This window comes from Thunnus albacares, chromosome 18 (genome assembly GCF_914725855.1).
Source record: "Thunnus albacares chromosome 18, fThuAlb1.1, whole genome shotgun sequence".
Classification (NCBI taxonomy): Eukaryota; Metazoa; Chordata; class Actinopteri; order Scombriformes; family Scombridae; genus Thunnus; species Thunnus albacares.
The window spans coordinates 22,045,155-22,189,333 of record NC_058123.1 but is presented as its reverse complement, the minus strand read 5'-3'; the positions used below and the strand labels follow the sequence as shown (position 1 = coordinate 22,189,333).

At 38.4% G+C, this 144,179-nt stretch overlaps 5 protein-coding genes across 9 annotated transcripts; 1 reads left to right on the top strand and 4 right to left on the bottom strand.

Moving 5' to 3' along the window:
* The first annotated feature begins 40,978 nt into the window (after window positions 1–40,978).
* Window positions 40,979–52,708, top strand: ppp1r3c2a (protein phosphatase 1 regulatory subunit 3C2, duplicate a). 2 transcript variants are annotated; one of them, XM_044334693.1, is made up of 4 exons: window positions 40,979–42,042; window positions 50,911–51,002; window positions 51,171–51,254; window positions 51,447–52,708. In XM_044334693.1, exons 3-4 carry the CDS (start codon window positions 51,241–51,243, stop codon window positions 52,462–52,464), a joined length of 1,032 nt encoding a protein of 343 aa, XP_044190628.1. In that variant the 5' UTR covers window positions 40,979–42,042; window positions 50,911–51,002; window positions 51,171–51,240; the 3' UTR covers window positions 52,465–52,708. The 2 variants fall into 2 exon arrangements, with proteins under 2 accessions (XP_044190628.1, XP_044190627.1); XM_044334692.1 differs by lacking the exon at window positions 40,979–42,042 and having other exon boundaries at window positions 50,665–51,002.
* A 2,351-nt stretch (window positions 52,709–55,059) lies between these two features.
* Window positions 55,060–56,553, bottom strand: LOC122968470 (phospholipase A2-like). The gene is made up of 4 exons (XM_044333738.1): window positions 56,449–56,553; window positions 56,188–56,335; window positions 55,946–56,079; window positions 55,060–55,363 (listed from the first exon to the last, which is right to left on the bottom strand). Exons 1-4 carry the CDS (start codon window positions 56,495–56,497, stop codon window positions 55,245–55,247), a joined length of 450 nt encoding a protein of 149 aa, XP_044189673.1. The 5' UTR covers window positions 56,498–56,553; the 3' UTR covers window positions 55,060–55,244.
* Window positions 56,554–59,363: 2,810 nt separating this feature from the next.
* LOC122968469 (phospholipase A2-like) lies at window positions 59,364–62,172 on the bottom strand. Of its 2 annotated transcripts, XM_044333736.1 has the most exons (4): window positions 60,646–62,172; window positions 60,385–60,532; window positions 60,154–60,287; window positions 59,364–59,878 (listed from the first exon to the last, which is right to left on the bottom strand). In XM_044333736.1, the coding sequence occupies exons 1-4, from the start codon at window positions 60,692–60,694 to the stop codon at window positions 59,760–59,762; spliced, it is 450 nt and encodes a 149-aa protein (XP_044189671.1). In that variant the 5' UTR covers window positions 60,695–62,172; the 3' UTR covers window positions 59,364–59,759. The 2 variants fall into 2 exon arrangements, with proteins under 2 accessions (XP_044189671.1, XP_044189670.1); XM_044333735.1 differs by having other exon boundaries at window positions 60,385–62,172.
* Window positions 62,173–62,260: 88 nt separating this feature from the next.
* On the bottom strand, window positions 62,261–72,843 carry prkab1a (protein kinase, AMP-activated, beta 1 non-catalytic subunit, a). 2 transcript variants are annotated; one of them, XM_044333734.1, is made up of 8 exons: window positions 72,736–72,843; window positions 69,334–69,516; window positions 69,050–69,219; window positions 68,578–68,671; window positions 67,646–67,760; window positions 67,178–67,311; window positions 66,726–66,794; window positions 62,261–64,233 (listed from the first exon to the last, which is right to left on the bottom strand). In XM_044333734.1, the coding sequence occupies exons 2-8, from the start codon at window positions 69,481–69,483 to the stop codon at window positions 64,156–64,158; spliced, it is 810 nt and encodes a 269-aa protein (XP_044189669.1). In that variant the 5' UTR covers window positions 69,484–69,516; window positions 72,736–72,843; the 3' UTR covers window positions 62,261–64,155. The 2 variants fall into 2 exon arrangements, with proteins under 2 accessions (XP_044189669.1, XP_044189668.1); XM_044333733.1 differs by lacking the exon at window positions 72,736–72,843 and adding an exon at window positions 71,505–71,743.
* Window positions 72,844–76,830: 3,987 nt separating this feature from the next.
* Window positions 76,831–107,853, bottom strand: phf24 (PHD finger protein 24). 2 transcript variants are annotated; one of them, XM_044332719.1, is made up of 9 exons: window positions 107,423–107,853; window positions 97,231–97,658; window positions 94,728–94,913; window positions 86,396–86,474; window positions 85,897–86,099; window positions 85,340–85,506; window positions 81,221–81,253; window positions 79,479–79,556; window positions 76,831–78,350 (listed from the first exon to the last, which is right to left on the bottom strand). In XM_044332719.1, the coding sequence occupies exons 2-9, from the start codon at window positions 97,654–97,656 to the stop codon at window positions 78,254–78,256; spliced, it is 1,269 nt and encodes a 422-aa protein (XP_044188654.1). In that variant the 5' UTR covers window positions 97,657–97,658; window positions 107,423–107,853; the 3' UTR covers window positions 76,831–78,253. The 2 variants fall into 2 exon arrangements, with proteins under 2 accessions (XP_044188654.1, XP_044188653.1); XM_044332718.1 differs by lacking the exon at window positions 81,221–81,253.
* Window positions 107,854–144,179: the final 36,326 nt, after the last annotated feature.

The following is a 144,179-nucleotide window of genomic DNA, read 5'->3' as shown; positions in this document are numbered from 1 at the left end:
CTGGAGCTGCCTAAAGGAGATTTGCATCCACCCCTGGGCTTTACAAAAGAAGTTGGCACTTTGCTAACGATAATAAGGATTGCCCTCATTTCAGTCTGAAGAGACAGGAAGAGAGCGGAAGAGGATATTAGCAGCTACAGTCATCAAGTAATTGTGACGTTAATCGTGCCATGATATTTTAGTACAGCTGACCCCTCACCTGCACACCTCCATGTCAGCCAAGCACGGGGAGAGCCTGTGAGCCATGTGAGCACATGGAAACAGAGAGATGCAGACTAAAATGAAAAGTCCTCTTTTAATCATCACCAGCTCTTACAACTATAGATTATTTGACATTTCAATACTGTGTTGTCAATAGAGTGAATGATTCAAAGACAAGAAGGTACAGCTCCCATTTAGTCCCCAGTGGATCCCCAAACACACACAACCACTGCAACAAGCATAAATACCACAAGTACTGCATTTATAGACTGAGCTAAACAAGCATGCTTTAAAGCAGTCAGTAAAAAGACAAAGTTACCAATAACAAATGCACTTGAGACAAGTGCAGCTGGTGCACTCAGAAACATACTGTATGTAGCTTGGAGTTCTCATATTCCTAAAGAGGTGAGGACTAAACTCTGTCCTTTGGGTATACATACATAGCTCATATGTTTGGATTGCAGGTCTTTAACATTGATGTGCAAACCATCCACCAACACAAAATGTGTATTTAGGTGTAGTGCTAATCAATACTTCAGTACTTACAATCTCTGTTTGGATTCAATGCATTTTCTAAAGATTACGGTTTATACTGTGAAGCTTTGCAGAAATGCCAAGCACAAATCCTGATTGGTTATTCATGCAGTACACCTCAGTGGCATATATGTCCTTTGTGCTGGGAGAGCAATGTCTTACTAGAATTAAACCTGACAGGGTTATTTCATTTAGGTTCTGTGGGTGGACCAATAAAGAGGGGGCAGAGTGAAATTAATAGAGGAGATTCTTTCTCCCAGATATGTCCAACAGAATTTCATTAGCAAAGGAGAGGGTGAGAAAAACTGTTTGAAAGGTTTGTATGGTAATGGGACTGCCTTTCATTCAAGTTAAAAATCAGTTCATTCTCTGAAAGTTCTTTAAAATATTATAGTTGCTTTACCTTATTCTCACTGTTACATTATATTAACATGATTAGGTAATATATAAGAAAATTTAAAATATAATCAAAATTTAAAGCCAGTTACCTTAAGTTCCCAGCATATAAGAGACTGAATTCCAAAAGACCAAGGAGGATCATATGCCACTAAGAGCTTTTCTAACTTATATACAACACTGCATGTAGCAATTGTAAAAGTTTTCAATTTATAAGATACTTGTGTAGAAGAAAATTTTGTCTACACTCTAACTTAGCTATGAGACTGTCCTCACCAGAAAAAACAACATAAATGTAAGTGTACTGTGAATGTACACTTTCTTGACAAATGACATTTAAGCAGCAAAGGCAAAAGTTGCATGATATTGTTTTTGGATGTCAGGGTGGACGGTTGATGTTGATGTTGATGTTGATGTCAACAAGATGATGTTTTGCTAAATGTAACCATGACCACTAAATGTTTTGCTTAATGTAACCATGACCACAATCTCCCCCCATAGTTTTAGTTGCCTAAACTAAATAACACCTTAACTGTACAAGTTTTTGGGATCGTCATACAGGTATGGGTCATTTTACCAGTAGAAAGCAGTGACAAGCACATTTTGTTGTTTAGATATACGACCCTGTCTCCTAAAAAATATATTTAAATATAACTAATTTGCAACAGATTTATGCAGGAAACATAATGCCATCCATTAATTCACATTTTTGTATCAAACATACTGAGAAAATGTTGTTGATGTATCTGCAAAGTTGCAAAATGTTGATATGAACGGATCAGCAAATTTTTCAGTTTTCAACATATTTCATTCATTTTTTTCCCATAATATAAGCACTTACAATACAATATCCACTTGTAGCAACTATTGGTTATATCATTGGTTATGTTTAAGCACTCATAGTACTGGGTTAAAGTTGTTGATTTTTCTGACGTCTGTGGTCACTGGTGGCATCAGTAATTATGGCTGAAGACTACAGCAAACACTCCTCAAGCAGCTACTTTGTCAGACATACAACAGAGGAGCAACTGGTGTATCTGTTAACAGTGCAGCCAAACAAACTTTTGTGGTTTTAAAAATATGTCAGTCAATAATAATTGCAACCATAATCTGATGCCATGCTGTGCATTGTACAAGTAGTTTTCCACACAGCAGCAGGACACATGAACTGGAGTTGGTTCCCCTGCTGAGGAGTTGGAGGTGTGGAGCCTGTGCAGCCACTTCCTCCGGGAAATTGCCATATGCTTGCACTCTAAAGTCTGATAATGACAAAAGCCGTCTTCTGCCCACTGTGTTTATATGTTACCAAACTAACTGCTAGCTATACAAATGGAAGCTACAGTGTTACAAACTCAATCAGTACTATATGACAAAGTGTAGCTTTAAGCAATGCAGGTGGTGACTGATTGATACATATTAACACTAACCCCTCAGGGGTTAGTGTTACCATGGGGTAACCATAGCTGTAATTTCTTGCTGCTGAGATTGTTCAGCACTACAAACCCTGTCTACTATACTTGACTTGACCTGAATAAACTCGACTGCAACTGATGTCATTCCATACTCAGATACAGAGTGCTTATTAGACTGTTAGCCTGCAGATAATATTCCTGGTGGAGACTCACTGCTGCAGTTTAGTGGATAGACAACTTTTAGTGGCTTGAATAAATGTTTTTACATTAATACTTGTCTCCAGTTCATTCCTTATTTCTGATACTATCATGATACAACATGCATACAAGTTAGTAGCTTTTTGTTTGTTTACTGTAAAAATAATGCACATATTAGCATCAACACAATTACCATTAAGTAAAGTAAAATACTTGATTTCATAAGTGATCAGCATTATATTGCCTACAGTTTAGTATTTAAGGAGGATAATGAAGCATCATTTTACTTTACTTAAACTCAATACCCGTATGTCCTGTTAGTTAGTTAGTTAATTATTTTTCCCTAACCAAAGTGCTGTTGTGACTTAAACCTCGCTCAAAACCACTATACAGTAAAGTAATTATTATGACCCTTAGTCAATGTTAGTCTTTCTTCCTTCTCCTCAATTTTACCAAGTGCACTGACATGTTATTCAGTGTGTATTCCTGATTATACTGATACTGATTTACACTGTTAAAGGTGCAATATGTAAGAATAGTCAAATTCATACTCCACACTCCACACTACGTTAGCGGTGAATCAATAGTGCATTATCAGTGTTATGTTAGCTAGCAAACTAGGTAACTTGGACTTTAACTAAGTATGATAGCAATATCAATTCAGTGCTATGATTGAGCTAACATTTGTTTGAATAAATCTAATGTCGAAGAGAAAGTGCTACTTCTTCATCTTCTCATGTGGGACTGTCTGCAACACAATACATAGACGTCTTACGTAACGTCAAAACTGTTCTTTCTTCACATTCTGTTGATAATTTTAGTTACTTTTTGAATGTTTTAACTAAAATTTGTACATAATTCTTACATATTGCACCATTAATGCTTCAGGACATGCTATGAGAACCAATTTAGCTTTTATCTATATGTTGCAACATTGGTGTTTATTTGCACTGCCTGGTTGCAATTTTTTCTAGCTCTAGTGTAATTCAGTATACTTGATACATGAGGGCATTTCAATGTAATTTCTGTCAGTGTGAATAAAAATATAATTCAACTGAGGTTAGGTGATGATACCACTGGATAACCATAAGTAATGTCACTTTTAGGTTAGTAAGTCTGTTGTGTCATGAGATATGGTCAGACACTTACCAGCAAGTGTCAAAATATCCACCAGCTAAAGACAGCCCTCTGATCAGACCTCTAACCTAAAAAAACTGAAATGAAAATGCATATATGCACACCTGTCTGTGAGAATAAGTGTGTAAGTGTTTTGCCATGAAAAGTTTTTTTTAATAAAAGAGGAAAAGAAAGTATGTACACAGTGTACATAAGCTAACCAGCAGAGGACTTCATTAGCCTTCAGTGACATTTGGCTGTCAATGAAACAGGACAGTATCGACAAGGACATTGTTTTTACAGTGTCTGGAGTCTGCTGCTGTACACATTTTCCATTTCATCTCTTCACTGAGAGCAGACCATTTCATCACTTATTTAGCTTGTTTCTGGTTCAGCATCTGTCCATCTCCCCCGTCTCTTTATCTCTCTCCCTAGGTGTGCTTGGAAGTTTCGGTGTGTGCATTGGAGTGGCTGTTATTCACTAAAAGTTGACTTTCATTTAGTGTTCTTTTTATTTATTTCATGGCTGTCTTGTTCTGGAAATTCATTGTTGTTCCGATTCTTGTCTCTCCCCAGTGAGATGTTTCCTTTTTAACTGAAAAGTTAAAACGACCTCACATCCCAACTTGAAAGGCGGATTGAACTTGTGTCAAAAGACATCTTCCTTTCGATCATTCATCTAGACCCTGATCAAGCCCCCTTTTTTACATCTTGGTAACTTTTAACCTAGCAACAGCAGAGGGTGCTGGCAGAAAACAAAGAGCTGAAGGAGGGCATTTTTTACTGAAACAGAAAATGTAATACTTCCTAATCAACATAGGGAATACTGTTGTTGTATTAGATCATTCATCAGGCACAGCCAAACGGTCAGTACCTGCAACAGTGGAAATATGAGAACGTAGGTCAGTGATTGGGGTAGTGAACAAGATAAGAACTCATACTCTTGAGATTATGGTGTAATTATATCTAAATATTTCTGAGTACATGTTCGTATGTGTGCAATTCGGAGGGGCAAAAGAAGTAGAATTGTTGCTTTTCCCTCCTAAAGCACTAAAATGAATTGTGACAACTGACTTTCTGCAAAATTTAAAAAGACAGTGATGTTCAATGTGAAGTTACCCACACTCAATATTGTACACTATGACAATGTTATACTATGACCATGGAAAAGTCTTACTTGGGTAACCATAGAAACAGCAAACTGTGTTTTTTTCTGGAGTTTTTTCTTGTAGGAAGAAAAAATCCCCGCCACCAACTGACTCTCATTCAAAAAGTGTCACCTTCTCTCTAGAAATAGTAAGTCAATCATTTTTGAAGGGAACCTATTATGCTCATTTCCAGCTCTATATTTTTATTCTGGGACTCCACTAGAGTAGCTTTGCATGATTCATGGTTCAAAAAACTCCTTATTTGTCTTATACTATGCACCCCCTCAGTTGAGCCTCTGTCTGTAAACAGGCAGTCTTGGCTGCTGTCTCTTTAAGGTCCCCTTCCCAATGAGCCCACTCTGTTCTGATGTGTATATATATCTATATCTATATCTATATATATATATATATATATATATATATATATAGATATAGATATAGTGTCAAATAATGAGGTAAACGTACGTAGAAGTAATCCCTGTGAGCAAAAAGCACCAGCTTTAGACTGCTCTGAATGCTCGGTTTCCAACGTTTTTTTCTACTTTCAGCCTGAGCCAATGTTGGCTTGTGATGGATTCCTTTATAATATGGAGATGATTGACCAGCCAGCTTTCCAGAAACCTGCCCCAGGGGCAGCTGTATCTGAGTCGTGTTAAGTTACCGCTGATGCAAACCCAACATTTCCCGTCTTACTGCTTCGTATTAAAAGCTTTTAAATTACTAAATAATGGGGGTTTAATATGAACATTTGACATTGTAACATTATATACACACACACACACACACACACACACACACACACGCATATATATATATATATATATATATATATATATATATGACTGAAAATAAGGAAAAACATATAACAGGTTCTCTTTAAGTTAACAGCCTCTAACACCAAATTCAGGCCCTTTAATAAGTGTGCTTATGGTCATTTTGGAGACTGTTGCTCCGTTAACAAGATTTGAAGATGTGATGCTCACCTGCTGGGACTCACATTGAGTCAAACCATTGTTGCAATATTTCATTAAGTTAAATGTTACTGATCACGATACCTGTGAGCACAAATTAGCTAAAGTAGCTAACATTAGCCTCGCTTTGGTCCGAGGTAGCAAGGCATATTTCCTAAGTGAAAGGCAACACCTGGCACTCCTTACATGTAAGGTCTTGGCTCCAAATTGAAAAGATGGTGCCAACCATAAGCAGTAACAGTTACTTTAAACTGGTTCCAATACATACCAATGGGTGCTGTCACACCTCACTATGTCCATCTTTATATATCACATAGTCAATGGTTATGACTCAGTGGAGAAAACTTCTTTCCTCACCATAATGTCCATTATTTTTACATATCAGTGCACCTCATTGTGTATCACCGCTTACCTGATTTGCCTCTCTATGCTGTATATAGAGTTGTCTATGTGTCCATTGTCTCAGGGGTTAAATACAGACTGAAAGATAATGACCTGTTTTCCCATTCTTATTATGTGAGGGTCATAACAGAAATAGCTTTCCATTAGATTCATTTAATTATTCCTAAATGATTACTTCCATTAAATTAATTTTCTGAGCTCTGCTATTTGACTGTTGCACAGCCAGTGACACTCACACAGCAACATGCACACACACAAGAAAGACACAGCCATAGAGGAAAATAAGCCGTGGGACATTGCTACTGGAGGAATTCCAGGGTGTTTCTTTCCTTTCATCGGGCACGAACATCTCTCCAACCTGTCTCCTGTCATAACACTTATTTACCAAGGGAGAAATTGCACCTGAAAGATCTTCTAAAACGAAACCACAGAACAGCTCAAGGGTGGCCAGAGAAAATAAAGAGGAGGAAAAATGAAATAGATAGAAAGAGGGGCCATAGAGGGAGGTTGGAGAGGAGAAAGCAGGAGCAGAAATGGCATACTGAGACACAAAAAACAGCTTGGGAGGCAGTGCAGCGGAGATGCTCCAGGACCCCTGGGGATGGGCGGACTCAGCACCATCCTAATTTTCATTTCTCGGTGTGCAACCCCAGATGATTAGGGCGTAATAATGGTTTTTCTAATTGGCCCTTTGTTTCTCCAGTTTCGCATGATCACATTAGCTCCTAGGAACATTAACATATACACATAAATGGCCACTTTGCACAGATAATCCTCATGCAAACATCACTATAGGTTCTCACTTCCATGAGGTCAAGAAGGTATGCATGGTGTATTCTTAGTAACATGTTTCTCTGGGGAAAACTCTAATGAAAGTAAATAGCAGTCTCTGATTTTTCATTTTGGAAATCATGAAATAAATTCAGCTGCAGCCTCTGGGATCCACTGTGAAAGCCACTCAGATGAGTTTTAAAGGCCATGGTCATGCACCATTTTTAAAAAACTTTCTAAAAGTAAGAAATGGCTTTTAGTGGAGTTCTGGTAATTGCAAGTGTCATCATTATTTTCTGCCATGAACACTTCCACCACATTTTTCCATATCAGAGCGATCATTAGTTAGTGATTGTTCTCCACCTACCTGCATAAAAACTCCAAAATTACCACCTGACTAGTAAAATGTGTCTGAAGCAGTTTAGTCCAAAAGCCTCATTGCCAGTGATTTAAGTCTCATTTTGGTGATTACTGCCAGTTGAAAATCAAGATTAGTCTTTTTCAAGTGGAGTGATATTCATTCAAAGAAGGTTTGATCTGTTTAAAGCACAGAGACCTAGCAAGGAAGCAATATGCTGTCGTTGAGTGGTTCACTACAGATGCGAATAATCAAACATTAATGCAATAATTTGATTTTTCAAGTTTTTAAATTTAAATAGCTGATAATTACTCAAAATATCAAGATGAAGTGTTGATGAATCTATAATCTCCTGTTGCCTTTGTTTTTGGTGTTGTGTGTGTGTTGCATGGCACTGTGCCAAATGGTCTTCCTATCAAATGCAAGCCTGAATCTACCCTATTGTCCATTGATTTTGTCTCCAGTAATGGCCTACCTCAAGTCATCTATTTTGAAATCTGAGAGGTGGATGACTGCTGTTATCAAACCATGTCATGAAGAAAGAAAGAGGGAAGAAAAACAGATACTGCAGATCAATTCAGACAGACAGATGTGTGTATATATATATATATATATATATATATATATATATATATATATACACTATATACTATATTGGTCCTCTAGGCTGTCTGTTGTCAGTGATGTTGTTGTTTGAGTCTTTCTTTCTGACTAATTATATTAAATCTGTTCTCAGACTGACATTATGGTTGAACAGCTCAGTCAGGTATATTATGCATACTCAGAATTCTCTCAACCAAGCACAAAAAGTCACGGATAGATGTGCATCAGTGAGCGAGCAGTAGGACTGGTTGCTGAAGAGCTTAATCCCATACCTACAATCATAAGGGCACAGTGTCACATGAAAATATGCACTATAAACTTAATGGATACAAGTTTTACCATGTGCACTCATGCAGTTGATGCGCTGTCTCCTGGGAGCTTGTTATACCAAATGCTCTGTAGACAGCCATGCACATATGCAGGGACTGGTTGTGCGAGATATGAGGTTGATTTTTATGCATGCCTCTGTTTTACTGCATTTTTTCCCCCCTGGAAGACGATACAGCATTGTTTTCAGGAGCAGCTGTTTTTTCTGGGTTCAGTGCTTTCCAATGATGTAGCCCAAAACACATCACCCATGAAAGTGAGAGCTGGAGCTGGCATTGCTAAAGGGTGCTGTGTGGGCGCTGGGCTCTGGCGCCGACAGTCATCTCTGTGATGTTTTGGAGGCCTCCCAGTCCTTTATCATGCACAAGGGACGAAACCCGGCAGACTGATGGGAAAGGAAGGCTATCATCAGAGGATGCATTTAATTTCCATAAAGATGACTTTGTTTCCTAATTAATCTCCTGGCTCCTTCTCCCCGCTTTGCTCCTGTCACTTCCTCAGAATGAAACATGGCCGGCAATTTGTTAAATCAATTATTCCGGGGAGGAAGCGAGGCTTTCGGCAAGCCTGTCCTCACAAACACACACATATACGTGCTCACACACACACAGACATGTACACACAGATGAGGCAGTGAAGGACACTGATTGCAGAGGAGCAGACTGGCCTTCAAGTAAAAGGGTGGACAGTGATGTTGGAATTTGGGATCTGGGAAGTGAGAGAGAAACAGTTTGTCCTTGTTGACATGGCAGAAAGCTTTGTAAACACTTGGCTGACGAGGACTCTCCTTGGCCTTATGCCCTGAACTCCTGCAGAAAAACAGGACTACTGAGCCCCGAGGGACAAGATACACAGAGAGAAGGAGAGGCAGGAGGAGCGAGGGCGAAGTGATAGAGAGGGACATGAGCAGGGGAAGAGAGGAGGCAAAAGGGAAAAGATGCCACGGTGGAGAAGAAATGAGAGCCAATGATAAAACTAAAAACCCTCTGTTTCTCTCTCTCTTTTGTTAGCTTCACATAAAAAATAAGTCCCATAGTGTCAAGAATTTTATTTTATGTTTTTATTTAATTAAAATGTTGATTAAGAATAAACTGTTTTAAGCCTGACACATGCTGAAGGTGCAGCGGAGCAGAAGATGAGGCTTGGTCTTAAAACAAAAGCAACAAAGCACATTTTAGATCAAGTTTGACTTGTCAATGATCTACAGGTGCACAGAATAGTAGCATGATTCATTTTGGGGCAAGACGAGCGACAGCGGATTGGTTCCAAATGAAAAAGCTGACTTTCAAATAGGAAGACAAACAGAGAGAAGCCTGATGGTGGCGTTGGCTCTTTCTGGCTGTATTAGTGAGAAGAGGAATAGCATGGCAGGATGTGTTTAAATCAGAGCGTTCTATCTTGTAGTGGGACACATTTCATTAAGCCCAGCAGCTGGGGCCGCGGCTCCATGCATCCACACATCTATCATACAAATCCATCAGGCCTGTCTCCTCCCTGCACTGACAGCATGTGTGTGATAGGAGCCCGTCCTCCTGATCAGACGACTCACTGACTGCCTGCACTTATTCATTTCCACTTCCATCTTCTCCTTTCTGTGTTAAGATTTCTTATTTGCACTCTCTCTCTCTCTCTCTCTCTCTCTCTCTCTGTCTCTTTCCCATCCACCTTTGTCCTTCATTTCTCTCTTAGCCCAATTTCTTTTGGGGGGGGGGGGGGCAGATGTTGCCCAGCTCTGAATGGATTCTGAACCCTACTGTTGTGCCTCTGTTTCATTTAGTTCCCTCATGTGTTGCCCCGCTCTCTCTCTCTCCCAGTGGTAGAGGAGGCATTCAGATCTTTTACCACAGTAAAATTAGAAATACAACTATGCACTGCTTTAAAATTTTACTCAAGTAAAACTAACTAAAAATATTAGCAAAAGGTACTTAGTTATCAAAGGTAATACTCCATATACAATTAGCCAGGTGTAAAAAGGTGAAATATTGTGCTATCAAAGAGGAGACTTCCAAGGGGCACATGCTGATGGATAGCCAAGCTAGCAGCAGGTACATAATTGGCACAGTGGACAGGGAGTCACTTAGCATTCAACATTTCAAATATGAAACTTTGTCCCCCAAATATTTGTAATTGACAAAACATGTTGGCAGATCCTCAAAAATCTGCAAATAGGCTTATTTGTTCAGTTCAATATTCAGTGTTAAACTACTCCAAAACGCACTGGATGTGGTGCACTCACTGAACTCCTTCTGCTTCACATTGGTATACATGTCAGCCAGCAACTGTAAACATAACAGCTGCACATGCGGCTCATGAGCCGCCAAAGTTTTGCACACATTCTGCACAGATTTCTGATATACAAGTAGATCACACACATGTCTGCGCATGTAAAACTGAGTCTGTTTATATTGCAGCGTCACTGATGCACCTGTGTTACTGCTCTTGTTGATTATATATAACATAACAGGCTGGAGGATGGTGTATTCACTCAGTCACTTGCCTCTACCACAGCTGACACTCACACCACCCTTTTCACAAATCCTGAGTCGCATCTGCAAGCACGGACCTTGAAAAGGAGCCTGTCATGTCCAAGAGATAGAACCTTATGAACAGACAAGGCATAGACCAAGACACTGTTGTGCATATGTCCTCGACACTCACCCCACTGAACATGGCCGTGGATGCTGCTACACCACATGTGGAATGCGCTTGGACCACAGTGGGTGGATCCTTACCCACCTACCAGGAAGCTTGGGAGATGCACTCACTAAGCCAACTAGAAGTTAGGTGCTTCTTGGATAGGGATTTACTGGCCACTCCCTCTCCACAACACAAAAACAGCGGTTCAGTGCGCCAAAAGGGGGCCATGCCTTCAGCAGAACATGCCAACGCACATATTGGGCACAAGAGGTGCAGTTTTGCCTCCCTGGCGTTCCCATGGGGTGGAGGACAAAATGCTTCTAGCTGAATAGTTCTCGACCTAAATGATCCTCTTATGTTCTTAGAAACAAAGGAGGGATTCGGTCTGAGAGTAGCACCATTGTGGTCACCTCGAAGCAGCAAACAGCCGGGATGACCCAACAGGGCACACAATTCACTAACTCTCTTAGCTGAGGTCAGTGCAAGCAGCAAAGCTGTCTTAAATGACAATGCCCTCAGAGAGGAGTGCTCCAGATGCTCATAGGATACACTCACTAAGGCTTGAGCACCAACAGTTCCCACTGGGGGGGGAGATACACACATCACCGTCCATTATCTCCTAACCCCCTGTAAGAAATGTTTCACGAGGGGGTGAATACAGGTCTGTTGCCAAAGCTCTCATGACAGGAGGAAACAGCTGCTGCATACACTTTGACAGTGGCATGAGACATCCCCTTTTCCACCAGAAATTGTGGAAAGGTCGAGTCTCCTTTCCTCACACCAGTTCCTTAGTTTTGTAGCAAGCAATGGTGGATCCTGCTCTCACTGCTTGGATGGTCTGCAACACCTGTGCAGACAGTCCAGCTCCATCACCCTGTCCCTCTCAAGAGACAAGCCTGGAGAGGTGAACACCGCTATGTAGGAGGTTACCTGACCCTGCAGTGTTCCTGTCAACAGATGCTGTAGGAAGAGGATTGTTCTCTTTGGAAAATGTATCATAACATTTCCCACATTTTCAACGCTGACAATCATTTCAATGCTGACTTTTCCCATTTATATGCCAGCTTCTGCAGGGGTCTGCGGTGTATTAGCTACAGTGACACCCAACACTCCCAGATTGTTAGCTGCCATGGCCAGCTGGAATATTTTCTCAGAATATTTCAGTGTGTCCCTATCCTGCACTAGTGGGGGCTGTGGCTTCCTACTTGCTGCCTAGCCAGTTGAGTGAGGAATCAGAAGAGTTGCAAGGGCCTTTTCCTGGCGATGGCAGCAACAAGACTGTGGTACGATGGTCAGGAACAAGCTTGGAGCAGCAACTTCATCCACGGAGAAGTAAGATCAGCGAGCTGATTCGTCATGGCTGAGGAGAAGAGGATGGGAAATGCAGCGAGGCGCTGCCTTATATACTGTATGGGACACATGGCACGTCCTGATTGGTGGGATACATACATGCGAATTTCAATGGGCGATTGGGTACATGTGATTGAAGGAGAGTATTACCCATAGAGTCCAGTAGAGGGCAGGGCCTTTGTGAGACAGAACTAGCTTACTGACGGCTTTGGATGCCTTTGTCAGTGTTGCGAATCTCATCTTGCAGGTCGTAGCTGTCCCTTAAGAGTCGCTCCTACCAAGGACATTTTTGAAACAGCTTCAGGGGCATTATAGCCACCTCCGACTGGAGATGTGTCTTGTGTACAAGTCTCCTTAAAAATACTTACTATGCAAAATGGTTCCTTTCAAAGTGTTTCAAAGCATTATATATATTATTGAGCTAATTATTATTGATGCAATATACTGCAAGCATCTATATATCTATCTATCTATCTATCCATCTAACTATCTGTCCTTGCTCCAGTGTCTGACCCCCCTTTCTGCCTGTCTGCAGTTCTCCAGTGTGCTCATCATCATGCAAAGACTGGGCTGTAATTGGAATGGGTAACACAGTCTGGGGGAGAAAAGCAGCCAATTAGGGGGCTCTGGTCAGGGAGCTCTGAGGTGAGGGGTCACAGTGTAGCTCATTGTCCCGAGCTTGCTCTTCTGGCAGCGTTCCAATCCATATGAGCTGCGTCAAGTGTAAGAGCCCGGGACTTTGTGGCCATGACTCAGCAAATCAAAGGTCTGTTCTAAGAAGATGAAGTGCTTCAAACGCTTGACCTACAAACTACTTATTAATGCAGTTGTTAATGAACCATCAGGATCTCAAATCCAGTAATAAGGGTGTTTGTCCAAGGGTTAACGTATATGGACAGGGAGCTCAGAGGTGTTTGTGGCTGGCTACACAGCCTGTTAATTCTGCTTATTTCTTGTTATTCTCATTTATGCCTCTGGTGTGATATACAGAGGTGACCTTCACTCTGTTCACCATGTAATAGTCCTGGGAGAAAACTCCCTTGAGAACACGATCTATTTAAAAGCTTAATGGAGCTGAGTCTTACAGTTTTTTCTCAGTTGCTTTGGCCCAATTCTCAAATGATAATGAATATTTCCAAAACAACATGTGAAAACCTCCATACCACTGGTCACTTGTTTGCAACAGATTTGAATTTCTCATTCTTTTAGACAAATTTCAAATGTTTTAGCACATCTATGAATAAGTTTAATTGTCTACAATTTGCACAATTAGCAAATGCTGATCAAAACTGATTATGTTGCTTCTCTCTCTGTAGGAATTCTTTCAACATGTAAGTCATCACATGCACAATAGTCTACTAAATTGGTAAATCGCCTGCCAGGTGAAACTTGAACATTACTAACAAAGGAGAGTTTCTCAAATCTTACATAAACCAATCACACATTCAACCAAGTTAGATGACAGGTGCTATTCATGAGAATGAATATGGTCAAACATATTTATAGAGCATGACCGCAACAGAATCACTACAATTTCTAGGTAAACAATGAACAGAGGAAACTACTTGCTCATGGAAGAGGAGGAGGAAGAGGAAGAGGAGTAAGGATGTGCGGTGGTGGGAAGACAGCAAAACAGAGGAAGAGGTTGAAGAGTACAAAGACAGAGCTGTCCCAGATGAAATGGCCACAATTGTTTATCATGTAATTAACTGTGGCTTTACAATTGCAGAGGCTGGTCGCCGAGGGAAGCCTAATATAAACCTGTCTACAGTATCTTCAATTATACAAACATTCTGCAGGGAAAACAGGTATATACTCACTCAATACTGTAATTATTCGTGTTACAGTATTCTAGTTACAGCAATACATTAACTAAAAGTCAATGCATATCTGAAACTCATGCTGTAAGAAATACACGAGGCACAAATACAGTAATAATACAAATACAGTAATATTACCTACTTCTGAATTCCAATGTGTATGACTAGACGACTACCTTGTGCTGGTGGCAGAAGAACAGTTTACACCTCAGCAAGAGCCAGAGATCTGCATCATGGTGACAGCAAATAATGCTATTAGACTGAGATCCAGAGTGCAATTTTAGAGGACAATGGCATCTTTCAAAATATCAACTCTGTCAGCATCTCTACAATAGAATAAGTGTTAAAATGACATCTGATGCCCATGAAACAACTCTACAAGGTACCATTTGAGAGATACTGTGACAGAGTGAAGGTGGTACCAGTATGTACAGATAAAGCAGTGGTGTGCACTATACAGTAGTATGTTGCACAGTTTTATGGGTTTCCTTCATTATGGCCTGTATATACTTATAGTATATAGGCCTGTATAAGTTGCAGAGAAGAACACAGAACATTTACTGTATACTTTGCTTTAAATATATAACAGTAAAATTGATTTGATATTTTGTTTACTGTATTATAGAGAATAATGGAACTAGGAGGAAGTGAAATCCCACACACCCCTGTGTTTGTGGATGTGGCTGTTTTCAATCTGGCAAAAGGCAGGAGACGTGGCCAAAACATTATAGTCCACCGAGCCACGGTGGATGTGCCAGGCCAACGTGGGGGCAATATAACAATGTGTACACATATTCCCATTATTGGCCCATACAACACCCAGCATCTCCTGACGTTCTTGGACATCCTCTACAGAGATCTTATTCCTGAGAATGAGAGGGATTTGATAAGACATGACTTGCCAAATTTTGTAATTGTGTGGGATAATGTAAGCTTCCACTGTGCAAATGTCATCAGGGAATGGTTCACTGTCCACCAAAGGATGCTGATGGAGTTTATTCCACCATATTCTCCATTCCTGAATCCAGTTAAGGAATTATTTTCTGCATGGAGGTGGAAAGTATATGATCATTGGCCTAAAAATCAGATGTCTCTGCTTGCTGCAATGGATGATGCTTGTGATGATATCACAGCAGAAGATTACAGGGGATGGCTGCATACGAGAAGATTTTTCGCAAGGGGTGTTCTTTACTGTGCTATGTAAGTTTTCTGTTTACTATGTTGAACTGTGTTGTAAGACTCTTACAGTTACTGTAAATAAAAATAAGCTACATGGAAATGTGAGTGACCTTTTGTTGTACAAAGTGTAATGCAAAACCTTGTAGTGTTGAAATCAGTGTATTCAGTTTGATACACAATAACATTCAGTTCGGTAGAGAAAAATGACATTCTTGTACAGTGAGCATTCAGTGTCAATGAAAAAGTGGGACAAGGCTGAGCTTTGCATGTAAGGAACAAAACATCTAAGCATTTTGACCCACATTGTTTACATTAGCTAATTTACTGACACAATAACTCTTGTATTTTGTAGCATGAGTTCAATGTTTTGGGTGAGTTATGACCTTCTGCAGGTGAACTATGGAGTTGTGTTGTACCATATAAGCTGTTCTGACAAATGCACCTGGAGCCTTGAGAATGTTAAGATTGTTTCAAGAAATGAGCCAAATCAATTGAGAAAAAACTGCAAGAAATACACAGTGAGAGTTACCCTTTTTTTAACTCCCACCTACAGACAGAAGAAGAAGAAAATGTTTAGCCACACTGAAACTTATTTTTTCTTTATTTGAATGTTTTAAGAAGAAAAGACATACGGGTACATAATGAACTCTTGTTTATTAGGTCTTTCTGAAATCATTTAGGTAGTCAACAATGCTATTTGACATGCATAAACATGAAACCTTAACCGCAACTGTAGTTTTCTCTTTTTTTTTAAATTTAGACAGATATTACAAGGAAAATAAATTCCTGTTCAGAAGGTCAAGAGCATATTTCAGTGCTTAAATTAAATTAAAAGGAAAGAGGAATACGAAAAGTGCAAAAGAGAGAAGTGTTATAGCTAAACTTAAAACAGAACACAGTAGGTGAGTGGACAACATAAATGAAATCAAGGTTTGACTGTCAAATTTACATTCATCTGGACTAATGGCAGACAATTCAGCAAGTGCACACTATGTATAATGTTGTGGATATTTTGAGCTATGGTCAGCACCTCAGTGGAGAAAAGTGGACACAAGCCTTTGATGTCTCAAAGCTGAAAATGTTTGTTGAAGCACTTGATCAAGGAGATCTGAAATAGCAAACATCGAAGTCACTGCAACTTGGATGCTGTCTCTTTCCGTTCTGCCCCCTGAAGGTCTGAGTCTTAGTCTTTGACCTAAGCAGATCAGCCTACAATATGAAAAATTAGTCTAAATGGTTCACTAGTTTCTAAACAAAGAACTGCATTTTGCCCGTGTCAGTTCAGGTCACGTTGCTTGGAACTTCAGGCCACTGTCAGCATATTCTGGTTTGAATGTCTGATTGTGTCAATAGAATCTACGCATTCACCTGTTTGTGTTGTCTAGGAAAACCTCCTCCGACCTTGGTGACCATGTCAATGCTGATTTACCCTTTATCAGAGAGGTTTCTGCTTCCCCAAACAACACAGACAACCGGAGTCTCAAGGAGAGGAGAGAATGTCTCCTTCCTGCTTAAGAATTACAGTGTGACCTCAAGGCCCAGGCTTGACCCAGTGTAACCCAATTTGTAACCCCTAAGGATGGAAAATTCCGTAACATATAATATAAAGGTTTTGTTTCAGCATTATGCTTCAGATTCAGTTCTAGTTTACTGTGGAGTAACCTCTCATTTTGATATGATTTTTGATCATAAAAACCTGGCATCATGAGCCCTCTTTCCCACACTTGGCCTGAAACTGCCCTGTCTTATCTCATGAAAATGTGTTTTTGTGTCGCCATTACTTTCTCCTGCTATGTAAAACTGTCACCACCCATTGCTCAATTGCACAGTGTGAGTAGATCCCACTACAAGCCTGACTGCTTCGAGATGTGCTCCAGCTTTTCAGATCAGAGTGAAATCCCGACTTTGAGGGGTCTAAAGGCTGGTGCATGTTGGGTAGCAACACAAATTTACTTTCTGATGGTCAGTTTGGCAGGGGGAAGCATCCAAATGTTTCTTTGTAATTTACCAAATGTTCCTTTGCATTTAGGTGTGAAAATCTGCAGGGTGGTTTTCTGTTTTTTTCTACAAACAGCTACTCCTGCTGCAAGATTGACTGCTTACGTTGCTTATCATAAATATTTGTGAGGAAAAAAGCTCTGCATGTGGGACAATTTAAAAAAAAAAAAAGTAAAATGAGTTGCATTCACTGAACACCAGCGTCCTTTTCGCAAAATAATTGATTCCCTTTCATTTTTGATCACAGGTGCCCCAAATATAAATTCTTAACTCAGACATGCATTTATTTTCTATTCTATTTTTAGGTCTATCTAAGTCTCTATACTGTATTGTATCAATACATATATACTATATTTACTGTACAGTATATTGATCATATATTATGCTCTTGTAAGTTTTTACCTTATTGTCATTATCTTTTTAATAGTAAACTGTAAACTTGCTTTTGAAAAATGCTACATTAAAAAAAGCTTTCATATTAGTTTTTTTATTGTGTCAGTGATAAGATGAACATATAAACAGATCTTTGAGAGATGAACACTTAAAAGTTGGATTTCTTCAGGGTCTTCAGTAGTAGCCGTCATTGTGCATCACACACAACAACAAGCAACATTTAGAAGTGAATATCTGTCAGTGTAGTTAGAGGAAAACAATTCAGGCAGTGATGATCATAACGATATCATGTCAAGGATGTATGACACTTTTGTCTTGTCTATGCTCCATTGAAGACACTTCAACAAGCATCAAACTTCTCCCCTGGGCTCCCACATTTGAGAGGCAAGTGTGTCTTGTTTGTTGTTTTAAACATACAGTACTTCATTCCCTAAAAACTTCAAGAATGACACCAATAAACACCAATTATGCAGGTGTTCTATCTACAGCATGCTGATCTCTGACATGAATTGAAAACGTATTGGCTATTTTATTTATTAACATCCTATCATTATTCTTGTTTAAAACAATGGCTGCTTACTCAACTCATCTCACGTGTCCTGCACATGTGCGGGTGACTTTTTCTCATTCTAGGCAATATGCACAAGTGTGTTTGCTTGCCTGCATTTCAAAACACCACACTTTCCAATTAATCAAGTGTAGTGTGTTAATTCAATTTAATTAGACGTGTTTGAAAAATGCGTCAGTTACAATGAGTGTGTTTTTTTTTATAGATTTGATTAACTAAACACACGCTTGTGAGAAACAATTGCAGCATCTATCTGCATCTAGGTCGGCCTGCACACATTTCATCTCACTTTTATTGCATGGTTGCATCCATTCATTTCACAACCTGACCTGTCTCTCTGGCTTTTCTGCCCTGCCGCTCGGCTCTCTCCTACCTCTGGGTCAGAGAGGTTAAAGTTGAACTGAAATTCTTACTGACTCCCTCTTTTCCACTGTGTAATCCCTGGCCGTCTGTGGCCCGATTCCTTGTGAGCGGCAGATGTGAAGCTCATCTCAGACAGTCCCGACACGCTCTCTGACTCCATCTGTCTCCAAACATGTATGCTCGGTGAGCCGCTGTATCGCACTGTAAGAGGGAGCTGTGGTTTTAGTGATCTCTAGCCAATCAGAGGCTAAAACACATCATTAGCACCTCCAGGGCGAGGGGTAGGAGTGTGCCCCCTGCTGAGGAAACTAAAGTATGGTAAGATTTAAGCAATTCTGTTTCAAACAGTGGTGGAAGAAATACCCAGGTCCTTTTATGTAAAACTCAACAATGTGGAAAGGTTTGCACTGTACAGTCCAGGCTTCAGATGTATGTATGCAAGGGGAGGTTGCATATAGGAAAAGGCCTGACCACAATTTATAGGACCATGTAACTGTAAAATCTTTAATTAGTTTGATTTGATATAGAATGAATAGACAATTCTAAATGAATAGACAATGTATGCATATGCACACACAGACACATCCACACATATATCTGCACACACACACACACAAAAACCATACAAAGAAATATTAGTTAGATGGGTTGCCATAGCTCAAAGTGGGAAATAGCATGAGGTGGAAATAGAATTAAGCATTTAATATAATGAAGTATTATCAGTAGAATATACTTAACGTATAAAATGTTAAGGCACTTGCCTTGCATAATGGCCATTTTAGGAATGTTATATTATAGTATATTATTCATGCATTAGTATATGAGCAGCATTTTCATGTTGCAGCTGGTGGAGGTGAAGATAATTACTGTTGGGTATTTGAATCTATCACAATGCATCGTATTTTATAAGCTGATCATGAGTTGAAAATTATCTGAAAAGTGATATAGATGTTAAATAAATGCAGTGGAGTAAAAAGTACAATATTTCCCTCTGAAGTGCCCTCTGAAATGTAATGGAGGAGAGGTGTAAGCTAGCATAAAATTAAAAAGTAAAGAGCTACTTTAAAATTTTAGGAGCAGTAATTGAGTAAAAGTACTTTACACACTGCTTTTGAAAGCATCCACACAACAGCCACGTGAGGACTCAATCTCTTTCTTCTTTTTTTTCATGCTTTTTTTTTCTATCCAGCTCTCTCAGTCACTCTCTGTACATCTCTCACTCCCAATGAATCATTATCTATCTCCCTCCCTCTCACCCCAGCTCGTGCAGGGGCAGCATTATAAGACTGCAGTGCCCTTTCAGAGAGGATAACCAAATCCCCACCGGAGATGCTTGAGTAAATGACCGTGGGAAATGGGTGTACTTTAGAACACAGTGATACTAGGTCCACGTGGAGAGGGAAGCCTTGCCGGCTAAATCCCCTAGTCCCCTGCCTGGTGTTTACCCCTGGCAACATATCGCTCCAGATCTGAAATCCCGACTATCCTCAAAACCCCATTACAGACGCTAATCCCCAGCCGTGCACACTCTGCGCTCCTCGCTCAGGGAGGCATTATGGCTAGACTGAGTAATTTTATTTCCGCTGAACCCATGCAAATATTCCTTGTGTCAAATTTTTCTGAGCATACATTCTTTCTTTATTCTCCAGCCTTGATCTTACACATGGGCGTAAATTGCAGGTCTAGTGACAGACAGGCTTATTTTGCTTGTTTGCTGGGCTTTATGGAACAGCAGGATGCCACATGTGGCGCCGCATGCAAGTGACGACGGGAGCAAGAGAACAGCAAACATTATAATGAGAACATGACAACATGATATTCTTGAGGTGGTGAAAGTTATTCTGTTTTCTATAAACAGAGAGGAAGAGGAAAGGGAACAAGAAGCAATGATGGTACAAGGTACCCTTGGGGTTAGCCAGACTCATTTCTGCCAGATATATCTTAATGGATGTTGCTTTGGAATAAAAAAGCCTAAGTCTGATGGGAAAAGAGAAACACAGCAAGCAAGACACAAAAGTGACCATAAACACAGACTTGTTGAGGCTGAACACAAATCTGCAGATGAAAGGATGGATACAGTATTTGCTCAAAATGCTATGGTGTCATGGAAGCCATGCCAAAGCTGCAAAACAAATTATCTTTGCAGACAAGACTGTGTACTCTTTTACATGGCACAGTGGGGATTTCGGATTCAATGAAGCAAAATTGAAATAATGAAAGTGAACAAGAAATAGAGAGAAATGTTTTTTTTATCACTTTCAGAAAAAAAAGGCTTAAGGATAAGAGGGGGAGCTGAGTTGAGGTTGCAAAGTCAGATATAATTTCTACAATTAGAATATGTTCCATGCTAGGCTCAGTGCTTTATTTCGACATGAGAAGAAATCAAGATAAGGAGCCCACAAAGAAATTACTCACGAAGAGAGATTCCTGTTACATGCCGGAACAGTTTTATGGTCACAGGGGTTCAAGATATGAATGTGTATGTGGAAAAATGAATGTGTCTCCTGACATAGGTATCTTAAGCGGTCTGACTAAGAGCTGAATTATAAGGCTTTCTCTGTGCAGTTGACCCCAGGGGAGGATGCTGTGCATGAACACAGAATTGAAGTCGACATATTAACTTTAGAAACATCCACTTTGTACATATTTTAAACAGTTTTGTTTTTTTTTTCTCATGCAAGGGGGGAAATATTTTCATCTTCTACACATATAAGTACACACACTCAAAAAAAGAAAGGAAAAAAGAAAAGTACATAAATCAGTTTTAACCAAACTGCTCAAACCGATTAGCCTTAAACCTGCAATAACTGATTTTGTGGCCACTTGTGAGCATCAGAAAGAAGCTGTAAACACCAATGCTGATTATCTGTTTTAAAGCTGATATTGTGACCTTGTTGGCAAATAGTTAGCTATTTACCCATCCAGTAGATAAGAGCAACATTAGCATTCATTTGGAGTCCTATTCCTATCTTCTTGATGAATGTAGGCCCAATATTCACTCTCCTTTCAGCTCTGATTTTGGTTTCCGCTAACTCCTGAGGGAAATATTTGGCTCTTTAGCTGCTAAATACTCACTAATTTTCTCTTCTCTCTGCTGTTTATTGCTGGGCAGGTAGCTAATAGTCAGTTTTTAGAGCTTTTTCACTAAAATACAGCTGAAATACTCAAAAACGCACTGAAGAGAGGAGGTGAACTGCAGAGTTGAGTGATAATTATCTAACTATAACTATCTGAGCGAACCCCTTTCACATTACACATAGTCATTTGATCCAGTGTTATTATAATATTACTGATCACAGCCAGTTTAAGTATTCAACATTAGAAACACTACTGTATGTGTGGAAAATGGACATAACACGAAACATTCCCATTCAGCTCACATTCTACAGCATCTCTCGTCTGAGCAATGCAAAGCTCCCCATTTTCCTGTGGGAACTTGCACTTATATAGGATCAACAGTTCCATACAGGCTAGGAAACAAGATTCACCTGTAATCTAATGCTGGATAGAAATCTCTAACAGATTTTTTTCCCCCTCTGCTTCTACAATGTTCCATTACCTTGCTTGCTTATTTATTCAAGTATCATGACCAATGAAATACAGAGGACAGTGTTAAAGCTAGAAGAATAAGAAACCCGTGTGGTCAACCAAATGAATAAACGCACTAATACAGAGCTATGATCACACTAGTAGATATTTGCATAAAGTTGTGAATGACCTTAAGATGTTCTCAAATCTGTAAGTGAATAGATCATAGCCACGCACTGAAGAAGAGAATCTGTCACCAAACGAAGGCTCAGTAACAGATGCAGTGAGGCCTGCTGGCACACTGCCCATATCGAATCCTCTCGGACCCCCTCTAAAGCCTCCTCGGGGGGCCTTTAATGGAACAACAGCTGTGCCAACGCTATTTCTCATTTAACTCACTTAGAGGCTGCCTTCTTATCACAGGCTCAGAACAAAAACACCAGGTCGCCCTTCCAGCGCATCCCTCTTTCTCTACAGCTCCCTAACGTGATTGTAAACTTTCAAAATTTAATTGCGGTTCTGGAGAATTGCTCTGTGAATTTGATCGAAGCCCCCGCTAGAAAACAAATCCACTGGTTTCCTTAAAGCAAAGCTCCCCCAGCCAGCCCCTATACCAGTACACAGGCAGCAAAGGAACACAGAAAGCTCTACACACATAATCATACACACACCCAAGAGGGCACTCTAATATAATTAGGTACAAACCAATTATTCAAGCAATCAGTCTCAGTTTGATGATGTGTCAACACTCCTTGTCAGTCCTATTTCAAAACTGTTCTTGAGCTGCATCACTAATTTTGTATTCATACTCAGCGTCCATAAAAGCTTGCACTCTCTCCTCAATTTTAATCATTGTAGTCTCGGCAATCAAGAGTGAGGAAACTGTTGACAAGAGGTCAGAAGTCGAGTTATGAAATATTACAAAAGTGTGAATTTAAATGAGCCACTCTAGTTATCCTCCCACAGTAAATGCCCAAAATGGACTACTTAAATGCATATTGCCGTCTTATCACACCGGGTGAGGAGGCAGAGTAATTTGAAACCAGGGTAGAAATTTTGGAGACAGAAATAGATGTGGATAAGATGAAGAAGGAAATAAAGGTGATAGTAGAGGTAGAGCACCTGTTAAACACCAAAATAATTTAGTAGAATGTAGACAGTGGGCAGAGAAAGTGAAATAGAAGAGAAAGTGCATGTTAAGCACACGCAACATACCAACTTATTATTCATTAGGCTACTTAAAGTCCTTATTTCCCTTTTTTCTCTCTCTCTTTAAGGTGTACTGTCATCATTTAGGCTCTGTTCCATTGATCCTATCCAGATAGGCAACAGGAGAGGAATACATTTTCCAAATATTTCCACAGAAACAAGGTGATTTAAAAAATATTTTGAGCATGTTATCATTGCTGGCAGATGGAAACTCGTTTCCACAACCAAGTAATATATACAGACAAACTCTAAAACTCCTGGTTTTCAAGTTTAGCCCTTTACATGTCCTTCAAAAAGTTCCCATGTCAAGGGTGTAGTCACCAGAGAAAAGCAATATGTGGGTTAATACCTGGGATATGAGCATTTTGTGTTATTTTATGGAATGAGAAAGTAATACTTTTTTTTTTTTTTAAATTTGCCTTCCTATACGGGGAGGTTGAAGGTCAGTGGTCAGCTACAGAGTAAAAAAAAGCTGTCAGCAGTTAAGGATTCAGCGTCTTGCTCAGGGACACATCAGAAGGTGACTGAGCCATTGAGAGGGGGGTTGGATGGGGAAATACATTTTGAGCACACAGCATTTGTGGTTTTTATGTATTTTAGCTACACTAGCGGTGTGGCACTAGGGACGGTAATGTCACTCGGTCGGTCTGGACTGAAATATTTCATAAACTACTTGATGGATTATACAAACATTCACAGTGTTTATGAGACATATGACTTTGGTGATCCCCTGACTTTTCTGCTTGGACCACTAGCAGGTTGACATTGATTTTGTCCAATACTTTGGTTTATGATAAATTAACTGCAAAACTGATGATATTCCAATCAACCTCAGCTGTGCTAATTAGCAAATCTTAGTATGCAAAAAAAGCTAAATTAAGATGGTAAAAGATGCTAAACATCAGCATGTTAGACATTTAGCTCGAAACACCGCTACACCTAAGTATTTATTTTGTTTTATTCTTTCTTTTTTCTGCAGCTAAACAGAGGATAAAGGATAAAAAGAGTAAGGCAAGCAGCCTCACAGATTTGCTTGCATGGCTTACTATAAGTTAGTTACGTCTGAGTGACAGTTACCATCTTCAGGCCATAGTAATTATGACCCTGAGCAGTGGTCCAGTTCAGATACGTATATAAAAATTTAAAACATTTCATGTAAAAGAAAAAAATTACTTAATTTGGAGGAGGTGGGATGGTGGGAGGCTATAACCCAACAGTGGACATTGTCACAGAAGACCATTGATTGTTTCCCATTTCATGATTGTTACATCATAAAACATTACATCATTATTTTTTAACAGTGATTTGTAATAGTTTTGAAAAGCACAGATGAATGGAGTTTTAGTGAAAGTTCAGTAAGGAAGATCTTTTGCATGCTCAGGTCTGTAGTTTCCTCTCTTTATTTCTCAAACCATCTGTCATTCCCATCCCTCACACATGCTCACTCATAATTCCCTTGCTGTCCTTGCCAGGGCTGTCAATTAAGGCGTCAGCTGTGCACATCAGCTGGTCATATCTAACCAATAGCACAGTGACATACCTTCATTGTCACCCTATCATATTGCGGCTGTCTTCTTAAATATGCCTTCTCCCTCTCTACCTTAGTGCTTTCATGGCACTGTTATGTGCACCCTACCACCTCCCCATCACCACCCAGTCTTCACAGATTCATCACTTCATCAACTTCATCAGCATTATCAGTCTCAGCAGAAGTCATCAGCCACCACCACCACCACCAGGGTCTGGACTCCATAAGGGGATTTATATTACTGCTGCTCAGGACTGATGTCCCTCAATTCGAAATTTCCCTGTAGAGTCTACGTGCCAAAGACTTTTGACTTAAACATCAATATAATCTGTATAATAAACAATTATTTTTGCATCATTCACTTGTCTCTCCTGATTGAAATAATGTTGTCCTGCTGATTACAGCTGATAGGGGCACCAGATTAGAAAACACTCCTGTATGTCGTTCTGGAGTACATGGTCAAATGACATATCTGGTTGCAATTTGGAGGACTTATTGCTTGCAACCCTTGTTTTGCCTCACGTCTTATATATTCTCCACTGGTATGTAAGTATATTGACACCCACTTACAGTAAAGTTAATGTAAATTTGGCCATATTCAGCAAGATCTTTTTTTTCTTTTTACACTGCTTTCCTACATCTTTTATTTGGGCCTCTTCACCACAGTCAAGTCTTTTTTTCCTGTCGGTGGTGAGTCTATACTCTGCTTTAGTCCACTGCCCCAGCTACAACCTCTGATGCAATTTGACATCATCTGTTAGTCCTAAACCCATGCATCCCTTATTGCAGCATGACCACCACCTCTCCACATCACGATGAAATGTGTTAACTGATAGCTGCTTTCAGTCACCAATCTTGTCTTGTCAACTATTAGCTTGCGGACTGAAAGAGGATTCTTGTGCTTCCCATATTTGAAGTGAAACCCACTAATGATGTTGTTTCTAAAATATTTCAGCAGGCTATGTCAACTACTGTTGACATGCTATCTAGCTAGTGATAGGATGCTTTGGGAATCATTCTTTTAAAGCGTCATCCTTTTCCCAATATCATAAAAATTCACCGGTCCCCTAGACAAGATTCAGGAGGTAAGATCCTAAAATAAAAATGAGCAAAAGATCAGTCAAATGCATAAAGCTGACTGACAAACAGCAGCTAAAGTTAGCTTGCTAGACTTAGCTTGCTAACTTTTTTTCAAACAAAATGCAGAACATTTTGACAAGCTCCACCAGAGTTTAATGCTGTTGGCGCCAGTTTGGTACCGACCGTCTTAGCCTTTTGACAACACAGCCACCTCTTTAATTCAGCAACTGTCATGTCAGGCTGCATACAGTCAGTGCAGCTCCAGTTATTCGTGTCTTGTCAAAACACGAGCCACGCCGCCATTCTTTTTGAACTGACGAGATCAGACGATGACATATCTATGCACGTCACTGTGGGATGGTTCTGGGGATTCAGAGAAACTAGATGACATCAAACAGTCTTTCTAAACCTTTACCATTAGGTGATCATGAGGGAGATGAGCAAAATATGCCCCTTCTTTCAGTCCCTGAAGTAATTCAATCCCTTGCTTCCCTTTTCCTGCTCCCTTATTTCTTTTATTCTTGTTTTCCTTATTAGAGTGTTAACTTGGGGCTAATATCACCAGTTAAGATTCATCAAGGGAAGTAAAAAATCATCAGTGACTGGTGGACTGCAGGACATGAAAGCCTTTCTGAGACCAATTACAGCATAAATGTAACTGAAAATGTTCCCTTTGCATCTCGCACATGATCTATTCCAGTTCCTAAAAGAAAAGGCAATAAATCAGGAGTGTAGTAACAGTCTGTCCAAGTAAGTAATCAAAAGATATTTCCACTGGACTCACTGCTATCAACAAATTACTGACACAGGAACCTCATTGACATGCCACACCAGCAGTACAGGTAAAATGACAGTAGCTCCCTAGTCAGTCTGCACCACGTTGCAGGGCCCTGCTTTCATTTTGAGTGGCATAACCCCCACCCCCACATCACCCACCAACCCCCAACACACACAAGTACATACACACCCTTCAGACCATCTCATAACCCATGCCTCTTTTGCCATTTCTCATTCCATTAAACCCTGAATTATACAAAGCAGATGAAATTGATTTCTTGATAGTTTAATCGCAAATCAAAACCGAACCTTGGACCCAGTTCATTCCCTTAGGACAATTTTTGACAATCAAATATTCATAGAGAAATGAAATGTTAGCAGATCATTTCTGCTTCTGGCTGATTAGGCAGACACAATGAAATTCAGATGGAGAAAAGGAGGCATGGAATTAACTTATGCCAATATGCCACGGAAAAATTGAAACTGAGATAAGATTTTTAGATTTGATGCTATGATGCTCCTATATGGAAGGCTTGCCCTTTTCCGTTATATCAAGCCAATTTGATGCATAACGTAAAACAAGATTAAGTACAGTATATGTGCATCAAATCCATACTTAATCTTATTTATAACACGTCCTCAGTTTATCAAAGAGACAACTGGAATAAATTGTTATGAATCACAATGTTGTAAAATTAGAATGCAAGCAGCCAATGGATTTTATTCCAGTGTTGATAATAACATATCAAGTGATAAACAGTAAGTATTCAGCAAGTGACTAATTTCTGTGTCCCTCTGGAGTAGCCGCTTATCTTTGACCTCAAGCGAACCTGCCCAAGATTTGACCACTTGGCACTCAGAACCTTATACATTATTCAGTATAGTTGATTGATAATAGGTTGGGTATCAAGACTATAATAGTCAAATTAAGACGAGATTCATCAACTTTGAATGAATTAAAAGACAAACCTTTTTCTTTCATAAGATACAAAGTTTAACACACAACCAGACCAAATTTTATGATTGGAAAAACTCAGATTTGTATTATTTTTAAACTACATATCAAAATGTTCTGAAATGTTTTAAGACTTGGGTAAATGTATTATTAAACTAGTGTTGCACTGTACACTAAAGCTGCTTTAAGGTAAATAGATCTATAATAAATACATTTATTAAGGAAATTACATTAGGTTGTTATCTGTGGTACATTAAATGAATTGTTCGACATTCTTGGAAATACACTTACTTGATTTCTTGCAAAAATGAGAGGATCAATACCAATCATATGGTTGTACAGTAAATATGAACTGCCAGTGGCCACTTAATTTAGCACTTTGAAGTGCTGGTAGGATTGCTGTTGGCTTTGGACAGAGCCAGGCTAGTGGTTTCCCTCTGTTTCCAGGCTTTGTGCTAAGCTAAGCTAACCGTCTCCTGCCTGTAGCCTCATAAACAGACCCACAACTGGTATCAATCTTCTTATCTAACTCTCAGCAAGAAAGCAAATATGCATATTTCCTAAAATATCAAACTATTCCTTTAAATGCTACAAATTTTGTAAGTCGTCAATATCTCTGCACTGTACATTTGCTAACTGTAATACATAAAGTGACTGATGCAAAAAAAAGACAAAAACAAAGGACAGCTCCAAGACAACTGAGCAAACTCTATCCATTGATGATGAAGACAATGACGTGGTTGAAAGTCCACAAAATCTATAAAGTGGACTTTGAATTAAGATGTGTTTGTCAAACTACAAGGTTAAGGATGAACATTCACATGCAAAAAACAGATAAGTCTTTGATGATGCTTATAAACCTTCATATTTGTACTTAAGTTAGCTTTGGTTTATGTGAGGGTTTGGTAACAGGGTAAGAAAGCCAAAAAGGTTGCACCAAAAAGTTCAGCACCACTCTGTCCAACAATTACTTCTTTACACCTGAGAGTTAGTGAAGTGTTATTTCACTTCCCAATTGCAGATTTCAACATCGTTATCAATGCATGTGTGTGTTGTCCAAAGCCTTGCACAGAGGTGGGTTCAATATGACTCATTCTTTGATGGCAGTAAGTGCAGATGTTCACAGTTAATTTTGTTTGGATTGAGCAGATAAGAGGGCGGGCACAATAAAGGTTTTCAGAAAAATAACAGTGTTATCTTATAAAAACACTTTACCTCCAGGTCAGAAACACTGTCTGCAGTCCATCATTTAATTTTTTTTTTTTTGTAAATCATTTCACCAAGAAGTTAATGAGCAATTTCTCACTTTTATATGAGCTAGACTATTCAGAATTCGATATGAATAAATGTTAGACAATGTATGACTCTTTTCTTAAGGCTTCCCAAATGTTGAAACTCATATTACTTTTTCATACCATGATTAAAACTGTAATTGTGTGCTTTATTTTCCTGGTTAACGATTGTAAATTTAACTAAAACTGATGAGTTAGACTAGAATTTCAAAAATCTAAACTAACTATATACAAACTTCACAACATACTAAAGCATACTCTTCTTCTTAACATGTTATCATTTCTTTAGTCATTTAAATGCTATACTACTGTATACTATTACAGTATAATCGGCATCATCACCACTCTCATGAATTTTGAAAAGGCAGTCAAGAATGCAATTACATTTTCTCTCCACTCATCGAAAGAATGAATTACCTGTCCATTACTAAACAAAGGGAGCATAGATATGACTGCAATTCACCTCTGAGATGTCATCCTCGGATGATTAAAGTCCATTTGAGAAACCTGGGACTGCACAATTCTATGGGTTTCAAGATTTTTTTTTTTTTTTTTTTTTACAGATATAAAGAGAAAATGAGAGAGAGTGATCGATGTGATGAACGGCGGTGCAAAGAATAAAAAGGCGAGATCAAACAGCATCACTGGGAATGAGGAAGTAAGGAAGAATTTTTAATATAGTTCTGCCTCCCTGCGTGGCTAATTCACTCACCAGCTCTTTCAGCAGAGAACAACTGAAATCTGACTGTGTCTTTTCAAGGCAATGGATGACTTACTCACACTGACACGGAGAACAGTAACATCAGATATATTAGTTCAACAGATTGCATTACCGCTCAGAACATACGTGTGCCCAGCTGCTTACATCTTTCTGCAGCAGGTTTATGTTACAAAATTTACGGTCTTGAGATGATTGGATAACATATATTTTGAAAATGTTATCTTTTTTTGTTTGAGGAGATTTACACTAATTCTTGTGTTTATTTTTGCAAGACAATGCCTAATTACAAGCAAAAATACAGTTTAAATAATACTGGATAAACAACCTATAGCATAAATTTATATTTGCAATAACACCACAGTTCTTTGTGCATGCAAATACACGTACAAAAACAGTGATAAAAACAGTGCAGCTAATCCCTTGTAATATATAAAGCTCTTCAGAGTTAATACAGTGTAATTAACAGCGCTCACGTTCCTCTGGACTGAGACTCTAGTGATGTAAGGCCTTTCATTAATGCAGACATCCCCTAGATCTCAACAAGACTCAACCATGCAATGCCTATGGGATCATGACATTCATTATATGAAATAAGCTATCCCAATTTGCCTCCTCCAAGGTCAACACACTGTAACATGCAACTGCAAAATGGGTCAAAATGAGCAATAGCACTTGAGACTTTGCGTTCCTTCTGGTGCTTCCCGGGACGAGAATCCATTATTTACTTGCAGTCGTTTGTACCACATGGGAACTTTCTTTCGTGCAATGTATACCGTATGTGTATTCTCACCATTGCACTTATGCAGTGTATAGCAGCAGTGTAGTATGATACATGTGCGCTAGAGTCTGTGTATTCAGGTATAGCACCAGGGGCTTTGTCTCATACTATCTCACTAGCATATTTGAGACGTGCTCTAGGGTGAATAATTTTCTATTAGCATAATGTATTCATGTTTTTAGTTTACTAAATTAATATTTTCTAATATGGAACAGCCAGCGCAAGAACGCCTAGAAATAAAGGAAAAAAAACAAACGGAAAAAAAAACAAACAGACCCCTGATTATTTTTAATCTAGTGATTTCTGAGAACTTAACAGTGTTTGTGCTTGGCCCATGTGGTCCAGCCCAAAGTGCACTGACTGCCTGGCAGAGGACCTACTCTAGTTGTTAAAGTTCTCAACAACATACATCATTTGCTGATATTCTGTCCAAGGTTACAGAAGTGCTTGCGTTTGTGGAAAGTATTTCATGAGGCTCTATCAGACTGATTGAGCCAAAGCCAAAGCCACAAACACACCTGTGGGCTACGGGCCAGTATGGTTGTGTAATTCATATTGAAGAGGGTACAGTTTTTATTGTGACTATGCTTTGTATAGGTTATTAATGACGCAGAACAAAAAGGAAGCTTTTGTAAGTGCTATGACTGATACTCCACTGCCATCAAGTGGAGCTGAAGGAGACTGCATGCAAGTGAGCAGCTGGCGTTTTACTCCAGCTGAAACTAGTGAATGCTGTGTGAATCAGGTAAATGGGGGAGCAAAGGTATTGCTCATACATATATGTGTTTGCTAATTCATTGAGCTCAGAAGCATGTGATCAACAACACTGAATTACAATATCTCTGAATTGGACATCATACGTAATTCAAATCAATCAATGGCAAACCTATAGGCCAAATGAAAAATATGTAGATGAAATTAAAAGTTCTATATTTAAAAAAATAAAATAAGAAAAACCAGGACCATTCCCCTGACTTTGTGAATCTATTTGTGTAAATGCTGAAAGACATTTTTCAGTATGAGCCTCCCTGCTCTTCAAACATCTTCCTTCAGGTTTCATTGGGATTTAAAAAGGTGAAAGCCATAAAGTTCGTAGCTTTCACCTGGATTCACCTGACTGGGCCATTTACTCCCAAGCTGTGAAAGTACACCCAATAGAATGAGTTACGCCATTCACAGCTGTTGCGCAACTGGTCGTGCAATCTGTAAATTAGGACACATCTGGTTTGAAATATCACAGACCTCTGAAAATGCACTGAAGATGCACTCAAGATGAACAACTCTGACTGTTCAACAACTACTAAGTCCAGTGTTGAATTAATTCTCACAGAGTTGATATCAACACTTTTTCAGGGTTTATATAGCTCCACATTCTCCATAGTTAAGTTAACACTTTCAAAATAGTTAAAGATTTAACACTATGCCAGCTTTCCTTCTTTCATTTTATTTATTTATTTTTTTTTTACTATTTGGGTAGTTTCAGTTTCACTCCCTAAAGTGTCAAACTATCTACACTGAAAAATGTTCAAATTAATTAGAAGAATTAATTCCAATAAACAAAATACTTTTCAAAAATAACATTTATTTAACCTTATCTCCCTTGCAGTCATTCATACAGTTGAATAAAACATAAAACATTGTGAATGAAGGTATAATGTACAAACTTTCATCTCCGACTTTGTAGCTTGTAGTTTTGAATATCATGGTTTAATAATGGTTTATGAAATTTAAGCTTAGAGATTTTTTATTATACACCTTTCCTGCCTTCATAATACTCTGAATGATGATACTCTGAATTAGTTTTTATAGCAGTCAGGCTTTAAAAGCTCACCTCACACAGATATGTCGTGGAAAATGGGAGCAATGTCAAAATAGCTTTGTTTGCCAGAATGGGGAACTCCTTGGCAGTAGCCAACCAAAAATTGTCCAAAGGTAGATCAGCAAAGTTTAGCTTTAAACTACGATTTTGTCTCAGTTCAGTTAGTTCCTCCTGCTCCTGTAAAGTCATGTCCTTTCCAACAACTGATGCTGAGCTATATAGGTCTCTAACCCAGTCAAGGCATTCAGTGAAGGCCGAAGAGAAATAAAATGTAGGCTAACTGTCTGCAGACATGTCATCAATACGTCTGGAAATTGTGTTATCTGAGAGAGGGACTTGGGCTATTTCTTTAGCCGCTTCAGATCTGAGCATCTCATTTACAATGGCTTTGCAGGTGGGAAGTATTAATGTCTCTGCCACAGTGTGGGACTTTTTTGATTTAGCTACAAGTTCAGCAACGTGGTAACGTTAGCTAGCTTTAAGGGCTCTCTCATTTACCTTTGTGGTTTTCTGATGACAGTTGCCTGTTTCTCCGTGTGTTCACGCAGGCGAACAAAGTAGTCCACATTCTTGTTTTGATGCGAAGGGTGTTTCGTTTGGAGATGGCGTTTAAGCTTACTTGGGACCATAGCACTGTTGGACAGCTTTTCACCACACACCAAGCACAATGGAGTCGGTGTCGTTGCATCCCCGGTGAAAGTAAATCCAAATGAAAGATAGCTTTCGCTGGATTGTCTCACGCCAGAGACTTTGCTCAAGCTCACCGTCTTTGCTTTCTTTTGACCTCCACTCATACTAGGCCTTCATCAATTTTGTCCAGGGTCCAGTTCGGAGTTAGCATTTTTCCTTTTCAAAAACTTCTCCATCACTGTCACCGTATAGTCTCACTAGCCACAATGCCACTGTCACCGCCACCTGTCGCATCCGTGCATCACTAATTCTTTTGTCTCAAAGTACAGGGCAATTAGCTACCTGCTGCCACCTACTGATACTGATGAGTATTACACGATTACTCTGCCAGTCACTAGATAGCACAGACACTCGACAATGGCACATTATTTTCAGATAATAATTAATTTGTTTTCAAAAAATGTGTGTCCCGCGGCACAGTGGTTGAAAAACACTGCTCTACACCATCAACTTTAAACCAACTAGTAGAGAGAACGTCTTTTGACAAGGACATTTCAAGCATTTCATTGTAGACCACATTCTCATCTCTGAGGGGAAAAAATAATTAGCCTGTACTCATTTTCTTTGAGGGTGAAGGTTTCCCTGTGATTAGCAATGACCATCTGACGCTTCTTTGCAAGTGATTTGTTTTTGAACATTTTAAAAGAATCTTTAAACAGCTTGTTTCTGGCTTCAAACCTCATACACCACATATATAATTAGGGACCAAATTTCATTATAAGAGGATGGGTAATGGGTAAATGATGTTTAGGTATCAAGTTTCTATGTGGGTACAAGTGCTTAAATAGTTTGTAATGGTCAACAGTTAAATGCTTTAAATATATTGTTATACCTAGAGTGAGAGAGGGTGAAAAAACTATGTTCATTATTTGAAGTAACAATAATAATATATTCCAGTTTTTGTTTCCCGCAGGAATAATTTCACCAAACAACAGTGGGATGTTTCTCACAAGACACAATGTCTGAATAGAATTCAAACCGATGCCATTGCCAGCATGCTCCAAAATAATCTCTGTGGGATGGTATTTTTGTTCTAAAAATCCATAATCAAAACCATAATTCCTGGAAAGCAAGCCCTGTTCTGACATAAAGTGTTGTGTGAGATATCCAAAAAGCAATTTCATCTCATACTGAGCCACACCCTCAAGAAGATCATGCATTATATCAAATGAATAGTTATTACAAGCACGGAAATCCTTCAACAAATTAAGATTTTTTTTTTTAAAAAACCATATTGTGACATCAATTGTGAGTTTTCATGAAGAGTCTGGCAATGCATTTCAAACATATCTTTTCCACAAAGGATGACAAGGATGAGTGAGGATCATCCTCACTATATATCGTTGGTGAATCATTCTCAATCAAACAAACGCAGCAGAAATGACGGCTAATGAATGACTCATTAAAACCAAGAATTGCATGCATCCCTAGATCATCTCCAGTGATCTGTGAGATTGTGCCATATACTGGCTCATCAGAAAATGGAAGACTTAGCCCTTGGCATTCCAGTTTTGTTTTTTTTTCATATCATTCAGCAACGGTTCCAGTATAGGATCAAAATCATACTTGTGCTGATCTTGTGCATGAAAAAGTGATACCACATGAATATTTATCAAAACCAAATTAAATTGTGCGGGAAAGTTTCTTACAACAAAATATAGACAGCCAATTCTGTGAATTCTACATTTGGAGCTGAGGGGATTGGCTGTTTCAAAATCATCATAGTATACTTGAGCTTTAATGTTTCTAAATTTTGGCACATATATAAAACAGTGAAGGCTGGTCCATAGAGGCAGAGGAGGTTGATGCTCCTCTATTTTTTGAGAGGCAAAAGGGAGATCAAAATATAAAAAAGAATATTTGGTTGAAATAAACCATTACAAATCTCAGTATTATTTATAAAGTATTTTTTCTCTCTTCCTTGGAAAAAATCCATTACTGAAATTCTGTTTAAAATGCTTCAACAGCAACACCTGCAGGGCGGGAGGAGAAAGGGCAGTGTGTGAAGTGGTGAGGGGGGCACAATTGGTGGAGGTGGAGTGGGGGACAGAGGAGGACGGGTGCCTGCTGTCCTCCGCAGGGCGGGATCTTTTACATTGGACTTAATGTATTTCGTTTTTTTTCATGCTAATCTGTGATTGGCCATGGCATGTAAAATGATGCTTCAAAGGAGGCTGTCCTCCCTTACCAATCAACAACCAGAATGCAATATTGAATATTGAGTTGGTCCAATGATAGTTTCCAGATTTCATCTTCAATTCTCTCCACTGTAAGGCAGAGTAGCAGCAGTAGATAGCTCCTTGCGTTAGCTACTGCAACAGCTGGCTTGTTGTAGCAGTCTGAAGGACTCTTTATACATCCATGGAAGAACTGTTAAGGACTGTTGTTAAGCTAATGGGAGAAATTATCGGGACTGCGCGGCGCAGCAGCTCTAGGACGCAGCTGGGGAGGCTGGAGAGAGAAGCAACCAGAGAAACAACCAGGAGAGTTAGCTTGTTTGTCATTGTTGCTAACGATATCAGACTGGTTAAGCAGCAGCCATAAAGTTCTGTTAACTATCATACAAGATGACAAACAGCTACAAATGGATGTTATGACATGAATGCTTCATCTCCATGAAAGAAAGAAGAAGACATCAGATAACGTGAGTCAGATACAGCTTCTCTCTCTCTGTCTCTTTGGTCGCTAATTTCATCTCTGATGGTTAAATGTCTCTGTGTGGCTTTTTTGTGTTTTTTATCTCCTTAACAAGAATGCAGCAGAGATCATATAATGTGTTGTGGGTAACGTTAGTTTGCTTGTTGAAGTTACAGTGAGCTGTCTGGACTCACTCATTCATTCGTTTTTAATTGAGTGGTTGATCAGTCACCTGTTGATGTTGTATGATTAGTGAATGAGTGCAGGAGGTCTGGCTGCTTGCTTCTGACAGTTTCTTTAGTTCATTTTTATGCCGAGCCGTACATTGAGTAATAAGCTTAAAGTAACTAGAATAACAAGGGTTAACTAGTGGTGTAACGGATTGTAGTTGATCAGTGATGCGTACGGATCGCCCCCCCATGGTTTGGCAGGCATGTGAACTGTGGATTAATTGCAAAATTTAATGTCTCATTTAAGATAAAGTAAACAAACTGCTGTAAGTACAAGTCATGGACAGACAGCGTGTCGTTAACAGGGATTTTGAAGAGCAACGATCAAACCAGCATCTAATGGGTCCGATGTGACATTTGAGTTATGTTTACCTGCTGTTTAATGTGCTGCAGCTGAGCCGCTAATTAGCATCTAGCTGCTAACTGGTGTTAGCGGTGAATGTTTGTTATCATCAAGTTTTGATGATGTGGACATAGGCTGTTTCATTCACTGTTTAAAAGGGGAAGGCATCATGCCTCATATTGGAATAACTGAGCATTGAATATTTTATATATTTTATCTTATTTTATTTAAACATTGGACATCTTAAATGTTGTTTTCATTTAAGACCATGGGCAAAAGTTCCTTGCTGTTTCTGGCTGTAAGTGTGATACAGAATAAATGGAAAACAAAATTTTATTTGTCTCCCCCCTTTTTTTTGCTGATCCTAATAATGATCTGATCCGTGACTCAAATCCAAGATACGATCCAAACTGTGAGTTTTGTGTTCATGTTAACACCCCTAGTGTTAATATGTCAGCTTTGTGGACTAGGCTATATTTTGTATATCGTACATATAGATAAGAGTGTGTAAGTCTTGTATTTCATACATGCATTAATACTTTCTGATGTGAACCTACACTTTTAGATCTGTGAATGTTTTTAGTATTCAATGTTTCTTGTATTCAGTACTGATCTGAACCTGTATCACATTATAAGCTTTGTACTACTTCATATATTTCTGTATACTAAGAAAATACATAGGACACACGTGTAAATCATGTGACATGTTGTCTGTTTTTGATGAGAACATAAATTTGTTGTCACAACAGAGCAGTACAATAAATTTGTATTTCACTTTGTTGGTAAAATGACATATTTGAACCACTCCATGGCTAAAATGAGCACTTCTTTGTTTAGAGACAATATGTATATGCTAAATGTCTTTAAAGAAGCAGCCTTTTCACCACTCAAATAAATTGTTTTATTGGCATATAAAATTGTCCCCCACCCCTCCGATTTCATCAGGTGGGACAATGATATAGTTTGATGCGGTTTGTTGTAAGATTCCATGTTGGTTTCCTCCTGTCCTCCCCAATTTTTTGAGTCACCAGCCGCCACTGATATAAAAGTATCCTTCACATGTACCAGATTTCTGATTTCATCTGTTGTCATATCTCACTCTCAGTGTTATTTCCATTGGCTTGACAACTCCCCATTTTAGATTGAAGTATTTATTTTGTTTCCATTCTGTATTCAGATTTGTGAATGGGTTTTCAAATTTTTCCAAAGATTAATTTATCATAGATGTATTGGGTTCAGTTATAGGTAAAGCAGAAATAACAGTATGCTTTGCTTGTGAGCAAAGCTCACTTGTTAGTTTCTCCAAATCTCCAACAACTGAGGATATCAAACAGTTGGCAACCCCACTCCCCTGTAATTTGGCCACGACAGATGCACACATTTTGTTGGATTTGGTTGGATCTTTAGTAAGTCCTTGCTCTCAGAAGAAACACTGAAAGAGCTAAATTGATTTTGGGGATTAAATTGGTCCTCAAAGCATGTGCCTGAGATGAAGTTGCAACTGGCTCACTAGAGCAACATGCAGCAACTGAAGTTTGAGCAATTTGCTGAACATTGCTATGAACACTACTAAAGTGCTTCCGAAAACCTGCATACAGTATTAAATGATGCCTACAGCCTTGCTGAGAACAAAAAACAATGAACTTGGGTCCAAGATAGTAACCATGTTCAACTCTTAAATGTGAAATCAACTGCTGACCGCTGGGACACAGTTTCTGGTCAACATTGTTGTAGCCTCTTACTCACAGAGTGAGTAGAACTGGCTGGTTAAGCAGTCTGGCTCTCAAGTCTCTGACTCTTAATTTTCCCAACATCAATGTTATACACTGCTGTCTGCAGGAATGTGTAAAAATTCACAAATGCAACATCATAAGATAAACTGAACACAAAATGTGCTTTGAAAAGTTCATCAAATGCCCCAAGGGAGCGGTTTGCCTGGCATTTTGATGAGATGCTCATCTATGGTGATGTGCAAGCTGTCAATCTTGCTCTTCTGACACCCAGCAGCGAGGAGGTACAGCTGCTGACCCTGCTGGTTGTGGAGATGCTCCTCCAAACTGCAGCATGACTAGAGTTGAGATAAGGAACATTAGACACAAGAATAATGTGCAGCCACAGAGAAAACTACATTACAAAAGCGATTATTCAAACATCTTCTCACTGGCTAGTGCAAGATGGGAGTGAAATTGAAGACTTCATTTCAATTTCATCCACTTTTTAACAACTCTCATTTGCACATGTGGATAAGGAGGTAACATGTGACAAATTATTATAATCACCTTAATAATATAATTACCTTATGAAAGACTACAAGTCTCTCAACTGCATCACACACACTCATTTTTGACTTCAGTCCTCTTGGTCATGAGCTGAGACCAAAAAGTTACAAGAATTGAAGGTGCTTTATATGAGATTTAGAACATTAATACAGCAGCAAACAACTATTTGCTATGTAGATAAGATATAGTGGAGTAATGCAGAAGAGCAGAGCAGAAGAATGACCCCCCCCCCCCCCCCCCAAAAAAAAAAAAGAAATGGGGGAGGTGGGAGGAACATGAAGGGAGGGAGGAGGTTTGGCCTCATGCCCATTTGTTTTGGTCTGAGATGCTGATGCTCTACTGTGAATGAGAAAAGGAAGGCATTATGAGATAGTTTTACACAGTCATCCGTTGTTCATATTTATCCCCAAAATCAGATCAACTTCCAGAGATACACAGAATGAACAAATTAAATCTAGTAAAAATCTATCTCACAGATGCTCTCGTTTCCTAATTTTAATCATATAGTCATGAAAATAATGAATGAAGCAACTGTAACTGCAATTATAGCAAATGCTTTAAAACAAGCAAAACAAAAAATAGAAACTTGCTTGTTGCTTCATCAAGATCACTTCCTGGGGGACTTTCTGCTGATACAATGCTGGTGTTGAAGCGAACCGCTTAGCCTCTTTTATGACATTTGGCTTGAAGAACACCATTTCTGAAGCAGCCTAGAGGATGTCTCCTCATCAAATAGGAGAGTGAAGTCTTGATCCACCTACAAGAAAGAAGATATTAAACTACTACTGCTACAGGAAATGCTTTCACATTTTAAGCCATTCTAAATATCTCCACATCCAAACTTGCCAAACCAACTTACCAGAGGATATCGACACTTCTGCCTGGGTCATTAACAAGTGTCTGACAGTGCTGAAAGGTCTCTCTCATCTTCTGGAAAATCAAGGAATTGTCCGTGGTATGCTAAATGGACTACACTTATATAGCACCTTTCTAGTCTTCCGACCACTCAAAGAGCTTTGTACACTACAAGCCACATTCACACATTCACACGCTGATGGCACAGCCACCAGGAGCAATTTGAGATTCAATATCTTGCCCAAGGACACTTCAACATGTGGACTGGAGGAGCCGAGAATAGAACCCCCAATCTTCTGATTAGTGGGCAACTCACTCTACTTCTTAAGCCACAGCCGCTCCACATGGTTGAGCAAAAACACGTCCTCTTGGCAAGTATCCCCATCAAGCTGCCTTTCAATATTAACAATCGTTTGGAAATTTGGGCCTCCTGGTGAAAATTCAATAGAGCTATTTGGTGGCAGTGCAGATCCTCAACAAATCTTGCTTTCAACTGTTTTCAGACACCAAGAAATGTATTCTGTGCTGCTTGCAGCATCATAAAAGTGTTCCTGAAATGAAAAAAATAAATAAATAAAAGCAATGTCATATTCAGCTGAGAGTGTCAATCTCATGCACACAGCTTCTTGTCACAACATGCAAGTATGACATGAAATGTGTCATGCAAACAATAATAATGACTATTACATAGCCTTTCTTGGAATATGGATCCCTGAGGGAAGGGAACAGCATCACTATCCCAAGATCATTATCTTCTCTGATTGCTTTGGTGGGGAAGTGCCTGAGAGGAGATATTGAATTAGTAATCTAAATTTATGCAATGGCCATGAAGTTATTTGGCACAAATAAAGATAATATGAAACATTTTTAACTGTTATTTACTCAAGGGAGTTTCTCTGAGAGCAATGCTATTTGTTTCAGAAACACTCTGATCACATTCACACAGTTACACATTCATACTTGGAAGCTGCCCAGTACAATCAGTCTGATCTGCCAGCCACTGAGCAACTCCACTGGAGCAGTTGGGGTTAAGGGCCTTGCTCAAGGGCACCTTGGCACCTCAGTGGTGATAATGAGGGAGGGGCAAGCACTGCTTCCTCACTTTCCCCACCCACATACCCTTGATTATCATTCATGTGAGCCACCAGTATGTTAATCACTTGTCTTCTTGTATCATCTGTTAGAGTTTCTGTTTTTTAGTACTCCTGTAGTACTTCACCACCGAACTTGCCTCTTAGCACAGCTTCAATCAACTATTAAAAAGCATAAACATGAGAATGCAAAACATGGTGATAAACAGCTTTTCTAGAGACTCAGAGGGAAGAAAGGTGAGTTTTAAGAAACTCATGAGAATCATGCTTAGTTACAACCTGTTGTAACCTGGACCTCATCTACGATTACAGGTAACGCACTTGAAGATTAAGTCAGAGATGTCAGAAGCTGAAGACAAAGAGCAATCATATAATTCTAAAGGAAAAGAAAAAATGTTAATAATGTAGGGTGTAGAGTGCTTGATTAGACCTGCCTTTATATCTCACTGTGTTTGAGAAAGCTGTCAGCACCACAGCTCCAACGAGATTGCTGAATATTTCTGCATCAACTTTTGTCCCCGTTGCATTCTTGTATATAACTTTTGCATCAGGTGGCAGGCAAAATCTCTCAACTGGAAAAGATGGTAAGATAAACACTGAATGTGCTTTTGAAATCATCACTGTTTCTTGCCTCACAGCGAATGACTGTTCATGTTCAACGGAAGAAGTGAAATACGTGAGCGGAGCTTAATTACATCTCTGCGGAGTTGGGCTAATGCTGCAATCCATTGTACTCTGAACTCAAAAACAAACAATCTCCGACATGGAAAAATGCAATGGAATGGTCATTCAAGGTGGAATTCCAAGTTTGAAACTCAATATGGTGGCGCCTTTTCATCAATTTTTACTTTATGTGGTGTTTGTGTGTGGTATGTGGTATGCAAAAACTATGTGCTGCAACTGCAGTTGCCATTTCCATTGAGTTGATTTGTACTTGATAGAAGTCTTTGTGAGTATGCAGTACAAGCCTACTAAGCCCGTCTCTTTAAAAGTGTGCTGATCTGTTAAACGACCTGCTGTACTGCTGAGTTGGATTGAAACCCTGGGGGCATCCATGTTTTCCCAAGCAGATGCACTGGGATACATTTAGATTGGAAGTCGGGAATACCAACTCAGGACTTTCGATTTCTGACTTGCAATCGATTGCAGCATAACACTGATGTGATCAGCTCTGTCAAATAACTCTAACACTGAAGACCATTTAAATCAGAATGTGTTAAATTTACACTTTGGGAGTGGAAATCAACTCAGAAATGTTTAACCTTGAAATTTCAGCATTCCAATTTTTGATGTTGTGGTCTCAGTGGCCCTGAGTGTGGTTTGTGCGGGTTAGTTGGCTGCTGTTTTTTGCATACAGCTTTGAGTTTTTTTTGGTCTTTTTATCAAGAAAAGTAATCCAAAGGTGTCCAAACCTTGAACCAGATGGGAAGCAGTTAAAGAGCATACTGGATTTTAATTCCCTCAGAAAAGAACACGTTGATTCAGGTAAGTGAGCACATAATCGCCCCAAATAGTTGATTTTATCGAGGACATACTGTATGCCACCTGTTCTGACAAATCCCAGTTTCTGAGGTGACACACTGATAGCAAGGTGAGGATGAAGCATCATGAAAATAAATCCTGTCCAGACTTGTGTCAAGGTTAGAGACTGATGTTGGTGGAGCAATGGTGCAGTACAAGGAATGTGTTTCTTTTGGCACATATTTAGGGCTTTAGCACTGGCAGAGCATAATTTCAATGCCACATTGTAGATATGATTGACATCCTCTCATGGCAGGAGTAGACACATTTCAAATGCCCAGTGGGATAATACACCATTGTCTCAAAATCTGGAGCATCACAGTGGGATCAGTTTTCTCAGCTGAGGGTGACACTTTTGTGATGAGGTGAACAGGCAGTCTACAGGAACTGAGTGATATTTTTGAATGTGTCAGCTGCTCTGAAGGTAAAGATAGGGTTCTGGCCATGGTTGTGTGCATGTAAAAATAGATAATACAAGCAAATACATAAATAGATATACAAAAGTCAGATCAGACCACTATAAAAATGACTGCTCTTACAACTTCTCTTCCTCAGGCTAGCCAAAAATAGAGAAATGAGTTCTTGAATGAGTAATAAAAAGCACTGTATGCCAAAAGTGAGTTTAAAATCATGTCTCTCATATATTACAGAATAAATGGATCAGTGGGATTGCATGACATGACCCTCAGTAGAATATTACAGGATGAGAAACGTTGCTGTTTTCACTACTGAAAAGAATGAGGGTACATCATTAATTATACCATACATACAGTGCATTATACATTATACATATGGTTATACCACATGGGAATTGCAACACATACATTTACATCCTCACTGTTCCACTTATGCGCTGTGTAGCAGTACATACGGAATAAGAATAGATAATACAAAATGAACAAAAGTATGCATATTATACTCGCGCACAAAAGGGTTACATTCCTTAGAAACTCATTAACATATAAAAGCTTGTTTCTTGGGTACATTAGTGTTTAATGCATGTCTCTATGGATATTATATCAATCTTAGATTATATTTAATTTGTTTTATAGTCAACATCACAATCACTGTGACACAATTAACTATTAATTTCTGTTTCTTCTCAGAGTTTGTGTCAGATTTTCATCATATCAGTTTCCTTTAATCATTTTAGATCATTTTGAAAGGACTATTTTGGATGGAGAACGTACAGTAGCTGTTAGCTGATCCATCTGCCATCCTCCCTTTGTGCCCCACTGGCTTTATTTTTATATGCACATAATATTTCAAGTCTCATGATTCTTCCAACAGTGACAACATTCAGACTTGTCAAAAATATTCCATTTGGCACAGTGGCCTCATGACTGATTCAATATGCTTTTAGTCTTGTTCAAAAAACCCGTTTTGGTGATATTACAATACTGGGATGTTTGTTCTTTTCTGTGCAAATAAGGAGCTCTTGATGGAAGTCCATAGACAACATAAGATGATGATGTGAGAGGGTGGCCTTAATATAACCTTTTCACATTTCAAAGATGTTACATAGAGGATTCTGGACAAATATGGACAGGTTGATTTCCAGTGAGATTTCAATGATGTATCTAATGCCAAAACCTGACAAGATTCAGAGCTGTCTGTTTTACCTTGCTGAAGCAGATGACTTATCTTTTGCTACGCAGTAAATACAGTACTGTATGCAATGCTTCATACCCAACAGGTGGATGATACTATCTTCAATAGATAGTTTACTGTAGCAGATTGGGTGTAGGTGTAGTATGGCCCTGCACGCAACGTGAATATGCTAAAAGAGCTAGATTGAAGACAACTTTAACAGATTAAGGAAAATGAGCAGATTGACTCCCTGATCCTGCTATTAGATCCTGCTGAGCTGGAGCTGGACAAACTGAATTCCCAGCTAATGCCTCGACCTGTACTAAAGAGCTCTGGCAAAAGCTAGGAGCTAGACCCACGGCCGTGTTCAACTCCATTCATTCTCTCTTGGACTGCAGCCTGCAGGGTAAACATGCGGCAAGCACAGACCATTTGCTTCTACCCTCCATAAAACCAGCTGCAAAACAGATTTAATATTCCAGATCTTGATTGTACTAATAGTGAAGACCAAATGATGTACTGGCTTTAATTGTTTTAATTCAGTCTGCCAAATATACAGTAGCATCCAGTGCAAATATTCGATCAGGATTTAATGACCATTAATAAACTTCACATTTTTATGGCACAGAATCGTAACATAATATCCAGATCCTCTACCCTCCGGGGAGATATTCATTTCATATCATGGCAGTATGAAAATTAATGTAAAACACGCTTGATATAAGTTACACATCACAGTTAATTTTTAGCTGTCTTTTTTATGTCTGGAAATATGACATTGTCATTTCATAGTAGTGCAGTTGAGAGCAGGGATGTGTTAGGTGAAAAAAAAAACAAAAAAAACTTGGCATTCCAACACTGACATTAGTTATTTTTCTTCATTGTTTCAATGAAAAACTGAAAGAAATATGTAAAGGCAAAAGAAAGAAAGAAAGAAAGAAAGGAAGGCTCATTGCTACAGAAAACTATGCAGCATATTAACAAACATACAGTAACAACAACTGCAACATCTTCATTATTACAATTTAGAAGAAAAACAAAAATAAACAAATAAAAGAAAAGCCACTGTCATAACCCTTCCATAACGTCATGATCCAAAACAAACTAAATAACAGTAATAAATACCTGGAAATATTGGTGTGTCATTAATACTCCACTCATTCTATCCATGGACAATCCTTACAACATAAGAGGCCAGACAGTCTGATATGTAGACAAGTGCTATGCCCTTTAAAAACAACACAACTGGAAAAGTGATTTTACAAGCGCTGGTGCAATGCACACAAGATGTATGTACCATAAAGTAACATCAACTATTTAAAGGACATAGTCTGACAAGTTACAGACCTATCCTTGTCATATGATTATAAAACTGAAGATTGCAAAAGTACATCCGCTTTCACTGTATAGCTGATCATAGGTAGAAATATTCAAATATCTGAACATGCCCAGCAGTAATTCAATGTGATAGATAGTGAGTGATCATTTTTACTGAAATGTTTGGACATTTTTTTTATTAGTCATTATCAATGATCAAAGATGTTACCCAAAATGTGCATCATATATTTTCTTTTACACTGCTGAGTTGTGTTCCATAAAGCAATCACATTAGAATTACAACATACTGGATGATTCTGCAGTACTAATTGTTTCTTGTTTTTTAATGACCACTGAATTGGCCACCGGAACTAAAACTCCAACTGGACTGTGCGAAAGAAAGGAAAGAGAGACCATTAAAGAAAGAAAATGAATGTATTCAGGCAAATATAACAGTTTCTCAGCATATTTGCTGCTTGGTCACCTCATAAATATCATGCTTTACTCTTGTCACACCACCCACATCTCAGAATATTAATTAGAGACATAATCCCTCTGCTTGTTACATAAATGCTACATTGAGCTTTCCCTTCACAACGGAGAGGAGTTCTCTCTCTTCCCACAGGAGGGTGCTCCTCCCTAACCCCTTCTGGCTGTATAGAGAGTCAGCACAAATGATGATGGAGGTCCTGTGGGGTGCCATCTTCAGACAGCCAAGGGTGGTAATGGGGTTACAGTCTGCAATTTAGTGCTCTCCGCCTGCAAGCTTACATCAGCCTCTCTCATCATTCCTCTTAAAAGCGGAATCCTAATCGTTCTGCCAGCAGAAATACAGTTTTGGCTTTGAAGATGTTATTTTTTTCCCCCCAAAGAAATAAAGTTTTGGCTTTGAACTTACTATTATATATATATATATATATATATATATATATATACATACATATATATATATATATATATATGATCACACACACACATACATACATACATACATATATAAGCAGCAATAATAAGCCTTTTTCAGTGTGGAAGAATATTTGGACTCAAAAAACATAGTATAAATAAAGAAATACATGTCTCAATAAAAGCCTTATGGAGGAGGATTAGGGCCACATGTGAGAAATTTGAGTTCTTAAATGCAAGTCAGAATTCTGACTTTAAACTCAGAACTCAAATACATTTTTCACATGTGGCCCTAATCCTCTTCCATAAGGCTTAAATTGAGAAAAATCTGTGTAAATAAATTCAGCCATCCAAAAAAATTAAACCACAAATATATGATCCATAGGTATTTTTATTATTTCATTATTTATCCAATAATGCATTGCTAGATATGGAATGTAAAAATGTATAATATAAAAATATTTAATTCATCAAAATCTGACTATGAGATTTTTTTTCAGTTCTAGTCTCAATTTAACTTCATACAGTATACTGTATGATGATTATTTGCCATTTGTTGAAGAAAGCAGCAGTGGGTTGGCAGGGAGAGCTTTTTCAGCATAAAACACGGTCACTGAATCAATTAAACTTTCTCCTCTAATCAAAGTTTTATTTTCATATAACAGCCTAAGAGCCAAAATTAGAAAAAAATCCCTATTCTCTAGTCTGAATCCCTCTCATCAGAAACATTCCTCTACACTCCTCTTCCTCTTGTTCTTTCTCTATGTACATCTCTCTTTGAATTAGTTTTTTTAGCTATTCTTATGTCTCCTATAATAACATTCATGTGTTTTACATTAGAAATTTAAATCCAGCAAAAAAACACTTCTGTTACTTCATATTTAACTCAGCATGTAATGTTGCGTGCCAGTGAGAAACATCTTTTTGATATCCATGCCATAATACACACTAAGCACTGCAACCAACTCTGTATTTCAGAAGCACAACTGATTGCCATTATAAAAAAAATAACAAACAAACCATAGAGACATAACAAATACGGCATCCTGTGAACTTTTTCATTCCCTCCATGCAGGTTGGATTGGTTTATGAATTAGCTCACTCAGGAATGCCCACGTCGATGTTCAAAGTTTTGGCAACGGAAGACATATAATTATGCTGTAATGTAAGCAGCCTTTCACATTCATGTCAAGGCTTGAAGACCAAAGTGGAGTAACCGCTAATGCTGAAGCATGAGCTCATCATACACAACTGAACACATGAGCCAACAAGAGGAAAAAATAAGGGATATAGCAACAAAGCAGAGTCAAATGCATAGCGGGCAGTGACTTAATTTAAGTGATGCAGAGACACAGCTTAATTGCCTCTTTCAAATTCACAAGCAAAGAGTTTTGTTAGTTTTTTAGACATCTTTCAAAGCATGCAAATAGTGGCCTAATTTGTTTTGTTACAAGTATAAGTAGCTAACCTCTGCAGCTCTCTGTTGTATTAAAACAAACAGTTCAGCTTAGCTAACATGTGCTCCTATAATGTAAGTGCAAATTAGTGACAAGAGATATGTTTATGAGGTAGGGAGTACTGTAGTTGTGCTGCCATGGAATAACAAATATTGATGCCAAATGTGTATGTGTCCATGTAACAACACATCTAGACAGACAGACAGACCAGTAACGCACACAGACAGACAAACAGACGTGCTGTGAAAACTCAGATTAATGGTGCATGCTGTATGACTATGTGAGCTCACTGAACATCTGCATGTAGCAGACAACAATCAATTGGTATGCATCATGACTTTTGGTACTGCTGTCTCAGTGACCGGGGGGGAACACCGGCTGGTAGAAGTCGTTATAGATCAATTTATTTCATCACGTGCTCTACTGGCTTTATAGACCGGTGCATATACTAATAATATCAGACAGTAAGCTCAAAGCAAGATAAAAGTTAGGATCTGTAGACAATCATCATGTACATTAGAGTTAGGATTGCTGGACTAATACTGAATCAGTGGCCAGCAATGTAAATTCTAGTTTAAAAGTTAGCGTTGCATTTGAGGAAGATCAAAACTTACAACATGCATAATGACATAATGACTTAAAATGTGTAATGCATAATGGTAAAAAATAGATAATTATGTGCAGGTGGGTCTTAGGGTTTGAACAACAACAGTGTGCCTCTGGTGAACCTTTCATGGAACCCAGATGTCCATTATTGAATAGGCTTACTTCTAAATGAATATGCAAATCATAAGAACAGCGTGAATGATGAATTTAAAATAGGTAGTAGTGGCTGTGCTTTTTGAACCATTATGTACCATTATGTTGATAATGCAGGTATTCATGTGCAAGTATTTATATCATTTGTCAAGACAAGTGGCTGGGTTGTCATGCACTGCAAATGGAAAAATGAAGTGTGTATATCTGACACCACGGTATCAGCTCTTCTTACATCTTGCATGAGTAATATGACTCTGGAGGAAGTATAGGTTCATGTGATACAAGGCTACAATGTGAAATTTAACATTTAAACAAAGAAAGTTAAAGTGTGGGATTCTGAGACTTACATGTAAACTGTTCTCAGTGCTGCTGATATCTATTACTTGAACTCAGGGTGCATTCAGGTTTGTTTTCCTGTGCTCAGGGGAGCAAGAGGGCTGGGAAGAGCTGGAGAGACAACTCTCTTTCTCTTTCTGTATAGAAATCTTACAAGAATGTAAATTCTCCGATAGGTGAACACACTTTGTATTGTGCACTGTACATGCAGCCCTTTATTATCAGATGATTTCCTGCTAACACAATCTTGTAAAAATACAGCCATTTTGGAGAATTACCATCATTTGACTTTATTTTTCATGGCATTAAAGGATTTACTCATAATATTTTTTTCAAGTACTTTTAGTAACACAACCTTGTAAAAACAAAATGCATTCATGTTGTATAATCACTAACATTGGCCCTATTTATAACAAAAAGCCTTGTGTTGTCTTTTTGTTTTGTTTTGTTTCTTTTCATTATGAAATTTGAATGCAAAATTAATTTCTTGGTGTGTTTTTACTAACAAAACCTTGTAAAAAAAATATGCTGTAGAATAACAAGTGTTAACCTTATTTTTAAAAGAAAGATTGATGTTGGGGGGGATTATAGAAGAGCCATTAACTGCCATTTATAAAATGAGAATTCAGTGTACATCTCTTGGGAACATGCAAGTGTGACAACACCAAAAGAGAGGTTCCCAGTACCTTCACATACTAACTTCATTGGTATGTGAAGGTACTGGGAAACCAATGTCATTAATGTCGACATCATTAGGAGCTGATAAGCATACACTCTCACCAGAGATGCAGGAAGCAAGACAGACCAATAAAGTGAGATTGAAGACAGATACTGACTACAATGAAAGGTATGAGTGAAACCTTAGTCAGTGCTTCATTGCTTCACCTCACCTCACCTCACCCATGAAAGTCTGCACAAAGGGCACACTGATCCATCAGCATCCCTAAGTAACAGAACAGTATGCAGCCCTCATGACTCACAGTGAAAAACTTGCTTGACTTTAAGCTTATAAGGAGATTTGCGAGAGATTGAATCACCTTGCAGTTGAGACAGGTGTGTTTCTACTATGTTGGTGTATAGATAAATGATGTGGGAATGAAAGGAGGATTATATACAGTAAGAAAAGTGAAAAATAGGCCGATGCTCTAACTGCAGTGTGGAAGGATGATTGGTGAATGTGTTGCTCAAACAAAACTCCTATATAAAGGTACCTTTATACTTTTAAGAATCAGCAGAGTATAAACCTGATCATCTGTAAGAGAAAGTGCTGATACCAGGAAATGCACAGTTGGAGCCCCAAACCTATTGACACAAACTTGATCTCTGTACTTCATAGACTTGGATTTGGTTGAGCCTGTCTGAACTAGTTTCTGTAAATGAGCTCCAGCCAACACCTAGAAATCCTTTTCAGTCTGTACCAGTTACCAACTGAACTTTGTCCAATGTTAAAACAGCTGTTTTCAGCAATTTGGATTGCTTAATGTTTTATTACATAGGAGCATACTAATGATGTCTTTAAATGTAATTAGGACTATTACAAGACATTATTTAAAAAAAATAACTGTTGTAAACTTCTTGGAAAACGCTGCATGATTGTTTCATGTTGTCTTATTATGTTTAGTATTCTACATCCGCTTTAAGTAATGTATTAAAGGAATAGCTTGGGAAAGTCTCTTGTTTATTTTCTTGCCAAGAGTTATATGAGAAGATCAATAACACTCTCACATTTGTGAAGTAAATATGAGTCTACAGGCAGCAGCAGGTTAGCTTAGCACAAACACTAGAAACAGGGGAAAACAGTAAGCCTGGCTCTGTCCAACAGCAACAAAATCTACCTTCCAGCATCTCAAAAGCTCATTGATTAACTTGTTATATCTTGGAAGTCACTGCACCTGGCCAAGAAATAGTCAGGCACACAACCCTACTTAGAACCAACAACTCTAATCTATTTTACACTTTTGTATAGATTAAACAAAATATAACACGTTAATAAATGTGTTTTAGAGGTGCTGGTAGGTGGATTTTGTTACTGCTGAACAGAGCCAGGCTAGGTGTTCCCCACACTTTTCAACTTCTGAGTAAAGGAGTAGCCTGTACTGTAAGTTGAAAGGAATGTTATTAATTTTCCCAATGAAGAGACCTACAGTATATGTGTAAAAAATGTGTATCTCAGTTTGTATGCATGTACGTATTTTTTTCACTTTATTCCTCTCTCCTCTGGTCTACCATTAACTGTTCATGTTATCAGTCTGATCTGCAAACTGGTAGTATATATAGAACATATATAAATATGTTCTGTAGTAAAATGTTATTCCATGAAAGGAAAGTTTTGAGGCTCTGCTTTACAACGCAACAGTTCTTTAGGGGTGGGACATAAACAAAGGAGCTTCATTTCATTGGCTAAACTCCACCGGCATGCAGATTGGGTGTCACTAAAGGTTTGCCCTCATTTCTAAATTCCACACATAAGGTAGGAGAGAGCAGAGGCAGACTGGAAACGCAATCATCTCCTCCTTCTCTCTTTATCATTCATCTGATGAAACACATGGAACTTTACAATCTGTAAGTACATTTTGTGTGTCTATAAAATTACTGACACAGTTGTTTTTATTTTATTTTGCTGTGATTCAAAGCTGTTATTGTGCCATATAAAAAGCTAATTTTTTGACTGATTGTTTAATTCACTTGGGGGTTTTAATCTTTTTAATTAACCCTTATCTCTGCTTTTAGATTATTCTGAATTTGCTGCATTCCTCTGGCAAAGACAACAGCCTTACAGTGTAACATCTACATTCTGAAAATGAGTTGTACAAGGTAAGCTGCTTTCACTGAATTGTGAATTAATTTTGTCTTACTGCAATTATACTGTGCTTAATTAACATTACCTGTGAGGTATTAAGACATATTGTAAAAGCAGAATACACTGAAACAGAAACATGTGCAACCATTCTGGTTCGTGGTAGAATGGTAGATTTCATGTTAACCCTATTATGTCTTCCTCTTCAGAGTTCTCCATGCTTTTGGTAGTCACTCCCAGCCCGCTGTGATGCCTCTTGATCTTACCATGTGTCTGACCCTCAGCCGACGCCAGCCTCTTTATCAACTGCTGTCCATGTCTCCTCTGACACCCACACAGCATTGCTATCAGCCAACTGACTGTTCACCGAGGACTGGCTTTCACTCTTCACATTCCTCCTCCTCTTCCTCTTCATCCTCATCGCTGCCCTTCTCCCCCATGCCCTCAGAGCCTCGGAGCTGCTTCCGCAGGGACAGCAGCGGTCTGAACAAGAAGCGTGTGGTGTTTGCAGACGCCAAGGGATTGGCTCTCACTGCTGTGCGTCTTTTCAACTCTGAGCCCTCTTCCCGCACTTCCACTCTGCTGATGAAACCCTCCCCAGCCAAACTGCAAGACCAACAATTGACCTCAAATAAACTGCAACGCTACAAGTTGCGACTGGGTTTCCCTCAGCCGACGCTGGACTTTAAAGCCTTCCTTGCACGCCTGCAAGAGATGCGTGTACAGTTGGAAAGCTGCAACATTTCAGAGCAGACCTTGAGTGGCAAAGTGTGTGTTTCCCATGCCAGTATTGAAAAGGTTGTGCATATCAGGGTGACCTTCGACTCTTGGCGGAGCTATCATGACATTCCCTGCACGTTTTTGCAGCAGCAGCGCTGTTGGAGTTCTGAAATGGAAATTTTTGCCTTTGACATAATCTTACCCAAGAACATAGATCCAAAGGAGCGAATAGAGTTTTGTGTGTCATTCAGGCCTGGACCTGGCACCACACCACACTGGGACAACAACAGAGGGCAGAATTACAGGGTGTGCATGGCAAAGGATGGATCGAATGCTAACCAAGGCGACACCAACCGCTATAATCCCACTCTTTCAAAACACCGACCCCCATCTTGGCCTTCACACGGGTCCCTTGGTATTCAGAACGACGCTGATCTACAGTATCCTCCGAGGAGTTTCTCAAAGAGGGTCAAAGCAGAGTGTAAAACCCTGTGTTCAACTAAATAGACCATGAGAAATTAGCCCATACCTTGTCAACAGAACTATGGGGATTTGTAAATATTGTGACTATCTTAATTAACACATACTCAAGAGAGAGTAAGACCTTTTATGGATGTATAAACTTTCTGAAATCTCAAGTGTTGGGATAATCTCTAGCCTACCAGTTTGCCCACCTGAGCTCAACTACCCTGCTGTAATGTGAATAATACATAATGCGTTCATGTTCTAATTAAATACATTTTTTAAAAGATTTTCTTTCTCCTGTCTTCCATCTGCAGAAGTAAAATCTTAATCATTCCACACATGCCCATTTACAAAGGCAGCTTAAACTGCTAACTGCTATAATACATTGTATATATATAAAGTATATATAAAGTGCATTGTACTGTAGCATGATAAATAAGCCCAGAGGCCCTAGAGGACAAGTAAAAACATGAGACCTGTATTTGTCTGAGAGAAAACACATGTATTCATACACAGAAAGATTATTTTAAGAACCTTTTGTGCTTACAGCTTCTAACCCATTTTCTCCAAGCACAGTGGGTGAACAAATGAATGACCTATGCTCATGATGTACTATCACTCCTCTCGGGTCTGAAGGCTCAGATATTGGGTGTCTTTTCATCTAATACATCATGCATACCAGACAGAATAAGTCAACAAACTAATAGATCGTCTTGGCAAAGCAGCACTCATGGTTTGCATGGGACAGCCTGTTCCAGACACTCCCCTTCCTGTTTTGAAAAGTTGAAGAAATCATGCTGGGAACTGTACTTCTTGTACTGTGATTGGTATGGCAAATAGCAGGTAACTATGGCAGCACCAGCATGTACTTTAGACACTGCATGGGCCTGTGTTTACACGCAAGGGTGGAGTCATCATATTGTAGGAGCCACAGTGAGAAAGTCTCTTCTTGCTTCTCTTGTTCCACTTCTTCTTAGTCACCTCCTTGTTAAACTTGTTCCTTTGTGTGTCACTTTCTTTTCTTTTATTTTATTTTCAAGCTAGTGTCCTCCCATGGACACCACCTTTGTCAATTATCACAACTGTGTGACGTCTGCTGGAATGTCATGTGTGAGTGTGCACATGTAGCACGTTCACATGCCTTATCCCCTAAAGAACTTATTTATTTATTAGACCCAACAGTGTTGAGCTGGTGTCAGGTGTTAGAGCTTTCCCTTCCGAACATCCTTAACAAGCACAACTACAGAGGAATGCTACATTATCAGATTAAGTGAATTACTGACCATTAAAATGTACAAAAAAGATAAAAATTCTGATTTTCTCTCAGATGTTTAATTCAAATTGCATTTTGTAGATGTACAATACCATTATGATTTGGTATGAAGGTGTAAATTATGGCCAAAACTCAGGGTCAGCATACAACACAACACAATGAACATTTAAATACAGAGGTGTCAGTTATGTTCAAAAAGTTGGACATGGCTTATCAACATAACAACAGTGACACACAGTTACATTTCTGCTCATACACATAAAGTATTAACTTAGCGAAAGGTTTTAGTCAGTGGTCAACATCTCAGTTCTTCTTCCTCGCATTTGCCATTTGTTTCATTTGATCTTTAAGCCAACAGCAGCCACAGCTGGCTGATGGCCAGCAGCCAGCTACCAGCTGCTGGTGCTTAGCGCTGCTGCGTCATGTTGTCTGTACAATAGCCTCAAGACTGATCCAGTATGCTGCAGCCACAGCTGTGATCACAAAGAGTTAGCTGCTGGGTGATGGTGGTGGCTGAAACCAAGACACTAGGCTGCAGAGACTGGCTTTGCTTTATTCTGCTGCAAATAACGGGTAACAAGTGAAAACTGTTTTCAAGAAAGAAGTGATATAAAAAACCAGTGTCATCAGCAATACAAAAGCAGGAGACAACTGATTGTGACTCAAGACTTTGTTTGTATTGTGGCAAGCTAATATTGTTGCTAAAAGTGGCAGAATAAATACATGCTTTACATGGCTTTCCCACTTGCACAAAAGTAGCCAGAAGCCATTGTGTGATTCTTTTGCATATAGGATACATCAATTTTATCAAGTTAATGGACAAATAAATTGTTATAGTGAAAACTACTACCAAACTTAAAACTTTACAAGTCATTTATAAGGTCACACTATTTTTAGTCCACATTAAGAAAATATGACTATGGGAGTGAATATTGAAAGTGCCTTTCACAATTATTTCATGTCTGATTTTTTTAAAAATAGTGTAAAACACTATAAAACCCCCATTTATTCCCAATGGAAATGAAAAAGAATTGAAAAAAATTAGTTTTTTACTTTTTCTAAGAAATGCATCTTTATAATATATGTTACATAAAGTATATTTACATACAAGAACTTTGACAGACAGTATATCCCAGAGGCTGACAGAGACAAAACATTAAATAGCAGAGCGTATACTACTGTATAGATTTCATCCTACACCCAAATCAGGACAGAGGGTGGTGTAAAAAATATACCGTATGACTCAACACCACAAACAAGGAAAGAAAAAGGTAGACCATAATGCCCTCTGTTGGTAACTTGAGTTAAGACTATAACCTTGATAAATGATCATTAGTAAGCAGCACATTAGGTAAAATGAGAGATGCAGATCTAATTGTGTTTAATGTCATGAATTCTTCAAACCCAACGAAAGAGATTCAACACATGAAGGGAATAAAGGATGGTTATAGGTCAACAAAATTACAGTACAAGTAATTTGCTATCCCATACACAAATCATACTGTGTGTGACCGTATGGATCTTTATATGATACAGTTTGCAGAGGTCTTTATTCGCAGCGGTCACTGGGCAGGTGCTCATGCTCAGGGTTCCAAGTTGATCTGGCAAAACACTCAACGGCCTTCCTGTCACACTCACAGATGAACATCTCACATTCGTCGTTGTCATCTGAGGAAGAAAAAGTAGAAAGCATTAACTACATTCTGTGATAACCATGAGGCCAACAACCATTCGTATAAATAGAGCATCATTTTACTGCAACAATTTTCTTATAACCTCCCAAGACCTGGCAATTCATTTTTTTTCCTCTGCAGGGAAATGAGTCTGAGATGAAAAGAAATTTTAACAGAAATCCACATGAAAATGAATACAATATCATTACATTACATCATTACATTCTGTGATCAAAAAAGATCCAATGTCCACTACAAGGGACATGTGATAAAAAAAACAAAAAAAACATTTGGGTGAGAAAAAATTGTAGTTACATGTTTCTTTCAACCACAATATTTAAATTATATGAAAAAATTCTAAATATCAAAACCTTTTTTCTTCTGGGTCTCAGGATGACTGTGTATCTTCTTAAATGAAAAGTCAATTAGTTCTCAGTTATAATTTACCCTTGCTACCTTGACTGTATCAGAGACAATAACAAAAAGGTATACAGCAATGGAAAGCAAAAAAGGTACTGCAGGTTTTATAGGCACAAGGACAAGTTCATAACATCAAGTAATCATATGCTATACTCACTGTCACAGGTGACCTTCTTATTCTGCTCATCACAGCTATAGTGATAGAGCTCGGTGTAAGGGTTGTCAACAATGGGCCAACACTCAGTGTGCTGCATAGCATCGCTGTAACACTGGTCATGTACTTGACAGCACCTATAGGTGAAAAAGTTAAAGGAGACAACATTTGAAACAGAATGAATACATTTTTTGGTTTTTTTGGTTGTTTTAAGTGTCATCTGTGTATGAAGCAGAGTGAGTGACCTGTCCAGATCATCCACAGGCGTGCCAGAGCCTCCCTTTCCACAGTAACAGCCGTAGTCAGCGTAGTCAAAAACAGGCCAGCTATCAGGCATCACACACAGCATCATCCTCCTAAACTGGTTGAGTGCTTTATAATCCAAGGGCTGGGCTGAAGCACAACAAGCAGGCACAGTCAGAATTCTGTTTACACTGTGCTAGAAGATACATCTATTCACAACCATCTTGTGTGTAGATTAACAGTTTTTGTGTAGTTGTACTCACCAACAGAGAGCCCTACAGCCAAGAGAAAGAGAGTCTGGAGGGTATTCATCCTGTTAATCAAACGGTAAGTCACAGTGTACTTCTCATTCTGAGATCAGGCCCTCCTTATATATAAAGTGTGGGACCTTGGGATCTGCCCTGTCAGCTGATCATACAACACAGGGTCACACCCCTCACAATGCTTGGACTCTGAGATGCAAACACAAACCAACATCTGTACAAGAAGGTAAAAACTCTCACACATATGTGACCTTTCTGAGACCTCAGCGTTGTTAAATAAGTATGAGATTTTGTCTAGTCTACTGTTGGTCAGCACTGGTGGCGGGATCCATGTGTGGAGGCCCTAGATCTATCAATACAGTCACAAGTGTTCACTCATTGAATAGGTTTGAAATATGTCATCAACCTCAACAATGTAATCATCTTAAGGCTGTTTTCAGTCCAAGATTTAACAAATTTTTAAACAGATTTTAATAACATTTTGTGGAAGGTTTGACCATGAACCAAGGGAGATGTGATAAACTTCTTGTGCCTGTCCAACAACTTTTTAAAGTACTATCTGGCCAAAATATGTGCCTTCCTGTGGCTGGTTTTCATAGTTTGAGCTAGGACCCTTTGTTCCAAGTAAGGGAAATCTTACTGCCACATCATTTATATCATTTGTAAATATTGTGACTATATTAACCAACAAGTGGGCTTTTATGGATGTATGAACTTTCTGAAATCTTCGGTGTTGGGATGGTCTGAAGCCTACAGGCTCGCCCACCTGAGCTCAACTACCCTGCTGTTATGTGAAAAATATATAATGCATTCATGTTCTAATTAAATCCATTTTTCAAAGATTTTCTTTCTCCTGTCATCCATCTGCAAAAGTAAAATCTTAATAATTCTACACATTCCTATTTACAAATGCAGCCTAAAATGTAAACTGCTGTAATGCATTATATATATATATATGAAGTATATATAAAGTGCATTGTACTGTAGCATGACACATGAGTCCTGATTAAAATCGAGATGCCCTGGAGGAAAAGTGAAAACATGAGACCTGTATTCGTCTGAGAGAAAATACATGTATTCATGCACAAGAAGATTATTTTAAGAACCTTTTGTGCTTACAGCTTCTAACCCATTTTCTCCAAGCATAGTGAATGAACAAATGAATGACCTAAGCCTGTGATTTACTTTCACACAGACACTACCTCTCTTGGCTCCGAAGGCTCAGATTTCCAGTGTCTTTTTATCTGATACGTCATGCATACCTGACAGAATAAGTCAACAAACTGATAGATCGTCTTGGCAAAGTGGCACACATGGTTTACATGGGTGAGCCTGTCCTAGACACTCCCCTCCCTGCAGTGAAAAGTTGAAAAACATGCTGGGAATTACTGTGATTGGTATGGCAAATAGCAGGTAACCATGGCAGCACCAGCATGTACTTTAGATACTGCGTGGGCCTGTGTTTACATGCAAGGGAGTCATCATTGGATACTGTAGGAGCCACAGTGAGAAAGTCTCACTTCTTGCTTCTCTTGTTCCACTTCTTCTTAGTCACCTCTCTGTTAGACTTGTTTCTTTGTCTGTCACTTTCTTTTCTTTTCTTTTCAGGCTAGTGTCCTCATGGGACCACCGCCTTTTGTGAATTGTCACAGCTGTGTGATGTCTGCTGGAATGCCATGTGTGAGTGTGCACATGTAGCAAGTTCACATGCCTTATACCCTAAAGCACGTCTTTATTTATTAGACCCAAAAGTGTTGAGCTGGTGTCAGGTGTTAGAGCTTTCCCTTCCAAACATCCTTAACAAGCACAACTACAGAGGAATGCTACATTATCAGATTAAGTGAATGACTGACCACATTAAAATATACAAAAAAGATTTTTAAAAAAGCATTCAAAATTCAGAGTCAAGTCAGTTCAAGACAGAATACAGATTTTTTTTCTCAGATGTTTAATTCAAATTGCATTTTGTGATGTACAATACCATTATGTTTTGGTATGAAGGTGTAAATTATGGCCAAAACTCAGGGTCAGCATACAACACAACACAATGAACATTTAAATACAGAGGTGTCAGTTATGTTCAAGAAGTTGGACATGGCTTATTAACATAACAACAGTGACACAGTTACATTTCTGCTCATACACATAAAGTATTAGCTTAGCGAAAGGTTTTAGTCAGTGGTCAACATCTCAGTTCTTCCTCCTCACATTTGCCATTTGTTTCATTTGATCTTTAAGCCAACAGCAGCCACAGCTGGCTGATGGCCAGCAGCCAGCTACCAGCTGCTGGTGCTTAGCGCTGCTGCATCATGTTGTCTGTACAATAGCCTCAAGACTGATCCAGCATGCTGCAGCCACAGCTGTGATCACAAAGAGTTAGCTGCTGGATGATGGTGGTGGCTGAAACCAAGACACTAGGCTGCAGAGACTGGATTTGCTTTATTCTGCTGCAAATAATCTCACAAGCAGCCCAGATCTCGCCTGTAACCATCTGGTGCCCAGAGAGTTGGGGGCAATAAGTTTAAACTGTTTTCAAGAAAGAAGTGATATAAAAAACCAGTGTCATCAGGAATACAAAAGCAGGTGACATCAGACTGTGACCCAAGATGTTGTTTGAATTGTGGCCAGCTAATATTGTTGTTGCTAAAAGTGGCAGAATATATACATGGTTTAGAGTAACCTTTCCCACTTGCACAAAAGTAGCCAGTAGCCTATCCAGTGATTATTTTGCATGTAGGATACATCAATTTTCTCAAATTACTGGACAAATAAATTATTATAATGGTAATATTGCTAACTACTACTAATCCTAAAACATTACAAATCATTTATAAGGTCCATGTTAAGAAAAGATGACTATGGGTGTGAATATGAGAAGTGCCTTTCACAATTCCTTCATGTCAAATTTTTTTTTAAAAAACAGTGTAAAACACTATAAAATCCCAATTCATACCCAATGGAAATTAAAGAATTGAAACAAAATTCCAAATATGTTTTCTACTTTTTTTGATTCAGCACCACAAACAAGGAAAGAAAAAGGTAGACCATAATGCCCTCTGTTGGTAACTTGCGTTGAGACTATACCCTTGAATAAATGATCATTAGTAAGCAGCACATTAGATAAAATGAGAGATGCAGATCTTGTATTTAATGTCATGAATTCTTCAAACCCAACAAAAGAGATTCAGCACATGAAGGGAATGAAGGATAGTTATAGGTCACCAAAATTACAGTACAAGTAATTTACTGTCCCATACAGAAATTATACTGTATGTGACTGTATAGTTCTTCATATGATACAGCAGAGGTCTTTATTCGCAGCGGTCACTGGGCAGGTGCTCATGCTCAGGGTTCCAAGTTGATCTGGCAAAACACTCAACGGCCTTCCTGTCACACTCACAGATGAACATCTCACATTCGTCGTTGTCATCTGAGGAAGAATAAGTAGAAAGCATTAACTACATTCTGTGATAACCATAAGGCCAACAACCATTCGTATAAATGAAGCATCATTTTACTGTAGGTTTTTTCTCATAAACAGCCTATCCAGTTAGTTTTCAGTTATAATTTACCCCTGCTACATTAACTGTATCAGAGACAATAACAAAAAAGTATATAGTAGTTGATATCAAAAAAGGTATTACTGCAGGTTTTAAAAGCACAAGGACAAGTTCATAACATCAAGTGATCATATGCTATACTCACTGCCACAGGTGACCTTCTTGTTCTCCTTATCACAGCTGTAGTCATAGTACTCGGTGTAAGGGTTGTCAAAGATGGGCCAGCACTTGGGGTGCTGCATAGCATCGTGGTAGCACTGGTCATGCACTTGGCAGCACCTACAGTTGAAAAAGTTTAAGATGACAACATTTGAAACAGACTGAATACGTCTTTGTTTTTTTAAATGTCATCTGTGTATGAAGCAAAGTGAGTGACCTGTCCAGATCATCCACAGGTGTGCCAGAGCCTCCCTTTCCACAGTAACAGCCGTAGTCAGCGTAGTCAAAAACAGGCCAGCTATCAGGCATCAAACACAGCATCATCCTCCTAAACTGAGTGAGTGCCTTGATATCCAAAGACTGGGCTGAAGCACAACAAGCAGGCATAATCAGAATCACATTTACACTGTGCTCAAAAATACATCTATTCACAACCATCTTGTGTGTAGATTAACAGTTTTTGTCCAGTTGTACTCACCGACAGAGAGCCCTACAGCCAAGAGAAAGAGAGTCTGGAGGGTATTCATCCTGTTAATCAAACAGTAAGTCACAGAATACTTTGAGATTTGAGATCAGGCCCTCTTTATATATAAAAGGTGGGACCTTGGGATCTGCCCTGTCAGCTGATCATACGACACAGGGTTACGCACCTCGCAATGCTTGGACTCTGAGATTCAAACATGAACCAACATGTGTACAAGAAAGTAAAAACTCTCACACTCTCTGTGAACTTCCTGAACCCTTGTTGTTAAATAAGTATGAGGTTTTGGCTAGACTGTTGTTGCTCAGCCTTGGCGGTGGAGATCCATGTGGGAAGCACCATATCATTCATTGAATATATTTGAAACATATCATCAACTTCAACAATGTAAACAATCAAAAAGGTCTCACAAACTTGTAAAGTAGAAGAATTGGTGGAAAGTTTGACCATGAACCAAGGAACGAGATAAACTTCTCATACTGAATCAAGTAACTTTTAAAAAGTATATTCTGGCCAAAAGTATGTGGACATGCCTGTCTATGGCTGTTTTTTTTCATGGTTTGGGCTAGGACCATTGTTACAATTAAGGGAAATTTTAACACTACATCAACGCCTTCATGCCCAAAGCAAGGTCCATAAAGACCATAAAGATGGTGTGGAAGAACTTGAATGGAATGCAGAGAACTTTAGATTTTTATCCACTATGCAATGGTGGCATGTGATCAGTCCCAAATTTATTCTGCAGCATGAAAATGACCCCAAACATACAGCCAGAGTCATAAAGAACTATCTTCAGTGACAAGAAAAACAAGGAGTCCTGCGACAGATGGTATGGCTCCCACAGAGCCCTGATCTCAACATTATCAAGTGAGTCCGGCACTACATGAGTACATTGTGACAGCAGGTTCTCTAAAATGCTTCAAACAACCGACCTGCCAAGTACCTTGACAAACTGCATGAAAGTGTACCAAGGAGAATTGGTGCTGTTTTAATGGTAAAGCATGGTCGCACCAAATATTGATTTGATTTAAGTTTCTTCTGTTTACAGCACTTTGTTTTTATTAATGGCACTACTTTTGAACACATCCACACTTTTGCACAGTATTGTACATTCACAGTAGTATTTGATTTGGTAATAACTTGTAAATTAGTCCCAAGACAAACTTGTACAATGTCGTACAATACAGTGTGGTCTCTATTTGTGTGTGTTGTAACTTGTTATGTAATAACCTCGTGTCCAAAAGAGAGAGATACTATGAGAGTAAATATAACTTGCAAACTGACAGTTTCCACCATCTGTATAGGGACATGGAAAATCCCAGACATTTAGAGGGATGGTTTGGTGATATGAGGAACACTCAGTGGTTGGGAGCAAAGTGCTCAATGGCATGTAAACATTAGCTGTGGAGAAGAATGTTAAAGTTATCATCATCAAATTCAGTATGACTCAAATAAGACTTTGCCTTCCACTCAGGCTCAAGAATGTCAGAGTGAGGTTGACAATACATGCATTTTTATACTATGACTGAACGTTCGACTCAACAATTTACTCAATGAAAGTGCAGCACTGTTAATAAAAAGGGCTGAGATCAAAGATGAAACAACCTGCACATTAATTTTTAACTTAATCTTTAATAGAAATGTCTCAAAATGGAAACATACACACCTATGTGGTTCAAAGGGTCAACATTTTAATGATAATGCAATTTATTTGAATGTGTTGCATCTTAACATCAATAAATCATTAGCATGTTTGTTTTGAGACAGTGGCAAGACAAGCGCCAGCGGCAGACTTACCACAAACAAATGAGACCTCTACTGAGGGGATTGTCAGCTTCTACTGGCCTATAGCATACAACAAAAATAATTAATGGTCCTGTCTCATTTGTTGATGGCAATTATACATCTGTGTCATGATTTGACAATGATACATTGATGTAAATAGATGCTGCAAGTCATACCTTGAACTCCAAACACATTCCAGTCTTTCAGACTTCATGAAATACACTCAGGCCATCAGAAGTACAGACTGCATCAGTCATGATCATTTGCTGGTCCCTTCATCAGTGTTGATGTGTTGGTCACATGAGTTCTGTTTTTTCTATTGTTCAGGACATGCCTTAAATATCGTCAACATTTTGTTTCCTATGATGTCTTTTTTTTTTTTTTTTTTTTTTAAATCAAATATGAATTCTGAAACATGACTTTATAGAAACTAATATTCCCACTGAAGATTGGCAGTGATGTCATATTGTCACAGCCAGCAGGGAACAAATATCTGGTGTGTTTTAAAAATGCATTTACACTGTATGAAAAAATGAAAATTATTACGTCTCTTGTGCAGTGATGGATCTGTGTGATTAGATTTTCATTTTCTTAGATTTTCAAAAAGTTACATTGTCATGCTGTATTAAGTGTACAGAATTCACTGTATACACATTCTACATTAAAAACAAATGTTTATCATTGTAGTGCAAAACTAATTTTAAAGTTTAGACCAAACTCATTTCTCAAAAAATAATAAATTGCTATGTTTTGGTCTCAACTACTCGTAATAAACTTCTAAAACACATTTTGCTATGTGAGTTTTGACTGGAATGTCCTGAACACAACACTGCAAATAACTATATAAAGAGAGTTTTTGACAACAAAACAAAGCACATCATCAACCAACCAAAGTAAAAAATATATATATTACAGAATACTTCACAAACGATAGAAAAATATCTACTGTGCGCTGTGTGATCGTCACTAAATAAAACTCGACAATTTCAAAATAAACAGGCAAAACAAAAGTAACAACAGTGGAGAGCTACTGCAGTGCATATTTTTTCCTTCTTTGACCTTGACATTCACATTCTTCTCGATTGTACTGCTGTTGTCGTCTCAATGATGGAAAGACGACGGTGACCTCATGTATCTGAGGTCTTTCAGTTAGATTTTCACAGCAATACCAATCCTTGTCATCACATTTAAGTCTGTTTTAATTACAGACATGTCATGGTGTCCTACCTGGTTATTATTGCCTCTCTATGTCTACTAAGCAAAGATACTTTTGTTGAAAACTACAGAGGGCAGTCGGTGAACAAATAAAGGCAGATTATGTAGGATTGGCATGACTGAGGGACATGTATCACCTTAAACAGATGTGTACAATAACTGGATATACAATGAGTGTACAAGATATAGTAGTAAACATTTTTTGTACTGACCTGTTTTAGTGGATATCCCATTTTGAACTTTTTAGACATTTAAATTGGAGTTTTAATTTATGCATTTACAAAAAATTTGTAAATCTTTTATTTTAATCCTTAATGTGATTCCTTCGTCTCATTGAGAGCTGCTTCTTCCATGTCATGATGTGGATTTAACAGGTGAAGCCTGTGAGTAATCTGTCCTGGATTCACCTGATCTCTCTACTGAATTGAAAGAACATGTGAAGCTAATATTTTGTACACTCAGTGTACAGTTAACACACTGGGATAGACTTAAGAAGACAATCTTTCATCAGATGGGTTTATATAGTAAGGTGGTGACATACTTCTTTTTGTAGCGATGTGTCGCACTGAGTACCATCACTCCATCCTGTGACAGAAAAAAATATCATGGAGGAAAAATGTTAAACTTTCAACTTTCTAAACAATGAAATGCATGCTTACAAAAGAGAAGGTGTGCATTAAACCTTCTAACATGTCATTAACCTAAGCAAACCTTTTAGTGTGCTGTTCTTGTTGTATGGAAACATATAGGCTTTAATAACAGTTACACAGAGTATGGTTCAGGTAGCCCAGTGGTAGTGAAATTTATCATCTCATAAAGCAAATGCATTCCTGACAACGCCCCATGTCCAGTAATTTTACTCTAATGCAAAGCACACAACAGTGTTTTGTTTATAGTGCCCTGTTTATTCAATTATTTTGCCTAAAAAGGTGCCTTTGCACTAGGTTTATTTTAGCCCAGTAGCTATGAAATCATCCTATAATCATGTAAGAGTTCTGGCAGTAAGCACTTAGTCTTGTAGGTTTTCATAGGAACATGAGATAACTAACAGAGCTCTAGAGGGGCCAAATAAGCTGCTCCCAAACTGCCAGTGCACCTATCAAAAAGCTGTGAAATTACAAAGTAACAGTCTCAAAATTTATGATATGAAATCATATGTTAATGACAGACAGATTTATTTACTTCAGTTTAAGAAAATATTAGTTTTCATATATATTGCAGCATTTTATTTATCTCTTGTACAATTGTTTGATCACAGAAGGTTTGGGTATCGGTTGAATTTTATCGACTCTGATTCTGCTCATCAATTAAGGTTCTACGATTCCCAGTTTAATTCCAATATGGTAAAAAAAAAGAGCTCCAATGTTTAGATAACAAAAATAAAGGCCAATTCATGCTTTGTGCATTCTGTGTCTGCGAACAGCTGTGGACTTGCACGTGGACCACGGATACACATGCGGTTCCATTCATACTTTTTTTGGAAGTCCGCAAACACAGACGCCTTCTACATGTGCGCACTAGTAAACAAGGCTGCAGCGTGATAACTTTCCAGAATTGTAAAATCCAGTCTGACCAGTGTGCAGTCTTTTTCTGATAAACCTTCAAATGTTACTCCAATCGGACTTCCTGGATTGTATTTCATTGTCTCACCAGCACTTTAAACAACATGCCCACACCAACACAGCCCCTTATGTTGTTTTACACAGCGCTGTTTTCAGTCTGAATGCAGCTGAGGAGTTCCTGTATGTTGCTGAACAAGAAAAAGTTGACACTCGGGCTAGGACACCACACACTGCTAAAAACTACTCAGCTCTGTAACCACTGAATCTAAATTTCATCTCATGGTCTTCTCATATAATCTCAAATAATCTTGCTTTTAATTTGACAAGATCACATTATTAATTTCTAGTTGACATTGTGGATGTATGTGATGTGCTACTGTGTGTAGCTTTGTATTTTATATAATGTGTCCTGTGTGTTTTTTGCTTTGTACTGTTTGTTATCGTGCTATTATGTTTTATTTGTAAGGGACTGCAGATGAAAATTAGCTTTAAAGCAAACTCTGGTGCAGTGCATCAAATGTTAACATTTATGTTTAAAATTGTGCATTGTCCCAATAAATACAATACAAATCAAACACCGGACATTGTTTTAGATCGATGCCATGCTGCCTTAAATGTTTGGTCAAATTGGATGTGCAACCTGACTTACAGCTAATTAGCTTCCTACATGCATTGCACTTTGCCCTATTGTTTGTTTTTTAATAACGTGAAGCCACACTTTTGAGCGTTTACCACAGTCTAACTTTCACTACTGATGTGATGTTAGCCGTGCATGCTCCTGTCTAAACAAATCAACACGCTGTTGCATCGATGCATGATGCAGACAGATCCTGGCAGATAGCCACGTCCTTGCAGATATGTAGCCTTAGTTTGCCATAATAAAGGGTTGTCGTGTTTAGGAACCGATAAGCAGAATTGAAATTCAAATTTTTTAATGGGTAGCCGGTTCTTGGCATTTTGGATTCAGGTCTAACTAGATCACAGTTGCAAACAACACCTGCGTTGCTTTCAAGAGAACGACACATTCTAAGAACAAAAATTACCATTACAGATGAAGCCAACTGGAAAAAAGTTAATGAGTGGCTACCTGACCAGCTGCCAACTGATATGGAAAATACTGCAGGTGGTTAAGATGGGAATCTACAAGCATGGCACAAGTGTGTACTCTGCTTGTATGTTTTACTTTTTCCTCTTTTTTCCCCATTTAGTCTGACACAGCTATATGTATTTATATATAGACCTGCATGTTTAGTTTGTTTTTCCTGTAACACTGTGGGAAAAGAGGGCAATTATCTGTCCTTCAGTTCCATTTATAGAAGCTTATTATCATCGTTGGCATTCCAGAGATGCAATCTGCTGTGCAAGCTTTCTAACAATGGCAGCAGCTCACAGTTTCTACTAAAAACGCTAGCAAAGCTGGTCATTTCTCAGGTGTCAACACAGAACGTTTTTCCCGTATTTTAGCAGCCACGTGATGCTGAAAAAAAGCATGATTCGGTCAACTTGAGACCTTACCTTAATGGAGAGAGCATAGAGGTGGTTGAGCATGACGTGGTTGGGTTCTGGGAGCAATGCAGGGTCACACTGGACATGAGAAGAAAGAAAAAATAAATAAATGAGGTTGAAACAGGTTTTCTTTATCTTTTTATTTGCTGTATTTATTTTGCCTGTCCAATGTTTTCTAATTCCACATTTCTATGATATCCAGTAGATCTTCAGGTACATTGCTTGCCTCATTTTATAGGTTTTTCTTAATCAATTACTGGTGGTGGAATTGTCTGAAGAGTTTTTGATTAAACTACTGTTTTATTGTTACAGCCTATGACTCATGTTTAGAGACTTTGTTTCATAATGACTCAATGCCTGATGATAGTCTATGACCCAAACTTCGATTTCTCAGTAAACTTGCAAAACTTGGAAATAACTGAATGGAATAAGCCTAAATTAATTGCATCACAGTTGCTTACAGAAATTCCGGTGTCTTTGTTGAGGATGACCTGTAGCAGATGAGGTGGGAGTATGGGTGGAGACTTAAACTTCTCCTCCTGTTTAGGAACATAGGCGTCCTGATGATACGGCCCGGGAGGAGAGCTGGAGAGGTCTAATGAAGGAAAGGAGAAGCAAGGGTGGGACAGTATGACTCAGACAGAAAATTATTTCAAACATTTCATTGACTTGTGTAGAAATCCTGGCCTCTTCATACACACAATTCTGCTAATAAGTTTTAATTTCCCAACTGAATTTGAAGATCAAGGTTAATATTTGATACAGTGTTCACTGATGGTGAGTGGAAATTGTGACCAAAATGACCAAATATAAAGAAAAAACAAGTAAAGATTTGAATTATTTGTGTTCCTGTACCTGCCTTGACACAATGCGCTCAATGTCACTGAAGGTTAACAGAGCAGATGTAAAAGTGGGTCGTCAGAACTCACCTGACATGTCAGAGCACTTCTGTGAGTCCACCATCAGAGCATCAAACACCTCAAAGTCAGTTTTCTTCACCTGGATGATATTGTTGACTGTGCCAAGCTGGCTGGTTACAACAGGCTGTTAGGAAACATGAAACAGTGACTTTCATAACTAAAGCTCAAAAAGGTATAAATGGTGAGTTTGTTTGTTTGAGTTTGTTTCAAACTAGAAATACTGCCCCAAGGTCGTATGCTTCCGCCAACCAATCGAGTTGCAGTTTACATCCATGTCTGTCCAGACTCATAATATTAGTAGTGACGACTTTGAAGGAATTTAATAAAAGGTATTAAGTGTATTTTGCTTGTATGTGTTCACATGCTTGGCCAATAAAGCTGATTCTGATAGAACACAAAGTTGTAGCCATGACAGTAGACGATGCTTCAGATATGGATGTTGCTGCAATGAAGCTACAAATTCTAAAATGTGGATGCTTCACACACATCTTCAACCCGGCAGCACAGAAGATCTATACAGTCACCACAGTTTCGAGGTAGACCCCAAGATTAGAGTCACTAATTCAGTATCCGACTAAAATTGAAGTTGACCTTTGACCTTTTGGATATAAAATATCATCACTTCATTCATCATTTTATCCTTATAGACATTTGTGTGAGACTTTGTCATAATTAGCGTATGAATTCTTGATTTATGGCCACATGTTTTGTGAGGTCACAGTGACCTTGAGCTTTGACCACCAAAATCTAATCAGTTCATCCATGAGTCCAAATGGATGTTTGTGCCAATTTTTAAGAAATTCTCTCAAGGTGTTCCTGAGATATCACCTTCATGAGAATGGGACAGACGGACAACCCGAAAACATAATTACTTTGGACACACTTGTCACCGGCATGGAGGCATAAAAAGATCATACTTGAGTTTGAGAATAATTACTGACCTCAGCTGGGTCGTGGGTCCACTGGCCGTCCACATAAAACTTGTACTGATGCTCCCCTTCAGGTAGATCAACAATGGCCACAAAGGTGTTCTGACTTGTGATGACAAGAAGAAGCATTTGGCACACAAACGAGTTGACATAGTGCTCATTTTTTTAATCTTCAAGCTTGTCTGTGAAATGCATCTGCACTCTAATTGGAGAGCTGAATGTAACTAGTCACCAGACTTGATCTAGAAAACCATTCTTACTTCCACACACTAAAGAGATACAGTGAAAGTTTGGATATCGACCTGAAAATTGTATTCAAGACACATGAGTGCTATTAGCCTCAGTGAGAAATGATAAAGATTCCTATTTCCTATTATATTATATATATTTATCATTGTAACTAGTAATGAGTACAGAATTATAACAGACAAAATTTCAAGAGACACCTGAAAAACACACTTTCCCACATAGGACACCCGCTCACCTTCTAATCAGAGGAATCTTGTTGGCCCAGTTGTTGAAGGATCCAGAGAGGTAGACCTCCTTGCCATCTCCAGTCCAGCGAAAGACTGTTGGCCGGTCTAAAGTTGGCCCTTTGTCTTCTGCTTCCAAGTCTTGCTGCCATGCAAGGAACTCCTCTTTCTCTAAAGGAGCCTGAAATACCCATCAAACAATCACTATTAGCCATTTGTTCATTCACCTTATGTGCAAGAATGGAATTTAAAAGAGCCTATGGGCACCAAATGACAGATAATCCGTCTTACTTACTTTCATGTCTTCACCATGAAAAATATCTGCATCCTCAGGGCTGTCCATCAGGATTTTTGGCCTCTCTCCCTCCTTGATACCCCTACTGTCCCTCCGCTGAGCCTTCTCCCCCTGGCCCATTGCAGCCCTCTCACTGCTTGTGTTCCCCATGGCTTTGTCTTCTTGTAGACTGGTTCAAGGTCACTGTAAGTAGAGTTTTAATGCCAATCAGCAACTCAGAGAAGACTGCGGAAGATCTGACATTTTATAAATAAGGTAATCAATCATTAATGCCTAGCTGCTACTGGAGTACTGCCAACAAAACTTGCTTTTAAGACCTCATCATTCAAATGAGAAAGATGACATTTTTACACCTAAGGCACTTAAGTTCCTATCTAGAATGATTTAAATTGAGTGCAACAGCAGTATAAGATCATTTAAATATGCAGAGAGCAAATTACAAGCAGCAATGAGTCAGAATCACGCGAAAGGTCTTGACGGACTTATACTTTGCTCGACTTATGAGGGGAAATACCAGTTCTTTGCACAACATGGTTTTACAAACAACAAACACTGTAACTGTATGATCATAAAACAATCCCTGCAGCTGGGAACTGGATAGTAGTCAGTGGACGAGTATTTTTTCCCCTGCACCACCCGTGGCACCTGCGTTGTTAAGAGTTTGACCTTCTTGTTATGTTAGGTTCAAAGTGATCCTAACATAACATTTATTTCAGCATGACATCTTCTCTATTTAAAAAGTAGCAGTGTTTTTGTGTGGTTACCCTATTTACTACAGATCACCTATTTGATACATTACTAAAGATGATTTTCAAAGTACAACACCATATTGTTGGTTATGAAAGTTTGTCCTACCTTCCAGACAGCTTTGCGTTTTACATTAATTTCACTACAGTATACTTGAAGAGACAAGAAACCTTCTTGAGATAAAAAAAAAAATCCATCACAATTAACACATGTATCTGCTTTCACTTTTTATTTTTTGTATTTAGATATGTTACTGTTGCAGCATGTTGTTAGTAATGCAATGCTGACTACAAAACTGTCAGTTGTGTCAGTTATGTAAGTATGCAATGGTGTCATAACCTTGGCAAATAAAGCTAGATTCATAGTAATGGACTACCTATTTCAATTACCTATTTCAGTGATGTTGCAAGCCAGTGCAAATTGATTTCCATATCATTGTGAAATGAACTGAAACTAATGGCTGCCTGCAAGGTAGGAAAAACACATCAAAATCCAAGACACTACCAGAGGTGAAGCTGAAAATGTCAGCCAAAGTTGTTTCAAATGGGAAAATATACTGCATCGTGTGATTTTTATGTGTCACTGTAAATACATCCACTCAGTTTAAGGTGAGGCAAAATGGTGAAAGAGGAAGTTTGTATTTTATATTATGAATTCAGTGTCTGAGTCTGGGTTTGAGTGGGGACTGGTTAGGCTACAAACAGACAGTCACTGAATGAGACAACTTTTCTCAAAGAGAGGTATTTTTGTGTCCAATCGCTTAGACACTGTGGGCTATTTGGATGAAATAAAAAGAAATGTTAATTTTCTCTCAGTGTCTGATTATAGACACTAATAGTCTCAGTTTTGCTTCTCATGTATTCGCATCACAGGAGAAGCACAATTTGGGGTTAAACGATGAAATCACTTTCACGTTTATTACAGGCTCTAATTTTATAACTATTAGTTCCTCCAGGGGTTTGAGTTTAAACAAAGTACGTTAAGTACTGCTTCCACAAGGCATAGTATTCTGACAATAATTGTGAGACGATGATAATAATTTAAAAAATAATAATAATAAAACAGGTGTCATTTTATGTAGGACAAGGATAAGCTAACTCGTGTTAAAATATGATGTGCAAGAATATAAACTGGACTCTAACTCTTCTGGGATTACAGTTTGATTCGTCTTTGTTGACTGAACGGCAGATAATTTCGTGTCCGTTAATGTTGGCTGAGTAACGCTGGATATAAGAGGTACCGTTACACGGTTTACTAAAGCTAACGTTACTCTGTTAGCAGCTAACATCAGTGCGTTGTGTCGTTGGGATTGGCTGGACTTCCCGTTAACTCAAACAGTGCTACTGGCTGCAACCTAGAAGTGACACATAAATGTGTAATCATTTCATTGACAATAGATAGAGACAGGCGTTGTGCTTTTTTACCTGAGGAGCGCTCACGGTCGTAGCTGTCAGTGTTAGCTTGTCAGACCCATTTCACCGGAGAACTAAACAAAACAAACCCACCCCCTTGGTATGCGCTTGTGCGGTAGATCAAAGAGAAACCCGATTGGATGAGCTGGAGGCAATGTTGTTTCCTAGGATGGCGAAGTCATGACTCGGCCTCTGATTGGCTTACCCTGATATTCTTATTCTAACTCTAACCAATTTCTCATGCCTCAAAACCTAACCAACCCAACCAACAATGAGTACTAGCCAATCAGAAGCAGAGTACGGCGGCTCATAACTTCGCCGTCCTAGGAAAAAAAAATGGCGGACGATGGAGGGACGATTTGCGCACAAGTACAGATCTCTCGCGAGACCTGTACGCTAACCTTAACCTTAGCCTAACCCTGACCCGCACTCGCGAGAGTTCGTCCCTCTGGCCCATCCAACGTAGCATTTACCAACCCGAATACTCCCACAATATATTTCCCGACATACACTTATTACCACAGAAATGGTTGAAAACTATTTCAATGTTAGTATTTCATAATCAGTATGATTATTATCATAATCACATTTCTAAGTCTGTAGTGCTCCGTAATGATAGATGTAATTATATATACTGAACGCTAGATGGAAGCGTGGGTCAAATTTAGAATATGAACAGCATGAAAAATACAGCTCTTCTGTACATATAAATATAATATTTAATGAACCAACGAACGGGTGAGCCCATATTTTCAATGTATAGCCTACAATGTATATAAAATGTATTCTGCTGTAATTGTGAGCTGGAAAGTGTACTTTTGGTAATATTTATAATAATGTAACTGTTAAAAACACTATCTTAATTTTTTTGGTCAAATGTGCAACACGTCTCAAAAATATGAAATAAAAAGTTCTGCAAAGATTCAGTCGGGAAAATGGTTGTTGCCACTGAACAACTTCTTTAGGTATATATATAGCCTACATATACACACATATACTATGTATATTGTTGTATATTCCATAGGCATACATATAGCTTATTGTTATATTGTATTGTCTCTCTTAGTTTATGTTGTTTTGTATATCATGCCACTGATTACTGATTTCTGTCAGCTGGTGACAGTATCCTCAGCTGAATTTAACCTACTGATAGAAAAATAAAACACAGCATCATTGAGCTATTTTTGACATCTGCCTGGATTTTTTTCAGCAATCATCATCATGTGTATTGAGTCAGTACAACCTGCCATTCACACAAAAGGTCTTCAGGTGCCCTTTGAACTGTGGAGGTCCAGCTGCAACAATGCATAACAAGGTCACCTTCAAAATGGTCCTTAATTCCAAACTAAGACCACACTTTGCTCCATGTGAGATCTGTAATGCCTCAGATATCACACTCTGTAGGGATCCCTAATCAGTGCCAAACTTCATACAGCTGCTGTGGTCACAGTTGACTTGAGCAGTGCTGTTGTGCCAGTGCTACTATAGATGAAGCAGACAATTTGACTTGTCATAGAAGGAAAAGCACAGGTGTAATTAATAATAATAACGATGACTTATAGTTCTAACTCAGGTGTACCAGTCATACCAGTGAGCCATCATGCATAACACTATGGCTCTTTAAGTGACACACCTAATGGATAGTAGATACAGAATTACCAATATGATTAGTTACACCTGTGTTGGACCTGTTTAAAATATCTGCTGCAAGACGGTCCATTACTGATTCACAGAACAACTTTATGTTCTCATTTTGTTTGCAGTTGTTTGCATTTCTTAAAAGCTGTTGCTTACACAATACAGGCTGAACATTTTTTTTTAAAAAAGGTGGTTGCTGTGTATCTTTTTGCAGCAGTGCCTCCCTTGGCTGTTCTGATGATAGCGTGTGGGATTATTTTTCTGTCCTGTGTCTTTAGCTCTTTCATCTCATGGGGTGCAGATCAGTCCCTTCTGTTACAGTACCCTTTGTAACAATCTTTGTTTTATCATCACCACCATTCCCTAACTACACCAATTCTCTTTTCCACAAATAGACATAGAACTAACGATGTTCAACCCGAAACACCACTCCAACATTCTCCAGACACAGGGGGCAGTGCATGCTGGAGGCTTTGGTACATAATGAGCAGCTAAAAATAAAAAAAAGCATCCAACAGAGAAGTCTGAACTGATGGGAGGTTAGATTTCACTGGACCATTTAAAAACAGAAGAATTTACATTTCACAACGTTCCATTATCTAGAATGTCACAGCAGACACAGCTTCAAATTATGGGCATGATCACAGTTGATTGCAGTACACAGATGTCACCCCACACCAGGTGTTCAATTAAAGAGATTTAATTTTTCTCTTCAAAGCCTTTATATCTTATTATAACCAGCTTACTATATACTGAGAAAATGTACTATTGACCAATGTGAAAACAAAAAGACTGTGATTTTGTGACTAGTTAGCTTCAAGCTAACTCTGGTGCTGTGCATCTTTAATGTTTCAAACTGCACACTGTCCCATTCAATAAATAAATAAATGAAAATCTCACTCACCTATGTTTATGTACATGTTTTGGTGGTGGCAGAGCAGGAGAGAGATGTATGCCATACAACTCTTTCACTATAGCACTTAAATATTGCATCGAATGAGCTTCAATAAAAAAAAAAAAGAGCCAGGTATGTTAGACGTTTGTCCTGGAACCAGACGGCTGTAATTGGCTCAGCTGCAGAGACTGAGTGGGCTCCAAGGAAGAAGTTGGCCTTGCTGTTGGAGGTGGGATGTGATGTTTTTGCTTGCAGAGGTGGATCTAAAAATGGATTGTGGTTGGAGAGATGGAGTAGGCTGGTATGAACATGAACAACAAAAGGACAAAGACTGAGATGATAGTGGATAAATATTGGATCATTTTTATGACTTCATTCAGTCCGTCTATGTAGATATCACTTCATATCTACCTTATTTGATATTTTATTATTATTATTATTACATATTTAGGATAATTTACCTCTTCATAAAATTTACAACCTGAATGTCCACTTTGATAACATCCTAAACACCAGAAAGACTGAAGCTTAACCCTAAATTTAGAGAGATCCAGTAGTCTCATTTCAAACCCCATACTGGCTCATAAACCTGCTGATGAAGTCTGTGATATGACTGATGTGCTGACATTTTACTGTGGCTCCATTATGGCACTGCCTCCCCAGAGCCATGACCACACTGCGACTCTTGTTTATCGTTACTCATCCCTGCTGAGTGAACTCATCTCACAGCAGCAGCCGGCCGCATCACAACACCTTAGCCAACAGCTGGCCCTTATATGCTCTGTAGGACAAGCCAGATAACCTTTATACTGTGCTCCTCTAGATTACACATGGGGGGGTGTGACTCACAAAGTCACACTTGTTGCCTTGGCACTCTTATAGACTCACATCTGTGCATGCAACACACTTCACACACTAGTATTCATGCGATGGCACCTTTGTGAAATCCAGGCTTAAATGATATATCTGGTGGTATTCTACTTTTTTTTTTTTTTTACTGTCAAATCCTATGAAAATGCATCATTTCATCTCTCAATGCTGCTTTCCAAACTCATCAAACAGGTCACAAATATGTAGTTTCATTAAAAATAAAACATCCAGTGAATTCTTAAAAAAGATGGGCTTGGTAATGTTCATCATAGATTATTTAAACGGGAGACGATGCTTGTGTCTTTTGGGCAATATTTTCAGAGGCAGATTAATACATATTTTGTTCTTTAAAGAGTATTCACAGCAGCAGAATGGTGTATGCGAAATTTAATCAAAACTACAATGACCATGTTCATTGTTATTAAGGAACATGTCAGCTAGTGCAATGTTAGTTAAACAGTGTTTGTTTTAACAGTATTTGTTGACTGTATGAAAAATAAGGAATATTTCCAGACTTATCCTTTAACATTAGCCTCTATAGGTAAATCATGAAAACATGGCACACTGTACAGTAGGAATTTTAAACCTTGTCACTTTCTTTTACCTCTCAGTTTCACACTGCTTACTTGAAAGCTTGATTGGTCATTTGGCTTCACATCTTGTCAAGATTTGTTCTGGTCTACCAGACGTTTAAATGAACTGGAACAACTTTGTTGACTGGATGGTTCCACTGGCACCATCCATCAAACTGAATCATAACACACCATTGCAGCTGAATTACACGTCTGTGCAAGACTCTGTTATAATATTCTGTGCAGAATATTAGGACTGTCTACTGTTTTGACGATGTTGATATTCTTGGTAAATACAGGCTAAAGCGAGAGCATGGTTTCCAAGGTTACATTTCACTTTTTATTAAAAGAAGACTTATCTTTAAGCCTTTATGCAATACGTGCAAAAGATTAAAATTGGATCATTTGTGGAAGTGTCAGTAATTTGTAAAAAGTTAGAATAAAGAATCGTGATACTTGATTCTAGAAACCTCTTGAGTGGATCTGAATTGGAAACAAAAACAAAAAGAAAGAAATTAAAGCATCTTAGATGATCTATTTTTTAAATAGCCTTTCCCTGTTTTATGTCTTGCCTTTTTCAAATCTAAAAGACAGAAAAATGGCCCACAATCAAACTTGAAACTTGAAACAAATTGTTTCAACCTTGTGAAGCCTTTGTTTGGAGACATGAGGACTTGATCATAAGCTGAATATGACTAATGAAGTGAATGCTATATCACAGCTTTTCAACGATTTTTGTCATTAATCCAGTAATTTATGATGCTATTTGGGTGGGATAGCCTTGGACTAATTTAGAGCTCAAATTTCACATTTGACTCAGCATTTAATGTAGCAATTAGCCAGGTCAAGAACACCATGATTGAATCTGTTATGAAACAATTAAATTCCATTGAATATGCGCAGTAGTGTTTCTCGCTCTGGCCCCACCTGCGCATTTCCGCTTGGTCTACATTGAGATGACGTCTTTTTTTTTTTTTGCTTGTCAAGGCTTTAGGAAAAATTCACAGTACAAAGAGTAATAATTGGCTGAGCAATGGTGTCATGCAGCTCTCTTAATACATCCAAGGTCCCAAAGCTCGACAGGCATGCTGTGCCTATGCTATGACTGGACAATTGCTGCTCCAGGGAGGGGTTTATCTGACGCCAATATGAGGCATGAGCAGTATGAGTTAGATAAATCTTCAAAAGTTAGTCTTTTTAGTAGCAGAATCCCTCTTGTTACACATATGTACTGCTATGGCAAAATATTCTTGTGTTGTGGTTTTAATTTTAACCATACCATCCATCCCGATAGTAAATGTTTTTTGTTGGTGTTTGTGTTTATTGGCCATTCATACTTAATAAAGGAGAAAAGACACAAATGCAAGATTCTCAAGAAGGAGAGTAAATGCCATGCATTTATTTCAGCACTGTGACATATCCCTCAGACAATCAAAATTCATGTCATAATCACACTTTATTCACTAACAGTACCTGGCATTGAACCTTCATTTGATGTCATAAACACTACATGAAGTTCTATTTGTTACAGTATGTTTTCAGTGATTCTAGAGGCAGTTTCTTGTGCATTCAAACTGTTGTATAAACTGTAACATTATAGAATTCCATACCAACTTTTAAACAGTGCTTACGCATATTAACAAAGGACTAATGTTTGCACCAGATCTCTCGTTCTCTTTCAGTGTTTCATTATATCATTGTTGGTTATGTCACACACTAGTCCAACCACATCGCTTCGCATTCCAGTGCAAATAATGACACTAGAACAGGACCGCAGATGTTTCCACCTTGTCAAAGTGCAGCTCTGAGCACAACAGGAACACGATGAACTATATGGCAGTATATACATGTCACTCACTGTGTTAGCTTTCATTAGCGTTCACATCCTTTTTCACAGTTAGTACTTCAGAAGAATATAGATTCATGGATGAAAATGGGGGAAGAACAGAGGATACATCAGAGGATACAGGAATAAATACAGCTTTTTTAATGCATAATAATAATTTATACTGGTATGTATAGCAGTTCTCATATAATATAATGTACGCAGGTAGCTTTCATTCCTGTTTGGTATATGTTCTGATAATGGCAATAATGGCAGCTGTGGGGTTAATCTCCTCCCAGAGGTCTATCCACTTGTCAAACAGTACCAATAATGAATTTGCATGTGTCTCTGTGTGGTGTGATTAATAATTTGGCTGGCAAATAACACAATCCCATTACAGTAGCATGGAGCTATTATTAGGACATAATGACGCCCAAAGGAATGAATACTTGAAAGAGTAACAGCCTGTCACACATGAATGTACCCGCATGGAGAGGTGTGCTATGTAGATGGAGGGCCATAGAGTCTAGTACTTGTCATTTATTACAGAGTGTGAGCATCCTAGGAGCTTGTGTGCATGATCTCTACACTCAAAGTTTCAGAAATATCACTGACTGACTGACTAGTCATGAGTGGGTGCTTGTCTTCCTCCTCCTATCTCTCACATTTGTTGGAAGTCGTCAAGGTTTTGGAGTTGGGACCTGTGACAGCTGCTGTCACTTGCGTCTTCGGTATGTCAGTCAGCGTGTGTGTTGTCAGTGTTGTTGTGTTGAGGTGATGCAGAGGAGGAGAGATTCTGTCGATGGCTTGATCTGCTGTCGCTCAGTGCTTCATCCAGTTTGCTCGGTTGCCTTCCTCGCGGTGTCATCATGTCTATCTTCCTCTTCTCATCTGTAGACTATAGGGTACACCCTCTACCTCTCTCTCTCTCTCTCTGCTGGGTGCGATGGAGGATTCTGGACTATAGTGGCAGACGGATGTGCATGGCAGAACTATTGGGCCGTGCAGCCAAAATATAGATGGCACTCTCCTTTAAAAAGTCTGCCCAGGTTGCTGGCCTGTTGAGTATAGATATCATTTTTAATTATTGGAAAAAAATCAATCATTTTTTTCACAAAATAAAGTACAATATACTATACTATAAAGTTTCTATATTGTTCTTATTGTCAACAAATACCATGAAAAAGCCAACAATGAACTGATCCTGCTTACATGTATTGTTTGTGTAGCCAAACTCCAATATAGCTTAAATCCTCTGCTTTATTGACTTCCATTATTGTCCAAAAACTATTTGAAAAACAGTGAGCCTGTTTCACTGGCTGACATGTTCCTTCATTTGAAGAATAAGGGCACTGCAGTAAATTTTGAGTCAATAGAACACCCTGGTGCCTGGTACTAATTTGCCTTCTGTTTTTGTTTGTTTTTTTTAAATAAAAGTCAGCCTTGGCCTGTGCCACAGACATGTCAAAGAAGTTAGAAATCATTAAAAGAAGGACTAACACATTGTTGACTTTTCATGGAATTTGATAACAATAAGAAAAATATATGGTAATGCCAGACATTTCCTGCCACACACACAAAATTCAGCTCATAAAACTCATAATTCTGATCTGATAGTTTTGAGTCTTTAGTGTCATAATAACCTCACTAAATATGAACATGTGCAGGCATTATCCCGCACAGCATAAACCATCTTATAATAAAATGCAGTGATCATGCAGTAAAAAAAATGATTTGGTAACTTATTATAATAAGTATCTGGCCTCTGTTCTGTTGCAATTTGCCTCATGTTGCTTTGAAAATTCAGTAATAAAATGAGTCTTTGTTAGACCTCTGTCAAAGCATGTTCTGCTAATTAGTATTCAACTTAATGTGTCTCTCTTGTGTGGCTGTCTTTGTTACTGTGGCTCCCTGTTGTCACTGCCTGAAGTGTTGGTACGCTAGCGGCAATTACTGCAAAATCTTGTAATGTGGCATGAAGAAAAGTCTCAAAAGTCATGACAACACGTGCCAGAGGGGATTTGTCTACATTATTTGATGACAGTTACAAATAGTACAACAGGGAACACTGCAGGATCACAACAGTCATATTATGTAAACTGTACTATAACACTGGTATTTGCTGAAGTGCAATTATTTTGTAAGACATTTCTACACACACTCACTAAAGATACAAGAGGACAAACCTGTTGTCTTCAGTCTTACTCCTTTCACTGCCAGAGCTGGCTGGGCTGCTCTCACATATGGGGCCAACATGACTTATACTGTACCAAAGGACAAAGAATTTAAAAAAAAAAAAACAGACAGAAAAGTGTGTGTTAGCAAGTACAACAGTCAATGAAGGACAAGACCTTGCACTGAAAAAAGGGAAAAAACAAAGGAAATCATAACTCATTAAATTTTATAATATTCATTCCATCTGTTCGAACAACAGAGCACCCATGGTGATTGTAGTGGGATATACTTCACCTCACTTTAATGGCCACACGACCAGAGTCAGTGGAATTTGTTTTTCAGTGCAGCATGAAAAAAATGCTGAGTAAACAGCATTGTCAGCACAATGTATAGGGAGAGTGTGTTGCCTACATGCGTGCAAAACTGCATTCAACTATAACTCATTTGGATAAAATATTGGTGAGCCCACAGTCAGTATTTCATTGTCAGTGGGACAAATCCAAGAATAATCATGTGGTGACATAATTTTTCAAGTCTTGATCAGAGCTGCAATTATTTTCATTATCAATTAATCTCCGATTAGTTTTATGCCTAATTGAATAGTTGCTTAATCATTTAGTCTATAAAGTGTCAGATGCCCATCACAATTTCGCAGAGTCCATGTGACATCTTCAAGCAATTTGTGTCCACCAAAAGTCTAAAACTCAAAGATAATAATCACACAATGACAGAGAAAAGTGGGGAAATTTGAGAAGCTGGAAAGAGAGAATGTTTGTTATTTTTACTTGTAAATTGTAGGTAATAAATTTTCTGTCAATGTACTAATCATTGCAAAACTACTCTTGATGCTCTGTTTTCATTTTAAGGAGGAACTTGTTTCAAGATACTGCCTTAACTGTCCAAAATCAGTGAGTAACCCTAACCATCCAAAAGAAATCTTAACTCAAGGTTCCCTTTGTTCCTCAGTTAATGGAGTTTGCTCTGCTTGAGTTAGTATGTGGACCTCGAGTTAAGATTTATTTTGTCAAACTCCTATCTCCAAAATGAAGAATGAATTTTCAAACCTAATGTAGATTTAGTTTTAGGGTGGATTTTCTTTTTAATGCCTTATATAATGTGGAGCAAGAGAATATCCCAAATGATTATCTTCCACACCTATGTGAGTAATGTGTTTTTGATATTTTAGAGTCAGATTGAAGCTTTTGTAAAACACTTTTTCACTCTCACACTGTAGCTTGTAAATGTCTGTAATCCAGTGATCAAAGAGAGCAGAGCTTTCTGACTCACTCGATATTTATTTGCGTTTTAATGAGCAGGTCTTGGGTTGCATTTTAGTGTCATGTGTGGAACTGATGTGCACACCCTCACCCTTTTGGTCCACAATGTCCTCTTACATTAATATGTGAGGCTTTTAAAGTGAAGCTCCCCTAAAGAGAACAAAGGGCTTTCTTTTGATCCCTATAATTGGAGGCCAGACTGAATCTTCTCCATGCTTCCATATAACAAGACCTAATCATATGAAGGGCTCACATTGTGCTCATTAAACTCCATTCAGGGAAGCATGCTTCTTTGATTGCAGTATGCTCGTAAAGAGTTGTAGTTTGGAGTTAAGAGGGTTTTAGAGAGAGGGTTAAATTACAAATGAATTTAAATCGAGGGGTTGTCTGAGCATACTTGAGGATTGCAGAGTGCTTGAGGGTGTTGAAGGGAGGAAAAAGAAGACAAGCCATGCGCAGTGCTGAGTCACACTCACCCACAATTCATAGGAGAGCAGAGTCCCATGAGTCTGTGAGGAATGCCGCATGTTGAATAAGTGGGAGGTGGAATGGTACAGCAGAGAAGATGTGACAGCACAAGTGGTAAAAAGCAGTAACAAGCACATGCGTACACACACACACCTCAGTGGTGGAAGATGCATTTATTTCAGTGCAAATCTGAGATACTTGTACTCTTATATTTCCAGCTTATTCTTCTTTACATCTGTACTCCACACTCCATTTGTAGTTCTTACTTACCAGATTCAGATTTTACATAAAATACATAACTATAACTATATGTTTCAGTATACTGTAACACTCTGAAAGGGATCATCCTGCATAGTCAATACCTTTACTTCTGATATTTAAGAACATGACATTTCCTTAATGCAGGACTTTTACTTGTAATGGAGCACTTCCACTTTGTATTATTGCTGCTACAAACATGATTTATTTTACAGGTCCTTTAATTTGATAAAACTGGGAATCTTCCATGTAATTTCCAGGTATTTAACAGTTAACAGTTTTCTAGGACTTTTCACAGAAAGGGAGGGGGGGGGCGATTTGGTACAAATTATAAGAAAAAATGGGGGAAATGATATATTCATTACATTCCATTATATGTGGGTATAATGAATATATATAGTCATTATATTTGGGTTCCTAATTGTTAATTTTCAAAAATTCTTAATAAATTAGCAATTCTTTGACTGACATAAAAGTACTTAGTTTGTATTAGTAGTGGCATAGATTCTTTCTTAAAAAATCTTTAATGAGCATATTTTCCATGTACAACAATATTAAGATAAGACTTTATTGATCCCTGGAGGGGAAATTTGCATGTTACAGCAGTGCAGGGAACAAGGAAACAGATATAATAAATTGCACAACCATTTCTAAGAAATGTACGAAGAATGAACAGCTACAGAGCAAGTACTTTTAGGAAATTGTTGAAAAAATTAAATTTGAAACTACAACTCAACCAATTTAACTTTACTTTTCTATTTTTCTTATTATTTGTACCAAATTGCACCACCCTTTCTATAAAACTGTCCTAAAAATGAACTGTTGAATACTTCCAAATTACTTCCAGGAAATTTGTATAAAATTGAAAGACCTGTAAAATAATAGGTTACCTGCTTTTTCTGCCACTGAAACACACATAAAGCTTATTTTCCTTTCCTTATTACTCTGATGAAGTCTGTCTCTGGGTGTAAAATTGATAAAGGAGCAGTGATATTTTCTAAAACATTCATGGTATTGTATATTGAGTGTGATTCCGTATTGCATTTTCTGCTATAAATACTATTTAAAAAAACAGCTGTAGAATGTAATCCAGTAGAATAATAGCCCGGTAAAGACAGATTTTTTAATTTTCCTTTAAGCCTACAATGTTCGACTTTTGTAAAGACAGTTTGGCTGTATGGTTTTCAAGGCTGTACATTGTGGTTGAGTTGCACTGGATTGCGTTATGTTATGAAACGTGATATTGTGTCTCTCCTTTGATGCAGCTTCATCAAAAAGCATCTCAAAGGTATTTGTTGCAGGGTTGTCATAATGGATTGCCCTATACTGTACATATGTTCATGTTATTGTGTCCATACCTATAGCTGTTTCAGGGTAAGAACCTAAAAAGATCTCAGCCAAATGAAGCACAAACAGCTCTTTACTGAATTTGCCTCGAGAGTCTTCAAAAGATCCAAGCAAATACAGCAAGTGCTTCATCTAATAAATGACAATTTATTTAAAGCAGGAATTCAGTCAAACTCAGCATCAAACAGGCAGGCAGCTAAGTGCCTGCTAACGACAACTGAGTGGCAGCACAGACAACATTAATGAGTAAAAGACATTACTTTGGTGCCTTCAATATGAAGGGAGAAACTGGCTATATTTATTTTCCATTTTTACTTGTTTCAGCATCATTTAAATGTATTTGATTTGATCAAAGCAGAAGCACTGACAAACACAGGCTTTATTAAGTCCCTTTGCTATTTCTTTATTAGTATATTTCACTGGTGTGAGCATTTACTGTATTTTATTCCACACTGCTCAAAGTGCCAATCAAAAACAATGCCTTTTATTCTTCAGTGATAGAGAAAACAACATGCCCAGTCAGTGCACACTGGCTTGACATTTTCAGTGTCAACGTAATGAAGAGAAGTAAACAAAATGTCCAAGTGACTGTGGCAATGGCAATCAGATCTCCCAAAGACTCGACAATGTGGTGATTTAGTCGACCCTGCATGACCTTGAGGGACTTTTAGTCGAAGCAGATCACGGGGTTGTAGCTGTGGTTTTTGATTTGGCACACTGGACAAGGGGCATGATAAATAGTAAATGCTTACACACCAGTGCAAAAACTCAAAGGAGTACAGGTTTGTTGAAATCTTGTTTTAATGAATGATTCATATTCTGTGAATTCATTTCATGTGAATAAGCATTTCTTTTTGTTTACTTATTTTATTTATGACTATTTTCTTCTCCTTCAACATTTGGAAGCTTGATGCTATGAAAATGATGTAATCAGCGAATGGTGCAGTGGAACAAGCATGCATGTATTAACTTTGTTTCTCCTCCTCCATTTTTAAAGCTAACATGACTTGGCTGTTTTTTAGATACAAAGATAGAACACATTTTCTTGACAGCAACTCCAACAGTGGAGCCCTGCAGCCTAGTGAGGTTTTGAGTTCACAGACTCACGTGGATGGGATTTACCTTAAAGCTTCTGTATGGATCTCTTACTGATAAATGCACATTTGCCACAGTGAACGAAAATTTGTTTTAATTAGTTTCCATCTTCAGGTTTTGATTGAAGGCATTTACTCTTTAAAGATAATTTGGCAATCTAAGTTAATGACATCAACAGCATATCAGGTTTTCCACTTTCCCACTCACAGCTTGAACATGAATGAAGTGACCCTGGGGTTAATCTCTGGGATGAAATCAGTACTACACAAATTTATGGACGCAGTGTGACAATTTCCATACACTGATTCAGACGCATTACCATACCATCTTAGCAATATGATGATGAAACTTTAAACTATGATGATGCTTTATAATGTTACATTTTAAAAGGTATATACAAATAATACTTGGGAAGAATTTAAACAAATATAGTTACATGAATTATTAATTTGGTAAGTATAGCAGTTTTGGAAGTAGTATTCTTGCTTTTAAAATACAGAAATTGAAATAAATGCATACAAAAATGCAATGAATACAAATCCAAGTCTAAGAAAATAAATCTATTATAAAATGGTAATTTGATGCTATTTTGAAAACCTCATCTCAGTTGGTATCATCCCAAAGACTGTGGGCTCTAGTAGCAAAAACATAATTAGTATTTGATTATAGGCTAAACTTATTTCGTCCTTAGATCTCATGCTGCATCAACATGGAAATTACCAAATATGTAGTAAGAAGCAAGAGGCAGTCGGGCATTTTACATAAACAAGAACTGACATCTAACCTAAGTTTGATAAATTCAAGTTGGAAGAACAAGTACTGCAACACCGTACTGCAGTACTTAAAGAGAGCACCTAAAACACAATTAAGTTGTGGATAAAATGTAGAAACAAAGCTGCAAACTGAACATTTAAATTGGTAGAGAGAATCTAGAGTCATTGTTCATTTGGGTTCTTGCAGGTTAGCCAGAGTGAAATCTATTTAACATTAAAAATTTTCTGTTGTCGAACACTGATGCTGAAAACTGTCTCAACTGATTTTATCATTTGATATTTTGGGCAAGTAAAGCTGTGTGTCATCTGCAAAGCAACAGAAATGGACACTGTTATTTCAGATCATGCCAACCAGATGACCCACACGTAATAAGAACAGAACACAGTTTGTTTTCTTGTTTCCAGCTTCTTCGCTATCTCTATTCCCTAAGCAGCTAAACCTTTTTCCCTCAGCCAGTTGGCATACAATGAGATCCCAAAACTCCTCCCAGACTTGTATATAGACTTGTGCAATTTTTTTTTTATCAATCTTGAAATGGAATACTTCAGATTGTTTTCTCAAAGCATTCAACATAAAGCTCTAGTTTTGAAATTTACTATTAACTTTTGAGCATAGACTGACTGCATTTACTGACTCTCGTTTGGTGTGCTCACCTCACATTGCACGACTGCGAGTCTTTGTTGAGCTTGTGGAACCAGGACTGCTGGGCCTGGCGGCATTCTGCTCTTGTGATCACACCATCTTTATCCAGGTCCAGACCAAGGAACACTGACCGTGCGTTGTCTCTTTCCTTGGCAGTCAACAGGCGCATCAGTGAGTTCTAGGAAAAATGAAATGTGTGTCAGATCAGGTGACCTGGATCACTTTAAATCACTCATATTAATTCCACTCTCCTTTTATGATTTCAATTGCTGTAACTTAGGGGCCTGGCAACGGTATTTTTAGGGCTGATTTATTTAACCTTAATCATTCTCAATCACATTAGCACTGTCTGACATAAGCTGCTGGCTCTGCTTTACCCCACGCTACCCCAGAGTCACACCAAATTGCAAATTTAATCTCCAAAGCCATAAACAAAGCACAATATTTAAACCGTTGTGTGGCAATCAAGTAACAATAAAAAAAATATTAATTCAGGTCGGGTGGGTGAAGGCCAAAATTTTGGCAGCATTTGAATATTTCAACTTGTTTCTCCATTCCAATACTTTACCTCAGTGCGGAACTTCCTCAGCACTGCCAAAGACTCAAAATAGAGGAAGTCCGACCATTCAATGTGACCCTTCTTCTCAGGATCCAGGGCTGCAAACTGGGCCAGGACTTCTTCCTCTTGTTCATCAGTCAGGTCCTTATCAAACTGCTGCTTGGATACAAAGTGGTGGTACTGCAGCAGCTCATCTGACACCAGGCATGACTCTACAGCGGCAAGGAACAATTCATCACATCAGACCTAATTAGTCACTGAGCAGTCTTCCAGATATAATTAACTTACGGTGCCTTAATTTCTACAAAGGCAAGACCACCTCCGACGGATTGCCCTCCACCCAAGCCGCAAAACAATACCACGCATTTGGACATATACACAATACATACACACACATCCCTATAAATAGATTCCCTAGTTGCCAACATGTCCAATGACATTGACAGTGTCACCAGCACCTGCTGCAGTTTAACAAAATGTATTTTTTAACCTTGATTCAGTGGCTCACCTGGGATGATCTTGCACTGCTTGAATGTCTCCATAAGGCTGTACATCTCTTCATCTGTCAGGAGTAGGTTCAGATTATCCTGCACAAAAAGGTGAAACGAGGACAGAGAATTACACTTAATAAAAAAAGAAAAAAAAGTGATGTAATACACTGTTTTTTTTATAGTCAGTGGCAAATTACTTTAATAAGTGAGTGTGCTCTAATTATAGGGAGTTGGCCTCCTACAATTAGCTACAAGCATATGAAGTAGGCTATTGGATTGTGAATTCATTTTCCAGCAACTAATCTGTTTCCCAGGTGATACGCATGATGTGCTGTTCTATTTCATGTCCTTTTCATAATTGTATCATTATTAAATTACCACAATGCAGATTACCACTATGCTTGATATTTCACTCAAATTTTCATATATTCAAACAAACCCATCATGTCTTTCTCCTCTTTCAATTAAATCCAGGTGTCTAGCACTGTACACTCATCCTACTTTAATGGCAAAGGGCAGATAAATATATACATTTCTTCCCAGTCTAGTGTAGACATCAGCAAATCCACAGGCAAGAAAAATCACAGGAGACACTGATTTGATTATTTATATTTGTATATTATTTGTACATTATTTATCAGATAAGTGGCATGATGAAACTTTAATGATGCCTTTGGGATTATTGAGGTAAATAAATTCCAGTTTGTTTCCATAGTCCTTAATCACAATCTGTCAGGGCTTCATAAAAGCCACACTCTGAAATATAAGTATATATATAAATAATATAAATGTGCCAGTGCAAACATGTTTTTCACTGTCTTGAATTACCTAGTCCTTCCTTCCTGCTAATATTTGGGTGCTGCAAGTGGGTGGTTCTGCTTAAAATACTTATTATGAAGCACATCTTGGATACAGGAATCTCACTAAGAAACATAAGATCCATCATTCATTTATTTATTCATGCACTCACTCATTCAGGATTGCCCTACATCTGCCCCATTCCAAATCTAAAAATGACACAGGATAATAGACTCACTTCCTGTCTGCAACAGTCCTAAAAAATGCATGGATGCAGTCTGGGACACCATGTCCTTGTTAAAATTTGACATATATAATTTTAAAAGAGGTTAACCAAGTAAGAAGTATCTGAGCTGAGTGACAGCTGTGGCCACAGACCAGCCAATGAAGAGCTATTGGTAGCTGTTGAAAAAGCCTCCATGCTTTCTCTTACATACTCATCCTCTATTGGCTGCTCTTGGCAGTTTTGCAGTTTTTCTACAACTACCAAAGTCACTCAAAAGTCCAACATGGTTAAATTTCAGGAAAGGAAAACAATTTCAGAATAACAATATAGTATGCACACCAGAGCTGTAGTACCAAAACTCAACTGTAGCAATTCTGAATCATCTCAAAGAGTAACCAGCTATTTGTACAAGTGGGGAAAATGGACTAAACCAATGTGACATTACAACAATCAGTGTAGTCCCATAAAAGTTGGCCCATCATCACAAGAAAAATGACAGTATAGGTCTAAAACTCAGCCAGCAAAAATGACCTATAGTTAAGTTTACACCATTACGTAATTATGACCCAGCGAAGTGACCCAGTTCTGATGACATCAATATAAGGTGACAATTTGCCTTATTAGAAAGAGGGTTGGGATATTTTTTTTAAAAAAACATAACAACAATTGCTGTGGTGTACTGTTGCCATGATGACGAAGGTTGCATAACTTTGAGAAAGTACAAACCATTTTTCAAGTGATCAGTTTAACCCAAACTATGATCTTTCCCTAACCCTAACCAAGTGGTTATTGTGCCTAAACGTAACCAGGCCTTAACCAAAACATTGTCACACTATAAAACATAATTCATTTGTAACAGTGATTTGTAACAGTTTTGAAAAGAGGCATATTACGCATCTAGGGGTCATTCTGAGAACCCTCCTATTGGTCATTCTGGAATGCAGGTACAATTGACCTATGTGGTTCTTTCATTATGAGAATATGTTGATAAAAGTTTAGCGAACAGGTGGCTAACATTAAGGTTTGGAGCACATAAACATATAGTATACTTGTGTTCATGTTGCTTTGTGTGTACATTAAGGAGGCTAAGACTCAATGCAGTTTGTTACATAAATTATTTCTTGTTTTAGAGGTATCTTGTTCCTGCTCACTTCTACAGATATAATGTGTTATACATGACAATGCATTCAAATCTACAATGTGTCACCAAGTGTATCACCAAGTCAAATGTACCATGCTGTCATTATTGTGGGCAATAATCAGCTAGGTCAGTGGATGTAAAAGTGGGGTCCGGAGAGCCCCAGGGGTCCTTGAGGGGGCTCCAGGGGGTCCCCGGGTTAACACAATGACAGAATGTATGACTATTTTGGTCATGGATTTCATACACTTTCTATTATAAAACATCTGAAAGCAATAATCTTATCTAATGGGGGACCATGGGTCACAATCTTATCAAATGGGGGTCTGTGGTCTAATTTGTGTCAGTTTAGTGGTCCTTGACATGAAAAAGTTTGAGAACCACTGAACTAGGTGATTCCCACCTCTCGTGCACAGTATGTTACATCAGATATCAAGCTTGAAATGCAGCAGATCACCTTTGGACACTGGTTGTTTCCATTGCCCTCAGTCCCCAATGGCGCCTTAATGCATGGGCTTACTGGGGCTCAAGCCCCGGGCCCTGGAAGACCAGGGGCCTCACGAGACATTAGCTTAAAAAAAAACAAAAAAAACCAGTAAACACGATGTAGGAGAATAAGCTACCTGTGATGCGGGGGCGGACGTGATGAGGAGTGAATCGTCTCGCTGTGCTTCAACACTCTTTGTAAAAACATGATTTAAATCATTACGTTGGTTTGAACATGGCGGTGCGATACCAAGCAGCAGTAAAAGTTTTCATTGTCAATGTAAAGACACTGAAAAGGACAACAGAAATATCTCATGGACTTGGAGGAGGATGTTGTGGCAGAAGTGATTCAATTTTGGGAGTTTGTGCGCAATGATGAGAACACATCGGCAATTGGAGACAGAATCAAGAAGTACGCAGTGAAGAAGACCATAAGAAAGCGCTTTTGAAGGTAAGACAATATGTTCTTTTTATACTGGTTCTTTGCTTGTGATATTTGCAGGTTTTTAAATGAAAAGGCTGATCCTCTTGTGTTTCCACTGTGCACACAGGCCTACTTGGCTAATAACCTCGCTTTGTCTTGACTTATCGTTGACGTATTGTCTTATTTTTCAGAGTTTCATACTCTTTACTGATAAGGAGGGCACTTCACTATTAGGGAGTTGTGGAGTTTGACTGTGTGGACTTTGTGTGTTCTCTCCATGTTTGCGTGGGTTCCACCGGGTGGTCCGGTTTCCTCCCACTATCAAAAACATGTATGTTAGGATTAATACTCCTGTCAGTGCCCCTAACCACTGGCACTAGCAAAAAGAACTGGAGTTGGTCCCTGGGCACTGCACTGTGGCTGCCCACAGCTCCAAGTGCGTGTGTATAGGATGGGTTAAATGCAGAGGATCAATTTCCCTGATTTAATTGAGAAGACTGATCATTTTATGTTGCTGCTGTGCAAACAGGCCTACTTGGCTGATGTAATCTAGCCTTGTCTTGACTTATTGTTGATATATTATCTTATATTGATGACTTTCATATTGTGTTGACTAATTAGGAGGGCAGTCCATTTGTCACTGTCCACTGACGCAGGGTGCTGAATTAATGTTGCCGTGGCAACATTGGCGGGGCTGGGGGGGGGGGGGGGCATGGGGGCTCCAAAACGTCCGTAGCCCCAGGGCCTAAAGTAATGTCGAGGTGTCCCTGTCAGTCCCAGTTCATCCTCCTGTGCATGTGTGAAATTAAGTGTCATATTTGTCTGCGAGGCACCTCAGGTGATAATTTAGGATTACTTATGTACGCAATCTCCCATAAAACAGACATAATTTTCCTTACCCACATGAGAGGTGTTGAAAATTGCATCACATTCATAATATTTGGCTTTATCTCTCCATTATCTCACTCCTCCTCTGTAGCTTTAGCCTTCAAAGATTTACTGAGTTTGCTTCTTTAAACCTGTAAATGCAGCTTTAAAAAAGTCTTTTATATGTGACTACATAGCCTACCTTCATTTTTTATGTGTTTTTTTACATTATTATATTCATTGCTACTTTTAGTGTGCTGCATCGAATTAAGCTTGTAATTACTAACACTTTCCCACAGGAATTCAGAAAGTATATGTATGTATATATTATTATTGTATGTGTCTGAAATTCTAAAAGTGAGATGAGAATCAACAAGATCAAAAAAGTGATCTTGCTGTCATTAGGACACTGCTTCCTCTGATTGCTCTTTGCCAGACATGTTTTCTGTGCATCTCTAATCTGCAGTACTATTATGTTCATCAAGCGTTACCCCTTATAATACTGGCTGTCTGAAAAACAATGAAATTGGCCATCTGCTATGGATGCCATGATGGCATTGTTATGTCTGTCTAATAACACTTTCTAACTTTCTATTTTTTTAACCTTTATTTATTCAGGGAAGTTTCACCGAGAGTAATCCTCTCTTTTGCAGGAACACCCTGATAACATCCACACAGTTACACACATTCACATCTGGAAGCTGCCCAGTACAACCACAGTCTGATCTGCTGGCCACTGAGCAGCTCCACTGGAGTAGTTGAGGTTAACGGCCTTGCTCAAGTGCACCACAGAGGTGGTAAGTGAGGGAGGGGCAAGTGCTGCTTTTTCACTTTCCCCACCCAAAATTATCCTGCTGGTCCAGGGATTGACCTTCCACTCGCAAGCTTGCTTCTCTAACCATTAGGCCACCACTGCCTTAAATATATTCTTTTGATGTCACATTAAAATGAGCACCCTTAACACTGTGTGTGTAACACCTGCTTACAGCAACTGGAAAATCTGTTCTCTAGGACAGAAAAAGACCCCCAAGGAAGAAAATACAATCATATAACTCCACTCTGTTCAATGCAAAATTCCTTGTATTTGCAAACCTACTTGGTGATAAACCTGGTTCTGTTACTGATAAAAACATCACTTCTAATCTTATTCTGGCAGCTTGTATAAATAGTAATTTGAGACCTGTTCAGAAAAATGACACCATTGGTTGTTTGTTCAAACAGCTTTAAATAAAGCATGTTTAGGCACAGTGCCAGAGCAGGAAGTCAAATATATATTCTTATTACTGATTTTAAAACTGTACTACTAAATATTTCTACATTAACAATGAATGATAACCATGTGTAATATGTAAGGTGTCATAGTGACATAACCAAAGAGAGATATCACCCCACCCTGCAATTCCATTCAGTTCTGTTCTGCGGAGGCTTTTCGTCACTTTTAGCTCATCCTTTTGCAGTCTGCACTCTCATCAACATCATCATCAAGCAGCTGTTTCCAGTGGAGCAGCTCCCTGTGACATCTAGCAGCTAAAGACTCAGATAGTTTTCTCAGGAAATGATGGGAACCAAACCAGAGCTAAAACGAGAGTGAATACTGGACAAACATTCATCAGGTGAACAGAAACACAACATCAAATGAATTCTTTCTCCATGTTAGCTGGATGTGAAAATAGACTTTTTTTAACAAGTTTTCCATAACAACAACATATGGTATTAAAATGTCTCTAGCTTGTTCCACTGCTGCCCAGTGGCCAAAAAATCAATGAACACTCTACTATTACCTACAGTTTATTCTCTATCATTTAAATAGTGGAACACTAACTGAATAAAAGGTATTCAGGATGATGAAAGAGAAGCCAGAAGCCACCCTTTAACGAGGACTCCTCAACTTTAACTGAAGCATGACATTGATTTGCCTGTAAGACCCTTAGGAGCTAGCAGTAAGCATCAAAAAAGAAGTCAGTGTTGTAATGATAGAGAAGCTTGTGCACAAGAACCCTTCCTCTGTCTGATTGGCTGCCACTGAGCCATACATGCAGCAGCCTGCTTTGAAGGCTGACTGTAAATCCACTGTCAAGGAAACCCAATCCATCTGCCAGCAGCAGTCTCCTGTGCCTGCGTGAAATTAAATGTCAGATGCTACAGAAGTGGGGGATTTGTAACAGCTGACTGTCATGTGCTAACAAAATAGCTGGTTTCTTTAGCTACGAGGACACAATTTCACAATTTAAATAAAACATATCTCTCTCTCTCTCTCTCTCTCTCTCTCTCTCACTGAATTTTCTCCTTTCACCACCATTCCTCACACACCTCAGAAGCCAGCCAAAGAAAGTGGACCTTTCAGTGTCTTTTCTCTGATTGTGTGGAAACAACCCCCCCACCCCCTCCCTTCTCAGACCAAGTTTGGCAAGTGATTTACATTCTCAGGGCTGGCAAAGGACAGAGAAGCCCCTACTCTACTCTGAAGAGTCCTCCGGCAAAAGCACTCTTCAGCTGTTTATGCTTAAATTAAAACAGACTGCATTATGCCTCTCACGGTGTGATGAACACCAGAGAGTCATCACTTTTGGCATTGGCCTTGAATTCCTGATGAGAAGTTGAACATTTGTTTTATTGTTAAAAAGACACTCAAAATTCCTCCAGAAGGTTGCCTCACTTCATTTGAACTCTAATCAAAATAAGAACATATATTAAATAGGTTGTTTGTCAGTGCTTGGGCTGAACAATTAATTGTTTTTATATTGAAGTTGCAATTTGAAAGAGCGCTGTTTTAATTATAACTTACATAAATAGCAGTGTATTAACAAGCTGCAGCAAGTCAGCTGTAGCTAATTAACATTAATTAGTTGGCCAAACAACAATAAAAGAATGTATAGACAAAGTCATAGCAGGAAAAGCAGTGTTAATGAAATGAATAATGTCTGCAGTACATTTAAATGTCTGAGTTCCAGGGTCCAGAAATTGTGCACTGTTATGGCTTACTGGGACAGATGGAACAAATGAAAACAGAGCCAATAACAATATTAGTTCCACCTGTGCTTTTCCTCCTATGCTGTGGTTGTTTTTTAAAGGTTTAGAGGTAGCACTTGACATTCAAGCTCTGTAAACCAAGGTAATATTTTGATAATAAGGAGGTAATAGAAAGTCATTAACAAAGGTACATAATAACAGGCAATACCTTATTATTATTAATGAGTATATCTAGGTAATATTAGAGAGAAATGTTTGTAACAGGGTACTAAGGTGCCAGAAACAAAGAGGTAATAATGAGGAAACACATCTAAAAACAATGTGGCAGAAATATTTAGTAATTGCATAGTAACATTTTGGTTACCTGCTTACAATAATAAGATTATATCAGTGTAATATTTTGATTAAAAATAGCAATATGGTGACATTATTGGGGTAAAATCTAATAATAATGAGGCAATATAGGTTCATGTTTTTAAAATATTACAGGCTATTATCATTTGAAAATTCATGGAGTTCCAAATTGGTAATTACCAGATTATAATCATATCATGTTAGTCATAAAAGTTTTATGTTAAAGAAAAAAAAAAAAAAAAAAAAGAAGGGGAGGGGTGCAGGGTAAGACTAGAAAAACTTTTTTCTCCTCCTTTTTGAACATGGAATACCTTATTTGAATTGTTTACTGGGATTTTGACATATATGTTTGCTGATGTTTTCTTGCTTACATATTTTATGATGTTGATTATTGCTTATATATATTATATTTCTTATTTTCTTTTAACATGTTCAAAATAAAAAAAAATGGAAATAATGCTGAAATGTGTCTTCCTTCTTCCAAACATTCCATTTTATTTTCAGGCAATACTGTAAAAAATCTACTTTTAATGCTGTGATTTGTTACCTGTAAACACATGTGGCTGTTTCTTTGTAATAACCATGAATCAGTGAGTTGAGTCTGTACTTGTTCTCTGTATAGCATTGGGTTGTCCCCAGTCACCTTTATCCTGTTTGTGACACCTTATGATCTCATGGAATTACTCAAGAAGACAATCGATTTATATAAAAAATAAAGATTTGTTTATCAAGTAACAAGGTACATTAGAATAATAAGTATAACACATAAAGTTTATTTTCCCAATCCTTTGTTCCCTCATGACTAATATCATTAGCCACAAATGTTCCCAGCGAAGTAGTCATCGCTCTATGATAAAAACCAGGATGGAATGGTGGCAAGTCAACAGTCAAATAAAAAACCACAGACTGAAAATACTGCACAGAATGGAGGTTTGTAGACATAATCCTCCAGAATTCCTCGATAACACACAGGCCAACAGGACTTTTTTTTTTTTTTTTTTGGTATGTGTCTATCTATCTGCATTTATGAAAACTGCATGTTTGTTATTCAGAAAGTAACATTGGCAGTGAGTTGTGCAGGCTTACACAATAGTAGCAACTCCAGCCAGTAACAGTGTGGGCTGTATCTCTCATCTCTTGCAAGGCCTCGGCACGCAGGTAGCCCAACTCCCTCAGGCAGCCGTCATGGAACACCCGAGTGCAAATTTTGCAGGGGTACAGGTCATCAGCCGTCCACACTTCACACACGTCACACATCTCATCGCTCGGTGGCTGAGGTAAAAACAGAGCAGTGTTAGTGAAACTGTGATATCTGGGCTACATAAAGAGAATAACAGGTGAGGAGTGTGGTATTGTATGATGTATTAGTAGTTTGTGTTGTGCTCATGTTCTTAGATTGAAGTGTCGCCTTTGACATGAAGACCGATATGTGTGCCCTCATCTGACATGTTCATTGTCAGTCTTTGTCTGACTTTTCTGTAGACTCCAATTTGCAGCCAGGATGTACTCAGCTGTCAAGCCAGTGAAAATGACTGCTTGACTGGTTAACCACAAAAAGACATTGTCAGTTTCAACACTGGTTGTCTTTTAGTGCCACATCACCGGCTTCGGGGCTGTAGACACATCATAGATGAAACCCTGTCAAATTTCCTCAGTTACTGCTTATCGTACAGTTACGGCCTACCTCTCATGTCCTGATGACTCCATTTACATCAAGTGTCCTGAATATACCTGCACCATAGATGTTTGGTTCTGTTAAAAACAAACTCTGATGCATTTTCCCATTTACTATGGTTTGTTTTGACTGGTGTGAAGGCTCTGGTGTGCGTACCAAACAACCCAACTGCTTTCAAATGGTCTTGTGCAGTTTAACCATGGCAGTCCATTAAAAAGTCTGTGACATGGCCACCCCACAATAATCCCCCCAGTAATATTGCCATACAAGAAGCCTCTTTTTCATCCTGTCTCATAACATTCAGTTCATTTGCCATCTAATAATATTCATAATGCTGCTCATAATCTGTTATTTCTTCCAGAGCTCTTTGAGACTTCAAAGAACATAAATATACACATAAGAAGCATTAAAATGCTGCATGACTTGATGTCAGTCACCAGAATTTGATTTTCCCACGTGGGTCCATGTAGAACTGATGCTGAAGGATGACAGTAACCAAGACAGTCTAATCAAGACTGATACTAGTCACCTGCATATCTTTATATTTACAGATATTGATTTGTTTCTAAAAAGTTAGTGTGAACATGAACCAGACCAAATCAACCGAACTACAGGTGTGAAAGGGCACTTAAGAGTCTTCCCAGTAATAGGACTGACAATGTAAAGGTAGTACTAAAGGAAAGGCCATGGGGTCAATAGAAGAGGGTTCATCCCCTTGGGAGCTTGAGTATGCTCAGTGAATTTGACTGTAGTCTGCCTGTTATTGTATGAGATATCTTGTGTGTACAGTTAACATTTTGGCCTGAGGGCTGTGCTAGAGTAAAGCTCACTGAATGTAAAAAATAGAAAAGATTCAGCCTCTTGGAAGCATGAGTCCACTCATAAATTTTATAGCAATCTTAGATTTTGATATTTCTTGCAAACAAGGACTTTTTTGTTTTGTTTTTGTTTTGGTTTTTTTGTTGTTGTTGCTTTACTTTTCTGTTTTAATGTTACAGTGGAGAATTATTTGCATCATCAACAAACAAAGGTACAGCTGAGTGTCATCAGCATAACATGTGAAAAGGGATGCAATGTCTACAGACAAGGCTCACACTTTTCTTGACCTAAGAAGAGGAGAACTTTATATTTAAAAGATGGAACAGATGGAAAACCAATTTAACGCCATGGTTTTAGGTTTTGTGATAATTTGTCATGAGGCATTAACCTGACTGATACTCATTGTGGTCTGGCACAGCCATGGATGATATCCTTTTTCGTCTGTTTCAGTCTTTCAACATTCCCAAGTACATATCTATTATTATTGAAGGTAGACGCTTTTATTCCTGTACCTCTTGTTAAAGTGCAGCATCAGCAGTGCATTAAGTTACAATGCAGTATTTACTCTTTCCAAAATAGAAAACCTGATGGTGTCAGTGCTCCCGTGAACTCCATCCCCTGTTAGTCAGCGTCGCCCTGGATATGGTCACCTCTCGGAGCCAGCCAATGCAGCCCGCCCACAAGATGCTCACTGTGAAGAGCCCTCACGCACAAACATGTCTCACAGCTAGTGTGGAAACAAATGGCTTGGCAGAAAACAACTTCAAATCCATACTGTCTCACCTTCAACAAGGGTGTTTAGATAAAGCTTGAGAGTTCTCTTGAGTCTGGGTGAACTGCTTTATCATAATGCCTAACTTGGGGGAGGAAAAGAGATCATTTTCTGCTGTTGCCATGGAGATTCTTTGACATCTCAGAGACGTCTCTTTAATCCCAGGACTTGCAAATTTATAATGTGTGTTTTGTCATCAAGTAAAATGATTTTTAAATATATATTCTTGATTAAAATAACAGCCTGGGCATGGCTTCTCAATGACATATATACCAGATCACTAGCCACCTCTTTATGTGCTACCTTAGGCCATCATTTAATACCTGCTCTTTCTTTCCCAGCTCCACCTCCACAAGCTGATCATCATCAGCTTCCCTCTTGGGCCGCACAAAAGTAGGCGGTGTGAGCTGGTGGCTCTTGTCAAGATCTTCAGGCTCCACTCCTTTCCCATCCCGTAACCTTGACCAAGCCTCTTGGTTGACCTTACACTCATCCCTCACTGATGCCGAGGCCTGCTGGGAAGTCGACGGGCCTGCGCTGTTGTCTGTTTCCCCTTCCTCTGCTTCCTCAGTGTTCTTCTCCTCAGGACTGGATGAAGTTTTAGCGGGCGCATCACCTTCCTCCACTTCTCCTTCTGCCTGTTTGGCTGGGGCAGGACGATCCTTAATGCCGGCCTGGAAGGCAGAGACGACGGCGCTGCATTTTTGCACTTTCTCCATCTGCTGCTTCTTTGACATGAGCACTCCCATGGCTACAGAAAGATGGAGAGAGAAAGAAACAGAGAACAGTTACAAGAGTACTCTGCATTTAAATTTTATCATAACCCTGACCCACAATGGTACAGTTATTATCCAAGATTAACAAACCTTGTATTCAAGACCAGAACATATATACACTCCACACCTGCAGTATTTGTCAATGAATATCCACTCATGTACTGTGTATGTACATATGAATGTCCTACAGTGGTAGCTCCAAATCAAAATGATACGGAGTGGACAAGATCAGCCATTTCAAAAATGACTTGAAACTCTGAGAAAAGGGATTGAAAAAAGAACTGATAGAGGCCACGATTAATAGTAATAATAATAATAATTATTATTATTATTATTATTATTATTATTATTATTATTATTATTATTATTATTATTATTATTATGTGGAAAATATAAAGGTGCAAACTAAGAAAGTAGGTCTCACAATTCCCAGCACACTGGAAAAATTGCACATTTTTTTTACACAGCAGATATGAGAATTCAAATCCTAAATAAGACTTTAGGGCCCCTGCAACTGTGGCAAATATTTAAGACAACATTAGCAACTGTGCCGTCATACACTCATCTTCCTGTCCATACCACCATGAGTAAGGGATACAGTATCGATGCAGAAATCTATACTTTGCTCTAATGTGTCTGTGGCTCTCCAAAACTCATCATATGAAGGATGACATGCATCTACCTGCCAATGAATAACTGCTTGTCAATGTTCTGATAAATCCAACACTTAATAGTGAGATAGCAATGCTACAGACTAATAAATCAAATTTTTAACAGACACTTACACACATACACTTTGTATCTCTTCCAACATACAAATTATAGCGCACAAAAGCTGGCAAATTCACTTTCCCTTCATAGTATCTAGCCATGAAGAAAGTTCTGTTTTTATTTGTCAAGGTTTTTAGATATAGTGTCCGAGATTTGTGCCTTCACCCTGATATAATGTAGGTGAAAAGAATTTTGCTTGTGATGTTCACAGCACTGATAAAGGGTCAGCAGTGTATCCTTCCAGTCACAATGTCCCAGTTACTCTTGGAAGCTCCGCAGACCTCACTGTGAAGTGTTTTCATTTGACCTACTTTCGACTGAAGAAATAGTCCCTATGACAACTGTTGACCACTAACAAATTTTCACTGCTTTGAGCAGCACATCCAACGTGCCATTCACCAGCATTATATTGGGTAAAGGCAATAGAACCGATCCCTTAAAAGGTTAGCAGTCAAACCAAGATGGAAAATATCTAACATCTATACACACATGCATGCCTGTTGTCAGCAATATGTCACATTCATTCAAAAGCTCAAGAGAATCTCCATTTTATGCTGAATGAGGTGTTTCCCATTATCCTATTTCCCCAACCAAATTTTCTGAATTGGCCAGGGATTATTGGTGGTGTGACTTTCCTGACCCAAAGGTTGCCCTTTTCAGTCTGTGGGCTGGCATAAACCATCACCTGTTTAATGATTGGTAAATTAACTTCCTTAATATTCTCAGGAGGCCTGATTTTGCTCTGAGTTCAGAAAATCCAAATAGAGGGAGTGCATACAAATTGTGTGCTTGTTTTTATTGGTCCCAGTAGAATACTCATACACAGTATCAATCACCACAACTTGCTGATTTCAGCCACGCATGGATGTCAACTCTGACTTACCTTTTCTTGAATTTTCGAATGCTCACTAAGTGAAATGATTTGAGATAAGATAAGATCAGCTTTATTGATCCCAAAGGAGAAAATTGTCTTCACTATCCCAGACAGTTCTTGATGAGTTTTTGCTGGTCATTAAAGCTAACACTGAAACTGCCAAGAATTTGTCTGAAATGCCAAAACAGTTTGATTTTGCATTGGTTAGGAAATCTTTACCAAATATTTTCAGGTGATTGCATAATTCCTGGAGACATTAAGTGTAATTATTTACGGTATGTGGAAGAAGAAAAAAAAGGAAAAAAAAGATAGGAACTGACTTTGTTCTCATTTCCACTTAAGTGAGACCCAACCATAAATTCCATCATTGAAAAAAGGCGCCGTCATAGATTCAAGTTGATTACATGGTACTTATGGGACATGTGTCTTTGCTCTGAAATGCAATCCCATCTATCCACGCTCCACATAAGTGCTTGTGTGAAATTCAATCGCATTTATTAGAAGTGAAATGGGAGTCATTCCCTCTCTCTTCCTCCCAAGCTACTCTAATAGCCTGCAGAGACCTTATGTTCTCAGCCTGCTGGTGGACTGATGCTTCATAGACAAGATACGACACACATTTGTATTGCACAGACTTAAACATAGGCTGCACTCTCTCTGGTTTCATACATTTGAACGATCCATAAAAAACTTCAAGATGTAAACAGTGAGATGACACGTCATCACAGTTAAAACAAATCAACATTAAAAGCTCCTTGAATGTTAGTTGCCGTTTGATTTGCCTACATACAGACAAAACACAAGCAAAGTGATACTTTATTGATTCCTGGAATGAATATCTATTTTAGAAGGCATCTCTCTTTATGGAGGTCAAAGGCCAAATTAGCTAACGCACGCCACCCCTGCAGTGGGAAGGGATTTATTAGCAGGTGTCCCAGGTGACTAATTTTAACCATGTTTTGAGTATATAGAATTCACATTCCAAAAATTACATAATGAAGTATACTCCAAAATGCTTACTCAAATCACTCACTTGTTTTGTTGATTGACTGTATTGTTCCAAAGCTCATAATAGGCATAGAAGAGCTGCTTAGGGTTGGACAAAAAGTTTTAAAAAATGGCAGACAGTGGCGAAATGGTTTGTTACTGCTCAGAAAACAAAAATATTAATTGGAAAAATTGCTTTTAAAAGAATGTTTGTGTTTCTTTTTTTCATTTGTTTTGCTCAACTAATATTAACTTGTACACACTTTCTATCATTTCCTCTTTGTACAAAATGTACTTTAATTGCATGTATATTATAATAAGTGCCAAGTCATGAATTGTGAAAACATTAGGATACATTGATTGATTGTCTTCCTCAAGGACAACCACATCATTTAAAAGGTCAGTCTTTCAAGTTACCCTCCTGCAGTCTAATAACTGAAAGGGATATGCTGAGAATATAAAATGATTAAAATACACATATGTAGGCCAGTGGAATACTGGTGAGACTGTTATCCTGACTGCAAGAATGACAATCAGCTCAGTCTGTTGTCTTTTAGCACAGATGAGCTTAGGCTGAAAGGTTTTGTTCCATTATTTTAATGCAGGAGCGGTTGGGATTGGTTTTTAGATAGCAGGGGGAAAGGAAATGAACAGATATTTCATCATAATGTCTGTTTACAGTGAGTAAATTATTTAACAGAATCCAAATGCGTCTATCTTCAAATACCCCTCCCTCCCAACATTCTGATTAAACAATAACCTGCCAAAATGCCCATTGTATAACAAATATCAAACTGGAAAATTAATTCTTAAACATGTAACAAAGGCCCCTGGCTGGAATCAAACCAGAGCATTTTGGTAACTGTGTACAGTATGTCCTGTATCGTAACCACTCAGCCACCCCAGCAAGCCAATCATAAGCATGAATTATATCTATATGTATCATATACATAGGAACATGTCCTTGTATGCAAGGACATATGCAGCCCTTTACAGGACTATTACATAATCTAAACCATTGGTTCATAAACTTGGGGTCACAGCCCCAAAGGGTCACAAAATACATCTGAAGGCATGAGATGATTAACAAGATAGAAACAAAGAAGAACACATTTCTAGTACACAAAATAAGAAGTCTTTGTTCTTTTTTGCTTGTAAAACACAGAGAGTTTCCTCTTCCAGACTAAAAAACTATCTAAGAAGGGAACAACATTCTTTGGTTGAACAGCTCACAGGTAACAGACATATTATGCAACCTGTGACAGGCAGTGAGGAGTAGGCATTGCTTGGCTATAAGGGGTCACAAGCCAAAAAGGTCGGGAACCAATTATGTAAACCTTTGAGAAAAAGGTTAGAAGAAGTCTTGTATTAGCCGATTTTCAGATACATGCAGAGAAACCATCTAGACAGCTCATACTTGCACTGTAGATATCGTGATCACAATACAAGAGGCCACAGTGATGATTATAGGGGGTTGATTATCCACTGAAGTGACCTTCCTATTCTGGCTCAGAGCAGTGCCGGCACCGACATCAGACAACGAAAGCCTTTAGATGCCAGAGATGCCTGCAAGGACCAGCTTGTAAACTGTCTCCTCTGCACAGGGAAAAAGCAAGTTTGAAATGCTTGAAGGCGAGGCTCAGAATAATGGTATGGTTGACATATTAGCTAAATGCTGGCACCACAGCTAGATCCTCAATTACTGCACAGTGCAGATAATGGACCGTGCCATTTCAAATGAGATAATCAAGAATAAACAAATTGTTCTTTAATGGCTAGCAAAGTGAATAGGCTTCATAAACAGTTGGGAGTAAACATCAGAAACAATAACAGTAAACTAAGTACTATTACAAATGCCAGAGCCTTCATGTACTCCATCAAATCAATGCCAGCAGTAATAGCATGAATATAATTTCAATATCCTTTGAAAATCAAACCCTGAGAGAAAACATTGAGTAATACCTCTTAGTCAAAATATCATATCTCTCATGTCTCAAAGGAAAGCAAACTTGCATTTACGATTATTAATGACAAAACAATATTAATAACCAATAGTTTTCATGATCTTAATAAAAAAACAAAAGAGAGAACAACAATGCCTATTTTCCTGCATTATTAATAAATCCTGTGACCCAACTCATTTTTCAAAAGAATTCAATAATAGATTGTAATAGAAATCTACATTCATGTATGTAGCGGGAAATTATATGATGCCAGAGGGAAGATGAAGACAGGATGCTAGAGAGGCATGCACCTCTCACCATTTGCATTCTCTAAACTATGCTGGAAGTGAAGCCAATGCTGATGAGAAAAATGTCTGAGCACACAGGAGACCTTGTCATTTTCAGGTTAACTTATGAATTTTAAATAATGGCCTCGTGTTTTTTTCCCCTCTGAGTAAGAGTTGATTCTGACACAAATGGGTCAGTGGCTCGCTTTGATACCTTAGTTTATTAGATAGCGCTGGGTAACCTGCCACTTGGTTGCCTTGCAAGTCTTGAGATCCTAAAGCTTTTGACCACAAGCCTGTCAAACTGCTCAACCTTTTCCTGCCTGACTGACAGCATATTTGTGCAGCTCAACACCTGCATCCACTTCAAGCTCACATGAGAGATTGGTGATATATTTGTTTTCCTTCCATGACAGTATTCTATTTACAACAAAGACACAAATACCTTTTGAAGAAGATGCATATATCCACATTTATCAAACCGTTTATTAAAACTTTGGTCATATTTTTGTAGTCAATCCTATCCTCATAATAAATTGCATTTACCAAGTTCATTGCTGAAATCTGGGAACGCAGATTTAAAAAAATGACTAAGAGAGCAAGAAACTCAAGTAGTCATTTGATCAAAGAGGATTTAAGGGGAATTGTTTAGTGCTACTTAGCCAGTATAATGTCTTCTGTGTCTCTGGAGGAGCTTGGTCAAGTCTGAGAGACTAATGCTGTTGATTTCATAGTGATGTCATCAGGGTTAAACCAGCTTGGGCTGGCAACAACAAATTTAGGGCTGCAACTAACATTTATTTTCATTACAGATTAATCTGTCAATTTTTTTCTTGATTAATTGATTAGCTGCTGGATCTATGAAATGTCAGAAAATGGTGAAAAATGTCAATCACCGCTTCCCAAAGCTAATTATTTTGTCCCAACCAACAGTCCATAACCCAAAGATATACAGTTTACTAAAGAAACCAGTAAATGTTCACATTTAAGAAACTGGAACCTGAGTATTTTTGTATTTTTCCTTAAAAAATCACTCAAAACAATTAATCAAAAAAAAAGAAGACATGGGTGTTTACAAGGCATTGAGATTCTAATGAAATATTCTATCCAGTTGCATTGTGTTAAATGTGGGATCCAGTGTGAATTGCTGGAGTACGTCTTTAAACAAGCCTCTAGGTTAGCAAAACTTCATTTGGAAGACAAAATTAAGGAACAGTAATATTATTATCCAAACTGTTTGTTGTGAACATTCATCACGGTTTATAGATTGACTTCTTAATTAAACTTTCAGGTCTTAATTAAATATTTCAGATGCCCTCAGTTTTGGTTTTACCTCCAAAGTTGTTTAGATAATGTGGCTAAAACTATTATTGTTTACAACCTGTCTGATAGTCTGACTGACCTTCAGACATCATTCTAGTGATTTTTCTGTATTTCCAGATCTCAGCAATTATTTTGGTGAACACAATGTTATCATAACTGATAGACACTGTCACTGTGACTAAGGCTCAACAGTCTCCCAAATTCACCCATAGTATTACATTTGAGGGCAATACAAGCTCAGGAGGATGGGGTAAAACCCCCTCAGGCTTGACGTTTGCTTGGCTCCTGCAGGAGCAGCTGCCTCCGCTGCTCTGCTCTCCTTCCCAGACCCCTCTGAATGATTTAAATGCCCCTGGATAAAAAAAGATCTGGACGAAGGGAAGGAAAACAGGGCCACTCCTTAGGGCAGAACCTGACATATATGGCTGAGGAAATGTTATTCTGTCAAGCTGCACTGCAATAGAATATTCTCTAAGTAGTGAATTATATCAGCAATTCACTCATTTTTATGCTTTATACTATGTGACAGGATGACTTTTCCTGTATTCCTCCATATTCCAAGGTGAAAAATCTTTTTTGTGATACTGAAAAGCAAATCATTCCTTCTGTCTCAACATTTTCTCTGACACATCAGATACTTTTGCAATATTTCAGGTTCAGTATGCATTCAGGCCCTTGTCTTGTTTAAGCAATAGACTGTGATGAGCAAAGATGAAGCTCTAAGGAGTACCTTGCTTTAATTAAATATTGATAATTTCAAAGGGAGGTGGCACCAAAGTGCTCTTCAAATCATTGTGACTTTTTTTTCTGCTCCTCTGAGTACTCCTTTTGTAGTCTCCCCACACTTCACTTATCAATTGAACACTACCAGACCATGTCGGGCAAAACACACAAACTCCCACTATCAGTTCACAACAACAGCAGCATCCAAAACATCGGACTAGTGTTCAGTCATCATGCTTCTGTGTTTATGAAATTCTTATTTCCACCTGAAGTCATTTTGTGGATGTTATGCATCTTAGAGAGATAAGAAAAAATCATGCTGGTGGATATACTTTTGTCTCTTGGACTATTGGCTAGGGCCTAGCGTATTATGCTTAAACAGGAAATTTATCTTTACTTTGAATTGGAATCCATTTTCTCCTGTAAGCAGCAGTGTATTAGAGGTCCCCAAAGACACCTTAAGGTCTATATTAGTATTCATTCCTCTACTGCCCTTGTGTCACCATGGGGAAGTTATTGAGATCTACAAGAGCTCATATAACAGTCATTTATCATTCTAAGGAAAATAGCCCACACCAACTACAGTTAATTCTTTAACAGAGATGTATTATTCTTTGAGTTAGAATTGTTCATATAAGCTGTTGTCATTAGATGCACATTTGGCTGGCAGGGTGCCACTGAGAAAAACCAAGAGGATATTGCTTGGAGATGTTGTACAAGGTCACTGTCATTATGTAACAGACTGCCATGTTCAATAATTAAGTTAAAATAACTTCACCTTTCAAGATGGACCTATTATGATCACTCCACAGAAAACTTAACAATGTGGAAACAATCACGTTTTCTTCTAAATGTATTTGTCAAAACTGTTTGGTTGGTACTATATAAAGTAATTTTGCATTTTTTCCAGTCTATTATTTCCAGTAATCCATATTACCAAAACACTTTACAACAGTCTTTTTAAATGAAGCAATTTCTATTTCTGATCCAGGTTATAGCCTTAGCTATAACCAAAGAGTGATTTTTCCCTCTCAGATTGTTTCACTGGAAGTCTTTTCAGAGACCTGGAGAGGATGTATCCAGTACTTCTCAGGCAAAAGTAAGATAAAAGCCAGGAAAAAAAAGGATCTAACAGAATTTTTTTTCCATCTTGTGACAACTCCAATTAGGAGCCCTCAAGTTGCAAGTTAGGAACCACGGCATTACATGACAAACAAAACAGCAATAAATCTGCAGTTTTCAGTACCATTACCTACTAGTCAACAGATCATAAAAAGACCCAATTTTTCAAGCCAAACTCGTCTGACACACTGTTATGTATTCATGCATTTTACGTCATAAAGGCTTGAAAAGGATGCTGAACTGTATCTGGCTTTACTCTCATGTCATGTGGGTGTGTGTTCCTCTGACTGTATGATTCCCTTCCCAAAGCTGTTGGATGTCACTGGTATGTGCTGATTAGAATCCCAACCAGCCCTCCTTTTCATTCCTTGTTTCAGAAAGGGGGTGGGTTTGGGGGGGTATTTTTTGAATGGGAGCACCAAACAGCATGCCTTTTCATGGGAATGAATCCCCCTTTAGCCGAAGATCTCACCCATGGACCAGGGAAGCAAAGATCTGGAACTAATTACACTAACGAGTTCACCCAGAGCCTTGCAATAGCTAGTGAGTGGAATCATTAACAAGCATTTAAAACACGCAAATGTACGTGCACTCAGACACACAGAGCTAAATGAATCAAATCAAATAGGTTAAGGATGGTTGTCTTAATGCCTGTGTGCTGCACTGATCACATTCCTCATTGCCTCTGGAATAAACACACTGCTATGTGCACGAAACAACAACTCTGACATCCTTGTGTTTGTACATAAACAACATTCCCCACAAAAAAAACATAACATGCTCAAAGCTAAAATGTATGTGGAGCTTTGAAATTCAGCCTGTGAACTGACAAAATAAATGTGCCAGAATAGAAGAGGAGGTATTTAAATCTCAATGCATCGTTAGACTGGAGACATCACGTTGGCATTCAGGCGCTGCCAGGCAGAGAGCTTGTGCCAGCCAAACGCTCCGAGAGAGTCTGACAATAACCGCGGAGCAGGCAGCAGTGAAGCAGCTCAGACTGCAGGGATCTGTCACAGACTGAGGAGCAGGACTCACTCCAAGGTTAACACTGAAATTGGCTTGTTTGTGCACCTATATGGGCCAGGAGATAACAACAAAACAAAGACTGATGGGGGGCTTAATGGACAGCAGCACTCCCCTATGGGACAGTGCTGGGAAAAGTGGACAGAGCAGCTGGAGACTGAGCAAACTACAGCATTTCTGCTGCAAGCAGGAGCAGAATTGCCCAGCCATGCCATTAGTTGCAGAATCCCTCCTGATACAACTTAAGAGGTCGTAGAAAAAGGCAGTAGCCTGGTGCTCATCCTCCAAATGACGCACATGCACCAACTACAGTCCAAGAACTCCCCTAATTTGGGCTGTTTACTCTCATTTTTGCTGATTTTTCGCACAAGTGCACGGCTATAAAAAGAGAGGGACACAAACACAGCTAAAGCCACTAGAGATAGCGATGGGAACTCTTGTAGTTTGATAACAAACGCAAGCAAGCGCGCATCCACACCCATGTGGATGCTGACCTAAATATGCGTCTCATACAAGCATCTGTAATGAGGCTTCCCGGCAAAATCCACCTAGTCTCGTTCACAACCCATGTTTCCAATATCAACACAAAACACTGAATGCAGACCAGCATGGCAGTTTTCAGTTTGTTATGTAACATTTTAAAGAGCGGTATGAGAAAAGCCGAGCAGCCAGTGTGGACTCACCGTTAAAGGGTAAAGGCTGGTGTTCACCGCGACTTATTGGGACTTTATCCTTTCTGTCTTACACCCGGCCGTCCAGCATGGCAAGACTTTGCTCAAATGAAGTATGTGCGCCGTTACTCGCCAGTCGGTAGCCCCGGAGAGAGATGAATGGCACAGCAGTTTATTATTCCGTCCGCCTCAGAGTCCCACAGAGGAAAATTTACAGTCGGAAGCAGTTTCTCCTTTTAAGCGGCGATAGACTTCTCCAAGAGCCGTGGACAGCTCCGGTGCTGAAATCTTTTTCCTTTTTTTTCTTCTTCTTTTTTTTTAAACCCTTCCTCAGCTACTCCCTCAGCGTCTGAGCACACACGCAGCTTGCTGGCTGGCAGTTGTGGCAGGAGGAGACCTTGGTGCAGACTCACAGGCGTCCACTGAAGTTAAATCACGGATTTATGACCATCATATTTTCACCCCCCCCCCCCCCCCCCCCCCCCGAGTTAGTCGTGATCATTCAGGTTAATAACTTATGGGCTCCTCCTCAACCGAACCCGGAGCGTCTTGATTGGCCGGGACCCCGCGGCTCCCAAAATAATGACGTTATGACAAACGCTGTGTGTAGGTTTGAATCCTATTTGACTCACTTTTTTTTTGGCATAAGAGGATGTGTGACGTAGAGGCATCTTATGCATGCAGAGCTGCATCTGCACACCACAGATTACATTTAATGTTGTGGTGCTGAGAGGAGACCAGATGATGAAAGTCTCTTATTAAAAACCTTAAATTTCAGATTTTCACTTGGCTCATGGTCCTCACTACCACATATCTGCATTGTATGAGTTTTGAAAACAACTTATGTTCTCCACATAATTATGAAGTGAGTCTTTTATTATTTTTAAATTGCAACGATCTCCAAACAATCTATCATTAAGAAGCAGGAAATATATAATATATCCACTTCGTTGAATATCATCCTTCTATTATGTGATTAAAAAATTACCAGTGAAGTTGCTTTTGGCCCAGGCCCTGCAATCAATATTTATGCTAATGGTGGCTATTTTATACCTAATGGACCATATTTAGCTTTGAATGTGCCAGCACTTCCTCTCAGCATGATGAAGGCAGATGGGATGCAGTAATTCAATAGTTTACTGAAGTACTTTTTTATGACAATCTCCATTATTGTAACTTTTGTTAGAATAACCTATTCAATGCAATGGACAGTGGCCAAACATGATGAACCACAACTTATACAATAACTAATAACATTTATCATATATGAAGGGCTGCACCTAAGTATTCTTTCATGATCTGTCAAAGATCTTTTCAGTTGATTTTTAAAAAGTCCACAAGAGGTGTCATCTTCAAATTGCATGCCATGTCCAACCAAGTCCAAAACCCAATTTACAATCATATAAAACCAACAAAAAACAGAAGCTGAAAGGAGTGAATCTTTGCGATTTTTGCCTAATAAGTGTCTTGAACAATTGTCAAAATAGTTGATGATTCATTTTCTGCAAATTGACTAATTGATTAAACAACTAATTGATTCAGCACTATATGTATGTCTCAAATACTGCTAATGCAATAATGTGTCTAAAATACTGTTTCCCAGTGAAATACGCACTGCTAAATGACATTGTGACCCCTTTGTAACCACATTGAACACAAGTGTAAATCCAATTGCGTTGTCAATCCACATACAACAAGTACATGGACGGAAATATGTAATCACGCGAAACTGTTCCAAATCAGTGAGGTAGCATCCATTAGCCAGTTAGTGAGATAAACTACAAGGAAGAAAGCAGCAAGAAAGCTATGCATATTCAAGACACTCATGGATGGAATCAAGACAAGACCAAGTATCAGCTTTTTTCCCTTCTTCAAAAAGCAACAAAAGTCCTTATAATAGCACAGCTTCATGGATGGCTACCATCTGTTTTTTTTCTTCTTTTTTTCGACATTTGGTTGTTTGAGCTGCACAGAGCAATTGGATCTCAATCAGATCTCAATGTGGACACTGGAGACACATATTAATAATGTGTAAATGTAATCAGGTTAAATCATATCTAGATTCAATCTGGATACAAGATGCATTTTAATTAAAGGTGTAAAGGGACTAATTGACTCAGATCTATTAACATACAGATGGATTTATTTTGCCTACAATAATATTTTTTAATTATGATGTGAAACTATCAACTTTTTTTTATTCATTAAAACAAAGTGATTGAAACAGGTTTCAACAGATTTTGACACTAACATCCATCCACAATCCATCTATAATATGTCAGAATGTTTTTGTATGCAATCATGACCCAAAAAAGAGAGAGATACATATAGCATAGATACACATAGATAAATTAAATGTATATGTGATGTGACAGCTTACAAGGGTAAAAGCTGAGTCAGTATCATTTCAGTAGTTTGAAAGGCAGGTTCTCCAGTGCCTATCCACAGCAGGCTATATGGTTAATGTATGAACAACGGTATGCACCATGTCCAACTGTGTTGTTCCCGAGCCAGCTGGTTCAAATGGAAGGCCATGCATTATTAATGAAGATGTAAGTGCACACTGACCCACGGGTCTCGAGGTGCTTGGCCTCCTTTCTCAGCAGGAGAGGAGAGGAAGAAATGGTCAGCTATGGTATGTCGCAGGGGGAAACCTGACCCCCCGCCTATACCTGCCGGTGACATTTTTTCCCTGTAGTCACCTCTGCACAAACACAAATATTGATTTCTACCATGTTTGCCAGATTGTGTTTCATTAAGACTTCTTGCTTAATGATTGAAATACATTGAAAGAAACACATATCCTTGAACAAATGCCTTAGCTATTTTCATGATGTGTTTTCATTTTACATTTTCTGACAATCTGAAGGTGTTTTTCATAAATTTTCACTCAGGTGAAAATTTTCACTCTTTTCTCTGCAATAGTATTAAAATTCAAAAACTTTTGCACTTTGAGGTGAACATGCATAAGTCAAAGGCTCATTCCTCAAACTTTTATTTGCTTTTTTTCACAGAAATGGGCTAAACCAAGCTTGGAACATTTCTAAAAGAAGAAGGCTGGGGAACCAAATAGCAACAGCCTTGCTTCTTCTTTCAGAATGGTTATAATGGTCTCAGTGGAGCAGTCTGTCACCATTAACAGTACATCCACAGTCTGGTTGCAAGCTTAATAGTATTCCCATGGATTTGGAGTTGGATTTTGGAGTACTGCAATCATTGCCTTTTCAGCACTGAATTGCTTTCCCTGTGGAATAAGAACAAAGGACCTGATGGCACCTGATTGGTCTGTTCAAGTGAGCAGTAATTGTACCTTTATATTCTGTTCTGCTTGTTCTGTTTCTGTGGTGAAGGAATTTCACAGCAGGAGCACGAGTGGGGTAAATGACCCCTTATTCAGGAACTGTCATGTTACTAATCTCCCCACTAATCACATCTTGGTTCAATATGGTAGGAGGAATTGGTAAATGGACTGCATTTATATAGCAACTTTCTAGTCTCGACCACTCAAAGCGCCTTAAAATACATTTCAACATTCACCCATTCACAAACACAAAGATACACCGATGGCAGAGGCTGCCATGCAAGGTGCCAACCTGCTCATTAGGAGCGATATAGTCCTTCCTATCCAAAGTGCACAATGTTTCTATGCTCACCCATTCACACACACTCAGACACCAATGGCTGAGCAATTTGGGGTTCAGTATCTTGCCCAAGGACACTTTGACATGCAGACTGGAGGAGCTAGGGATCAAACCACCGACCTTGTGATTAATGGATGATCCAGACCTTGTGATTAGTGGATGACCCAGTCTACCTCCTGAATTAGTATGGTGGTATAGAATGTATTGCAAACATAGAATGTAGACAAAACATTGTTGTGTTCAGTGAAATCATCATTGGTTTCTACGTTGAAGCAGTCAGTGCCAAGAGCTTGATACATCATTAGATCATTTATAGTTTTAAACAAGGACTATCACGTTAATGCTGATGAAAAGCCTTTAGAGCAATATGTATAAATGTATTATCTCTAGACACTCATCTAGGTAAACTGTAGTCTGAAAGGTAAACTGTAATCTGAAAGGTCAGCAGTCAACAGGGATAAAGTTTAAATCATTTGAGCTTGAATTGAGCACAGTGGCAAGTCGTAACTGAAAATGGTACACAACACCTAAGGTCACTGCACGTTAAGGTTAAACATCACTGCTCTCTTCACAACGGTGCAAGAAGCACAAGGCAATACTTCTGGTGATGTGAGCAGACTTCTTGGAGCCAAGAAACACATATTAGATCTAGGTGAATGGTATTTGGTTTATGGTAAAGTTTCTTTCGCTTGGCTGAAAATGCCACTGTCAATTCGGTCATGACATACAATATGCTACTTTCTTTTTCAAATCTTTCTGAAAGATCGCTTGAGAAACAAACCGAAACAATCATGATGTGATTGATGACTTTAGTGCAGACAGGTGTTATTTGCTGACTTGCCTTGCTGACCAGACTTAGATGAGAAGATTAATACCACTCCCATCTCTGTCCATTTAATATGAAGTTAGAGCCAGGAGATGCTTAGCTTAGCATAGCATGAAGACTGGAAACCGGGGGAAACAACTAGCCTGGATCTCAAGAGACTTTATTGACATTTACATAGGCACAGGGTACCTAAGCTTTACAATTACTCTGCATCTGCAAAATCTGCATAACATAAATTACAACATTATATATCTTCCATCAGGAAGTCACTACACTCAGCACATAACAACTATAAAACCATGTCGTCGTTACACTCTGGTTTTTGTATGGATTAAACAACAAGATATAATGTGTTAATTAATGATCAATTAATATGTAGCTGCTTCACCTTGTTTCCAGTCTTTGTACTAAGTTAAGCTAACCATCTCCTAGCTCCTGCTACCTTCATATTTACTGGACTGCTCTCAGCAAGAAAATAAATAAACGTATTTCCCAAAATGACTATAAAACTATTCCTTAAACCTTATCAGCAGTGCTTATAGGTCTACTTTTGTACTGAAATAAGTGGAGTAGTTCAAACCAACAAAACAAACTGAATTTATTATGTAACCAAAGTGGTCAGAATCAGTACTGTAAGGTCAAGGCTTACTGATGTGAGTTTGAAAAAAGATGTGGTTGCTTATCTTTAAGAGAGAACTACAAACCTGAAGTGACTGTGAATCGCCGAGTTAAACAAAACAATAAGCAAAGTGATTTGTAATTTGCATTTCTAGTTTGTGGTGCTCAAAGCAACCCATTACTCTTTCCAGAAACATTGTACTGATTGCTCAAGATGTACTAATTCATTTAAAATCCTAAATGCCACTACAGGGAGAAGCCGAAGACGTGACAAGTCCCCAGGGACAGAGTTGTGTTGTGCTCCATTGTTGGCTAATATTGGATTAACATGTAGAATTTGAATTGCATTTTTACCTCAGTTTTACATATTTCTGTTATCACATTTCACCTAACATGTCCCATGTTTCACTCAGTATTCTCACGTTTCATTCTGTATTCCAAACACACCTGTTTCATTCTGTGTACTGATGAATTATTCATGAAATGCTATGGGTTCATGTACATACAGCATGTACATTTCCTGTATTGTGACTGTATTTCTTCACAGCATTACCGGTGTCTTGCCACATTCAGGAAGCTGCCTTTTTCTTTCAGACCCATGGAAGACCTTCATTTCATCATGACACTTGTCCCTGATCACATGACCTCAGTCATTGTACCAGATGATATCTTCTACACAATGTGTTGCTCGATACTCACATCCTCTTGGATTGTCTTGCTTTCATATGAAAAAGGCTGAATATGTTACTGAACACTTAAGGGACAAACACCATTTTATTCTTTTTAGTCAGACACTTAAAGAGAACAAGGGAAGTGCTCCAAATCCTTTTTATGTGATTCCGTATTGTCCCCACTGATAAAAAACAAAGATTGCATTGATTTAGTCCAAACGCTGAATGTGTTTGCATTAATATCCTGAGATCATTAAGGATATTAAAGTGTTCTATTAAAGTCTTGCAATTTACAATAACAATATGTCCTTTTTAAACCTGTAGTGCAGAACTTTTACATATAAATGAATGTCCATTTCATTCAGGCCCTTGCCAGATGAGTTCACACAATGCTGATTAAGCCTGTCACTGCCATATAAATCTCTCTGTATTTAACAGTATACAGAGTTTTTAAATCTCATGTCGGGCACGACATTCCCATGCTGGTTGTTTGGCCATTAATCATGCGGCTCTTCTAGACTTTTTAAATGTTATCGGACCAAATTGATCAAATACTGATAGTGAAACAAGTTATTTTGTGGGGGTTGTGTGACACTCAAAACAATTCCACCATTCTATCCATATATACATCTATATCTACCATTTTACAGCCACAACAGTAGGTTACAGCCAGTAGTGTACTGGCCATCGGGCATACTGGGACAAATCCCAATGGGCCGGTGGCCTGTCAAAAAATACGTTTTTGGGCCAGTGAACTATCAAAACATATGTGTTTTTACCAGCCCTCTCTGTGTGCCTGTCATTCAGATTCACAGCTGAGCGCCCTCCTTTATTCGTATTGCCAGACGGGGGAGACAAAAGTCCCGCGCTCCAGCTTTAAGGCAGCTAGGAGAAGCATATATCCTACTTTAACCAAAGCGAATATAAAAGAGGGACAAAAGTAGCTGAAATATCCATGAAAATATTTAGAAAATTGTTATACAGTTATAGTGTTGCAAAGTTTTCAATAGCATCAGTGTTATTTAGAAACACAAGATTCTCCTGGATAATGTAATGACCTAATGGGTTTATGTTATTGCCACCAGTTTTAATTATTTCAACACATAGTTTCTGAGAAACCACTTTTTGTTCATCAGTTTGGCATAGCTCTAAATACAATTATACCCATGAGCCATGGTCACTGTTGCTATGGAGAAGAAGCCTTTCGGATGCTGTGAATCAGAGCAGTAGCGAGTTCAGAATGCAACAAAATCCAAAAACAAATTAATTCAAGCAGCAGACTGTATTGTCAGTTGTCTTAACAGCAAACAGTACCAGTCAAAAGTTTGGATGCACTTGTGTCCAAAGTTTTGACTGGTACTGTAAGTTTTAGCTTTCACCCACTGTTAGCAACACATGTAAAAAAAAATTTAAAAAGTAAGCCCTGTGATTGGATGTTTCATGCCAAGATGCTTTTCAGGAGTCAGAATTAACTTCTCCCCTGAAGTTTATATGTACAGTGGCTTGTACCTACAACTTTTAATCATAGAACTAGATATTTTGTAATGCTGTTGTTAATCTTACTGATTACCATACTGATAATTCAACTGGGAGATTTTCATGCTGATCCAGACAGTAGAAGTGCTCTTCGAGTCAAATAACATTATCCATGGGAGAAATGAATCGGGACTTTTATTTCTGGATCCAGAGTAGCCTGAAATAGCTTATCCCACTTTGCAACTTTACAAAAACTTGAAAAACCAAAAACACAAAAGTGAAAGTAAAAGAGAATAGATGAACAGTGTGTTTATTTGCTATAACTTAAGCTGCAACCGTTGGCATGTTTGACTTACTATACATTAGCTTACTACCTACAGTAGTAAGAGCATGACCTCTGAGGCCAAGAGGCATTATATTAGCTAAATACATTGTGTGGGGTCACAGTTTATGTTTTAAAAAAAATCTGTTCACGACTAGCATATCAATAGTGTGAAAGCTGGTCCTGGATGCTATCGGAGTGTAGGGTAACCGTTAGCAATTAGAAGCCAGGTTTTCTCTACCTCCATCTGGTTTAAAGAAATTGTACAAATTTCGACAGCAAATCCACCATTATTATTGTTATTAACTGTAGGAAAATGGAAAGCTTGTAGGCATAGCAACAGTAACTTAGGGGGGCGGGGCTTATTGAAAGGTCAGCTTCATCATACATCATTACAGCTTTTTCTCCTCTTTACTCCTCTCTTCTTTCCCTTTGTTTTTACATTACTCCAGGTAGTTTATTCACATCTGAGTCTCAGTTCAAAAAGTCTTTTTGTCTTCAGTTTGAGCAACTTTAATTTCTGGACTACGTCCTCTATGATGCAGCTCACATAACTGAAGAAAATGCTAAAAACACAGAGTCAAACATACTCTTTTCCCAAAGGCACTGACAGTTGCAAATGCAAAATAATTAAGGAGAAGTTACTTTGCTTTGGGGAATGATAAGGAATCTTTTACTTTATCTAAACATTTATTCAATATTTTATAGAAAGATCCTGACTAGAGGGGTTTAGGATCAGCCAGAGTAAAGGATGAAACTCAGCTTTGTGTCTGTTCCAGCGTGATCACATTAACTGGGAGATGACTCAGCCTCGCATCTGAACACAATGTGGATTAGGAAGAGGCGATGGAAAGATGTTTCAGACCTGCGCTACCATAAATGGGACATAACTCCAAATTTGTTTGAAACAATTGTACTTTTGCTCAGTGTTGTGCAGAAGATGGAAAAAACTGTTGCTTATTTCTTGTATCATATCTGGCCTGTATCATACATTTTATTATAACCACGTGATAGTATGAAATATATATTTGTCATTTCAAAATCTATGCTTTACACACTTTATTATCACATAACCTCTGTGAGCATGACTTTAAATGATGTAGGCTGGAAAGACCTGTTGATGCCAGTACAAAAACTGTTGCCAGGCAACTGATCAGTCTTGCAACTGTTTTCAATTCATTCCAATTCAGCCAATTTTTTGTTCCAAAGTTTAGAGTGTGAGTTTAACATTTATGGATGCTGCACAAACAGTCCTTCAGAACAATGACTGTGTTCAATATTTAATAAAACCTCCCTTGTTTCATGTATGTTTTTAAATTAACACTGAAGAACTTCCTCCTAATTCATCTCTCATGTCACGTAAATCTACAACACTGTAAAGATTTGGAAAAAAATATCAGAGGTGACATTTTTTCAGCCTTTAATAGATATGTTCATCAAGGTTAATTGCTGTCAGCCACAAACTGAAATTCATATGGACACAATAGTTCAGGCAAATATTTTGAGTCTGCAGTTCAAGGTCCTCTTAAACTTGTACAATTACATTCCAAAATTATTTGTAAATTTGGCGTTTGGGAATTTTAATTACCAGTTGCAAGCACACATAATCTCGTATTCCCCCTGTCAGGACTCCAGATATGTTCATTTGAATATCGCAGTTTTGTTTCCATGGTTATGATTCACAAGTATGGGCCATTTTTAGTGGGGATTAATATAAACATTACCAGCTCGTGATTCTAGCCATAAAGATCCAGTATGAAAATGTTTGTTCATTGCAAATTTGTACATTATAAAACTCTCATCACCATCTTGACAATGGTGGGCGTTAGTAAGAAGCACTGTGAAGCTACAGACCTGTTAAAAAACATCTCAAAACCACAAGCCATGTCAAGGTAGACAGCTTGTCAACATGAGCAATAAGCGTCGGTGCATGTACTCAAATATCTGAGGGGGAAGGAAGTTGTGAATATTTTACGCCTCCTACTCAAGGTGAAACATTTAAAACTGTATTTGTGCATACTTTGTAGCTCATATCCTCGAAGCTACAGATCAAGGATATACGTTAATATGATATAACAGATTGAAGGTTTATGGCCTCCTTAGTTTATTTAAAATTATGCTGGATACACTTTTCCTAATGGTGATAGCTGCACTAACGCCCTTTTTTGCACAGAGGATGTCATTAAAACACTCCAGCTGGGACTCTCTGGCTTTATTATCTGATCGGAGTCAATGGTCTGGTAATGTGGCAGACACCACATTACGTACAATATATGGAATCTAAACAGAAATCTGAAATAGCAACATTCATTGGGCCACCAGATGTTTTTGAAGAAGTAAAAGCCAGGAAGTCTTTAATAAATAGAAGCAATTATGATGTTTACCCAGATTTATTAACTGGCCTAATTTCTGACCAATTTAGTTTATATTCTACTTTATTTTATGGCTGTTTTCTGTCATAAACGATGATGCTACATCTTTCTGAATTGTGTCCTTTATCCTGAAATTTAAAAAAGCACCCTTTTCATGTTCTCTGTGTTGGTCAAAATATATGTCAAAATACAAACATTTTAGAGTATCTATAAATCAAAATCCCTCTCTTTTCTCTTACTGTCACCTGTTAATATGTTTTTGATGGCTCATCCTGCACTCTGTTGTAAACATACATTTTATCCAAACAACTATGTTTTGGAGAGACCAGCGGACCCCTCCTATTATATAAAATCAAATTCGACCTTGGTCAAAGTAGTGGAGTGGTGTCATAGGTCAGAGGTGTTTGGTTACCAGTCGGCAATAGTGCTGTTGTTGTGGTTTAAGCTGATGGAATTTATTCATTTTTTCCTCTCTCTCCACTTTCTGATCCAACAACGCAGATACAGCAGGAGTGAGAGGAGGTTATACTGTATTTTATTGGTTTTATGGTGGCGCCCCCCTTCTTTGCATCAACCTGTTCCAGTAATGTTAGTTCTACATTAGATGGAGAACTTATTTCCATACAGCCCCTCAAATCACTTCATTTTTAACTATATCTGCATAAAGCAGTAATGTCAGCATTCTATCAGGCAGAGGAGGCAGTCATACTGACTAACTGCCAGATAGCAGCCTGCAACACACAGTGTTGCCAACTATTTTCAATGGAAAGTAGCTAAAGCAGCCATTAAATTCACTAGATGTTGCCAGATTACACTGTATGCTAATTTACATATCCGTAACATCAACAACATCCATAACTATTCACATGCTGTAAATACAAAAGTTAAGATTTGTTGCTAGGCTCTTTTAAAAAGAAAAAAAAAGTTGCTGAAGGGATCCTAAAAATCGCCAAATCTAGCAAAAAAGTCTGTAAATTTTCAACACTGCAAACAGAGACAGCACCACATCCCTGCAGCCAGCTGAGATGACATCAGCATTTCTGATATTTCCCCAAAGACCTTTTTCTCTTACTCTTGATCAGAAAAATAATATTTACTATTAAAAAGCATGTTGACATTGTTTTTAACTGCAAAATGGGTAAATGACTAAATATAATTTCAGCTAACAAACTCTCGGTGGATGATGGTACATATGTTGCAATATTGTTGATGGAAAGTTGTCTGACAGCAAAAGTAACAAATGGGTCATTTAAATAGAGGGTGATATCCAGCTCCAAATCACTGTGGGTTTTGGGCATTTGATTAAAAAAACAATATCCTGCTCACACATTTGTTTTGCTCAGAAAAAGTGTAATATTATGGAAACTAAAGATGCTCTAAGTGCCATTTCAATAATTAACTTAGTGCCATATACTGTCTATATACAGCCATAATCCAGATCATGCCCAAATAAAAACATCCCTGAACAGTGAAGGTCTGGAAAATGGGGATGTTTCAGCCTGCAAAGACAACATTTATGATATTTATTCATTGTGATTTAAATGTAAAACTGATTGCATATTGTAGTTTTAAATGAGTGTTGTGCCCTTTAAAATTTATCCTAATATCTCTCCTCTGGAGTATCTTATCCCACACTCACACATCCCTGCATGATATGATAGAAGGAAGTGGTAATTGGATTTCCATCCTCGCGCTGAAATCCGATAGACTGCTGCCAAATGCTAATCTCTTATCTACCTGTCCATCATTGCAGAACAGCATGACAAAGCAGAGATGAACAACACTGAGTAATCTGGAAGCGGTGCTTCTTCTGGAGGACAGCTGTTCTTTGTCACATCATGGAGCTTGTTTGGTGACATGTGGCTTACCTCCTGACTAAGCACAGTTGGTGTGATGATAACCAGATGCCACCTGCCAACTGATGCTCCAGCCTTCCCATTAAATCAAGGCTTTATCAAAACACTGTCCTTTCTCCTCCTCGTCAAACTGGATCAGAGGATTTGCTCTGACAGACTGAACATTGTTTACCTTTTGGTTAAGCAAATGCCCCATCACTTTTTGCACAATCTTGGCATTTTCTAAATTGAATTTAAAATGTGCACGTACATGGTCATTTCCTTAATCCTCAAGTTTGATTAAAGATTTGAAGATGTGTTCTTTCCCTTAGACAATCTGACATCTTCGTCTTGTGATGTAGATTTATTAGCAGATCTGACAAAGCCCATTATTCAGCATCAGTCTCAAGAGCTGACAGTGGATCTGGCACCAAGGCATTATGGACCACAAACATCCATTACTACCAAAACAAGGGAGGGCCAAACACAACGTTTGACAGCTTGAGCTTTTGAATTTAATTAAATGTGTCACAGGTTTCTGCCTATTTATGGCCTGGGCGCAGTAATAGGGACAGGCTGTATCTCCTGCGAGCACAGCAAGAATATTTACCTCATTTATCTCCCACTGTGAACAGAAAGCTACATATTTTCAAAATGTGGCAACTTGGGAGATGAAGCTTTAACACCATGCCAGACTTGTGAAATAATTTGTTAGAGAGAAGATAAGGGTGAAAAAACATAAGATAAAAAAACATATTTTGCAGGATGAGTATTGACTGACAGCTCCTAATATGGTAATCCTTAAAAGAACTTAATTTAAATTTACGGATTTAATTCAGACATCACGATGATGACTTAAAATCTGTACCAGAAAGCTGCCCAGAATATACTTTATGGATTGATATTTGATTTGTCTGAGCATTTTCAATGAAATGAACTTCATTTTTTGGCAGTGCTAATCAATCCATACTGAAAGAAAGCACACGTTATCATAGCAGATCCCAGACAGGGTAGTGCTAGCTTTTGTCTCTGATAAAAAATTGATTTGTCCTAAGGCATACAGGCTGAATAATGTATTTTAGGACTGATAATCATTCATGTCTTGTTTTTGTATTATGCAATACATTCAGTACTGTAATTTGATAATGAAAGATGTGGGGCTTTGTCTATTTTGTTACATTCTACTGAAGATCAAAGTTGAGACATAAAGTAGATAAAAGTTTCCCTCGGGTGTCAGAAACAATTACACTTGTATATAAATAGCGATGAATAAATTAAAGAGACTGAATTTATGGCAGGATCTATGCCTGAACCCACTAAAAACCAATTTCAGCAACACAATTCAATCTTTCAAAGTGTTTGTGGATACCTCTCTATGCCATATGTGAATGCTGAACATTTCATCTCAAAACCATGAGTATTGTTATGCAAACATAACAGCCACCACTCTTCTGGGAAGGCTTTCCTTGAGGAACTTAAAGCAAGACTATGTAACATCTGCTGAGCAGCAGTAACAGAAGCCTCTGCTGCCACAAGTGGTAATTACAGGACACTGGTGCATTTAATTCTGTTGATAACATGACGACCAAAAATCTGTCAGATGTAAGTAAACATTTTCATTGGTCGCACCAATGCGCCTGAAATTTCTCTCCTGTGTTTCTGTTTGTACTTTCAGACATCAGCCTTATTTTGCTGTTTCCTGATCGCTTTCAGCCATATCAGAGTTGTGTGAAGTTACTGTTGATGAAAACATTTCTATGATTATGTGTGGATAGGTCTTCAGCTAATAAACAACAGTTGATTGGCCTGATGAGCCCTTCAGTGATTTACAATTACTTGTTATCTCACCAATATGTAACATTAACAACAGAACTAAGATCCATGCTAGCAGCCACCAGACTGTATTTTACGTGGTGTGTGAAGATGATGTGGATCATAGTGGATCGTAATGTAAGTCTGTCAGTATAACGCTAGCTGTTAGCGACTACATTTTAGCACACATCTGCTGTGGATTCAGATGTTGATGATCACGGAAATAAGGTCAGCCAGAAGCAGAGTGAAGGATGTCACAACAATACGTGTTGAAGTCTGTTCCCCTTCAAATAGTGTTCCCTCATGTTACAATAGTGTGTTACCTTACTTCAAGGTAAAATAAGTTGTTTAGGCTACCAGTTGGAGAAGTGCTGTTTGATGCACCAAGAGCCTGTCATCTGCAGCTCTTCATCAGACATCTAGCTGTGGCTGCCTCTGCTTGAACTCTTCCTCTGCAGTATTTCTAACCGACCTGCCTAACAAAGAGCTCCAAATATCTCCAAATCTTCGTCGACTTGTTTTTATTAAAGAGTACACCACTAATGAAGCTCCAGTAACGAAGCTTTGCTAACTCAGCGATAAACACATTTTATTTCCTATAAGTTCCTCACAATAAAAGCCTTCTGTTAATTTGTCAGGGGAAAGCTTATATGAAGCAGCAGGAACTGGAGTCACATCCAGGTAACTACTATTTCACACAGGTGACTGTACCTGCTCAATCCAAGTTTCATAGTGCAAGAACAGGCACTCAGGGCGCAGAGTCTGAATCAAAGAGGCACCATTCTCCCTATTACAAGTCAGTGTACCATCAGAATGACTTTAAAGCTGTTATTTTAAGGTAAAATAGTTGCATAATGTTGCTTTAATATTTGGTAATAACAAGGCCTGGCTCACAGTCGCCATTCCAATGAATCCCAAAGTTGTTGGATGGGGTTGAGGTCAGGGCTCTGTGCAGTCCTGTCAAGTTCTTTCACACCAAACTGGGTAAACAACTTCTTTATGAACCTTACTTTATTCATGGGGACAATGTCATGTTGAAACAGGAAAGGGCCTTCCCAAAGCTATTGCCAGAAAGTTGGAAGCACACTATTGTCTAAAACATCATTGTATGGTGTAGATTTCCCATAAAGGAATAGTTCAAAATTTTGGGAACTAGCACAAGATCGATCTCCTGTCTTTATACACTCAAAGGCATTGTGCATATTCAATTTGAATGTTTTTTTATGTTACAGTAATCCCCACTCAAATATTTGTGATTTGATGTCTGTAGAAATTGTCAATTTAATTTAATTAGCTTTAATAATATAATATATAAACAAAAGTCGCTTTTCTGTGTGTTTTTATTTGTATTTAACTCTGTTTAGGGTACTTGGTTCCTTCCAGCTAGAAAGCACTAGTAGTGAAAGTAGTTGCTCAGGGGGGTGGTATTCAATTGGTTGCAACCTGAAAACTCACCGCTAGATGTCACTAATCCTATACACTGGTATTTTAACATTAGATAACCAACAGTGCCAGTTCGCTAACCGGCTAACATTACTCCTGAGTTTAAACTTGCAGTGCATAATAGATTAAGTCTGCCAGATAAATATTTCTGTATTTCACAGTATACCAGAGTTTTTAATCTGGTGTCGGGTTTGACATTCCCACGCTGGAAGGATGAATGCATGAATGCAGACTTCCACTGACCAAGCCAGCTAACTTCTGATTAGTTCTATGCTAACTTCAATAGGGATAAAATAATTTAATTGTCGGGCTCTTTTAGACTTTCCAAATGTTATTGGACCAAACTGAACAAATTCTGATAGTCTTTTTTGGGGGGTTGTGTGACAATTTATCCACCATTTTACAGCTGCAACAGTAGCGACGGAGTAGGCTACAGCAGAGCCTGTGACCTGATGTGTCCACAGTGTTTTTGTAATTACTCTCAATGCCAAAAGGGGGAGACAAAAGTCCTGCACTTCCGTTTTAAATTCTCCTTTCAATTCACTCATTAACATTTAATCTCTCGTTAGTTCCATACATATACAAATACTGACATTTAAAGACAGCAAGTTGTGAGTTCTTGAAATTAAAATGTCAAACTCTCCCATGATCTAGAACTAAGGGACCTGACCCAAACTATGAAAAACAGCCTCAGACCAAACGCACACATTTGGATTGGGGTGTCCACACACATTTGACCATATACTTTATGAAAAATATTATTACCTGTGAAGTTATTAAAGCATCATGAAATAGTTATTTCCCCACACTCTCACATATACTCTGACGCTGAGCTGAAGGCAGGAGTGGTTGTCTTGCAGTTTACAATAGCATCAAACACACTTTGAACATTTCCACCCATGAAAGCTTGGTAGATAAACATTTGTGCTTAGTCATTATCCTTTCCTTTCATGTCCTAAATTTAGTAAGCCTGAATTTGTATAGATGACCCAAATTTGAAGGCTATTGTATACTTTCTCTATTTATATATTCTCTACTACTGTCACTAATCAGACATAAGAATAGAGACAGCAGCTTTAAGTGAAAACATTAAGGCATTAACTGCAGAGGTGTATATAAGATTTTTTTGTAAAACTGATAGTATGCACAATATCAGTGCACTGAAAGCTCAGATAAGGAAGTAATTGTGAATGCATTTATTTAATTAAAAATAATCTGAATAGAGAGCATTTGCCACAGCTTTGTATTTGTTCCTTTTAGCAGAAATAGACAGGTTGACTATAAATACATCTGTAAAGACGAGCTGTTTGTCTACTCTGCCATCACAATGGAGTACTTTCAGCTCACAAAGACATGTAGTGTGATCGGTGGCTGCCAAGGTAACCTGCTTCTGCGGCTGAGGGCTCTGAAAGGACCTGACAGGGTTAATTAATTAGACATGAGGTGACAAAAACAGAAGCAACATCTGAGACCACCAGAGACAACAGGCAGAGCCAGGTTCAGCCTCCCAACTATGAATAGAACCTCAAACTTTTCGGAGAGGCTTGTTCCTCTTGTTTATTTAGAGAAACTACAAGAATTACTTCCACACCTGACATCCTCATCTTTTAAAATATGGAGCTTAATTTCAGTGCACTCAGAGGAAGAGCAGTAATGAAAGGAAAAGCCATTAGCTGTGCATATAAGAACTGCCTCCCTGCCTCTTTACGGGCAGACAATCATCCAGAAAAAAGAAGTAGATAATGTTTGGAGTACAAATGACAGTCCATATTTCCATGGCAACAGCCCAAGACAGCATTTTAGCACAATTTAATATTTGATAGGACCCCTTCCCGTAATGGAAACCTTGTGTTCGAAATGAACCTAATGGGAGAAGATCACAACAGTTATGCATCCTATGTATTCTACTTTCACTTCTATTCTATCTTATTTTTATTATCAAGTGGGTTATATTTTCCATCTTATGTTACATTTATGTTTTTAACATTTATGTTTATTGTATGTCTATTCTCATGTGAAGCACTTGGTGCACGTAATTTCTTTGTTGTAAAGCACTTTGAGCTGCATTTCCTGTATGAAAGGTGCTATTTAAATAAAGTTTATTATCATTATTATTAACAGAAAGGATGTAGTCAGCGGTCTGGATGTTAGCTACAAAAACAGAAAACAGACAAACTCATGAGTCGACTCATTACTCATTACTTTTTGTAATGTGCTGATGGGTGAAATTCAGCTTTCTGTGGTAATCAAATAAGCAAAGTCTGTATGGTTTGTTGTTTTAAAACACAACAAACAAAGACAGAAATCATCACCTACAGCTGTTCTAAACACAACTGTATTTATTTGAGACAAAAGCACCCTGTGGGCATTGTGTAAAATCCATGGCCACATCCAATGCATATTAAACAGTCATCACTCAATGCTCAGTGAATTATCATACACAAATAAAAATGTAATTGGACTCCTGTACAGATGAAGAAGGAGGGATCATCTGACAAACCCATTTAGAAAAGTTGATGTAAAACAGACAGCTGCAGGCAAAACACAGCGTCACAATGATCTAATTACTTTCTTCCGCACATCCTCCACAATTACTGTACAGCTGCCTCCCCAAATCACTGGGTATGTTAATAAGTAAAATATCTCATGCTACAACTCTATTACACTGAAACAAACAGAGAAGTCGCCGACTGAGCAGGCTGGCTAATTGGAGCTGTGAAGTCCTTCAGGTGTTTGTTATGATATGTCAGGAATTTAATTTTGAGATATGTGTTGCTGTATTTCATTTAACGACTTATGGAAAGTCTTACCAGAAGAGTAGAGGCTGTTATATGAGTATATGGTTGTTTCTTTTGGTTTGGTTTAAAGATTCCCTTCAGACATGTTGCATATAAAATATCTTACTTTCAATAATAAATTGTGTCTGATGTGTTTTTTTTCCACAAAAAAAAGTCCAAAATCCTTAAAATTACATCTACTCCTTCCCCCCTCAGAATCTATGAATATATACATATTTGAAATTTGTGATAGTTTCAGTTTTCCACATCACACTTGTGTAAGTTGGATTGGCTCCAAAGCAGTTGTGATGTCACAAATCATGCTCATAGGTACAGTCTTAAATTAATTAATTAATTAATTAATTATTTTTTAGTAAGAACAGAGAAACTTTCAGCAGATGAAAGTGAAAACGCCTTCCAGTGTCAAACTCTGCACATACATTATTCTGCACAGTGGAGCTCAAACAACCAACTGAGGGAACAAGTGGAAAAAAACCTTTTTTATTCAATTTGTGCATTTACAGACAAGGTTTCACCACTCCAGAACATAGACAAAGTGTATATTAAAAAAAACCCAACAACAAATCAAGCCATTGTAATGTGGTTATATTGTGTCTGTATTACCAGATGAGTAATCTTGTCTTTTTTGCAATGGTCAAGGTGATAAGTGGCATTGTGGTATTCATGTAGGAGACTGATGGGTGTGAGGTCTCCTATGAGGCAGAGGGAAGGTGAAAGTGGAATGCTGTGACCCAAGATTTGGGAGATGGGCCAGAAATTTTGGGTTGGTGTGCAAAGCCATACTGAGTGTAGTTGTCTGTGGTGTTGAGAGTGCACATGTTGGTGTCAGTGAAACCCATTAAGTGCATCCTGTGTTGAGTTATGTGTGTTCTGTGTATGGTCTTATATTGAATGAACTGTTATCTGGGCTGGTCATCAAGAAGATGTTATTGCAGATTTGTTTCCAGAGGGTTGCATCAATATTTGGTTTTTGGTTGATGAGATAGGTTTGTATAATTTTGACAGTGGTTTCATGGATGTAAATATTGTAAATAGGTCTTTTACTAATGGTGGTGGTAGCAAGTTATTATGTGATATCTTTTTATTTCCTGAGTGTATTCTAAAAAGTGTGTTAGAAAATGTTCTTGGGTGAGATCAAACTTCTGGGTTAATTCGTGGAACCAAAAATATCTAGTGTTGCAAGTAAAAAAGTCCAATTTTCATGGTCAAATGCTTTCTCTGCATCTAATGATATGATGGATGTGTTACACTTTTGATTTTTGGATATATTTATTAGGTCGAATAGGCGGTGCATATTATTCTAAGAGTGTCTAATTTTGATGAAACCAGTTTGGTCCAGATTAATTAAAATATGAATGACTTTTTCCAATCTCATAGATAGTGCTTACTAATAATTTTGATGTCTGTGCTGATGAGTGATAAGGGCGGGTAGCTTGAGCAGAGAGAAGGATCCTTGTTAGGTTTGAGGAGAACTGAGATGAGTGCTGAATTTAAATGTGGTAGTTAGGTCAGGCATGCAAGGTTGCTGTAGAAAGTTTGAAATGTTGTTGATATATCATTTGGAGTGTACATGGTATTCCCCTCTGAGTTTTTAATAGTTTGTGTAATAGTTTTTTCTTGTTGTCACCTGAATTGATTTGCCAGACATTTCCTTGATCAGTCACTGTGTTCAAAGAAATTATGTTGTAGCTTCTATATGAGTAACTGGATCTTGTTTATGATGTTGTTAAGTTTGTAATTTGTGTCAGTTCTTTTTCTTTATATCATCAGATTGATTTGTAGCTAGTATACCATTCAGTTCTCCTTCTCTGCTCAAGTTCTCTTTCCAGTTTTTGCTCTTTCCTTTTTTTTTATTGGTGGAGTGTGATTATTTTTCCCCTTATCACTGCCTTGGCTGTTTCCCAGAGTAGTATAGGTGAGGTTGTTGGAGAGTCATTTAGTTCGATGAAAGATGTCCAGGCCTGCAAGTATGTATTGAAGTAAGAAACTGCAAGCAATGATGTGTTGAAACACCATCTTGTGCATAAGGGTGGTTTCATTAATAAAAGTGAAGTTTACTGGAGCATGATCAGAAATAATAATGGGGTGGATTTTTACTTCCTGTGTCTTTGATATGATTGAGTTGCTAGTGAAGAAGTAATTAATTCAGGAACAATAATTGCGATGGAGTGAGTAATATGTATATTCTCGTTTAGTAGGGTTTTTTTAGCTGCCAAGTCCATCACCAAGACCAAAGTCAGCCATCTACTGTTTCAGATGATTGCCACAGTCTGGATTTAGTGATGTTTGATCAGTCAAATTTTGGATAAATAACAATAATAATATGATAATAGTTGTATCAGAGAAGATCATTCATTTTGAAAATAATTCATGAAAAAATGATGGGCTGTCTTCATTTGGACCATATAGGTTAGCTATTATTAACCCCAATGGAACCATTAATTATTATGTATCGTCCATTAGGATTTTCTTTAAAGTATAAGAATTGGCAAATACCTTGTTGACCCAGTTTGATTTTAATTGGTCAAGATTTGAATTGATAAAATGCATTTCTCGCAAATAGACAGAAGTCTCCTTTAAGTTTTGAAAGATGGGATAGTACTTTAAGTCTTTTTGCTGGTGAATTAAGACCCCAGATGTTCCTGGTTATACACTTAATTGATGACATTGATAGGTTTAAGGAAGGTTGTCACCGATAAGAGTTGTTAAATAAATAACAATAACAACAACAATAATAATAATAAAAACAACAATAACAATACCACGACTAATAACAGAAACAACAATAGTACACACCATCATTGTCATCGTCATCATCATCATCATCATCATCATCATCATCATCATCATCATGAAAAAGCTGCTAATCTGCTTCATCAAGACTGTGGGTATGGTTTAAGCAGTTCTGACTGACATTGGCCTGGCAGTGTTAGAAAACAGCCTCACAACTGTTGTCAGGTTATGATTCAAAATTGCTGGATCTTCATTGGTACATGGAAGTACTGTATGTGACATCACCTTTTTTCAACTCAGCCCTGCCCACTTTAAACCAGTGAAAAGAGGACAATCTCTCATGTGAGAGACTTATGGTAAGAAGCTGACTGAGAAAACTGTTTTTCAATGCCTTTGAAATCATCATTAATGTGGGGATATACTGTTGCATTCAGCTTACAAATCCTTTTGTAACAGGCTTTTCAGCCTCAATGGGCATGGCTTTTAAGTATGCAAGTTCAGCTTTTACTTTTTTAGGTTGCAGGTTGATATAGAGCTACATTTCTGCCAAAATATTAAATAACTCACTACATTCCAAAGTTTCATCTTCAAACACATAAGCATCAAAGGTCTGGTCACAAGCATTGGTGAAATAAAGGATGAGGACAATATGCTATCATGATACCCAAACACCTTGGCGCCTCACGATATCAGCCATGATGCTCTCATGTACTTGAGGAAGAAAGGCGTGCTTAGCTTGCATGCATAATTGATCGAGTCACTGGGTTAGATGAAAGATGGATTTGCTGTTGTGCACAATGACAGGCGGAAAGAACATTTCCCTTTGGCTGGGCCCTAATGTGAAAGGAAATGGACTGCCACTTATCGCAGATGCACTGTTATGGATGTCTTGTTTCTTGGGCGAAGCTGCTCTGGCTGTTGCCAAAATGGATACATGATGTTCAAATGGTTAAGATGGAGGATTTATAAATAGGACTGCATATCAAGTCATATATAGATTTAATGGCACTTATTTTATTAAGAAAAGTGCTTGGCTGGGCAAGTCATTCACCATGTAGATACAAGGTCTTGAATTTGAATTTCGGTTGTATGTCATTTCTCATTCTGTCCCAGTCTGTCCTGGATCACCAAAGCAGCAAAGAAAGAAGAGTGGTCCAGAAGTTACTTTCTGCATAATTTCATTGAATCCAGTATTCCCTTCTTTTTTTTTGTATCTGTGTGGTTCTTTATGCTCACAGCTTTAGCTGCCAGTAGGCACAGATGGGGCTTTCGTCACCTATTGAAGTAAGAGTCCATACAGCAGGGCAGAACTGTTTATCTTTCTCTGCTTCATCCTCCTGAAAGATTAATTTGATATTTTATTGAAGCTGCTTTATCTATGTAATCTAAGTAATGAAATGAAAGTTAGGGCTGCAACTGAAGTTACAGACTTACAGACTTATGACTTATATTCACAACAATTACATTTCACTTCACGTAGCACCAGGGCAAGATTCACTTGCTATAGTGGCCTGAAAAATGAGCTGTGGATCCCATGTTCCTCCCACTGTCTGCGCCTTGTGTATGTATCATGTTGCCTTAATACCTACAATAATTGGATTTTTGGCCACTTGGGCAGTGGAAACATCTTTTAAACACTTTTTTAATCACTTTTAAAGTTGATATGGCTAACTTGTTGCTTATTAACACATCCATTAGACACATAGCAACATAAGCATTTATTTGGAATTGCGCCACCTGGTGAATTTAAGTTAAATTTTCACTCTTTTTAGCTCTATTTTTGGTCTTCACCAACTCCTGAGGGAAATACCAGGCTAATTACCTGCTAAATGCTCAACTATGTTCACCAGCTAGTCGCTAACTGTTCCTGTCTGCCATTTGGTGCACTGACTGTATGTAAAGATGGACGTCATGACATCTCCCCATAAGTGAAGCCAAAACATTTCAATCACCCCCTGGTGGCTGGCTGCAGGACATGTCATAAATCCAACCAAACTAAAACATCACGACAGATAAATTTTTCCCTAAGATGGTTTCTGACATTTTTAGTAGTTCTTATCACGCTGATGTATGTTCAAGTGCTCATTTTTCTTATAATTTTGTTTTTAATTTGACAATATGATCATCATGATTGACAGCTGTGACAGTCACTCCAAAAACCTCTGTCAGGCAGCGGGACAGCTGAGGGGGCGTGTCCCGCCACCCAACTCTACTGTGCAGACTCTGGCTCCAAATGTAGTCACACAAGCAAGATGGCAGCTCCCAAAAAGGAGATATTTTGGCTTTACTTTTGCTTAGCGGTAGGAAGTAGAGATGTATTGTCCATCTTTATATATAGTATAAAGTCCATCTTTATATATGGTTTGGTGCTGCACAGGAAGCATACAGTAGGTTTGTACAGCTTTTCTGTTGAACTGTGTAAGTGTAGTATCAACTTTAATAATACAAATTATTACAACTAATACAAACTATTACAACTTTGACTTTAAAGATCCAACCATTGTTGAGCTTGTTTGTCTTTTCAGCAAGGACAAATGTCTTCACTTCTTCAAGACAGATGCTACAATGTAAAGTGACATACAGTTGCTTGCATCTTGGTGGATGCTTGTATCCAATGCTTATCCAGTGCCTTTATGAATACAGTACCATTTTTACACACTAATTAATAAGGCTTTTAGACTGACTGGCGTTCAAGTGAGCACCAGTCCTCAGTGTATGATTGCACTTTCCTCAATGTGAGTTTGCAGTGGAGAGTATCCAAATAAGCAGATAAGCAGATGTCTCAGAGGGAGTCTAGCTTATTTTCTTGCCCATTTACTATGCAACAAAAGCCCAAGGCCATCAATGGGGGCTGGGAATCAATTCTTCTTGTCCAATTAATTGACACCCACACCTTTTCCACTAGTGTTTTCATTCTTTTGCCATTGGTGAGGATGACATAGCACTTACCAGTTGCTAATGCATGGAAATATTCATATCATGGATCTCCTTATAGCACAACATGAGCAGAACCTTTCCAGTGAAAGCTTCAGATATGAATTTATTCAGTTGTGTTATTGTTTTGTACCCGCACTCAGCTGTCCAGTCCCAGGAGACTCAGGATCTGGAGCACAGACTGACATGGCCACAGAACTCCAGTGATGGGCAGTCAACATGCCTGCGTTCCCCAGGAATAACTTAACATGCCAGAGCATTGACAAAATGCCATAGAGAGCTTTCCTAACTTCAAGTATTCTAGCATTTGGTGTAGAGCTTCTGAACTGCATAATGGCCCCTTTACACTTTGTGATTTTGGGCTGTCAGAGACAAAAGTTGAGAAATGTGAGGAACATGGTGAAATCCAAGTTAATCCAAAACAGTGGTTCAAGATCACACTATGAGACATGTCCACCAATGGCTGATTTGGAGCTTTGGTGACCAAAGACAGCCTGCAACAAAACTGAATGAATGTGACCACTGCTATGATCCATATCTACCAACCAATCAATCAGAGCATGACATTTCATGAATGCCATTTTTGCATAAAGTTTAGGGGAAAAAATATGGGTTTTCTTTGATACATCTATGGCACACACAAGCCAAAACAATTGTGACGAAATGTGTGACTTTGATGCATTTTCAAATCATATCAGCAGCACAGATTTATGACTCAAACTGATGACATGTCTCAGCTTTCATATACTTTTTTTCATTCACATTGTAGTGATATCACCATGCATTCCTCACACAATCTGACATGCCTCAAATTGATATCACGCAGTCTGACACAGACTGGGATCAAGATTTTATTAGACCCATTTCGTACAGTGTGACATCCAATAAACTCACATGATCATTGTTGTCACACAGTCTAAAAACAATTCAGTTACACACAAACCAACTATGGACGCGGCTTGACAGGTGGTTTATTTAGAACTATGGACAAAAATGTGTTTGGAGTATGCATCAGGTAAGGTAGTAACATAAAGCCGAGCCTGAGGCAGGAAATAACAGGCAGACAAAAGGTCATGGAGAGATCAACAACATGCAAGCAGGTAACCAAGTAATGAGTAACTGTAACAGGAACACAGAATAAGCTCAAACAACAAGACAAAAGCAAGTGAGGACTATAAACTATTACAGGATCCAGGATGTTAATCATTCAGATGGAGATTATGCAATAACCTCAATGACACATATCATATGTATTTCATAAATGTATACTTAGTTCTGAATGATCCATAAGGAATGAAGATTGCACTTAATGGTAAAGAACAAAATTGTCTTGGCTCTTGGATAGTTTGATGTTCTAGCAGCTCAAAATCATCAAACATAATGATAACTCATCCCTCTCTGTGCTCTGTTCCATTTATTTTACAGCAGAAATGACACAAGCAGATAACAGGGTTTTTTGAGATTATTTTTCTCATTTTTGGTAGGAAATAATTGCAGGAGGAACAACAACAAAAAAGATTAGCCTTTTTTCTCTTTCAGCAAGGAGGGAAAGACATAGCAAGGTTAGAAATCACAAAGGAAATCATATCCTCAGGAATTGTTGTTGTTGATGATGTTGATGATGATGATGATGATGATGATGATGATGATGATGATGATGATGATGATGATGATGATGATGATGATTTGTTTGGACTTTTTTGCATGGAACTTGTTTATATATTATATATAAAAATAACATAGTAGTGACAACTCATTTTTAAGATAAGTTTAATTTATCATATTCACCAATAGCATAAAACCTGTTGACAAAATAAAATAAACTAAATCCAATGATTTATTTATTTGAGTGCAGTTGAACATCTTAATAAGCCTGGGGTGCGTCAAGTAGGAGTTCAAAAATTTTCAAATGTATTTCCTCCTATGCCATTTCCTCTGTGTAGCAAAACCTCACCTAATTTTCCACATACTCTACACTGAATGCATCAAACAAATATTTCTCTCTAAAACCATTAAGTGTTTTGGTGCACTCTGTGACCCCATTAACATGTATTAACATGCACTTTGGTTGACTAGATTGTAACCAGAGAGCACTTTACCAAGACATGTAAATGTACTCAAGACACATTGAGACTCAAGACACACTGAGAATGGAGACTAATCTAACCACCCAAACCACCTCCGGAGTTTATCAGGGAGGCATTCAACCAAGTTAACAACATTTAATAGTGCTGTTTCTCCAGCCCACATAGTAGAGCAATATAAGGGGGCAGTTTAGTAACAGAGCCTAAAATGTTTGTCATTGCTGAATGGAAGTCAAGAAGACAACAAGACACATAATTATGTTCTGGGTTTTTTTGTGGTTATGACAACATCCTGATTAAAAGAGAAATAATATTTTATTGTATTTGATACCAGAGACGGGGGTTAATACTAGGTGTAGATATATCCAATCTAATCACAGTCCATCTACAAAATTCATGGTCGTTAAACAAGGGACTGTAGTCTGGATTTTGGCTGATGTTGGTAATGAGGTGGCAAAACTTGTTAAATTCAATTCCACTCCCGTGCACCTCATGATACAGTATATATTACCCTTATGTAGGTGTAGGACACTAACGTCGGTAAGTATAGACACCAGTTTGAGTGTCAGTATAGACAACAAAATTATTTTTTTTATACCTCACTTTGAGAAAAACAGATGTGTTTTTAACTTAAAAAAGGAATACAATCCAACAAAACACTAAACAATACTGTGAAACTGATGTACAAATTAACTAATTGCTGTTTTAATTCAATGTTATTCTATAACCTTCATGCATGCAGAATCACACTGTAGTAAAACATATTCTCCACCATCCAATATCACTTCTTCAGAAGTTGATTTAGCAGTTGTAATAAAAATAGTATCATTATCAGTATTATTTCTGTACTGTTATGTACAGATGGGTAACAAATTAAAGGAAAAACCAGTGCAAGTATGAATGCTTGACCCCCACAGTGAGGGGATCCAGTAGCTCTGTTATGCTGTGGGGGCTTACTGGCATGGTTTGGGTCCACTTGTCCCCTTAGAGGGAGGGTCACTGCAAATCAATACAAAGTTGTTCTGAGTCATCACCTCTATCATATGATGAAACATTTCTATCCTGATGAGAGTGATCTCTTCCAGGATGACAATGCCCCAATTCACAAAGGGGTCACTGAATGGTTTGATGAGTATGAAAATGATGTGAATCATATGCTATGGCCTTCACAGTCACAGATCTCAACCCAATTGAACAACTATGGGAGATTTTGGACCAACATGTCAGACAGCGCTCTCCACCACCATCATCAAATCACCAAATGAGGGAATATCTTTTGGAAGAATGGTGTCCATCCCTCCAGTAGAGTTCAGATACTTGTAGAATAAATGCCAAGGCACACTGAAGTTGTTCTGGCAGTACATGGTGGCCCAACACATTACTAAGACACTTAATGTTGTTTTTTCCTTTAATTTGTCACCCATCTGTATTAGGGGTGTGCCTGAATACAAATACATTATTCAGCAAAGCACAAATAGTGGGATTTTTACGAATATTTGTTTCATACAAATATTTTTAAAAATATTTGTTAGTTAGAGGTCTGTCTGCAAAGAGGTGAAGAGTAAAGTTTTAGCTCAGTAATCAACACAATCATCTATGATCTGGGAGACTCCAGTTCGAGACCCAGTTTGGGGACCTCCTTCGTAAGGTAGTTTATTCATAAACACTTATTGTAACACTTTAATTTTCTAAAATTAAAAGCATAATAAAAGCAAAAACAGGATTTGTAAGCCTCTTTCCACTTTTATTCGAATACAAATACAAATACAAATAATTTTGCTGCCACAACAAATACAGATACAAATACAAATACTGGAATCTCTGCACATCCATAATCTGTATCTGCTAGTCATGTTCACTAACATTACCGATTCCTAGAAAGAAAAAAGATGACCAAATGCATCCATAGTGCCAAGAAAATAGGACAACAAGCTAACATTAATAAAAGGTAATGTTAACATTATCAGGAGCTGTGGATGTAACTTTAATGTTAGTTTCAGATGGCTATTTATCATGTTTGTAGTCTATCAGTCAACCATTTAAATCTTCTGATAGATGTTAGTAACAGTTTGCGTTTGTTGTCTGACGTTCAGACGGTTTTGTAGTGGAGAGCACAAGTAGCAGCAAATATGACAAATGAGCAAGAAAGACCGTAAGCAACTGGTTCTGTTCAAGAGTTTGGAATGACAACTGTATTACGAAGGAAATGATGTTTATTACCAGAGACAGTGATATGGACTATTCAGTCAGGTCTAAACTAGTAAATAGTGCCTTTTCCGCTAATCTTGTGAGGACAACACCATATACACTTCAGAGATGTCAATACCTAGCCTAAATAGATATTAAAAATGCATGAATGAGACTTAATTTTTACTGACAAAATCAGGACTGTTAAATCTTTAGTTTTTTGTAGACTATAACTAACAATAAAATAATAAAATAATAATTTCACAATTACATTTTTTGAATGTTGTGCACCCTATATAAGTACGTAAATATATACAGTATCAGCCAAAAGTATGGACAAACTTCCCCGTTCCCTTGAATAAGAAAGTATATCCAAACCTTTGATTGGTACTGTAAGTATAAGTGGATTCACTTTGTTCTATCTCTCAAAGCCCCTGATTCTTCCGATGAGTCTCTCTTGATCTAACTGAATATTATCTTGGTGAGTCTGAAATCATTTCTTAGATTTAAAATTATATGATAAAAAAAAGTTACTGCTAAAAATATCGACAACAAAAATACAGTTGTAGCAGTAGTATTTGTCATCACAATATCAAACAAAGGAGTGAAAAGCTTTCCTTGGCTCAGAAAAGGCATTTTAATGGCTTTTACAGCTTTAAAGATGTTTGTTACAGAGTAGAAACAAGAATGACTGAAAGAAAAAACACTCAAAACACTGTCCTCTTCTCTTGTAAATGACCCTTCTCTCTTCACTGTAGTAAATCTCACTAACTGTATTGATCTTCCTCCCATCTGGAAATAAGTGGCTGAGGTGAGAGAGCCTCCACTATGTTGTTTTGCTCTCACATCCATCTGTGTTGTCTGTTGGCTGCCTATAGCTGCAACAATAATATGAATGTGATAGATATTCGCTCCTGGCTATGTTGGCCCCATTCCCCAATGCATGGACTTTATTATGATTATAGTCCCCCCTGGAGGGCGTGTGAGATTATGATCAGCTCTGCCAATACCTATGTCACGACTCCTCGAGTGCACTTAAAGGAGATAGGAGGAAATAAGTGACTGAGTAAGTACCCATTTTCTTCTCAACCCAGACCTGTAATTTACCGACCAGCAATAAGATAAAGAATTTCCTAAGGTCCACTGCACCCATAACCTTTGACTCTTAAGTGTAAGGCATTCAGTAGTTCTTAGGCAAACATCACTCTAAAAGCCAACAAGCCTGAGTGCTAACAACATGCCAGCTAGATGAGGAAAGTGCACTTGGAAAGTTGACAAAACGGCAGCCTTTTCTTGTGATTCTGTCTAATTGTGTCTTTGCCGATTATTCACATCAGGCGCCTAGATATACAGTATATGCACTCTCACTAAAAGCTGACAAGCATTATCATCAATTCAGAATGCTGTTTTAGTATGTCAGTGTGGATGTTTTCCTTTCTGCATCCGCTGCCAGATCGGGTTAGCAAAAAACAGGGGCTGTTACAGGAAGTAAGAAGCTGCCATAAAATGGGCTCAACACAGAACTCACATCAAAGTCTGGCCGTTAAAATGTTGTTTGCCTTCCATGAACCCACAATTCTCTTTCATGGTTTAATCAGCAGGCTTCTAGGGAAACAGTTGGAGGAGGGTATTTGCTGCACAACCTGCTGTCAAATCCACCTTGAATCAAGGTGAATCTGCCATCCCTATGGGTATGTCACCAAAACTAACCCTATCAATAATTCTGCTTGGTTTACAGAATCTCATAAGGCCTCTGCTGTCACACATAAGCTCTAAAATAACATGATGTCTCATGATGCCATCTTTGTCCTTATCTTTACTGAGAGAGAAGTTTCTCTGTCCCCTAACCCTTGAGGAATCTACTGAAAATCTATCTTTTGAATTATCAATTGGTCACTGTCTGTTGGTTTGAAAGGTGGCTCTGAAAAGTAGATTGCTCCCTCACTTCACAGAGGACACAATTGTGTGGTTGTGTGTTTTTTTATTTTTCCACTTTGGGTTGCAGTAATCTCGTAACCTCAAAAGATAGGGCAGTGAAGAACACTGAAGAGATTCAATCTTTATAAATGTGGAGCACATTCAGTGTGACACTAAGGATCTGGAGGAAATGGTTTGTCAAAGTGCCTGATACTTTCAAAAGATTTTTTTCTTACATGCATTCCTGCGTGTTTCCTCATAACAACATTATTTGGTGAGGATACTGACATTTGAGAATGTGTTTTTCTGTTTCTCTGCTAATGTGTCCGTCTGTGGCTGACATGAACCTTTCTCAGACTTCAGACCCGAGTTCCTTCAGGAGAGTATTCCCTTCCAAAATGCATCCATAAAAAGCATCCCATATAATCTCTTAGGGAGGATAGCAATTGTCCAGCATGCCTTGGATGGATGATGCATTAGTGCGCAGAGGCTGTAGATGGAGTTCAGAAAGCTGTGGGCATGAAGAGCAGTCCATTGGCTTCATCCATTAGTGTAATGTGTTATTTTCCATGCAATAGTCAATCCCCTCAATTCCCTGGTGACTACTTGGTCAAGTTCTCTTCTCCTTTTCACCTCCCAGTTGTGTTTGGGGAGATGAAACAGAAAATATCACACCGTATCAGGGAGCTGTGCCCCGTCTAACAGCCGATAATGTATCATTCCCTTTTCTCAATGCCTCAAGGTGCTCGAATAAGAAGATGAAAGATTCAGCGGCAGACCAAGATGCTAAAGTGGGATGTCTCACTGCACCAAGAAAGTGGACATAAATATATTCTTTGAGGTTTATCCGTATCCTTCTATCCTCTTACTCTCACACCACAAATGTTCCTTTCCACACTGAGTGGTTTGATCTATTCCCCAGACATATGTTGGACCATCAGAAAATGCACATGACAAAGAAGATATAGTTCTTTATAATTCTGAAAGTATATTTATCAGAAAATGATGTGAAAGCAAAGTAACAGACAAAATCCCAGCACATCGCAACAGTTTGTACAAACAGTTTGAAATCAATAATACAAAAATCCAGGGAAGTATAAATGATTCAGGTGCTGGAAGAATCCATAGTGAGCATTTGGTGCGTACCTTAATGAATGTGAAAATGAGAATGAAAAAAATAAAGTCTTAAGCTGTTTTATCCCTCTGGCCGCACAAAAAAATAAATAAGAAGGCTGTACAGAGAAAAAATAAATTAAAAAATTAAACTTAGTTTTCAGTGAGTAATGTGTTATCTGTATGCCTCAAATATACTAAACTGGAACAAAGTAATGGCCCTGTTTCTGATCCTGCATTCACTGATACGCTAGCAGAAGTGTCTTCGCCGCCTACCGGCATCCAGTCGATGTGTCCCTGCATTTGCCGGCATCTGCCGCCGCCACAGCAGCATATGCCTCACAGATGTCAGTGTTGCTGAAAAGTCCAGAGCTCACTGCTCTGGGTTGTAAATATGCAAACATGGGATGATTAGCCATGCAAGGAAGAAACATCACACATTGCATGATATGAGTGAGAATATCCGGCGGACTCCTGGAATGTTACTAACATATGGAGTTTGAATTTTACTGCAGTAAACATGCATTAAAACCTGCATAAATATACAAACATTTACAACTGAGAGGTCTGAAATTTGATCATTTTTTAATACTTCCATTCAGCTACCCACTTCAACTTTAGTTGTCAGGGCGGACGAGAAATGGGCTCCAAATATTTGATAATCTCTTCAGCAAAGGGATTCTCAACCCCCTCTTTTTAGTTTCCTTTGGAAACATGGAGGTGAGGATTTCTCTTGGCTGAGCATTAATAATTGTTGTATGGCTGTAGGCGAAAACATACCACCGCCTGTTTTAATCTGTCCATTGACCATGATGCTCAAGATTACATTTTTTTGTCTTACACCACTCCCTGAGTTTCATTTCAATATCAATGAAATCATTTTTATTTGGTCTAAATAAAAGGGGATCTGGTAAACTGGAGTTTAGAGGAGATATCGCTGCTTTGGGTTCTCCAGGCAGTTGAGAGGCATCTGGAGTGTGTGTGTGTGTGTGAGAGTCCACACTGTATGGAAGCCTGGGATTTCCGGAGCCAAGGAGAAGAAAAATATTCCCCCAGAGAAGAAGAGGGAACAGCTGAGACTAAATCATAGGATTACCAGGCAGCTGGGGAAAAGTAACATGCCAAATAACCCAAGAGATTTGCTGTATAATTGCTTTCATTTGAAATTCTTATTTGTGTGTGTGTGCATGTGCGTGTGGGGGGGCTGCTTATTTTTCACATTGTCATCATCGGTTGCAAAAATAAAACTGCTTTGCTTTCAGGGCACGTCTCCTCACTTTGTCAAACTCAGGAGTTTTGTGCCTGCCAGCATGATGGACAGACAGTTCAAATTAAGCAGGTTCAACAACATGTACCAGAATGAGACAAATGGTTGTTTTTGCCAAAAGACGCACCAGGGACATTTGTGCTGGACAGGTGAGATTCATCATAGTCTTCCAAGGACTGAGTGAACTCTCAAACATGTGAAGATTGGATTTTAAAAATCAATAATACAGAAAAATGGATGGCAATGAGATTACCTATTTCTTTCTTTTACTTTCTAAGTTATTTTAGGGATACCTGGATATAATCAGAGTTGGGTTTTTTTTCTTGAATTTGTTTTATTGGAAGATAATAGTGCAATTAACAGTGTCTTGTTGCAGCAGGATATAATATCTGAGGACTAGGACTAGAACCAGAGGACTAGTTTAGGTGTAAATTTGAGTTGTAAGACGATCCTTTAAAATATCTCGAAATTCCACCAAAAAAGCATCTGGGCAATTAGCACACGTAAGAGAAGCTTACTATTTTACTTTTCCATTAAACTGAGCTAGAGTATAGCCACAAACTGGTGCACAGCCAGACACCTGTACAACCATATACGGTTATCTGATGTGTGGATTTTGATTGTCACTTTGAAATATATTTGGGGATATTTTCACCGTTAAATCAGCTAATATCAATGCAAAAAGGCATGCTAATTCAGCCCACCATAACACAGCATCTCTGATGGCCAACAGCTAGTGCCTGGTTGCACCCTCCTCACAGTGCTCGCTTGGTCACAGTCTTAACAGCGGGAAATATTGGTTGTTGATTATCTCATCTCTTCTGGCATGATTGGATCTTGCTTTAATGGTATGCTGACGTTGTATTCCTCTGTTCTCAGTGGATTCAAACAACATGGATGAGAGTGCTCTCTGAAGCTACATGTATAATGATGATATTTCGTCCCTGGAGGAGTGTGCAACACTTTAGAAGTTGATACCCAAAGGCAGATCCACATAAAATCACCTAAATGACGTTCACCCATTTGACAGGAAGTTAAGTCATGGCTCCTTCTCCTTCATGTGAAATGGCATGTTGTGACTGAACAAGTGGCACTGGACACAGGGAAATTAATCACTGAAGGAAAAAGTGAATAAGAAAAAGAATAGTAAAAAAAACATCAAAATATTGAGTGTTGATACATTCATATCACATTCTATATGTGGAAAAAATGTGCCTTTCAAATTTTCATCATAGCATTATCAGATATCATAACATTTCTGTGTATTTAACCGGTAAAAATCACTGTGGCAATAGCTAGTTCATAACCTTTTTTGTCTTAGCCTGTCAGTCATTTGTCTCCTCTGTCACAGGCCCGTTTCACAGCAGACATTTTGACTTGTCATAGCAGGGAAAGCACAGGTGTTGCCAATAACATTAATGATGGCTCTGTTCTATCCAGGATCCTGAAACTGAAGTAACTCCAGGCATCATTAATGTGATTATTTACACCTGTACTTTTCCTTTTCCTATGTGAAATATACCTATTTCAGAACCTCCCACTACCTCCTTGTCCTGCACAAGTCCTCAGTGCTTTCCCACCTGATTTCCACACTCACCTGCACACCTGCTCCCTGTCCCCTAATCATATAGTATAGTTCTAGTTCTTTGCCATGTTGTCTTTGCTGCCATTTGAACTGTAGTGTTCTAGCCTTCTTTTCCTGTTATCCTGCCTGCTCCTGTTATTTTGCCTGCATTGTTTTTGATCCTTGCCTGCCCTTTTGGGTTTTTGTCTGATTTTTTATGCCCTTTTAGCCTAGGTTGCATGCTCTGATTGCCTGACTGTTGCAGACCTTTTTTTTACCAAGTGCATCTTGTTTTTACCTTACTTTTACTGCCTGTAGAGTCATGCTTTCAAGTCACATTACAATATTGAGGGACGACTCTGGAAACTCACCTGTGGTGCTGATCTGTGATCTAAAACAGCAGGAACATGACGACGACTTACTTTTGAAAAAATATGCGCTTTCAGTTATTTCAGACACAAACTATTTGTGTTCTAGTCAATGCATGAATATTTTTATCTCTCATATTTCAGCCTTTTTTGCCGAGCCTTTTTCTGGAGAACTATGTTGTTATGATAACAGATTGAGAGATCAGCACTGATTAACTTGCAAACAGTCCTGGTTATTATCATCATAAAACCACAGCCAGCTGTCTAACTTCCTGTAATCCTAACTATAACTCAGTGCTTGTCCAAATTTAGAAATTTTTAAACAGCCCAAAGGAAGCAAGCAAGCAGCTCAATACTTCTATCTAAGGTGTGAGAAGTCAGGAATATCCTGCGAGCATTCTGAATCATCATAGTCAAATACTGGATTCTGTTTTAAGGTGGACGTGCTTTGATATCACCCAAGGAGGATTGTCTGACCAGCATGAGTGTTTGTTTGTAGTAGCTTGAGGATATTGAATCTATTCAATGCCTATGGAATCAACCTAAAGCCCTTGAAATCACTAATACATTGCTCATAAGTGAGTCAAGTTTTAAATTAACTTTTTGATCATGTGCACTACTGCACTAAGTGGACCACAGGAGAGCTGAATGTACTACATAATATTTTTCAGTCAGTTTTATAAAACCCAAGGCAACTATGAGAGATGCAGAAACACAAACCAGGTTCAAAAAGGAGTCATCATAGGCCAAAAAAGTTAGTTGCATTGAAAATTGGCACATAACTTAACTTTCTGAATTGTTGAATAGTTTTAATGTTTCAAGATATTAATTAAAATATTTTAGACTATCAGTGTAAAATCAAACACATTGAACTACTAATGAACACCTAAATTCAAGCCTCAGCAAACTGGAGGATCAATAGAAAATTACTAGGTCACCATAATGCCAACCACTAATATATCTGCTCTTTCTTCCACTTCAGAGCATCAATAGTGAAGTAAAATCATCTCACTGATTCATTTAGCAGCTGTTTCTGAGCTCTTTATACGGTCTTCTCCGATGTATGACCTTTTAAAAAAAAGTAGGTCATGGACTTGAGACAAACTGAGGTCTCCCACAAGCACGGAAACCTTTTTACCAGCTCTTTAAAGCAGCGATGAAATCCTCTTTTGTGTTTACACAAAAATGTTGGATGAGATTACCTATCTTATCAGAGCCAGTACCTCTCTTTCACACTTCCAACGCCTACAAGCCATCTTCTGTTCCAGGGTTTGAAACATAACCACTTGCCCAGTCTTAAACCTTTTTGTCAATTGTGTGTCTGTTTTTGTTGTGTTTTTGTTTGTTCCAGCTCAAAATGATATCATCCTGCTGGGAAAATCATTTTTTAGTGAGGTACTGTATAATTTAGAGGAAAATGCATGATCACTATGAGCACAATTCTGATACAATAGAGAAATAGACAATAGAGAAATGTACTAGATGTGTGTAGGAAAGACCAGACAATTGAGGAGAGAGTTGGGAACATGTCAGATTTGGAGATAGTAAGTGGAAGCTATCTTGCAGTGTCCTCTTGATGCCTGAATGACAGAGGTTTTCACCACTCAACACCACACAAGAAGAGGAACCTCTTTACTGTTCATTTTCAAGTGGCTGTCAGTGACCTTGTGTGTGTGTGTGTGTGTGGTGCCAAATGGGCAAAAACAGCATGGGTATTATAGTGCTTCTGCCCATCTGTGATTGCCATCTGTAACATCATCTTCACACAGCTTAGCTTCCAATCCAGTCTCTGCTTCTTCGCATTGGTTTCCATGAAGCCTATGGCTCCTCCCAGCAGATTAAAGCATTAGCATAGTCTTGCTCCACTTGCAATAACTGTCCGTTTTTGTTTATATTTGGGGGGCTACTTTGGGGCAGCAGACATATCACCACCTTTTAAGGTGCTATATAGCATCCGTGTTAGTAAACAGTTACCTGTTTACACATTGACAAAGTGAAACATTAGCATCAATTTCTCAGTCTGTCAGCTGAGAAATTATTTCAAATTTACTACATTAGGCTAAATATTTTTGTATTAGCATTTGTATAATCCCATTCTTGTATTATAATCCAATTCTTGTATTTTTCTGTATTTCCTCCTACAAAAGGTTACAACTTTCTAATATAATGTAAGTTTGTAATTACCAAAACCTTAGATTGCACCACAAGCCATCTAAGGAGAGGGGATCTCTTTTTGAATTTCTTCCTCTGGGTTTTTTTTCCCATTATTTCCTTCATTTACTTCCTTATGTGCAATTTTTGGGAGGAAGCTGTTTTTCCTAGACATCTTCGAGAGCCTTGAACCCATCACATAAACTTGACATAACTTGACTTTAGATAATGTCTTTCCAAAGTGAAATAAACTGTTAAAAAACACATTTACTCCCAATAAGGTTCTAAAAAAAAAAACACACATTTACTCCCACAAAGTAGTTTTTAGGTATGACACATTCTTCAGAGGTTCATAAACTGCCTTCAAGAACTGTGATTGTTGAGTTGTCACATTTTCACAGGGTGTAATTATGTGTGTCTCAGAGCATTCAAGCAAGAAATTGTTTCCTTCTGGATGTACATGAATATCATTTTGAAAAGCAGTCTCTCCTTGGTTTTGATATAGCTCACTGAGGCAGATCTTACCTACAGGAAGGTGCCACAGGACCAAAGCCGACCGAAGTGCAGTTGCGTGCAAACAGCTTGTGTCTTACAGCTCCTTTGTGCGTGTCTTTCTGTTCTTTATATGCACAGTTGC

Bases quoted from the DNA above. Each gene is read 5' to 3' on its own strand.
- LOC122968470 (XM_044333738.1), bottom strand. From the start codon at position 56,497: ATGAATACCCTCCAGACTCTCTTTCTCTTGGCTGTAGGGCTCTCTGTT. The intron at 56,080-56,187 runs GTCACTCACTCT...TTTCACCTATAG, and splicing joins CCTGTGGATGATCTGGACAG to GTGCTGTCAAGTACATGACC. The intron at 55,364-55,945 runs GTGAGTATAGCA...TTTCTTCCTCAG, and splicing joins TAAGAAGGTCACCTGTGACA to ATGACAACGACGAATGTGAG.
- LOC122968469 (XM_044333735.1), bottom strand. From the start codon at position 60,605: ATGGTTGTGAATAGATGTATTTTTGAGCACAGTGTAAATGTGATTCTG. The intron at 60,288-60,384 runs GTCACTCACTTT...TTTCAACTGTAG, and splicing joins CCTGTGGATGATCTGGACAG to GTGCTGCCAAGTGCATGACC. The intron at 59,879-60,153 runs GTGAGTATAGCA...ATTCTTCCTCAG, and splicing joins CAAGAAGGTCACCTGTGGCA to ATGACAACGACGAATGTGAG.
- prkab1a (XM_044333734.1), bottom strand. From the start codon at position 69,483: ATGGGGAACACAAGCAGTGAGAGGGCTGCAATGGGCCAGGGGGAGAAG. The intron at 69,220-69,333 runs GTAAGTAAGACG...TGGGTATTTCAG, and splicing joins TTCATGGTGAAGACATGAAA to GCTCCTTTAGAGAAAGAGGA. The intron at 68,672-69,049 runs GTGAGCGGGTGT...TGTCATCACAAG, and splicing joins AAGATTCCTCTGATTAGAAG to TCAGAACACCTTTGTGGCCA.
- phf24 (XM_044332719.1), bottom strand. From the start codon at position 97,656: ATGGGAGTGCTCATGTCAAAGAAGCAGCAGATGGAGAAAGTGCAAAAA. The intron at 94,914-97,230 runs GTATTAAATGAT...TTTTTACCTCAG, and splicing joins AGCTGGGAAAGAAAGAGCAG to CCACCGAGCGATGAGATGTG. The intron at 86,475-94,727 runs GTAAGCCTGCAC...CTTTTTGTGCAG, and splicing joins GCTGGAGTTGCTACTATTGT to GATAATCTGAACCTACTCCT.